The sequence below is a fragment of the Pezoporus wallicus genome, unplaced genomic scaffold (genome assembly GCF_028554395.1).
Source record: "Pezoporus wallicus isolate ANWC-B61680 ecotype Strahan unplaced genomic scaffold, APGP_CSIRO_Pwel_v1 contig_7891, whole genome shotgun sequence".
NCBI lineage: Eukaryota > Metazoa > Chordata > Aves > Psittaciformes > Psittacidae > Pezoporus > Pezoporus wallicus.
This window is the reverse complement of record NW_026641274.1, coordinates 411,987-556,165: the sequence shown is the minus strand read 5'-3', so window position 1 is coordinate 556,165 and position 144,179 is coordinate 411,987. Positions and strand designations below refer to the sequence as shown.

Below are 144,179 nucleotides of genomic sequence, written 5' to 3'. Positions count from 1 at the left end.
ATTTTTCAGGAATGAGGTATGAATGTTATTTTATGAGGCATTTCAGAATATAAATATTACATATTTACATAAATATTATATTACAATTACATATTTAATTACAATTAAATATTATAATTGCATATACAATTAATTACAATTACATATTTACAATTACATATTTAATTACAATTAAATATTACATATTTATATTCTGACAAAATAAATATGGTATAAGCCATGTTTTGTTGTGAATCACAGAAGTTTTTGTCCTCAGACACTACATTGTCACCCCAGTGTCTTTAGTTGTCCAGGTGTAATTATGTGGTCAATTCTCTGACTTGCTGTTTTGAATTCAAAATTCACAGTGTCTTTGAGTCTGTTTGAGTTAGTAAATTTATTCCAATGATATTGTATTTATTTTAATTACATGGCCTTTCAAGTGAGAGAGCTAAATCTAGAACTTCAAATTTGGCCATAAATCCCACACCCTGTATTGTATATCCTAATAACCATGAAAAGCTGGCTTGTAGCATCCATGTTAGCCCAGGCATGCTAGTCTGCGAATATGCATCTGTGTTGTGACTTTCAACAGCTCAAGCTTTCCTTTTGTTTTATTTATCAATGCTATCAGTGTTGGGTTTTGACGGCCTTCCCTATTAACACCATGAAGAAATGGGAACACATGGACCAAAACCCAGTGTTCCAGCAGCATATGAACACTGTATGTATAGTTAACCAATATCACAGTAAGGTTACTGGAGAGACACTTCACTCCAGCACAAAGGGCACACTTACATTGGTGTGTTTCCTGAATGATTAGGGAGGTTAAGTGACTCGCTGACAAGTTCTTCAGCATTGCATTGAAAAATACTATAATCCTATAATGATCTATTGTTTTAAGGCCAGAGGAGCAGACAAAAATAATAGCAGGAAAAATAAATTACGAGCTTTCTTTTGGAAAGGCATAATTTTACTTAATAATTCCATTTTTACAATAGATACAGTGTGACAGATAATTTTCAAATGCCTCAAGATACTTAAAATATCCTGATAGTACTGTGAATGATCCCCAAGCAGAAAGTGTAGAAAAGGTATTTTCCAGACTATGGCCCTTTCTCCTAAAATCTACAAAGAGCAGCAATGTTTGAATGGAAAATGAGTATTTATTTTGGAAAAATTGCTTGCTTTTTGAATAAGTTATATTGCATAGGGTAGAATGGAATAACACACATCATAAATTAATGCTGTTTAAATGACTACTTGATATGAATCCTGGGAAATGTTCTTTGCCATCAGTGTTTGAAAATAGCAGGAGCCATGCAGAAGCCAAACCAATTTGCATTGCTTGAAAAGGCACAGGTTTCCCACAACTGATGAATTAGCAAGCACTTTGGATCAGCTCCATTTTGTGGTGTTGTTAGTGTTTACCTGAAAAGCAATAGTGCAAGTAGGTACAGTATGTGATTTGGAGCTAAATCAATACTGAAGTTCAATAAAGAATTGTAAGTTAGAGGAGCAAGAAAAAATGAAATTCTGTTGATCTAAACACCTGACACATATCGTAGCTAAGAGCATAGGCCACAAAGGTTGTTTAATAGACAGTTTCTGTACACTGGTGAGAAGACATTTCTTTTACTTTTTAGAAGTTCTGTATTCCTGCTAGGCAAAACTGGCAACTGCAGGATCTCCTCTCCAGTTTTGGATCTGTTCTTGCAATTATCAATCTTTTTTCCTTTTTCTTTTTCTGATTCCATTACATCTATTTCTTAGGTTATTCTCTTGCCATTGCAGAAAGACTGAATTCCTCTCAGTACCTGAAATACTCTGATTTAAACATTTTTATATTTTGTGATAAATTGATGAAGCAGCTACATTCTGCCTTTTCTACATGAATTAGTATTTTAATTTTCCACTCAGAAAAAACATGTTCTTTAGGTTACCCAGTGTAAATTGTCCATATTATTTGGTTAGAATGGCCAACATAATTCTTGAGCTCCACTGCCACTGAAATAGAGACACATACAATGACATTCCTTGGCCCTGTGACTTTAACATTTAGAAAGGAAATGTAGCAGACCTTTGCCCTTTTTCCAGGTTTTTAACTAAGCAATTACCTTTCTAGTAATTTCTAGTATGGAAACTGCTGTATTGGAACATTTTATGATCAGCATTTAAAAAATTATCTGATGACAGTAAAAGCAGCTGGTAAAGGTGGAACAGACAAGAAAAAAATATCTCTGTGAGTTTCTTCCACATGGATTCTCCCCTCAGCTGTGGTATATGTGGCTCTAAACCTCAAACAGAAGTAACTGGGAAGCCCCTTAGTTTCCTCCTTGAGTTATTCCCTTCCCTTCAGCTCCCTGACCATAAACTTGTCTTTATCCACCTGGCAATGTAAACTCATGTCTTCAGCTTTATAGCCAGGAAGAGTAATGTTTCAAATGTAAGTACCTAGGAAGTATTACACTGACGGAATATGGCTCTAAGTATGTTTGTCCAGCATTCTGACTAATCAGGGTCATCTGTGAAGTGCTCATTAAGTTTGTCTTAATATCTGAAACATGGAGATTTAAATCTCTAAAAGTAATTCTTTCTCAACCTTAAGTAAAATTCCTAGTTTCAACCACTGTGTATCTCAAGAATTTATCTATGTGAAATCTAATCCCTCTGTGAATCTTGTTAAATTTATGGCATTTGCAAAATACCATGGCAAGGAGTTACAAAATCTAATTATGTGCTTTGTGAGAAAAATTATTTTCCTTTTATCAGTCCCTAATTTGCCCCATTTCAATTTAATAACTACCACATTTTATTGTATTATGGAAGAGAAGAAGAAAAGCTCCCAGTTGACCTTCTTTATAGCTTCCATTCCTTCTTAATACGCTTTTTGTCACGCCTGTTCCAATTTGTCTTCTTTTCAAGAAAATAAACAAAATAAGAGTTTAAATAGCAATTTAGCCTTATCTAAGAGTTTTGCTTTGCTTCCATCATATTTGCTGCTTCTTTGAACCTTACATCTTCAATATCCCTTATGAGATGCAGACAATCTATAGGTTTTTTTAATCCACATTAGTTAATTCTTTTCCTTCTATAGTAAAACTTTTTTTTTTTTCCTTTTTACCAGCTCTTGTTCCTGCTACAGGCCATCCTTCTGGTCTTCACAATATTGGTTAGGTGCCTTTCCTGTAATACATCAGCTCAGAATTTGCTAAGATGAATGACTAATTTACAGTATAAAGTATAAATGTTTTCATTTATCAATATTGAAATTTTCTTCAGTGACTTTGGCCTAGATTATTAAGCTGTTTGAAAGATACTTAGATTTATCTCAGGACTTGAAAAATCTGAATAACTTTATTATCTGTAAATTTTACTGCTTTGTTTTTTTTTAGTTCATTAAGTACACCAAACACCAGATTTTGTCATTCTTGGGCACCATTAGCTTTTTGTCAAAATAAGAACCCAAACATATTTGAAGCTTGATAGAATTATTAAAAAAAGTCATTTCTTTCATAACTGTTTAACTGAAGCACAGACTGAAATATTTTGTGGCATTTGGACATATGCATTTTTGGACTAAATGAAAGAACTCGCTCTGGCATTATACTGACAAGATCTCAGGGTGGACTTTGCAGTCTGGTTTGGCTAACTTAGAGTGGACTCATGGTTTTTAAGCAACCATCCACTGCCAAATCTTGTATCAGGATTTCATTGAAATGACTTTAACTCTGAACTATGTGTAACATAAATGAGACATTATAACATAGTGATTTATTGTACATTCTGCTATATTTATTTATTTCTCCAACCCCGCAAAATGGCTGTCAAATTTTACTCAAAACTCTTAAGAAACAGAACAGGAAATTTCATGTTGAGCTTTGAATATATTCTGATCCATGGTTCTGTCTGAGTTCAAGTTGTTTTGCTATTGTCTCTACATTCCACTTCTAAAATGCCAGAGAAAGGATGCCAGGGTGTCATCATCATGGTAGAAATTTGCTATAGCTCAGCAAGAAGGCATTGAACTGCTTACAGGCTGTTTAAGAGAGCCCTTTCTTCGTTCATATTTCATGGAACACATAGATTACCTTCTTGACTTCTTATATTTCCTAATTCTAAATGCTGTGTTGCTTTTCTGATGTGCATCTGAGTCAGGATTCAGCATAATTCTTATGAATTGATTTTACAATCTTTGTCATATGTTTATTGGACTTATGGACTCTAAATCTATCTGCCACTAGCTGCACTGTTCGTTATCACTTAGCACTGCTTTTTCTTCAGCTTCCTTGGCTCTCTATTGTGGCTGGTGCATTTTTGGCACTAAATCTGGTCCTACTGCTCCCTTGACAGCCTCATTAACTTTATCCTGAGGTGTGGATTTTTGTCACTAGCCTTTTCTGAAGCCAGTCTCATCAGTAGATCAATTGTAATTGTGCTCTGAAATGGTCCTTGTTGCTATTATTAAAGTTACAGTATTTATCCATTTAGTTTCAGAGACTTGGATGCAAGTAATACCGGCTCCTCCTGCTTTACAACCTCCTGACACAAGCAGTTATTTTTAGGTGTGCAACTTAGGTTGTGCACATCTGATATCTAAGAACTGCTTACAGAGCAGAAGTATGTCGTTACAGAGTGTGTACCTACTGTATATGAGTGTTCCCATGATTTCCTCATTTTATTCTTCACTGACACTGTACCTGTTCAGTTTCAAGGGCATTTCAGAGTGGCAGTGGGGACAGGATGTCAAAGGTAGCTTGCTGCTGACAGCTCTGGCATAAGCATTCTTTGTAATGTACATAATTTGGATACCAGGGTGAATTTTCAACAGTAAGCAACAGGTTGAGTAACCTCAGCAGTTGTTTATAAAGTACCTGCAGAAGTTGTTCTCTAAAGGATGGGCATTTTAGTACCGAGTAATTTATACTCCAACAGATATACTCTGTAAACAGCATTTTACCTAGATCAAATTTCACATTAAAATTGAGTTAGATACAAGCAGGTTTCCTATAAAAGCATTAGCAGTAGAATTATTACAAAAAGATGTGTTGTGGTAAATATGGAACAAAATAAGAACTCTAAAAATAACAGGGTTTATATTTCACATGACCATTTTTCTGGAGAAAAAAATATTGGTGAATATATTTCTAATTAATACTCCAATGTTCCAGCAAAAGTGAACCTATTGCAGAAGAGAAGCACACAGAAAGCATGCTTTCAATACATACACTAGATCCACTGAGCTTTAAAACATGCTAACATTCGGCATGTTTCTAAGGGCATTACGTGAGCATTTCTGTATGTGAATAATGAAAAATCACTGCTGCAATAACTTTTTGTCTTATTTTCATAAAACTCTTGAGGTTCGTTTGGTGGAATTAGTGGCAGAATAGAAAGTGTTCACATAAAATGATCAGAAAGTTGTTAGTATCAATTAGGCCAGAGAGTGAAATACAGTACTAGTCTGTTTGTGAAACCTTGCATCATTAAATGGTGATCAAAATCGCCTCCTAACATAGAGCCCCGGGACTAATGAACTATATCTGATAAGCCACAGTCTCAGAGGCATCCTATTCAAACAAGCTAAATCGGTGCAAGGACATAGGGTTCGGGTCCTGTTTCAGGGTTGGAGGAAAACTCTATGTATTCTGGAATAATTTAACGCAACAGAATTGTAATTTGCTTCTCTGACTGGCATGGCTGTTTGGAAGACTCTTGTAAGCAGAGGGAAAGCCTCCCTACAAGGAAAACCCAGAGACAAGACATAACAGTGGCTGCATGTGTTGCTATTGACACCTGCATCTGGCCTCTGTGGAAGGTTTATTTCAGATTTGAAGTGAAAAGAGCTAAACTAGCTGGCAGATTTTAACAAGAGAGAAACCAGCTAGGTGTCACTGCACTCTGAAACGCTAATAATAACCTTTAATATATTTCAACTAACAATGGTATAATTTAGACACAATGCTGCTGCAGAGGTAAGAAAAGCTGACCAAGTTACAGCAGATCAGGCACCATGATGTATTTCAAAAGCATTTCCATCAAACCATCTAGATTCAAGCAGATATCACTATTGATTATCACTTATTCTACTGTGAGTACTAAAGATAGCAAAATGCTCCAGCATGTACAAAAAAGGATCATAGATTTTCTTTTCAGGTTTTGTGACTGGGAATAAAATGTTCTTCAGTGTGTTTGTATGGAAACATGTATAAAATAAAGGAAATTGATCAGGCTGGATTTATTCTCTGGGAAAAAAAGCTTAGGAGGCGAAGCCTAATAATATCTCTTAAAATGTCTTAATGTATAATAAAAGAGGGTTTGAAAAAAGTCAGAGGTATTAAACCAAAGAACTTTAACATACATGTATTCAGCAGTACAAAAGTAATAGCATGGGTATACTATGAGTCTTTAAATCCAATGGCGCTGCTGGAGAAAATACTACACAAGATTAAGAATCTAAAGTTTAGATTTTTAGTTGTATTTATTGTGTTGCAATATCCTATAATGATGGTTTATGGACAAAGAACAAATATGGAACATTAATGTGTCCTACCTAAGCTGTCATGGGGGATAGCTGTTAGAAGTATTAAAACTCCCTATGATAGTATGAAAATAGATCATAATTACGTCCTTGTTTATCCTTTGGTTACTAATAAGGAAAGAAAAAAAGGCTACAGTTAAGAGAATAATTGACAATGAGTTGAACATGAATATGAAAAAGCACATGAAAAACAACAAGGTGCTACAGAACTGATGGACAGGGGTAGAGCAGTTGATGTCATCTACCTGGACTTGAGCAAAGTGTTCGACACTGTCCCACACGACATCCTCGTCTCTAAATTGGAGAGACAACAATTTGATGGATGGACCACTCGGTGGATAAAGAACTGGCTGGATGGGCACATGCAAAGAGTTGTGGTCAATGGCTCAATGTCCGGCTGGAGAGCAGTAACAAGTGGTGTCCCTCAGGCATCGGTGCTGGGACCGGTCTTGTTCAACATCTTTGTCGCTGACATGGACAGTGGGATTGAGTGCGCCCTCAGCAAGTTTGCCAATGACACCAAACTGTGTGGTTCGGTTGATATGCTGGAGGGAAGGAATGCCATCCAGAGGGACCTCGACACCCTTGTGAGGTGGGCTGATGCCAACCTCATGAAGCTTAACCATGCCAAGTGCAAGGTCCTGCACCTGGGTGGGAGCAATCCCAGGCACAGCTACAGCTTGGGCAGAGAAGAGATTCAGAGCAGCCCTGTGGAGAAGGACTTGGGGGTGTTGGTTGATGAGAAAATGAACATGAGCCGGCTTCAGTGTGCGCTCACAGCCCAGAAAGCCAACTGTATCCTGGGCTGCATCAAAAGGAGCGTGACCAGCAGGTCAAAGGAGGTGATCCTGCCCCTCTACTCTGCTCTTGTGAGACCTCACCTGGAGTATTGTGTGCAGTTCTGGTGTCCTCAACATAAAAAGGACATGGAACTGTTGGAACAAGTCCAGAGAAGGGCCACGAGGATGATCAGGGGACTGGAGCACCTCCTGTATGAAGATAGGCTGAGAAAGTTGGGGCTGTTCAGCCTGGAGAAGAGAAGGCTGCGTGGAGACCTCATAGCAGCCTTCCAGTATCTGAAGGGGGCCTATAGGGATGCTGGGGAGGGACTTTCATTAGGGACTGTAGTGATAGGAGAAGGGGTAACGGGTTCAAACTTAAACAGGGGAAGTTTAGATTGGATATAAGGAAGAACTTCTTTCCTGTAAGGGTGGTGAGGCACTGGAATGGGTTGCCCATGGAGGTTGTGAATGCTCCATCCCTGGCAGTGTTCAAGGCCTGGTTGGACAGAGCCTTGGGTGACATGGCTTAGTGTGAGGTGTCCCTGCCCATGGCAGCGAGGTTGGAACTGGATTATCTTGAGGTCCTTTCCAACCCTAACTATTCTATGATCCTCTGATTCTATGAATCTATATTTTTATGTAATTTTGTTGGGATGCATTGTGGCTGTTTGCTGAGAAATACACATTTTCTTGGCATAGCTCCTATCTGCTATCTCCTTGGTCTGTTGTTATTTTTCTACTATGCTTTAGAGCTTCCTGAAGTACATGTGACATAAGGGACCTAAGGCTGTAGTTTCATACTGAAGTACAACATGGCAATACTTGATGTAATCTGTTTTTTCTTGTGATTCAAGCCTATTTAAAGATGTGTAACACTGCCAAGCTTGAACTGACTGCTATCACTTAGGAATATTTATCATGCCACTGATAGGTTTCTCCTATTGTACTCCACATAATATTGGTGCTAACTAGGTTACTTATGGTAGTGGTGGTGTTGGGCGGAGGAAAGTAAATAAAGACCAAATTGCAGCCAAAACAAAATTTCAGACCAGATCTTAAAAATTGCCTGTGCTTGTTTCCATTTTGGGAAGTCTGAGAGGCCTGAAATGACTGCCATGGGACATAAACATGACTCAGTGCAGGAGGTGACTGTTGTAGAAGTCCATACATTCACAAGCAATATAGAAGGGAAATAAGAAGCAGTTATTTCTGTCAACATAATATTTATGCTGCTACCCTGTAATACTGATCAAGTGGCAACTTCAAAGTGCTCACTCATTTTGAGCTAACTGATCTACTTGTAGAACTCATTAAGACTGTGGAAGACAAAAGTGTAAATGGATTCATAAAGTTATAACAAAAATTAATGGAAGTAAGTCAAGCTGCTGGACCACATGAAAACTTCAGCTCAGAAAGTTTTGCTTAGGAGGTATACCTTGGAGAGGATCCCTTCCTGTTTCCTGCTCTTCAGTTATCCTTTCTTGGTCAAAGTCATGGCCAGAAAAATGTCCTAGTTTGCAGATGTAAAGCTGCCTTCTTCGGGTTTTACATGGCTCTCTTGCTTACTTGAAGTTACAAATTGGGTCATTCCTTCTGCAGTCATTGGATTCCACAGTCACAGGTCCCTTTCTATTGTTTCAGTGTCTTAGCCATGCCCCTATTGTGAAGACGCTTTGTGTACGTTATCTCCCTTAAACGTAGCTGCAGAAGCTTATTAACTGCCATTCTGATGCTCCTGACTGGGAAACTTGCCCTCCAATACATACGTTTGGTACTCATACATTATCTTTTGGCTTACTATCCACATGCCCATCTGTTATGATGGCACCATGCCTGCTCACAATATGGTGTGCCAGCTTCACTAGACAATGATGCCAATCAAATAAGAGTTGCTGCAAGCGCTTTCTTTCCTAAAAGTAGCCCCTCTCAAGTGAAAGCAATGCTGTCATGGTGCTACTTGTCTCCTTTTTCCTGTTTACACCTGCTGATGCTTATTGTCCAAGATAATGTTAGAATAGTAAAGGAAAGGAAGAGATGCAATACAGGGTGACTTTGGATTGTCAGCAAATACAGGCAGACTCACAGGAGCAACTTCAGAAAGCCATTTTAAACATAAGACACCCTGACCATGTTGATCAGGATCCAGATCCAAAAGAAGGCAAAAAGAAGTATTTAGAAAGAAGTGTTTGAGAGTAAGTGTATTGCTGGCCAAAAGAATTATGTGTGTGCGTGTGTGTGTGTGTTTAGAACTTTGGAACAGTAACCTATAAAGCTGAAAGGTCCAAGTGCACCTTTACTGCCTGTCAGTGAAAGGTATTTATTCAACTCAGAAGAAACTGAGAACTATGCCTAAGGAAAAACTGACATGTAAATCAGATTGACTTATATGTTTGACAGTTTGTTATAAGATGTATAACAGCTAGTACTGGAAAGAACCCACTTTCTTTGTTTCTATTTGTTACATAAGCAAAAATGAGTTCAGTATTTTGTATCTGAATGTCTAGTTGCTACTTTCTGTTTTTTCTGCTTTCTTTTTGAGAGGATATCAACTCTGACAGCACAAGTTGAGGCAGAATGTTGAACATTTCTATATAGCCTGCAGAGCTCTCAAAGTTGCCACTATCCAGAAATTCATCTGAGAACAAAGCAATACTAAAGCAAGACTTGAGGTTACATATATTTTGTGCATTTGTGTTATTTTAAGATATTTATGGACTATAACTGAATATGTGTTTAGATAATTATGAAAACCCTTTCTATCATCTAATTGTTTCCTTCAGAATGCTTGCTCAACTTTGTTATTTCTCCATCCCTAAATGGAGGTAGCAGCACCTTAATTTTAAATTGTGACGTCAAAACCTAATTATTTCATTTGCATAGCATATGGTAAGAAAACTGAAGTAATTCCTGAGGTGCACAAACCTTGCATTTTAATCCATGGAATTACTGGGGAAAAATTAATTTTACACAGAAACAAAGAATGGCTCTCAGTTCTTACTTATGATGATCATCTTGATATTTGAAAGCCCCTTAATAGCCCATTAGCAATCCATTATAGTGATCTTTCTGCTAAGGTGACCATCTCCTGCAATGACAGATGTGATTAAGAAGAATACAGCTTCATAGTTTTCAGGTTGCTTAGCAGTCTGTCCTGGTTTAAGCCCAGCCGGTAACTCAGAACCACGCAGGTGGTCACTCAATCCCCACACCTTTCTACCTCCCCCTCTCCTCTTCCTCCCCCCCTCCCTTCCGCCCCCCACTCCTGGAGGGATGGGGAGGAGAATTGAAAGAATGTAACTCCCATGGGTTGAGATCAGAACAGCCCAGTAACTAAGGTATAACACAAATCACGGCTGCTGCCACCAATAATAATAATGATAAGGGAAATAACAAGGGAAGAGAATACAATCGCTCACCACCCACACACTGATACCCAGCGTGACCTGAGCAGCAATCTAGCCCTTCATTTTCTTGCTTCTCAGTAGCTGGTGCAGTGCTGTGTTTTTGACTTTCAGCCTGGGAACAACACTGATAACACCGATGTTTTTAGTTGCGGCTAAGTAATGTTTACTCTCACCAAGGACTTTCTCAGTCTCATGCTCTGCCAGGGAGGAGGGGAAGCTGGGAGGAAGCAGAGACAGGACACCTGACATAGGAGGACACCTGACCCAAACTAGCCAAAGGGGTATTCCATACCACAGCACATCATGCCCAGTATATAAACTGGGAGGAGTTACCCAAAAGGGCTAGATCACTGCTTGGGTCAGGCTGGGTATAGGTGGGTGGATGGTGAGCAATTGTATTCTCTTCCCTTGTTATCTCCCTTATCATTATTATTATTACTGGTGGTAGCACTAGTGGTCTGTGTTATACCTTAGTTACGGGACTGTTCTTACCTCAGCCAGTGGGAGTTACACTCTTTCGATTCTTCTCACCATCACTTCGGGAGTGGAGGCACTAAAAAAGGGGGGGAAGTGAGTGACCAGCAGCATGGTTCTGAGTTACTGGCTGGGCTTAAACCACAACAGTTCTTTGTGGTGCCCAACATGGGGCATAAAGAGTTGACATAATGACAGATCTGACCAGAGGGTGTCTAATCATATTTGTGATAAACATTCATTGTTTCAGATTAATAGTCACTCGTCACAATGCTGGTTTATTGGCTCTCAAAGTTCTTGCTCTTGATCTCAGAGTTTCAAGCATGTCGTGCCTTACTTAGAGCTGGTATTTGCTGCTTTAGTGTTTACTGGCTGGGGGTTCTGGGCTAAGGTTCTTGTTTTGCTGTACTTTGTGGTAATGACTTGTAATAAAATAGACTCATTGATCATGAAACTGCGCTGGCTTGCGTTCCAAGTGTGGTCATCACCTCTATACCTTGGGAGGTATATAACGGAAGTGTTTAGCAATTACACATCTTTTTTTCCCTCCTCAGGTGGTCAACCTATGTAGGAGACATTCCCTTACATTCGCAGTTCCCCCACCAGACTATTTACAGTGGGAGCAGGTTCTGGAAGAGTTAAAGATCCTGAATATCCTTTCAGTGCCCTTGAAAGCACCCTGCTCCTCTTGCTAGGAGACAGCCTGTTGCTGCATATACTCTGTTTGCCTACGGCGTGACCACCCTGAGGATGCCCAGTCTTGTCCTATCACAGAAGCTAAGTGTGGGTCTTCTCTAGGGTTAAATGATGGGGTCTTCTCTAGGGTTAAATGATGATATAGGAGGACCACCAAGAGATCTTCCTGAGGCTGGACAGTCATGAGTGGTATGGTAGGTTCCCCTCCTCCTTGGCAGAGCATGAGACTGGGAAGATCCTTGGTGAGAGTAAACATTACTTAGCAACAACTAAAACCATCAGTGTTATCAGCATTGCTCCCAGAATGAAAGTAAAAACCACAGCACTGCACCAGCTACTAAGAAGGAGAAAAATGACTGATACTGCTGAACCCAAGACAGTATCCACCCCTTACTCCATACCATTCACGTCATGCTCAGATCCCACATTTTTCCATATAACATCACTTTTGTCTCGTACATATATATATACGCATATACATATCCATATACACACATCCACACACACACACAGAGAGATATCATTCCTTAGCGCATGGACCAATCCCTATAAAGCTGCTGAGTTCATTGGGTCCATGATGTTGGGCTTCATCTCTTGTAACAGTCTTTCAGAGCAGGAGAGACAGTGTGCAGTGTTGGACTGTTGCCTGCTGATGACACCATGAAACTCATCTGGTCACTGCTGAGCTCTTCTGGTTTCATCATTCTGTGTTGGGATGATGGTCAGAGGGAAGTCAGGGCCAGTCACTGGTGACCTGAAAACATCTAGTTGGTGGGCTATAAAAGTGCTACATAGCAGGCAACAGCATACAATTGAGTTCATTGGCTGTTTTCCTCTAAAATCGAATCCCCTTGAGGTACACATCGGACTTCCCCATCTTCCCGCATTACCCACCAAGTATATCGCACAAGTGGGTTTGCCTTTAACTGAAGCAGGAATAACTCAGACTGTCTTCCCCAGCAAATTCTTCATGTGCACCACAGGAACTTTGTCCCCCTCTATAGTACGTAAAAGCTCTGACTGGGCTGGGCCAGCCCTGTTGGCAGATCCTCTGGTGTTGACCAACCAGGTGGCCTTTGGTAAGTGTGTATCCCAATGCTTGAAAGTTCCCCCACCCATTGCTCCCAGTGTAGTTTTTAACAGCCCATTGTACCGTTAGATTTTCCCAGAGGCTGGTGCATGGTAGGGGATGTGATATACCCACTCAATGCCATGCTCTTTGGCCCAAGTGTCTATAAGGTTGCTTCAGAAATGAGTCCAATTGTCTGACTCAGTTCTCTCTGGGGTGCTGTGTCACCACAAAATCTGTTTCTCAAGGCCCAGGATAGTGCTCCAGGCAGTGGCGTGGGGCACAGTGCATGTTTCCAGCCATCCTGTGGTTGCTTCCACCATGGTAAGCACATGGCACTTGCCTTGGCAGGTTGGTGGGAGTGTGATATAATCAATTTGCCAGGCCTCCCCCTATTTGTACTTCAGCCATCGTCTTCCATACCAGAGAAGCTTTAACTTCTTGGCTTAATTGCAGCACGTTTCACACTCATGAATAACCTGGGCAATAGTGTCCATTGTTAAGTCCACCCCTCGGTCACGGGCCCATCTATATGTTGCATCTCTGCCCTGATGGCCTGAAGTGTTATGGGCCCACCGGGCCAAAAATAATTCACCTTTATGTTGCCAATCTAAGTCCATCTGAGCCACTTCAATCTTAGCCGCTTGTCCTGGGTTCAGCAGTAGCAGTCATTTTTCTCCTTCTTGGTAGCTGGTGCAGTGCAGTGTTTTTTGACTTTCGGCCTGGGAACAGAGCTGATAGCGATGTTTTGGTTTGGCCAAGGACTTTGTGAGCCTCATGCTCTGCCAGGGAGGAAGGGAAGCCGGGAGGAAGCAGAGACAGGACACCTGACCCAAACTGACCAAAGAGGTATTCCATACCACAGCACATCATGCCCAGGATGTAACTGGGAGTTATCCGGAAGGGCTGGGAGAGACTGCAGGGTTGGAGGGGGTATCGGTCGGTGCTTGGTCGGGCTTGGGGGGCGAGTTATTGGTCAGCTGGTGCTGAAGTGTTGTATTCTCTTCCCTTGTTATTTCCTTTATCATTATTATCATTGGTGGTAGCAGTAGTGATTTGTGTTATACCTTAGTTACTAAACTGTTCTTATCTCAACCCGTGGGAGTTGCATTCTTTTCGATTCTCCTCTCCGTCCCTCCGGGAGTAGGGGGAGGGAAAGAAGGGGGGGGGGGGGTGTGAGTGAACAAGTTGCCTGACTGGGTTTAAACCACGACACCGCTTTATTCTCCTGTTGGTTGTTCTGGTGTTCCTCAGTGGCCCGACTCTCGGGTACATGGGCATCTACATGATGTACCTTCACCACCAGGTTCTGCACCCAGGCAGCAACATCTTTCCACAGTGCAGCAGCCCAGATGGTTTTACCTCTGCATTGCCAGTTGCTCTGCTTCCATTGCTGCAACCACCCCCACAGGGCATTTGCCACCATCCATGAGTCAGTATAGAGATAAAGTACTGGCCACTTTTCTCGTTCAGCAATGTCCAGGGCCAGCTGGATGGCTTTCACCTCGGCAAACTGACTCAATTCACCCTCTCCTTCAGCAGTTTCTGCAACTTGTCCTCCAGGACTCCATACAGCTGCCTTCCATCTCCGATGCTTTCTCACAATACGGCAAGAGCCATCAGTAAACAAGGCGTACTGCTTTTCACTTTCTGACAGTTTATTATATGGTGGGGCCTCTTCAGCACACATCACCTCCTCCTCTGGTGACATTCTGAAATCTTTGCCTTCTGGCCAGGCCATGATGACTTCTAGAATTCCTGGACGACTGAGATTTCCTATTCGAGTTCGTTGTGTAATTAGTGCAGCCCATTTACTCCATGTAGCATCAGTTGCATGATGTGTAGAGGAGACCCTGCCTTTGAACATCCAGCCCAGCACAGGCAACCGGGGTGCCAGGAGGAGCTGTGCTTCAGTGCCAATCACTTCCGAAGCAGCTCGAACCCCTTCATAGGCTGCCAGTATCTCTTTCTCAGTTGGGGTATAGATGGCCTCAGATCCTTTATATCCCCGACTCCAAAAGCCGAGGGGTCGACCTCGAGTCTCCCCTGGAGCTTTCTGCCAGAGGCTCCAGGTAGGACCGTTCTCCCCAGCTGCAGTGTACAGCACATTTTTTACACTTGGCCAGGTCCGGACTGGTCCAAGGGCCACTGCATGAACTATCTCGTGTTTAATTTGCTCAAAGGCTTGTTGTTGCTCAGGGCCCCATTTAAAATCATTCTTCTTCCGTGTCACACAATAGAGAGGGCTTACAATTGAACTGTCATTTGGGATGTGCATTCTCCAGAGCCCCACAGCACCCAAGAAAGCTTGTGTTTCTTTCTTATTAGTTGGTGGAGACATTGCTGTTATCTTGTTGATCTCATCTGTGGGGATCTGGAGATGTCCATCTTGCCATTTTATTCCCAAAAATTGAATCTCCTGTGCAGGTCCCTTGACCTTTGCCATTTTATGGCAAAACCGGCTTTCAGCAGGATTTGGATTATTTTCCTCCCTTCCTCAAAGACTTCTTCCGCTGTATCGCCCCACACAATAATGTCATCAATGTATTGCAGGTGTTCTGGAGCTTGCCCCTGTTCCAGTGCAGTCTGGATCAGTCTGTGGAAGACAGGAGGGCTGTTTCCACCCCGGGGGCAGTCCTAGTGTACTGGACACCCCTCCAAGTAAAAGCAAACTGTGGCCTGCAGTCTGCTGCCAAAGGAATTGGGAAAAATGCATTGGCAATATCAATCGTGGCATACCACTTGGCTGCCTTTGACTCCAGTTCATACTGAAGTTCTAGCATGTCCGGTACGGCAGCACTCAATGGTGGTGTGACTTCATTCAGGCCACGATAGTCTACTGTTAGTCTCCATTCTCCATTAGACTTTCGCACTGGCCATATGGGGCTATTAAAGGGTGAGCGAGTCCTGCTGATCACTCCTTGGATCTCCAGTCTACGGAGCAGCTTATGAATGGGAATCAGGGAGCCTTGGTTGGTGCGATATTGCCGCCGGTGCACTGTTGTGGTCACAATTGGCACTTGTTGTTCTTCAACCTTCAGCAGCCCCACAACAGAAGGATCCTCTGAGAGACCGGGCAAGGTGCACAGCTGCTCAATTTCCTCAGTCTCCAAAGCAGCAATACCAAAAGCCCACCGGTACCCTTTTGGGTCTTTGAAGTACCCTCTCCTGAGGTAGTCTATGCCAAGGACGCATGAAGCCTCTGGACCAGTCACAATGGGGTGCTTTTGCCATTCCCTCCCAGTCAGGCTGATTTCAGCCTCCAGTACAGTTAACCCTTGGGATCCTCCTGTCACTCCAGAAATATGAATGGCTTCCACCCCTTGACAGCTTGATGGCATCAGGGTACACTGTGCACTGGTATCTTCTAGAGCCTTATACTTCTGTGGGACTGATGTGCCAGGCCATCTGATCCACACAGTCCAGTAAATCCGATTGTCCCCTACCTCCACCTGGCTGGAGGCAGGGCCCCTCTAATAGTCATCACAGCGTTGGACACTTAAGTAGTGGTAAAAGGGATTATTCTTCTTAATCACAGGAGCTGGAGTAGGGAACCTGCTCACCAGAGACTGAAGCCGCAGCTTTCATGGGATGATCAGACTTGACCTTTGTTCTCTCTTCAGTTCACTCACCCATTCCTCCAGAGTTGAAGTAGGTTTTCCATCTCACTTCTCATGTCTTCTCCATGATCCCACATGTAAAACCATAGGGTGGCCCATGGTGTGTACCTCCTATATCTTCTCTCTCAAGTGGTACGATGCCTTTTGTTAATAGCTGAGACGTGTGTTGGTACACATGGGGAGCTGGATAGATTGGATAGATTATCTCTCAATTGTTTGAACTCCTGGGACAGTTTTTCCACAGCTGAAATGATGGAAGGGATGAGATTGTCTTCAAACTCTTGGAGTTGATGAATCATTTCATCCACTGTTGGTGGTGCTATATCCTTCCAGGTTCTTGCTGCCAATTAGTGGGCATATGATGATGGTGTAAATTTCCTTGTAAATTTCCACCACATGGGTCATGTACATTCAACTTCATCTGGATCTACGGGTGCATTCCCAGCATCCAGCCTACAACAGGTCATCTCTATAATGGCTGATTCCCTCAGAGACTGGATGCCTTTCTCTAGCATGGTCCATTTGGCTGGACGACTCATATCTTCGTCCTTGTACAAAAACTTTTCTTTCACAGCTGCCAAGAGCCGCCTCCAAAGGCTGAGGGATTGTTTCTCTTTTGCAACTGCTTTGCCAATTCCCCCTTCCCTAGCAAGTGATCCCAGTTGCTTTCCTTCTGTACCTTCTAGTTTGTGACCGTTGGCCCCATTGTCCCAGCACTGGAGCAACCAGGTGATGATATGCTCCTCTGGTTGACAAGTAAAATCTTTCTGCATATTCTGTAGCTCTGTTGAGGTCTGAGGTCAAGAAGTCACCTCTTCTTCTTCTTCCTCTGATTCATGTAATAATAACTCCTGTTCAGGTGCTGTCCTGCGTAGTAAGTGCATTGGTTCTTCATCTTTCTTCACCATATGGGTTGCTTTTTGTGCTTCCTATTTGCTTTCCCCCTTGCATACAGGGGCAACCGATATTGGCACGAACTGGTCCTCTGGTTTAGCTGCAGTGATTATCACTGGTTGGAGTGGCTGCGGTATCTGTTGTCAGGGTTGGTGCAGCCGCTGTGCTTGGGGTCTGAGTAGCACCAGCAGCTGCGCTGTCTGTTGCTGTCGGGGTTTGGGTAGCTGCTGTACTTGTCACTGGGGTTGGTGTAGTTGCTGTGCTTGGAACTGGATTAGCTGCTTTGTCTGTTGTACTCAGAGTCTGAGTAGCTGCTGTACTTGTCACTGGGGCTGGTGTAGCTGCTGTATTTGGAGTTAGAGTAGCTGTGTTGTCTGTTGCTTTGCCATCAGATCCAGAGACCTTTTTTTCCCTTTGAAGGTGCTGGATAGTGTTGAACAGGGCTCTGCAAGGATAGGCCAAGCCCCAGCACATTGCCATGATTTGTCCCTCTCTGGTATGACCAGGATGACAACACACCTCATTTAAATGTTTTACTAAGTTTTCTGGATTTTCCATTTGTTCAGTGGTTAAGTTCCAAAGCACTGGAGGTGCCCACTGGCCTAGATACTTGCCCATACTATGGAAAATCTCTTGACCCTCCTATATCATTGTCTAACCCTAGACAAGCCCCAAACCCAACTCTGCCTAACTTTTGAGATCAGACAAAATGGTCATGGGTAAAACACACTCTGTGTGCCAACGTGGTGATCCCCATCACAGTCAGCAGGCAGGTCTCAAGGGTATCCAAAGGCCATTCAAAACCTTCAGAACTCTCAAATGATGCTGTAAATAGTCTGGTGGGGCAGCTGCGAATGTAAGGGAATGTCTTCTACATAGGTTGAACACCCGAGGAGGGAAAAAAAGATGTGTAATTGCTAAACACTTCCGTTATATACCTCCCAAAGTATAGAGGTGATGACCACACTTGGAACGCAAGCCAGCGCAGTTTCATGATCAATGAGTCTATTTTATTACAAGTCATTACCACAAAGTACAGCAAAACAAGAACCTTAGCCCAGAACCCCCAGCCAGTAAACACTAAAGCAGCAAATACCAGCTCTAAGTAAGGCACGACATGCTTGAAACTCTGAGATCAAGAGCAAGAACTTTGAGAGCCAATAAACCAGCATTGTGACGAGTGACTATTAATCTGAAACAATGAATGTTTATCACAAATATGATTAGACACCCTCTGGTCAGATCTGTCATTATGTCAACTCTTTATGCCCCATGTTGGGCACCACAAAGAACTGTTGTGGTTTAAGCCCAGCCAGTAACTCAGAACCATGCTGCTGGTCACTCACTTCCCCCCCTTTTTTAGTGCCTCCACTCCCGAAGTGATGGTGAGAAGAATCGAAAGAGTGTAACTCCCACTGGCTGAGGTAAGAACAGTCCCGTAACTAAGGTATAACACAGACCACTAGTGCTACCACCAGTAATAATAATAATGATAAGGGAGATAACAAGGGAAGAGAATACAATTGCTCACCATCCACCCACCTATACCCAGCCTGACCCAAGCAGTGATCTAGCCCTTTTGGGTAACTCCTCCCAGTTTATATACTGGGCATGATGTGCTGTGGTATGGAATACCCCTTTGGCTAGTTTGGGTCAGGTGTCCTCCTATGTCAGGTGTCCTGTCTCTGCTTCCTCCCAGCTTCCCCTCCTCCCTGGCAGAGCATGAGACTGAGAAAGTCCTTGGTGAGAGTAAACATTACTTAGCCGCAACTAAAAACATCGGTGTTATCAGTGTTGTTCCCAGGCTGAAAGTCAAAAACACAGCACTGCACCAGCTACTAAGGAGGAGAAAAATGACTGATACTGCTGAACCCAGAGCAGTGACAGTATGGCAAGTATCTAGTCCAGTGGGTCCCTTCAGTGCTTTGGAAGCATTGGAGATGGAAGGCAGCTGTGTGGAGTCCGCAATGATAAGCTGCAGAAACATCTTGTTCTTAGAAACAATAATCCATTTTTTTTTTTTTCTGCCATTTGAATGCATACATGTGTCCTCAGCTCAGCAGTAGCAGTCATTTTTCTCCCTCTTAGTAGCTGGTACATTGCTGTGTTTTTGACTTTCAGCCTGGGAACAACGCTGATAACACCGATGTTTTTAGTTGTTGCTAAGTAATGTTTACTCTCATCAAGGACTTTCTCAGTCTCATGCTCTGCCAGGGAGGACGGGAAGCTGGGAGGAGGCAGAGAGAGGACACCTGACCCAAACTAGCCAAAGGGGTATTCCATACCACAGCATTACATGCCCAGTATATAAACTGGGGGGCGGTTACCTGGAAAGGCTAGATCTCTGCTCAGGTCGGGCTGGGTATCGGTGGGCGGGTGGTGAGTGGTTGTACTCTCTCCCCTTATTATTTAGAATCATAGAATCATAGAATAGTTGGGGTTGGAAAGGACCTTAAGATCATCTAGTTCCAATCCCCCTGCCATGGGCAGGGACACCTCACACTCAACCATGTCGCTCAAGCCTCTGTCCAACCTGGCCTTGAACACCATCAGGTATGGAGCATTCACAGCTTTTCTGAGCAACCCATTCCAGTGCCTCACCACCCTAACAGGAAAGAAATTCTTCCTTATATCCAATTTAAACTTTCCCCGTTTTTCCCTTATCATTATTGGTGGTAGCAGTAGTGTTTTGTGTTATACCTTAGTTACTGGACTGTTCTGATCTCAGCCAGTGGGAGTTACACTCTTTTGATTCTCCTCCCCATCCCTCCGGGAGTGGGGGTATTAAAAAATGGGGGGGATTGAGCGAGTGGCTGCGTGGTTCTGAGTTACTGGCTGAGCTTGAACCACGACACGTGCTCTTTTTCAGGCTGCTGCTACCTGTGGCTGTTTATTTAATGCAAAAGCAGCTCCATTTTTTCAATGAAGACTTGAACTCCTTGCATACTAGTGTTATTGGGACATGGGATCAACATACTGTAAACAAGATATATCTTATCACAACTCGTAGCAAGAGACTGCTGTTTAGAACTGTAAATTGTCATGAAGCTGTCTGCTTAATCTTTTTTGCATTCATTTTTATTAGATTTCTTACTGCTTCCTTCAATCATGTTTGCAGATGATTAAAAGTAAGAGTTTGGGAAAATGCAGTCTTTTGAGCTGTCAACTCTGACATGGCTGCTTAGACAGAATACATATAAATAAAAACCCTCCCAATATTTGCTTTAGTATTTTCTGGCATAGTATCATGTGTAATTATGTTGTTAGCTGCAAGTTCCCAGGTGAGATTGGAAGTGATTCTGTCTCCTTTATGATGGCTTGATGACTTTTGTAATACTAAAGGAACACTCATTTATTAGAAATTCAGGCTGGGAAAAGTACCAGGTTGATATTGAAACCACTTTGGTTTGTTAAATTCTTATCTTCATTTCCATTTTATCACTTCAAACTTTCTGAGTTTGTCAGCAATAAAGCACCCACAGCAACAAAACTAATGGAAAGAAGGGGATTAGATTCAAGGCAGGGGAGAAACAGGAAGTTTGTTCACTCCATACAGCTATAAGACACACAGACGGGATACCATGCTATAATTGAAGTTTTTCTGTAACTGCATTGCAGCTTTGGGAAGTAATGAATTTAGTCAAAAATGGAAGCAGACAGAGCACACCTGTATCTCTGTTGCAGCCTTCTCTGAAGTTCTACCACAGTTACTTAAGTGTGCTGCAATTTTTATATCTGTTTGCCATAGCTGCCCATGATCTTCTAGGATATTTCCCTGCTTTGACCTTGAAGGAGAACACTTTGCCCACTTCCCACCCTCCCCAACTTTTGCTTTAAAATCTTCTTTTTATTATCCTTCTAGGACAAGATAACAACCCTTTCACACTTCAGTTTCTCTGCTGCTCATGCCAGGAACTCCTCTCTAGATGATTTGATTCTTTGATTAGATGGCTTAAGTGTCTTCATAGTGCCCATTTCCCACAGCAGGTAGCTAACAAAACTTGTTTTATTGACAACAAAAATTTTATTTTCTAGTTCTTGAATAGCTTTTCTTTAGAAAGCAACAGCACCCCCAGCCCTCTTTAACAGAAACCTCAGAAAAAAAAAAAAGTACTACTTGTTGCTTGCTGTGTTTTTATGGGTTTCCCATTCCTGATTCACAGCTGTCCTTCCTCCAGGGTAGACCACCAGCCCTGAAAGCACCTTTGCCTGCTGTGACTCCTCAGGCAATTGTTACAGTTTGGCTTTCTTCTGAGCTCTGTCAAGTGATTTATATAAAACCCCTTACAATACAAGTAGTTAGTATATCATTTATAGTAAGCTGTTAGGAATAATGGTCTACTGCTTCAAAACAAAATCTAATAAATCACAGGAGTGAGTACCAGTGAGTAATTAAATGGAGTTAAAAGTATAATTCACACAAATGCCTAATTATTGTAAGATTATTACAATTTTCAAAATCTTTTATGTGTCTAAGTAATTTTTGAAAGTGGGACTGTAGCTCCTATGTCACTTAATAGCTTTGGAAATGTTTTATGCCAGTTCTTATTTCTTCCATTGACCCTGTTTTATGTGTTCATGTTGAATGATTTGTACACAGCTGTCTGTAATAGACTAGCACAGTGCTGGATCATTAACTATTAGGCCAGTGTTAAACTGGACCAACTGAAATACATGTCGCCTGAGAAGGAAGAGAAGGCTTTGCTGTGCTTTGCAGATGTATATTTTATGATGAATACATTTACATGATTTACATTAATTTATGAGAGACCAAGTGTGTCTAGTGGTGTCAGGGTAATTATAAATATTTTATGATTTACAATGAACAGAGCTTTCTTTGCTTTCTGGAGTGAGGCCTGGATACAAGAAGATAAATTACTCAGGTACCATAACACATTTGATCAGATTCTTTATATGTGGTGTTTCACATGAGTGGCGCCCAATGTGGAACGAGGCTGGAACAGAACAGAAACAAAGACATACCAGCTGCTAACTCAGCACTAGGACCTTGCAAGCATGCACAAGCACTGAAGTCATTCAGTAAACACAGTGAGGAAGACTATGGGGGACCACCAGAGACACCCCCACTCAGCAAGAAAGCGCATGCATAATTAGGATGTAAATATTATAATTGGTTCCCAGAAATCTCATGAATATGTAAATCATTTCCTGGAAAAGCTGTGAATGTGTTAAATATAGAGCTGCTGCAGGCAAGTAATGGGTGTGCTCACCTTTGCAGAACTATCCAGAGCTGCAATAAAAAATGCCTTCTTTCTAAAACTCCAAATTGAGTCTTAGAGAATTTCTCTGACTGATTTATGTGCTAACACAACCACACAACTGTTTCATGGTCCATTCTTGTTCCCATGCTTAGAAGATATTACAGACCTGGAGAAGGACCCAAAAAGAGCAGTCTGGAATGGTTCAAGGTTTTGAGGAATTTAATTCATTAGAGAAAATCAGGAAAACTAAATCCATGAAAAAATATAATAAAAGGTAACTACTGGTGTATTTAAAATCCTCAAGGAGCAGAAAGCATTGATATTACAAGACACTTTGTACCTGTGGTAAATACAGGTAGTTGGTAATGTGAGCCACTCCTGTAAAAAGGTCAGTGGTGAAAGAACTGGGGACAAATGTATTTACACGTGGAATATCATGGAAAAAGAATAGATAGGATAGAAGAACCTGACAATGCCAAAAGATGTGTAGTAAATGGTAAAGGAGTTAGGAAAGTATATTGAGAAAGAGGTGTTGTGAGACATGATTGGTATATTAGGGGCTAGCTGAAGCTAGCAGGGGTAGTGTATTACTTATGAGTGCTTCTTAAGGTAGTTCAAGCTGTAAAAACTGATCTGGGCAGCTGGCTTACTCCCCAGCATTCACCCTGACACGTGGCTGGTGCTGCTGGTTTTTCATTTTGTTGGGTGTCCATGGGTTCTTTCAGGCTCTTTCCTTGGCTGGAACAAGAAGTGAGCAAGACTTAGCCTTAATGGATCCAAGAGGAGCCTTTTTGCCTCTAAAAGTAGCCTAGACATACTTTGTGATGCTGCTCCAAAGCATCGTCTTGGAGACAACTCATTAAATTGCAATCTCAGCTCATTTAAAAATGAGCATATCTTCCTAGATGGCCATTGGGGACGTTAGGAATATTTAGAAGTGTGAACTGCAGAGTGAACTATATGAACATGCTAACATGGGAAAAAAAATCTTAGTAGTAATTAGCTATTAAAAATCTCACAATTTTGAGTTTATTTACAATTCATGTATAAATGTTATGAAATGTTTCACCTTCCTTCATACATGTTTGGTTGTTGTTACCTGGGATAAGTTAGCTTAAATGGTAGAGAATTCCAGCTCCAAAACCTCAGACTGTCACTGTTGGCACTAATAAATAAAATGTAGTTTTCTGACTGTTATCACTCAGATACAAAATCAAAGACAAATCAATGAGAACATCTTACAGCAGTATTGTTAACTCCAGACATTCCAAAGTCTTGATGCTAGTTAAAAAAATAAAAATCATTTATTCTTAATGAAGTAATAAATGTTAGCTTCCTTTTATTTCCTTTTGATTTCTGAGTACAATTTAAGGAATATTCCTGTTGCATTTTCCAGCCTTTTTTATTTTTTTTCTACAGCAGATGAATTATATTCCTTTCAGTGTAAGAAAATCAGTGTGTTCAGTGGGTAGGGCATTCTTCTTTTTTTTCTGTGTTATATTTCTGATTCTGCCATGGCCCTGCAGACTGATTTGAATTGGAAGTTTTCCTGTACTTACATACTTCGTAAAGCAGGTTGAAGGCTGTGGGTGTGAGGTACTAGAGACCAGACCAATCACGTTATAGGGTTAACTGGATCCAGAAGATACTCCTCTGTTCCAGATTCTGGTAGGCATATTTCCTGTTTTCTTATGTACACCAAGGAACCGCAAGAAACATGGGGTAGTTTGTACTCTCATCTCTCCTAATCCTTGGCATCATTCCTCAGACAGCTGTTTATATACTGGTATAATGCATTGCTTAACATTTACCTCTTTATATATACATTATCTTGGCTTGCAGTAGAAGTTTATGCATGTGCTTAACTTGTTTGAAAACATTTTTCTTCATTTCATTTCTCTTCTAAAATAATGAATTTTGAAGATTAAGTCCATATTTTATATTTCCTGGTCAGTTATTTTTGCTTGCCTTCACTTTCCCTCCCAGTGAACAGTATGTTTGTGTTTTCCTTTCTGTCAACTGTGAAGAAATTTGGAACAGTTTCCATTCCTCCAAATATTTTAAGTTTTTGCTCTTAGTTGGCATCTTCTTAATTTGCCTGAAATGTAATAGTAAGCATTTCTACTAAGAGACATATTCAAAGAATACCAACTAGGACTAATATTAAAGGAATATTAACTTTATTTTCCTGTCTTCACCCTTACAAAACAATAGAGCTTCAAGTTTTATTAACAAGTTTCTTCAGATTACAAGCAACATGTAAATTATTTTTGAACCTACCTCTTTAAATCACTGATACTGTTCGTGAGGGGGAGCTTTGCTTCCAAACCCCTTTTGTTTTCACTCTAAGTGAAACTGCTCTTAGCATTTTAAATGTGAACTACAAATTAACAGAATTTCTCCTTAGCAACTGCTGTACAAGCTGTATTCTGAGATTTGAATACGCAAAATTACTAGGTCAGGCTGTCTTGAGGATATAAAAAATATTGGATAAGTAAAATTTTGCCTGAAATTAAATTTGCAGGAATTTAAATATCTGTTGTTTAGTTCTAAGCAGATGTTGAAAAGGTTTTCCTGGATGCCATCCTTATTGATAGTATGTCTTTTGATCTGAGGCCAAATAAGAAATCTGGATGTTAGTCTGGATTTGGAAATTTTCTTTAAATAAACATATTAGTTAAGTATGTAAATCTGCTTATCATCACTTAAGGAATGTTACCAGAGTAAGAAGCATCTGGAGCTCAATATCAGCTAACTTATTTAGTATGTTTCATCCAGAGTATTATAGGATTCTGTATCTCAATTGCTTAAGTCAGCTTTATCTAAAAGGCAATTAGTTGTAAGTTCTGTTGTTTACATTTAGACTCATATGAAGTCCATGGAGTATAGTTTTATAGGCCTAGTTCCTCAGCTTTCCTGATCTGTTCAGAAGTAGGCCAATACACACTGTGGTATGAGAAAATCCGAGCTAGAGTAATCATGGCTTTGAAAGACCAGTGCTTTCTTTCACAGGAGACAGATTCTGAAAATTAATTGTCACTCTTTAGGATTATGAATTACATGGTCTGGTTTATTTATCTGAAGTTACCACCGTGTAATTCCAGGAAAGGATTATTTGACCTGTTCTTGATAAGGACATAAGCACAGACATCAATACATCCTTCTGTCATAAAGCTTCCTCAGTTTTGTGATCACATTTCCTCTTAAGCTTAAAAAAAGTTCTCAATCCAGTTCAAATTTTAAATCATAGCAAACTATTTGTATGTTAGCATTTTCAAACCTGATGGATGCTAAATGTGTCATAGTGTACTCTTCCCAGCACAGACCATAAGTTTTATTAACCCATGGCACATCTCTTATAGTTATTGAAGTGAGAATGGCTAATGACTGAAACTTCGTATGTGAAAACCCTACTGAATTAAGGAAATGTTGTTTAAGGAAATTCTATTTATTGATGGTGAGCTGGAGTTGGGCCCATACTAGAGCATTTCGTGAATCTACTTTCCTCGAGTACTGTTCCATGTTTAATGGCCCCTGCAGCTGTGGGTCAGAAGTGTTGGTTTTGTGTCCTTGAGTAAACTATGTAACAGTTTCTGATTATGTAGTGCATGACGTGGCATCTACTGATTATTTCAAATGCAGTCTTACAGACAAACCATAATGATCAGTATTATTATTTTTAGTAACTTGATTATGTGTAATGGCTTTGGAGCAAGAATTCCTTTGCTGTACTTGTCCTTGAGGAAGGGAGTACTGATTCAGAGTTTGACTTCTTTGGTGCTGCCATAAAATGAAAACTAAATAACCATACTCATAATAATTTGGAAATACAAATTACAGTGATGGCTTCAGTGTCTAAAGCTCATTTTCTGTCTTACTCTGCTACTCTGACTGTGGAAAGTCACATCGGGGAAAAAAAAAGAGCTTACCAGTTTTTGATATATAAAAGTTAAAACTGAAATATCTATGATAGATCCGTGAAATAATTTTAATATTAACTGAGCAAAGAAAGCCTATGTGTATGAGTCTCTGATGCCATTTAAATGATCATTACGTTTCAGTGTTGTTTGTGGAAGTTTTTTCACAATGTACCTAGTGTGTGAGTTAAGCCAGTCCAAATCTTTTTCCTGACTCAATTAAAACTATAGTTCATCAGTGAAGGTCATTGTTTCTGTACTTTCAAATACTTTGCAGTCTCTGTCTAGAGAGTGTATACATTAGAAGAGATATCTAAGGACTAGACAAAATAGAACTGAAGGGCAAGAAATTACTAACACAGTGTTGAAAAAGTGTTTCCTACAGGAAAAATGGAAAGTGTGTTAATTTGTATCATATCCAGTAATTATGCATTTCATTACTCAGCATGTCATGTACCTACTTGCTTCATTTCCTTATGATAAGTTATGTTTCTATATAGTAGATTGACATTTTCTACTGGTCAAAATGAAAAAAATAAGGGGAGTATAATAATATATATAAAACAAAAGTAGTATTTACTCACACAAGAATGTTTCCAATCACTTATTTTTTAAAAGAATTGTGTTGGAGTGAGAGAAACCTATCTCATTGTTTTAAAAACTTTTTCACATGGATCTCAGCACAAGAAAGAATGGTGCAGTCAAAGTAATCTTTTTACTGGCTTTCTTATATACAGGGAAAATATATCTAATAGGGAGATTAGTACTATTTTCTGTTGTGATTTTATTTAATTAATGCTATTTCATCTGTGTACAGATGACATGCTGGGTTAGGCTCATAATGTGTCTGCTGTGAATCCATTAACTTCAGGTGCGATACAGCAGATGCACAAGCTGAAACCTGTTCTTTGAATCACATTACACCCATGTGTAGACTTATTTGCATTTATGTTAGCTTGGATCCTTTCCTCTTTCTCTTTTCTTCCCTTAGAAAACTGAAGAAGCTGACCCAAATCCTAGGGCAACGCTAATAAATATTATTTAAAGAAACAGTTATCTGAAAAGGAAGAAACCTGTGATATGGTTAGTAATAGCTTTTTCACCTACTGCGGATGAAAGACATGAACTGACTGGTGCACTCCTTGCCTTATTTATTCTTCTGGAAGAAGTATAATAGCATAATAGGAGGTGAGTCATTAGTATGCTACAAGAAAAATGCAGCTCAGTAGTAAACTCTATTTGTGAAGCAGACTTACTGAAATGTGTACCGTTAAGAAAATGCCATTGCATTGGCAGTGCTAAGCCCCTAAATGATGATTGTGTGTGTGTAAATGATCACCAGTGTAGCTTTTAGACTGAAAAGTTTTGACAGAAGTGTTCAAACAACTTCTGTGGAGCACTGCAGAGACACATTCTCTAATGCTATTGGGGACTGCAGATCGTTATTTGCTGAATGAAAATGAAAATGCTTTCACTTGCACAGAACACAGAATTTTGTCACACTCATATATATTGAATAAGCTGTTGAAAAGGAAGATATTTACTGGAATTCAGAAAGAATTTTCCTGCGTTCTTATGGTGATAATAGGCCCTCTTTGTCTGATGAATCACTCAGCAGGTGTCAGCACTGAAAAAGCAGGCCTAAATTTTTCACATGGAGTTTTCTCTGTTCTATATTATTAATTTTTTTTTTTTTAAAGCATAATAAATAGTGGGGTTTGTTGAATCCAAGGAAGAAATTTGTTGTGACCGTAGAATGTGATTCTTTAGAGGAACAATCTGTAGTAGCAAATAGCCAATGAATCATACTCTCCAAACAAAAACCAGCATACAGAAAAGATCAAAGTTTATTATGCCTCACTTACTAGCAAAGAAAAATGTACTAGCAGATGCAATGTTAGCAAATTTGTGACGCACTATTCATATTTCTCCAGCAGATGAATGACTGTCATTGATAGACTGGTCAGACAGACTAAAACAAAACAACATTTATCTTCTACAGATCAAGGATTCACGTGCTTTCTTTTCCAAGAAAATCCTGAAAGCTGAAATGGAGTTTTATTAGAAATGATACAACTTCATTGTCAATTGCAAGCAAATGAGTGACAAAAGGTAGGCTCAATGTTTGTATTTAATATTTCATCACTAAAAGGCATGGAATTCTTCTGAGTTATTCACACTTCTAAGAGCAAGATTGCACAAGACTCAGTGTTCAGTGCCAAGTGATGAGGCTAAATGATTTTTCAAAATTACTGCGTGGAACAAAATCATTTAACTGCTCATTATATGTCAGAGTGTGCACAATGTGAAAAAAACCTATGAGGTTCTTCTCCTACCATCTTGTCTACTTCTTCCTGGATGGTATTTTTCTTTGTGATATACCTTATAAGTCTATGTTGGTTTTTTTTTTCGAAGGATGTTCCTCAAAATGTGTATGGTTAAAATATTCTTGAAAACCACAGGTTATCTTTGTATGGTAGAAGAGAAAAGCCCATCCGTATTGCTAGAATAGATTTTTGGTTCACACACCTTCCGCCAGTTAGACTCTACCTTCTAAGTACAGGAGGAATACCATAGTAAAATGTTATCACAAGGACAGCTCTTGTGGACTTTGGTTGTCTTCTAATCTCTCCATTTTCTTGACATAAAAAGTGCCCAGTACCCTGCCTACATAATGTACTGTTCTGTAAATGTAAAGGTAAAAACAAGGTTAATTACTAAAAAATAAATCTGAGAGCTAGGTCCTTGCTTTGCTTGATTACAGAAAAAAGTTGAAAAAAAAAAATCTCTGTGTTTTGAGTTCTTCCTGTGAAGACTAAGTCATCTCCATGTTCACTTTAGTGCATTTCTTTTATAACACTAAATGTAAATAGAGGTTGGAAAACTGTATCCAGTGGGCATTTACTATATTTATGGCAGGAAGAGGCAAAAACTTAAAACTATATGAAAAAAGCAGAAGACAAGTAATTTGTCGTATAAACCTAACTTTATCCAAAGATTTTTCAAATCAAACAAGGACTTGCAGAAAAAAAAACACCAAACCCTAAAAAAAACCCCACACCACCCTCCAAACAACATTCTTCAAATAAGTATCTATTATTCTTTTAAAAAAAAAGTTAGGGCACTTCAAAAAATTAAGGGAAAAGGTTTTGTTTGCTGCATGCTCTCTAAATTGCATGGCCTTTGCAATGAAGAAGTCCAGTATAGAAAGCAACTTTTCTGATGAGAGCTGAAGACACAGTAAGCTAATTGTGTTTCATTCGCAAATTATTAAATAGATAACTCTATTTAAACACTATGATTCTCTACTGTACTTATCTGATATAATACTTTCCTTGCAGCATGGCCATGCCCTTTCCGTATACTTTGTGATATCGCTGATAAAATCAAATTAAGAGTGATGACAAAACCAGAAACATCTGGGAAATGAAAGCAGAAAAGATAAGTGTCAGATAGCAATCAATGGATCACTTAAGGCAATTATGCTTAGGAAGTGAAAGTAGTTCCTATGATGTAATTTGTGGATGATCAGGCTGGTGAAGGCAGTCAGTGCTGCTTCCCTTAGGCTGTTACAGGGATGTCGGTGCAGATGCCTGTCCCAGAAATGCCACACATTCAGGAGAAGCTGTCAACTCCCTGTGGTACCACCCACTTCAGATGAGACAGAAGAGAGCATATGCCCTGTGGCAGTGCCATCCATTAGAACAATCTGTGTAAGCTACACTGTGAAGAAATGAGCAAACTGGAACAGAATGAAACATGAATTGTAAAGTATGGAGAAGTTCTCCTTCCAGTTAACCTAAGCTTCCTGGCTCAGTCCAATCTCAACACCTCTCCAGTGACACATAACTTCGTTTTGCCAGGTCTGTCCTTTCCCATTTGTCCAAGTTTGCTTTTTTGTCATTTCAATTTAGCCCATTTTCCTCCTCTATGTTTTCTACTGCAGTTAATTTAGTGATTTTGCTCCCTTTCTTTTCACATCATGTCAAATAATCACTTGCCTATATTTCTCTTGCTTGTTTGGCTGATGCTTCTCCTATGCAACAATTCAGCTTTACACTCCATTGCCTCATAGCACTCCCCCCATTATTATTTATTAATGGATTGCACAACTCTTCACCAACAGTTGATATATCTTGACATATCTTAAAGATGTTCAATAATTAAGCCCCACAATGAGCCTATAAAGGATGCAATTATATCATCTATTTACCAGATGGCTAACCAGGAACAGACAGAAGTTAGCTAAATTGCCCTGGGTTAAAAGTTGGGGAAAGGCAGCACAGGGAATACAATCCAGAGTCAGTTGAATTTCTTTGCCAGAAACTTGTAGTACTACAAAAGTATATATACCAGCTGTTGGGAAACCACTGCGCTAGCCCAGAATTGTCCTATTATAGCTAAGAGTTTAAGATCTATTATTTAATAGGTTTTCAAATTCAGTCTTTGCCCTTTTCTTTCCTAAGGGGAAAACAGAAGCATCTGAACTTGTAAACTTAAGTCTGCTCATGTTTTAAGGTCTCTCCTGTACTAGTTCTCTAGGTTAGAGAGGTCTTTACACAGCTGGATTTTTTTTTTAATTCTAAAATATATATTAACAGCAAAACTGCTTCAAGAAGAGAAGGTCATTGTCTGACTGTCAATCCATCTCTGTCTATCTTAGTGTGAGCTAGTCAGACAGCCTGTCCATAGCATCAAAAAGCTGGGCTAGATTTGTTATCTGTGCAACCATCTGGACTACATACTGAATTCTCTGTCACCATTAAACAGATGAATCACACTTTGTAAATAATGACTTTAAGGGGTTTTTGCTAGAGCTACTTGTTTTCTGAGCCTGGCAAATTCTTGAGTAGTCCTTGTAAGATTAGGTCTTGATGTCCATGTTCATCCTGTTACCGTGTGTATGATTTTTTTTTGGTACGAAGAATGTTGAGCAGAATATATCCTGTAGAATATCCCATATGCAGGGTTTGCAGCACATTTATGGAAGCACTGACATGGCACTCTAGCTATTTTCATTAAATATTCTAGGAGCATTTTAAGCCTTTTTGGGGGGAGAAACACTGTAACATTGCAGACTCATAGTAATTTCAGGATCAATTAATACACTGTGATAATGAAAACTCATTTTAAAGCAGACAGCCTTAATTTTCATGCTGGAAATTAATCTCAAAAAGATAATTTTTATGATGTATAAAAGTATTGATTCTCTGCTGTGAGAGCTGCAGGCTGAAGCATGATCAATTCAGTAACGTGGTCCCATCACCAGGCATTGTACCGCTATCCTCACTGTCCTAAACTGCACCACACTTGGTTAGGAAGAGTTGGTGTGCAAAATATTGTCATAATTCATTGTAAACATGCATAAATGCCTTTTGGTCATTTTGCCTTTTGGCTTCTGGTACCTGACTTGAACTATTTGTGGGTTCCTGGAAACTTTCCACTGTAAACACAGCACATTTCCAAATCTTCAGGAATCACCACATTCCAGTGCCCAAAGTGGCACCTTGCAGTAAGACTAGTTGCAGTATATTGCATAAACTCAGCGGAGATGAAGAAGATCTTTTGGAGCCTTTTGAGATTTTGGCATAAGAAAGGTTGAATGCTGAAATATAGATTGTCTTTCTATTTTGTGGAGGAAAAAGCAGCCCATCCATATGAAATTATACTCATTACTGAGGAAAATAAATTCTTGTCTGCCAAGCAAATGGCCAGCATTTAGAAGTGGTTAGAATTGCACAGGAATTACTAGGGAAAAACAACACTTGCGAGCACTAATTATTTCTTTAATGGAAGGTTTTCAGATATAGGGTCAAATCCTCCACTTGCATCAATTGTATGGCAGGAAAATTTCATTGCTGTCAGTGGAATAACTACTGATTTACACTGGTATGTGGATAGTATGTTATGATGCACAACAGGAGTGTCACTGTAACAGGCGACAGCTTTAATTTTTAAATATATATTTTATATATTTTTACATTATCAATGTCCCTTTAAACACTGTTTAATTGAGTACAGTTTTGTTTCTTGTCTTTGTCTTGTGTTTGTTGACTTTTTACTCTCATTACTGTCAGAAACATTTTTATGCTACAAATAACAGCATGGATTAAATGTATTCTTTGTGATAAGCAGTGTGCAGTGTATTCGCTTCTTCTAGAAGATGTATTATCTTTTTTATTATTTTGAATCTGCACTGCTCCATTATTCTGAAGATCAGTAGAAGTACATCTGAGACCCAGTTATGAAAAAAAGTCTGTGTATGTGTATATACAAGTATACACACATATATATATTCTGCTTGTGACAGATAACATGCTTGCACCTGAAAATATCCAGTCATACAAGCTACAATTTGAAGGAAGTTGCAGAATTTGTGTGGGCGTTTTTATTTACTAGAGAGGTTCATACAATGCTGTGGTACAAGATCTTGTAGTATGCTGAGATTGCATAGGGTTAAAAGGATAAATCAATTAGGCTTTAAGTTTTCCTTCTGTCTAAAGAGTTAAATATACAAAAGATTAGAATTGGAGAGGTCATCATGCTGTGGACCTCCCTGTGCCCAGGCATTTGAAGAGTTTTGACCTAATTCACACCACATCCGAGGATTCTGCAACATCTGATGATGTGGCACGTATATTTATGATTTATATGGATATGCAAATCTTTTGCAAGTGTAAATTGACTTGACTGAAACTGTGTCTCTTTGCATTAAAGGAAAATTTTACCAATTATGTGCATTATATCCATTGCAGAGGAAGACTGATGCTTTTTGAAAATCTGACTTTGTCACTCCTGTGGTGCATAGTACAGTAGGAATTCACTTTAAATAAAACCAAAATATATACAGGAGGAAACACCAAGGACAGTTAGGTATACATTTTAGGTGCAGACATTGGCAGAATTTGTTGTATATTTTCAAGTTGTATATTTTCACCAAATACCAAATTGGGCCAGTGATTTGCAGGTGGGAGAAAGACAGTAAAAGAGTCTTTCCCTGTGTAACTGTCCTATGACTTGCAAAGCTCAGTGACTGAAGTCTAGCCTCGTCTCAGGAAATTCTATTTTGTATTTGTCTTCATTACTGAGGATGCTTCATATTCTCTTCCTCAGCTCACTGCAGTTTTATTTCTTCATTTTATGTACCAGGATATGTACCAGGAAGTCAGACAAAGTTGCTCAACTTGGAGCAGAATTTAGATTTTTATTAAGTCAGATAGAAATCATCTCACTCAGTAATCTGGAAAGATGGTGAGAATTTGTGGGTTTGGCATAATGGTCTTTTTTAATTACTGTTGATTTCCAATCTTCTACATTTCCTTGCAATTTAGCATATAGTTGTGAACTTGCAACATGAGTGTCAAACTCCCCTCTAGTGGCTGTTCTACAGAGAGAATAAATATCAATTTAGCTTGATGACAAGTATTAAACTCCGGACTGAGAAAGACGGCAATTCATGGGAGATTCTGATGCCTGTACATAGCAAAAATTATTTTTTTTGTCTTTCTTCCTCTTTTAATGATTTAGTTACTTCACATGTTGAAATACTGCAATTAAAACATGACTCTTTGTCAAAGCTAACAAACACAAACAAAAAGAAATTATGGCACTATACTCTACAAAATACGAACATGCCACCTATTGGTGATGGCTTTGCACATTGTGATTGCTCTTCAACAGGTCAGTAGCAATGTCACAATGAATGTCGTCCCACAACACAGCAGAGCCATGCGCAGCTCTGAGTGTAGTTGTATTAAAGCAGTGCTAGTGATGCGATAATATTAAAGCAAGAATTGAGCAATAAGTGTGAAATAAAGAACTGAGTGTTAAAAATGTGCAAAGAATAGAGTGACTCATTAAGTGTCATTATGATTAAAGAGTTCCATTTCTTGCTAACAGAGTTCTCAGCAGCAGATTGTGAAACCAGAAATATACTCTACAAGGCAGAAGTTTTTTGCTATGTGTGAAGAGGAAAGATATGGTGAACTTGTGTGTTTCTCAGCCATCTGAGCTGTAAATTTGCACCTCTACAATCCTCTCAGAGAATCTGTTAATAACTTTTGGGAAGCTATTCTGCTTGAATCTTATAAGGCAGTAAGATTGGACCCTTCCTGCACAGGGTCCGTGCATGGGAAGGAAAAAGCCTAGGGACATCTGACTTTTCACTCTTTTGTGAAGGTTTTATGTCCCAGTTTTCAAAAGGAGCCTTCATTCATCCTTTATTTGTATTCAGAATTATCTTTCTGTTGATTATATGTTGTACCTCTGATATTCTTGCAAGTGCCAGTAAATACACTTGTACATGCAGAATCGGAGATTATATTTTAAAATTGTAGTTCTTCTACCTTAATTTTCTTATGGTTATATAGCAGTTACCAATTCTGTCTACTCTCCAGGATAGTCTTTGGTCACTGCTTATGATGCAGTGTTTAATTTTATTGAGTAGAATTAAAAAAAAATAATAATGATAATGTTATTAGTTTCCTCAGCCTAAAAAAAAGACAAAATGCTGTTTAGTACAAATTTTGGAACATGTTTTTGCTCATAATCTTGCTGCTTCATTGCAGCTTACTTTTGGTGGTGGTTTGGGGTTTTTTGTTTGATTAGGGTTTGGGGTTTTCATTGAAAGGACAGAGTTAACCTAGACAGGCTGCAATAAACTAATCACTGGTGTGTGACATTAAATGTACACCCTAGGATGTAAGATGTCAATAAAAACAAAACCAGTTCTGGAGAGATAAGTTAATAAAGATAGGCAGCATACAGCAAGCACAATTAAAACACACCACAGTATAATAGTTGACTAATAATCTAAAAATATTGGTTTTGCTTAAACTTGAGATTTGTCAGAATAACAAAACCCAACAACCTAGATAAAACTTGGAATGAAGAAACAAAAAAGCACATTTGAAAATATGGGGTATGTTGTTATACCTATAAAGATTGTAAAGCAGTAGCTGTGTCAGGTCCTCTTAAAAATAATATGCTTTCATCTTATGTCTTAATGTAAGACCATCTTTTATAGCAGATGTTCTGGGAGTGCTCCCTCCCTTATGCAGTGACAGAAGCATACCAATGCTCCTAGAGAGGTTTACCTTTCAGAACTGACAAGTGTTAAAAGAAAAGGGGGCTGAGAACAGGTTTATAATCTACATCACAGATATGTGGGAAAAGGTTTTAAAATATACTGTGTAAGGGAAAGGAGAAAAATCAGGCACATTAAATAAAATCTATATAAATAGTCACAGTGAAGTCATACAATGATCTTTAGCAAAATAACCCTCTCTAAAGCAGGCCATGAGCAGCGAGAGCCCGTTATTTCTTATGGGATGCAGTGATAAAGAAATTACATACTTATTTGAGAGGAACATAAATAAAGATTAATAGGTTAATGAGTTATTTTCCTTTCATTACTATACTATTGTACTTTATTATAATTGCTTTGCGCTCATTTAATTAAATTTGAACTAGGGCCAACACAAGATAATTTGTTTTCCCTGTACTAAACAATGAGTATGCAGATTGGAAGTACTGAAGCAGTAATCAGCCCTCTGTTTGCAACACTTTTCTACTCTGAGTAGACATTATAATTGATAATTTGATTGTTGCAGCACTCTGTGCAATATATTTTAAAGCAAAATTAACATAATGGAAATTATGTTGTGTGCCTAATCCAAGGTTTTTACTGTGTAAGGATATGAATCCCATTCTGTAATGAACTATCCACCAAACATTCATACAACCTTTACATGCCTCATTTTGAAACAGAGCTATCTATCTATCTGCTTCTACTCAATGTCTTCCTTAACGAGTTATACCACTTAAATTGCACACAGAAAGAGCAAGAGTCAAAAGCTAAAATAGCTAAACTAAGCATTTCAGTAAAACCTGATTTGTTCTGATGTAAATCTGTCATTAAAATTAAGTAGTTATTGTAAAGTCCCTGTACAATTCTTGCATTGTTTCAAAGGCAGATGTTTATATAGTCCATTACAATTTAGCTTTCCATTGTCCTTTTCCAGCTTCTGAGAAACCTGGTAGCAATCGACCTGAGTAGTAAAAACATGATGTGACTCAGATATCAAGGTAGAATGCCTGTAATTTAAACAAAGTTACCTCAGGCTCTCTTTTTTACATTTATGTATATACTGGATTTAAGAAATAGAGATTACAATTTGTGCATGTTCTACAAGAATATAAAGCAAGCTTGGGCTTCTGTCTGATCTTTTCTTTGTCCCAGCCACATGCCCAATATACTATGTTCCTTCTTGTTGCCCCCAGACCTACTAAGGAGTTAGCCTCTCAATGTCCTGACCAAATGAAGTCCTGAGAACAATGGGACAATCCTGAACAGTTGTGTGCGACCTCAGCAGTCACCAAGGTTACCTTGCCTTTCAAGTCTGGGCTGTGAAAAAGAAGTGGAAAAACAAAGTGTGATGGCTTATAAAACTCTGCCAACACTGGACTTTATTTGTTTTCTGGCAAAATAAGAGTGGCTTTGCTTGCGTAAATGTTTGAGTCACCTCATTTAATATTTGACTATTTACATTTATGGGCTGAAGTGTCCCTGTACTAAAAAGGTAAGTTGTGGGTTTGCAAAATATGTTCAACTTGTTTGAGAAAAGTCTTCTAGAGGAGATTATTTCACTTACTGTCTTTCAGGGCTGAGGTTGCAAAGCCTCCTATGATCATTCTCATGCAAGGAATCCTATTGAAGAATAATCACAATTAATATTTTAGAGAAGTCATGACGAGGTTAAATATGCCTGTTGGTCTGCTTGGAGAGCGCTGCTGAGTGTGGAGTGCTCTGTGTTGCCTGCGTAGACTTCTTTTGTTTTGTACCATGCTTCCAAGGGGAGTTTTAAAAGGAGACTGGAAGCCTGACTGGCAGGCTCGACTTCACTTTTTCTTGGTTCTAGTGGGTCATTTGTTTTCTTTTTTGCTATTAGCATCATTATAAAGCATTATATTTTAGGAGAGATGAAACTATACTACTCCTGGAACTGTGAGAAAATTAGAACTCAGACGGGAGAAATGGAAAGTGTTATATGTATTGGAAAAGGTGTCAGGGACATCACCATCCAGCTCTAAACTGACTGATCCTCTGAGAGATTCTCTCTGTCTCTTGCTATGGTTTGAGACCACATACCACACTTCTGCACCATACCACACTTCTGCAACATACCACAAAACTTCTGCAGTTTTCCAGCCGTGTAATGGGTACTTGGGGAATCCTGCCTCAGACAGTCTCTCTCTAGCATACTGAGTTTTCAGTTATATTGGTCCTCAAGATCCATTTAAAGTCCAGAAGTAATGAGATGGACTTTGTTTCAGTAAATGAGATGGAGCTGACTGCCAGTAGCGAGGCCCTGTGCATTGGGAAGGAGCTTGAAAAACAGAGTCCCAAGTGAAAGTTACGATGTAGGGGATTTCTTACAAAAAAAATCCAAAAGCCTGTAGGCAGTTTTCTTTCCCACAGGTAATAGCACAAAGCACAGGAGCCTTTTACAACTTTTCTACTGTGAAGCCTAACCTAAAAGTCTCTGGACTCTTCATAAAGGTTACAGTCATCCTCACTGTTGTTCAGTTTTGCAGTGATGGCTGGTGCATTTCAGCAGCTTTGGGTTTTCTCAGAGATAGGCAAACCCAGAGATAGACAAACCTGAGTAGGGAGACATGGGACCATGGAAGACAGGGCATCATTTAGTCTGCCTCTCAAGGAATGCTGGGCTTTTTCCACACCAACACAGAATTTGTTACAGTGGATTATGCCTTCAGAAAAACTAATTAATATGTCTCAAGTAGAAAGTGGATCATAAGTGTTTCCTCTTTTTATACAAAGCCACTGCTCTCAGCCCACAGAGCAAATCCAGGGAGGTTTCTGTTTTCCATTTACTATACTTTTCAATTGATTGGTCAGTGGTGTGTATCCTTTTTCTGTTTCTTTATTCCCTCTCTTTCAGATTTGGAATATCATGTCTGAAATCTGAGGGTAACACTATAGATTTCTTTTTATTTCACACAGAGACCTTTAAACACACAACATACCTGAACTGCCCTCCATCTAGCTTTAATTCAGTCTGGGTATGTAGCCCACATCACAGACTGAACACTTTAATACTGCTTCTTTACACAATTTAAAAGGTTATACTAAAAAGGGAACAATCCTAGTCATAGTTGTTCATAGTAAATATAGCATGACTGGAGATGTAAGAATGGGGGAGTATCTTGATATGAGGTGTTATAATCAAGTTAGATTTATAATTAAATCAAAAAGCACATGAAGAAAGAAAAGCTCTAAAAAGCATGAGGATAGTGGAAAGGTTTGTATGGAAAAGAAAGAAAAAATAAAAGGAGATTTTCAAAGGTAAAGTTTTGTAGCTAGAGAATTATATCTGCCATCCAGCATGGATATTTATTTGGGATAAATAAAATTGCAGTTGAGACTGCTGAAATGTGTGTATCACTCATCTGTGAAGTAAAGCTGGTGGGGACGATTGAAAGATTACAGAACAAAGGAAAGAGTGTGAACAAAATAAAAGAAGTCTGTGGAAAGGCTAAGATAAATAAGGGATTTTCCAAATACAAAAAAATTAGGTCACTGGAGAAAGCAGTAGAGTTTTAAACACTGCAAAGGTAACTTACCTTCTGTTGAGAGAAATGTATTTTTCAAATGTTAAATATTTTTGACTCAGTTTTCTCAATAAAGGATAATACAAATAAGAGAAACAGAAAAAGAAAAATTAATTAATATAGACTCCGAATACTGACAAAATCTGGGACTTCAAATAATCAACCCATATTTCTGTTTGAAGTTAAAGCACTCAGGAGGAAACATGAATATGCTGACCATGTCATGAGAACTAGTGTCTGGTTGAAAATGACTGATGACTTAAAGTACAGTTAAAGACTCTTAATGCTTGGTAGACTTTATGACACACGTTTTGAGTAGTCTGTGGTTACAGGAAAATAGTTTTGCACAAAGGAGGTTTGCAGGTAGCAGTTTCCATTATCCTTGTGTACTACATGCTTTTTTTCTAGCTTGCTATAGAGAGGGCACCAAAATGGGACCAAGTAGAGGTAGATGCAGAGGAGCAGTGATGAAAGACTACATCCTCAATTCTATCTGAGTAGGGTGTTTAATGGTAAATTTAACAAGTAGAGCAGTCAAAGAGAAGAAAGAATCTGCCAAAGCAAGGTCTCACGGTTCTTTTTGCTAGTGCTTGTGTTCATCAAACCATACATAATCTAGCCCAAATTCTTCTATTATAAATACGGGAGAGAAAATCAGACATATGCAGTTTCTGTACAGGCAATTTTGGGTTGTAGACACTCTTAAGTGATATATATCCTATTCATTATCATCATTCCATATAGTTCCAAACACAAATGTGAATCCTCACTAGAAGGAGAAAACGCTAAGATATACAATGACATTTGTAGGTGAAGTACAGATAGTTTTCAAAAGCAGACTTAAAAATCTGAGATAACACAATGAACAGTAATTAGAACAGAAAAGACCATGATCTCACAATCAAGTAAAAATATATATAAAATGTGTTTTCAAAGACAGCACAAACCAACGGACAGCAGGAAGGCTTATGAGTTTTCAATAACAAAAAAAGAGTGAACAAAAAGAGTTACATCAAACTGTAAAATGCAAATACAGAGGCTTCATATAGTCTGAAATTGGTGAGAGATGACAGTATTATAGTAATGCTCAAAAGACTCTGGTTTTAGTTATTTTTACAAAAATGTTATTGTACAGACAAGGTTTAAAACTGATGCTAGTATGGTACAAGGGCAAAGAGACCTTAGTTATTTCAAGTTAGAAATATGTTCAAGTTAGAGAAAGCAGGTCTGTAGATGAGGATAAGAGGTCATCCCATTGAGTCAGAGATAATTCTGAAGGGAATAGACAGGATAAATGCTATCACATTAGTTGAACTCTTCTGAGAAGCAGGAACAAAGAAGCAAGAACTAAAATAAATCAATAGCAAAAATATTTAGTTGGAATTTCTTATACAAATAGGGAGCAAGTGCGTGAAATATTTCACTAATGGCAGCAAGAGGAAGAAATAATTAAAACTATAATTTAAAGGGTTAGTGTATCTAAGGTTTAAAAAATACAGACATTTAACATTAGCATTTACAGTGAGCTGTTTCCTTTGCAAATAATTGCACGTAATCTGTCTGCAAGGCAGCTCTAGTTTAATAAATAGTAAAAGAAGGCATAAAAATGTTGAAATAGAAATTTAATTTAGAGGTGGTTATAATTCTGGTTACTGGAAATTTTTCCAATGGCTCCCCAGTAACACAAGTGTGCGTGTGGAAAGAGGGAGTAAAAATTGCCATTTACCCTGTCTACCCTGTTTGAAAACATGTATAGCAGGAGGGATTGTGTGATCACAGGAATTTTTTGGTTTTGTTTGTTTGTTGTCTTTTTTGTTTTTTTTTCTAATTAGTTTTACATCTGTGCAGGGTACACAAATGCACACAAAAACTAAAAAAACAACTCAGGAATTTGCCTGTTGTGGCTCTGAGCTAAAATTGTGAGAGCACTTCAGGGAGGGGGGCTTCCCAAGAGCTTCCCTGTTTAACCAACAGCTCCCCTTATGCTTCAGCCATGGTCCTCTTCTGTAGCACAGGCCTTGATGGGTAAGTGCTAACTGAAATGTGAAGTAAAAGGGACATGTCATTTTTTTCCAGTGACAAACTCCTGTTTAAAGTGTAAAATGGAGAATTCTGTCTGTAGGTGCCACAGACTAATGTGTGCTATATTTGTTGTTATACTTAGTTGTCACTCAAAAGCTCAGACGAGGCCGTAGCATCCTGCCTGGATATGGGAACTTTTCTGCCAGGGTGATGATGGATCATCAGATTCACTCTATCATATAGAAATCTTAATTTTGAATAACTGAAGCTCAGGTACCATGCAAGACCCCATCTATTCACCCAAGGATGGCCATCTGTATAGAAGCCATCAGCAAAGGTCTCTATGGGCTGCCAAAACCTGGATCATCCTTTTTTTCTTTGAGGATACGATGATGGGCACAAAGGTCAGTTAACTGTAAATGATGAATCAAATTGAAGTGTGGAGAGTGACATATGATTGTAAAGGTGATTGAATATTGAATTGCTATACATTGAAGCACTTAGGAATGTGGATTACTGTGGATTTTAAATATTAAAAGGGGGGCATCCACTATCCAGGCCATGAGCTTTTGATGTGTGCTTGAGAAATTGAAATGTTTGTGCATAACCCAAAAAAACTCTAAAGACTCAGAACCATTCCTGAAACATGCCTAAATTGGGTTTTGCTTCAATAAGATCATAGAAAAGATAGGATTCTCCTTCTCAGGCAAAGTGGGTTGTAAATTGTTTCAAATCCTGGTAATGCAACCTGAAGAACGTGATATTCCTGGAAAATGAAGTATGCTGTCTGCAGTACAGATCTATGCCATGGCTGCTGCTCTTATAGGCACATCCAAGCTGTCTTTAAATGTGATTGCTCAGCTAGTAATGTAGCAGCACTGGGCCGGCACAGGGACCAAGCTGTTTACCCAGTTTTTCAGCCATGGAACAACATTCACATCACTGAATGCAATGGAGACATACTCAGAATAAGAATGTGATTTATTCTTTCAATGAGAGAAGCAACTATAGGTTCAACAAAGGCTTTCCTTAGACTAATGGCCAAAGTAGGCCCCAAAGCAGCTCCTCTATAGCCCGAGAAGAAAGGATTGTTTGTTGAGGCCCAACATCCCCCAAAACCAGTCTGCTGAGTGATTCTATCATGTATGAGTTCTCTGCTCACTTCATTGTCACGGGTGTTTCCACAAGCCTGCCATGCACAGCATAACTGTAGCATTTACTACAGCAGCTGCTGATAGAGCAAATAATTCAAAGTCCTGTCACAGCTTGAAAAGAACAGATGACTACTATAAACCAGTTTAACATATATAAGATATTGTTTACCAATGGAGTATAGGACAATGTGATTTTCTATAGAACCTCTCATTCTCAAGGAATGGCAAAGAATTTAATGAAGGAATGAGTTAGAGTTGTGGTTGTTCAGTCCAGAGCATGGCTGGTTTAGTGTTTCAATACCGAATCATTATTTGCTCATCAGTAGCTCAGAGGGCTGTGGCCAGTAAGGGCTGTCGTGCTGAGACAGGGACACTGGCCCTGACACTGTCTTTGTCCTCTTGAGCTGCTTGTGGTATTGCTTACCCTCTCCTCATATGGGTACCAGAGGCAGAAAGAAGGAAACTTTTGTTAGTTCTTAGCATTTCCCCAATGCTAGTGACAATAACTTTGACCGTGTGGCACCTTTAATAGTTGATTGCAAGGGCTGCAATTGGGTGAGCCCTAGTTTGTGTATAGGAATTCTATTCCCACAACTCTTTTCTTGGTCAGCATGTGCCTCTTGTATTCTTATGAAACAAATATGTGGTCTCCAGTGTGGGTAGCTACCCTTCCTGAACAGTTGAAACAGCCTGGGAGTAAGAGTACACCATTTGCTTTCCAGGGTGAGTTGACTTCAGTTGAATTTGAGAACCATTTATGCATCTAATTCATGTAAACTAATGCTCCTGAAAATTGCTGGTTTTAAAATCCAGTTTATAATATCAATCATTTTGGATGCTACTCATTTCCAGCCTTTTGGAATAGTGTTTTTATTTGCATATCTCTAGCCCTGATTTTTTGATTGTAACAGTGCTGAGTTCTTTGCCTTTCCCAGTATTCTGCTTAGGATATCATTATGGAAAAGCAAGACTGCTCTTCCCAGCAGTGAGGTGTGTCTCACCCATGTGTTGCAAGGACATTCAAGCATGTAATGCTGAGCAAACAGCTGTGCTTCCACAATCATCTTGCATGTTTGAGCTGCACATTAGTGTGGTTTTGTTGCTTGCACAATTTGCAGTAAACGTGCCTTGAAGTACAGGGTGGTAGTAATTGCTCTAAAATACAGGTGATCAGCCTAAGGAGGCAGTGTTAAGTCTGGGAAACTTGCAGAGGGGAAATTACGCACATATTCAGTTGTCTTAGGTGAAGCTTGGTTATAAACCACATGCTAGAGCAGGAACTAGTCCAAAAAGGGCTAGAACCGCTGAGCCAGTAGACCACACTGCTCATGAGACATAGAAAATGATTTTGCTCTGTTCATCTGCCTCCCATCTCCAAATAACTCATGCAAGTTTTCCATTAGTGGGGGAAATTTATTTAGTTGGGCTAATATTATTCTTCTATCTGTAAATAATACTGAGGTGGTGCTGAAATTAAAGCTTTTAACCTTTGAGATCTCTATGGCTTGAAAACAACGGAAATCAGTTTTGTCCTGTGCTGTTGTCATCAGGGACACTCAAATACTTCCCTCAGTCTGCACCAGACAGTATAGTTTTTATAATACTCTGGGAACCTGAGCCATAGTGTGTTAAACAATGCCTACCGAGGCTTGCTGGGACTGTGGGACTGTGCATGGCAGTGGATGTTGCAAGCAGTGTGGCTCATCTTGGAATTGCAAGTGAAACTGGCATTTAGCAATATGGCAAATGAGGCAGAGCTCCAGGGGTAGTGTCTCTGCATATGGGTGGCCACATGGTAACCCTGTATGGGCACTCTGGCTTTATAGCAGCAGCCTGCTATAGGTAGGTGACTGTTGGGTTTCTGAGGGAGGTAGCTGGAGGCAGAGTTCCATTCCAGAACACCCTGCAGTTTCTCTTAGAGTGCAGCTGTCAGCACAAGCTGATGCCCAGACTTTATGAGTTCCTGACTTGCTTTTGTCACAAGCATGATATACTATGGAGGCACTGGCAATATGCAGCTGGCAGGACACAAAGGTGCCATGGCACCATGGGAAGAAATGGCTGGAGTATGATGGAAAAATACAAAAAATCTGGAAAAACCTGAGAGGAGGATTCCTCAAGTGATGGGAAAGAGTTCATGGAAGTCACCAGCTACCTAGCATAACTACTTTGTTGCTGCTGGGTTCTTAGTGCATTATTAAAGATGGGCGCTGAGTGCCTTTGGTCAGGGTCAGTTTTCTGGTAAGCATTTAAATACAAATGAAATGAAAAAAAAGGAGGGGGAATTGTCCATTCTGATTTTTCTAATATTTCCACTCACTGATTGTTTAGGTAGCTTGCAAGTGTTCGGGAGCTTTGTCTTGAATAAATACATAACAATAGAATATTTGCAATACTATTTTCCCTATTTGTTATATATATATATTTGTGCTAAATACTCCCTATTGAGGTTGTAATGGAGCCAGTGCTGGGGAGCTAATAGACTTTTCCTAAAAGCCTCAAATTTGCTCTGCCTGGAATGATACAATTTTTAAGCTGAATTGTCACAAATCCTTCAGTGACAGAATTTCAGGACAAATATTAAACATGAATTTTGGATACCTGTTGGAAAATATTAATCTATAATTTATTCTGAATTGATCAAAATGAGATTTTGTAGAAGGTGATCAATTATTTCCTCTTATCCCTCACAAAAAAGAGGAACTATATATGCTGACTTCTGAAGCCAGCAAAAGCCAACCAAAAAAACCCAGTCTAGGCATTTCACAATAGATATTCACATAAATACTCACAATTTACAGGCCAGTAAGATCTCATGCTTGGAGCATGAGACATATTAATAGATCCTCATCTTTGCTTTGTCAGTTCCAGCCCTTGCATATCATGAGCAGAACTGCAGCCTCTCTGCAGCCCACATATTTGCTGGCCAACATGTGGTTCTGGAGCTCTGGAACAGGACAGAGATCACAACTTTGTGCTCCACAAAAGCAGAATTTCTTCTGGTTGGTCTCACCTTTCAGAAGGCTGTTTGTTGTGCAGGTCTTTCTCAAATGTGTCTTGTCATACCCCGCCTCACAGATCTCAGCTTAGAAATCTGAGTGGTCTTGTTTCAATCCATGTGAACAAATGCAGATTTATCAAGAAGAAAATATTCTTAAGGGCTCTGATTCAGTCAGACACTTAAGCATATCCCTACCTTCAGCCATGTGGGCTGTTTAGTTTTTAATGATACATACCTTTGGGAAAAACACAAGCTGTTCACGACACTTCATGAACAGAAAGGCTGTGTTCAACTGTTTTTCTGCTGGGAATGATTCATTCAGGTCACCCTTACACTGTAAAAGTATGAGAGCAGGAGCGAGTCATGCTGTGTCCTTAAGGGGGTGGAGCTGCTCCATCACATACAGAATGTGGAAGGATGGGTGAGACAGTGGGGAAGAAAAGAGTTGCTGCACCTTCATGCTCCCAATCCCCAGGGCATTGTGTTGGTCACAAATCCTCCATGCCATTGCACAGCACAAGGGCTGTGCTCACATCTTCCGGTTGCTGTTTCAGTACTTCTCAGTTCTTCCCTCCACTTCCCCATGGCATTGTTGGCCCTTGGTGTCACTGATAATGTGCCCTTCAACCCATGAGCACTGCAAGTAGAGCTGCCCCCATGGTCCCCTGTCCACCACTCAATTCATTACGAGTGGAAAAGAAACTTGCAAAGCTGATGCTTCAATTGCTATGAAGGGGTCTGCAGTTACCTCAGAAGCTGGATGGGTATCGTAAGAGAAACGAAAAAGCCCCCATAAAACAAATTTTGGATAAATCCTTTTCAAACAATACCTGTTGTAGGAACTGCTTTCAGGGAGATACAAATATGTTATCCATTCATTTTTGCAACAGTTCTGAGTTGCTGAATTAATAGCAGACTTGTTTTGGAGGGTGACAAGATGGGAACCAGCCCTGTAATTACACACTGCTCTTTTTGTGAGGACTGCCATAAAAACAACTGTGTTTTCTCATTACCTTCAAAGACAAGCAGTGAAACAAATTTCTAGCACCTTGCCCTCCATTACCTCAGGACACTGTTCCAGAATGACATGAGTCATTCAAAGTGAAAATGTAACCCTTATAAACATTATTCAGTAGACTTTGTACAGAAGAAGGCATTTCTGCTTGCCTAATTAAAGGATAATGAAAAAAAAAATGTGTATTTTTGGCAGTAGTTGCAGAAGTACATTGCTGTCAGATCATCACAGCACAAACAATTCACAAAAGAAAAATGTTTCCGTTCCCTCAAGATGGGTAATTAAAATCTTTCTCCCTGATCAATTCACCCAACGCTGAAGGAGACATTCCATGGCACTTTAGTACCTGGAATATCATTTTATTTTTAAATTGAAAAGCTGTATTATAGTGAGCTACCATATACAGGGCTTACCTGTGCTCTTTAAATACAGCAGTGATAATCCTTATCACTGCTCTCTTGACTTTGTTTCAACATGCTTTTTAATGCAAATTTCCTAATCTAACTTGTAAAACATTTAATATTTAGAATATACTCCTTCAAGATACATCAAAAGAGGCAAAGATGCATAACAATGCCTGGTGCTGGAGCATTGTGAGCCTGCTACAAAGGAATGAGGTGATTCTTTCTTTCAGGTCAGAAGGTCAGGCTTCACTGCATTAATTTTGCTGAGTCTCTTTGTTATTTATAACAAACAAGGTCATTTATTTTCATTTCCTTGTATCTAATTGCATGCATACTCCTTTGGAGTATGAACTCAGTAAACAGGTGGCTGAAATGCTGGGGAACATGCTTGAAGCTGTTCCAGAAAAAAGGGCATGTCCCACAGTGGTAAAGCAGTTTGATGAGTTAGAGATTTAGTCATAGCAGGATGTGCACCTGCTTGAAAGCAAACATGCTTCTCTCTGGCACAAACAGATACATGCAAATTAAAAGAGATTATTTCACTCTGAATGGTGGGTTGATATTTAATCAAATTTAACATTGTATATTTTAAATAAAGCCTTGGTGTATATTAGTGTGAAATACAATCTCTTTCAGCTGCTTTTGATTTTTTTTTCCCCCACTTCTCTTTGATGAGTATTACAAATGAATGATATTTCTGCACTAGCTGAGCCTACAAAAAGAGTATGTCTCTGGAGGAGAACTTTATCAGAGAATCTTTATGCTGAGAACTACCTCCATGCACTGAAAAAAATGGAATAATGAAAAGCTAGGATGTTTGACTGACAATGAATAAACTAGATCTTATATTTTTAATTCTAAAATGAATTCTCACAAATTAAAAGGCATTCATTGGAGTGATAGCAATATGTCTTTTTAATCCAGTAAGACCCATGTTTCCAGGCAGCCTAAATGGAACTTCTAAACGTATTCATGGCAGCTTTTGCATAGGTAGTTATAGAATTTGCATTTCAAAATACAGGGACTATATGGCTAAATATGTGGCTGCTTTGTCCTGAAAGATGAGATATCTTATGGACTACCTTGATTTTAGGGGCAGTACAGAATACAGCAGGAAGCAATAATTGTCTGGCATGACAGTGCTTTTGTTGATAGCTGAGAACAGGTCCAGGGATGAATCCGTAACAGAAACGGAGGGAGCTTTTTGAGCAGGATTTTGTTTCCCCAAAGAACAGGAGGCACCATGCTCTGTGTCCATAGGCTCTGCAGCAAGCTCTGGGGCTTAAGAAACCAGCTCTTCACAAGGGGAAAACGTGGGCTGAAAGTTGCAGAGATGGATGTGCCATTCCAAGGGACAATTGTTTTGTCTATTTTCTAAGATTGGGCGTATAGGGGGTGTTTGGAGGAGGCTCTGCAAGGTCATGTTTCCTCCTGCTCTTCCTGTCATTTGTCTGCAGATTGTTTCCTAAGAGTGGGGCAGGGAAGGCAATTTGGTAGTAAGGATTATGCTACAGTTTTCATTATTTAGGATGCATATTGTAGCCTTTCTATGAGAAGATTACTGTCCCAGGCTTCTCCTTCCATGCATATGAAAATATACTTGGTAATTTCAGGGAGAAAATGTCTTTAAATGGTATGTTAGAGGAAAGAAGATATTTTGTATCTCTAAAAAAGATAAAAATACAAAACCTTTCTTTAGCAAAATATTTGTTTCTTGAATGTAATTATGAATGTCATTGTACATTCTTCCTGACTTCAATGCTTATCTTGAAGAGCTCAGTGAAAATAAATTGTTTTCTTGAAAGCAGAGAAGCCATTTGATAAATACACCATCTCATAAAATTGTTCCTGAAGCAGAGGTCATTCTCTCACTTTAAAAGACAGAGAATATGCTTTAGAAAACAAGCCAGGCAGTAGAAATAAGCATTTTTTTGTTTCAGTCAATTCATTTTAAAAAGCAATGTGTAAATCACACGGAAAATTCTGCATTGATTATTTTGACTGCTGTAGAACCCTGGAATAAATGGAGTTGAAATAGACTTATATCAAAGAACACTGCATTTAGTAGCAAGTCAGAGTGTTATTTTAATGCTGATATTTTTTAGATCTGGTTTTCTGATCAGATGTTTTATTAAATATTAGCTATTCATGGAAATGAGGGCTGATTCTTTAAGAACAGCTTGGCACATATTGTTTATGAGCTTGGGGAAATAGTCTAGAGAACTGGATGAAATCTATCTTCAGCTTTTCAGTGTTGAAAACCCGACCCATTGAAGCATCAAAAAAGAGAACTCAGCTCTATAAACAGAACATAAGTCTCCCAAATGAAAGTATAGTACTTCATTTTGGAGATGTTATTGTGATCACACTTCTAGAAATCTATTTGTTAATTTTTAATCTGATGAATTTATGCATGTGTCTATTACTAAATTCCAAACTCTATTGTACAAGTACTTATGAAATATTGGGATTTTTTTAATTCTCAGCTAAAATTATGCTATTAATACCAGAGTTATTAATATGCTCTCAGAAGGCTACATCATTAATCAGGAGACCTAAAGGATAACTAATGAGTCCTTTGGAAGACTACTCCCACTTATGGTATGGATGTGTTCTATCCAAATAAACCTATATGTCTACAGTCCTATCAAATGTGGATAATTTTTTGTGTTTCTCCACTTATTCTCTAGAATTGGTCCCTAATTATTTTATAAGTTATGCTGTTGGAAAGTGACAGTAATATCACAGTAGGTCACGGTAACATTTGAAAGGTACTTGAGAACTGCAGGACTCTTAAACAATTACTTCTATATTTATGGCATGACTGTGAAACTATACATGGCTTTTTACCTTAAACCTTGGCAGCGTCTCATGAAGTCCTTCAGTGGCTTCCAAGCCCATCTCTTCCACACCCACCAACTGTGGACTATGGACTGTGATCACCACAGTGATATGCACTGTGGTCACTGAGAGCTTATGTAACCCCTTCCATGGCATCCAAGGACAGCCAGGGTACTGCTGCTCATGTCTTCCCAGATATCACACAGGCTTTCAAGGGTAAGTGTGCCCTCTCCTTTGGAAAACACAGTATTATTGCATCAAACACAGCAAGTCATGGAAAGATATTTCCTTTATCACTCCAGGAACATCACCACATCCTTGTTTAGGTACTTCATAATGAAATGTGCATCTGAAATATATCAGTTTATATAGCTATATGCTGTATATTTCAAATGACTACCTAATAAAACACTGGATGAAATTAAAACTGAAAACCAGGTATGAGTGAATCCACTGCAGATACAAAGATTAAATGTAATCTTGATCGTCTGGAAATATTCTTCACCCTGTCTCACTAAGACTTTTCAGATAAGTTTCATTAAGATAATTATTTCAGCAAGAAGATTTAGTTCTACTGTAAAGTGAAAGTTTCTGCCTGAAAATTTCGTCTAGACTAATACAGAAATGTAAAGAATTTGGATTGCTCATGATGAAGCTGTTTTTCTTTCTGTATACACTGTCCTCGTAAATCCCCTTTAAAAGGCAGATGCCAGCAGCTTTTTTTTTCATCCTCTTTTAACAATTCTTTTAGTTTAAATTCAACACAGGTATGAATGTGGAAAGGGCTGGAGGGGAAAACCAAACAGAAACATACTACACAGCTTCCACAGCTTTATATGAACAAATTATGTAATTAAATTTATGTATGTATATATGTACATATGTATATATGTCTGTATATATATACTATCTATCTAGGTACCTACCTACCTACCTACCTAACCTCACACACAGAGATCCATCTTTAACCAAGTTTTCATGTCTTGCTTTAAAATAGCACCCCTGGAAGAAAGGAATACATTACAACAATTTCTTGGTTTCAGTTAAAGCTTTTATTCTTTGATGCTAATCTAGAAATAACACTGTTCCAGTCATTGTTCTCTGAAAGAAGTCAATTTTTACATTACTGGACAGTTCTTTTTCTGTTTTCAGTACTGCAATCAGTTTGTTTTTCAACGTGGTCTTTATCTCTCAATGACTGCATACTAGTATGTCAAGCTACTGTAACACTGCAGTCAATAGCAACAGGATATTCACTCTGCCAAAAAGTAATCCTATATTGTCCATTACACACAGGTTATTTTGGAGGGTTGTGGAATACTTTAAAGTGGCAGAAACCTTTTTTGCTGTAACATAATAAACATAGTTCATCATTATTAGTGCTTGTCTCTATTCCGTAAGCAAACACCTGGTTTTCTGTTAGAACATGGTTTAAATTGTTGTAGGTGAGTTGAGGCGGTGAAATAGTTAAAAGATTTCAGCAATCCAGAGAAACATCAAAACAGGCACATTATTTTGTTTTTCCCAATTTCCCAAGATAATGCATTTCCTGACTTGGGCCTGAAAGAAGCAGAATTTTCACAAACCAAAAACTTTCAGCTGTGATTTCCCCACCCCCTGCAACACTCCACATCTGTATTTTGAAATAGTGATTTGTCTTTTTTAAGGAATGACTACTGAAACTGCTTTGTATGTTGCTCTTTTTAAATCCTTTGATCTATAGTTTTCTAGATGCAGCAACTGAGACAAAGAGAAGGTAAATGATCATCTGGCAGACAAACAGTAGTCTCCAGCTCCCCTGATTACTTGGCTGCTCCCATCTGCTGGCTGACATTCCCTCCTTTACTGCAGGAAACATGGTCAGTGACTAATAAGTGTTTATTGATCTCTGCTTGAGATACTTGCTGAGAAATGTAGATATCAATGAATATTTGATCTGAATTAATGCTAAGAAGAAAAGTTTTTTCTTTACTGCCTCATTTATATAGGATATTCATGCCTGCATGATAAATATGCCATCTGCCTCTACAATCTGATGAGAAGGGTGTGCAGTCAGGTAAACTCTAAAGAATTATTATGCTCTTAATAATACTTCTTAGCCAAAAGTTACTAGTGTAGTTGCTGCTTTGAGGGGTAAGTCAAAATATTACTGATTCTCTGCAGCTGTACTTATAAGTAGAATATAGGTCTAATTCAAAGCCCTTTGCAACTAGTTAAAGGGGCTTCTGATTGATTCTAGGAGGCTTTACATTGTTTTCTAAACCATACCTGGTTGGTACCCCATCTTTCGTTTCTCCTTTTGTATTCCCCTTTTTATTTTGTGCCCTTTCATCCTCCACATCTGCTCCGGGGGGAAGGGGCTAAGACACTGCTCCTTAACAGGTGACACTGGGGATCTTGTATTTTTCCATCTCTTTTTGCTCCTCCCAGTTCTTAAGAGAAGTCAATAGACTTGGGCCCTGCACTGTGAAAATGAATGTCACATCTTTTTTTAATGTTGATTCTGCATTGTGAAATTAGAGCAAAGAGTCCTTGGTCCAACTTGGTTCATTCCATCCCTTCTCCTCATTTTCCTGCCCCTCTCATGTTTGCTCTTTGCCAGGAGGGGACTGTTGGACCAGGGACATTGGGGATGCTGAGTTGCAGGATGAGTTGGCGGGCTACCTGAACATTTGGATATTAGTGAGTCAGTGTGTCTGCTCTCATCTCTGAGGTTTCTTCCTGATTGCTATTTGCTGGAGTAAATCTCCCAGTGCCTTTGACTTCTGCATAGCAAAAAGAAAACATTATTGAGTCACTACTACTGTATCCATGTTACAGTCAGGGAGATGAACGCAGGGCTTGCAAAAGATTTTGCAGAGGCTGTAAAGGTACCAGTTAATGATAAAGCATGTAAGCCATAACCATTAAACACACTCTTGTGCTATGTCCTAGTTCAAAGAAAAGGACTCACCAGGCTTGTGTAGGAATCAGCTAGGCCTGAACATTAGTATTTACCTGTGCAAGTTGAAAAGTTTCTGGGCAGCAGTAAGAATTTGTGTATGAACTTTTACGTTTGTAGGTAACTGATTTACTCCAATACAATTTCTGTTCTTACATCAGAAAAGCAATTTGAGTGCTCCTAATGGCTTTTAAAATTGAATTGTGATGATGAGTCAGAAGAAAGTATAGCTGAAGACTGAACAAAGTCACAGTTTGTGTGTTACTGCCTGAATCATAATTGTTGACATCTGTAGACATACATTCAAACCTTTATGGAACAATGCTTTTCAAAAAGTTTCTTCAAAATCAAGGCTACCAGGATCAGGGAAAGTACTGTAGATAGATGCTTACTTTTATTAAACAAGCAGAAACAAAGGGGAATATTTACTGAAAACTGCAAGTACTTCATAATTCCAACTGAAAGAAAAAATAATTAAAATAATCCCCAAACCAGAGTTCTGCTGAGGGACCTTAAAGAGAATAACTTGAGAGAAGAACGTGTTGGATTCCTTCCAAGTGATATGCATAGAGAGATGTAAATACTTTGGCTCATCTTTAATGAACTCCGGAGATAAATACATTGTTACTAACAAACAGATTTGACATCATGCAGATGGATTTAAAGTGCACAGTGATTACTCCAGTTTACTTATTTAATAAATTATATTGAAGAGGTGTTGAGAAAAGTAAAACACACATTTGCCTAATATTTTAGTTGGTAAAATTCTCTCTGGCACAATATCACATTAAGCCTAACGTTTTGTTTAAAATGAAAAACAACGTAGCATATGTATCTGTTTCTTTTGTGATTTTCTTTAAATCACTCATTAATTTCACTGCAGTCTTACTAGTTCTGTGAAAGACTTAATTTGAGCACTGGGTGGAGGTGCCAAAAATGTGCTGGGTTCAGCTTAAACCATGACACAAAGCTAGTTTCTAGTCAGGAACTGGAATTTTTTTTTTTTATTTTTGTTGGAAATATTACCAAATTTCTGTATTTTAGTTTCATAATTGTATGAATAGACAGTATTTCAAAACTTTTCACCAAATACTATTTTGGAGATAAATGTTTTGCCTGGATGGAATTTATTTATTTATTTCTGACTTGTTCCGTTTCAATTTCACATTAACTTTCTGTACCAGTGAGGTCAAGATAGAACACTCTGGGCTTTTCTTATTGTGCCTGTTCTTTTATTTTCAGAAAAAAATACGTTGGGTACAGCATGTTCTATCAAAGCACTTCAAATCGCCTTTATTTACATCACCGTATTTGTTTCTCTTCTGATTTTAAGACTTCTAACCCAGAAGCTGCCACCACAGCACACTGTATGCCTCCTGCCTGTTACCGCCTACTCTGCAGGCTCCTTCCTGGTTCTGGAGCTGAGGCCATGGGACAGGAGAGGTGGGATGGGCTGCAATGTGCCCGTTAAGGCAGCCCCTCCTGGGGCACAGCAGGAGCTGTTGCAGCAGCTGAAGCGTGCCATAGGCCACGAACTGCCTGGAAGTCATGTCCTGTACAGGCCTGCAGCCTTGCCGGGGCTCCTTCAAAATGACAACAGGGCCAACTCCTAAACTTGGAATTGTTTGCTGTTTGTTCCTTGCTTAAGCAACAACAGGGATATGCTCTCAAGTTTATTTAGGAGTGAAGAGAACCTGAGGAGACAGTCTGAAATACCTTTATTTACACAGCAGAGCACCATCAAACTTGGTGCCAATGATCCGTGCCTGCACCCTAGAATCTGTTATTCTGACATGTGCACATGGGGTTACAGAAATGTTTGTCACCCAATGAAGAAAACAAAGCAGGTATTACTTTATAAACCTCGGTTGCAAGTGAGGAATTTGCTGTACCCATACGCCAACATTTTTCCATCCCTGCTTTGGAGGAATGCTCTAACGCAAAGTTGCACCCTGAAACAGACTCGATGTCTTTACTTCTGAATGATTTCTCTCAGAAGCAGAAGAAAATTTTTGCCCCAGGAATGGTGTGTGCCTGTGCAAACTCTCTGGGCTTTATGTTCTTCAACCACTTCCCTTCTAGCAACAAAGCAGATTTTGCAGTTTTTCTCCCTTTGGTTACAAACGGTTTGGCACAATGAATATGAAATTGGATTAGGTATTTGACAGAATATGCCCTTTTTTACTGAGGCATTTCATTTATCAGTTCACATACATTTTCCTAGAAAGTTAATTGTAAATACTGATGTATATCTGTGTTTTGTTTAACTCTGCTCTTAGTGCAAAATGTCAATTTACAGATCTTTCCTTGCTTCAAACTGTGACGCTTTAGGATCAATACCCAGAATAAGGATATCTCCTGTACTAGCAGGAGCTACCTGTGCCTGAATTTAATTGCTATTTGCAAGTACTGCAAATAAGATTTCTAGGAACACACTGGGAAGATGTTCTCTTTCAATATGTTGTAGCTATAGTACTGGTTTATGGTTTGCTCACCCTCTATCAGAGAACAATCATGTTTTGGAACATTACACCCCCAAGGCAGGCTGCCATCAGGAATGGGGCTGCAGTATGGGCCTGGGGTCTCTGTCCTTGCAGCCATGGATACGATGCACAGACCTTCAGGTAAAGTCTTGCAGCTGTTCTACAGTTAAACCTTGTATCCTTGTGTTATCATTTCTATTTCTTTTTTCTATAATCAAGTGGAGTCAGACTTTCTGGGGGGTACTTGCAGCTGTGTTACAACTGCGTAAGAATCTGCGCTAGACCTGGAAGGCCATTCTCTCGCTGCTACAGAAGCCTTGAGTCAAGGGTGTGTTTTCATCCTTCCTTGCTCCTTGTCTGAAGGGCACAAGCCATGAGGTTAAACTGCCTTTGTACTGCTTTAGTGTTTTGACCAAAAGATCTGGATCAAGGTTTGGGGTCAGGAAAGCTTTATGCAGGGTAGCTGGTAGAGCTGGGCAGCACCTATGACTGGCTAACCAAGTCTGGATCATTAGTGGGTGTCTTGGAATCAATATCCAGTGACTCTGAGGGCTCAAAGAGGTTTCTGTGGATCAGGCTCCTGTGTTTTAAAGTCCTGCTCTGGACAGCTTGTTAGACAAATCTTTTTTTCTGCCACCAACCTGACGCACCAAGGCAGCGGTGCTGAGCAATGAAGTGCGCTGCCAAAAAAACAGGGACAGAAGACTGGTGCGTAAAGCGGAAGTTGCTCACCTCGACCCTACCAGGGAATCGGGCAGCTCCGCAGAGACCGGCCCGGGCAGGCGAGCACCGGCCCCGGTGGGAGGGTGTGCGGGGAGGGGGGTGTGAGGGGGGAGCAGCAGGCGGGGCGGGGCGGGGCCCGGCCGCCCCTCCCGCGGAGCGGGGCCAGAGCGGCTCGGGCTGCTCCGGCACTCGGCCCCGCGTTGCGCTCCTGTCCCGGCCGGGAGTGCCCTGTTGCACTAGCCCCGGGGCGGCCGCCCCGTCCCGGCAGCCGCGGGGGGCTCTGCGGCTGCGGTGAGCGGCTCTCCCAGTCCCGGTCCCCGCCTTTGTCGGCGGCGCGGACAGCGGCTGTCCGTTCGTCCGTCCGCGCCAGGCGCGTGGTTCCTTTGTGTACAGCAGCTGCTCCTGAATGCGGAGGCAAAGCCCGTGGCTTGCCACGGAGCTTTTTAAAAATCAACAGCGCTCTTTTCCCTCCTCTCTTGCCTTCCCTTCTTCCCCCTCCCGCCGAGGCGGACGGGCACCCACCTGGGCTCTGCCCCGCGTCTCACCTCTCCTATCCTCTCCTTGTTTACCTGCACTTTTCAGCCGCCTCTTCCCCGTCGCCCCCCCCGACCCTCTCTCATCCCGCTCCTCGGGAAGGTTCAGCGATACGCAGCTCCGGTCCCTCGGCGGTTTGCCCGCGCCCCAGCCCCGGAGAAGGCACCTGAAGGTGGATCTATTAAAGCTTCCCGGCTATCTCTCCAAGTGCACTTCTTGGACCAAAGCACCGGCATGGATGTAAGATTTTACCCGGCTGCGGGGGGCAGCTCTCTTCCCGGAGACCCCTCCAACCTGGACTTTGCCCAGTGTTTGGGTTACTACAACTACAACAAGGTGATTACTCCCGCGCGTGTTCATTCCTCCTGCTGCTGCCGGGCCGGTTCCCAGGAGCCGCACCTCGGCTTCGTCGGGGCGGGGAGGCTCGGGGCTGGGGTTGCCGCAAAGCCGGGCCAGCGGGGTCTGCCCGGCGGCCTCCGGTCCCGGAAAGTTGGGGGCAGCGAGTACTCGCGTGAGACGGGAGCAGCGGGGCCGCAGCTGTCAGGCCCGGCCCCTGGGGAGCCACCCCGCAGGCCGCTGCCTCGGACCGGCGCTTCGGCTAAGCCCGAACCCCGAGCAGCCCCGCGAGTGACTCTGCCCCGCGGCCGGGAAACAAAAGGCAGCGGGTCTTCGCTGCGTGTCTTCGCTGCGGGCAGCCGTGCGCGGCTCCAGCCGGGATCGGCACAACTTTTCCCCGCGTTAGAGCCGGTGCGGCCCCTGGGCGGGTCGGGACGAGCTCTGGGGGGGCTACGGTGGCCCTGCTGGGGCGGGAAGAAGGGAAGGGACCCCTCCCTCCGCTCCGCTCTTTGGGGTGATCCCGGCTCTGTTACGGCCAATCTCTAGCTAAAGGATTATACCAAACAGGAGGGTTAATGAGAAATACATCAGCGGCTAGCGCGGGAGGTAGCAAACGGTTTGGTGTTGAGATGATTGTCAGAGAAGTTACAGTATCACTTCTACCTATTCGCACCTTCTCTGCGGCAGGAGTATTTCACGGAGTGAGCGTTACAGTCAGAAGCGATAGTCGTTTCCCAGGGGCTACCTGCATTTACAGAAATATGTTTTAACGATGCGGGGATGATTTGTTTCACAAATCACCCAAATCTGGGAAAGGCAAAGTTCAGAATGACACTGTGACTCACGCTATTTTGAAAAAGACTTAGCTGTTTGCACTGGGATGTGTCAATGGCACATTGAGGTATTAGCATTGGGCCCTCACACAGGCACATAAAGATCCCTTTCACACTGTGTTTTTCCTGGTGCTCTGTTTGTCCAACCTCTGGGGCCTTTTGTGAGGCACTCTTGCAAGATGCTGGGGAAAAGAAGGGTGCAGCACGAAGTCTTAACTTCTCTTAAAATCTGCTTTCTGAGAATCCTTTCTGAAAGAGTAGCTTAAGTTTGATGAAACACGAGGATCACTTTGAGAGAGAAATAACATGTTCAAAAAATGAAGAGACTCAGTAGCTGAAAAAAACTTTCTCCCAGAGAAATGGCTTCTGAATGGACATCATGGGCTTACTCCTCTGTAGCTCTTTCCGACCACGTCCACCATGGCTGATGAGAAGTTCAAGTGAGTCAGTTTGTCAGGTTTGGGGGCTGCCTCTGTGTTGGAAGGCACGGACCCCCTTCCACTCGAAACACAGCAGCACTGCGCGCACGGCCCTGCCTTGCGCATGCTCTCTGTGTGCAGGCTGTTAGCATGCTGCTTTGTTAGTAGTTAATATAGAAAGACACAGGAGGATGAATTAAAGATGAAATGTCAACCTTAACTTAGAATGCTGCTAAGGACTTAGATCTAAAATCCATAGTAAATGCTTACTGTTCTCTAATATGCCAACTAATTTGGGAAACATGCAGCACTGACTGGGAAGCAGCATGCTTACTGTAAATTTCACTTATTCAGTGACTTTATTGTGTTATGCATGGCAGGCATTTTTTCAGGCTCTGTTACAGGTTACTGTATGGGCTCTTTTTTAAATTCATTTTTATGTCCAAAACCTTGAACGTCTTCTGGAAGCCGGTAGTTTGTGTCCCTTAACTTGCTGCAAATGCAGAGTTACATGTAACCTTTTAACTGTATTTCCCCTCATCATACAATGAGAACAGAGCACGTATTCAGAAGTCCAAAGTAACTAACTTTTGACCTATTCAAAAACACATTTCAGTTGCTGTACTTCTGAACGTAATTTTGGCAAGTCACTTATAGGTCAGACTTCCAATCTGCAGCAGAAAATATTTTAATTAACAGAATACAGCAGAAATCTGCAGCAGAAAATATTTTAATTAACAGAATACAGCTCATGATGCATGTGTCCTATAATAGATATTTTTGTATGCATAAGGCGTGATTGGGAGCAGGCTTACACAGGCGAGGTTGGATTGCTGCTGCTGTGAGCTCTTCCTTGTCTCCACGAGGAAAGCAGCAACGTGGTATACAGGTGTTTCAAGGACAGAAGAGGAATTTGTGAATGAGTTCCTAGAAAGAAGGATCTTACCTGCATTAATCTAATCTCATTTTCTGCACTGTTTATGATCTGTAACTACAGGAATCATTATAAACTGTTGGGGTTATTTTTTTCTAATCTGAAAAAAAAGAGTATATTTTGAAATCTTCCCTCCCTCCCTCCCTCACTTCCCATCCATTCCATCCTTTTGCCTGTGTTCCCAAGGAAAATAAATGATTACTCTGATAGGCACTGAGATGACAAGAAGGCATAGAAAAAAAAGGAGTTGAAATATTTACTCCGCTGAAGTAAATGGAAGAACTGTTATTGATTTCACTGGGGACAGTATTTCACTTCAAGTCTTTCTGAAACTCATTTGAGTTTCAGAACCCGCTCGCCCGTGCCTGCCTCATTGTTAGGAGCTGAATTCATATTCTCCTTGTGACTGTGACATTGCCAGTGACAACTGCTGAGAAGCAGGAAGTGTGATAGCAAGAGTAAACAACTTGTGTGGTTGTATGTATGTGCAAAGGCAGAGTTATTTATGTCAAAATATTCTCAGGATTATTAGACATAGCATTGATGGTGTATGGCCTGCCTGTGGAAAACTATTTCATATCACAGTGTCTGAGAATACTGAACATAAAGCCTTTTAGTGTAAACACATTGCACCCTGTGTAGACAATGCTGTCTTCCACCTCCATGCCTTAAACAGATTTTCCCTTGACTGTGGAGTCCCTTTTGTGGGTACAGCACTGGCAAAAATATGGCAGACTGACCCATGCAGCCCCGGGCAGGACTGGGGGTCTCGTATTGCCCTGCAAGCAAAGAACCAGTAGCAGGAGGGGAATTGTGGTGTAAGTCCCGGGCTTGTAGCCGCACATGGTTGGGAGCTGCCCTGGCCCATATCTGCAGGTCCCCTTTGCTTGGATTCCTTCTCCACAGCTGCCTTTTAAGAGCAGTGTCATGCTTTTGGCGTTGGTTGTCAATACTGGGTAAGTAGACCAAAGTGTAAGGCATGTCACCCTGGGTTTTTTTGGGGGGCGTTAATTTTGAGTGTGTGATAGCCATTTGGAAACAGACTAATGTATGTAAGTATGCCTGCTGTTATTTGTAGTACAGCCGTTTCTAGAAAATTCCAGATTGGGATTGTTTCTGTTGAGAGGGTGTGCAACATGGTAAACACATGTAAAGGGCAAACGAAGGAAGGACACAGAAATACTGTGATTTGTCCAAGGTTACACAGTCACAGACATAGTCAGGGCCGCAACCAAGGTATTCTGAGATTCAGTCCGGTGGTTTGTGCTGAATCTCATTCACTCTAATAGGATTACTTACATGCTTAAAGTAAAGCATGTGCTTAAGTGCTTTGCTGGATCAGGGCCATATTTGATAAGTTTTCAGTTCTGGTGCGAGAGTACATAAATCGACCCTGCATGTGTCTGGCTGGTGGTGGTGGTTTGGGATAATAGTGATGCACCTCTGCTTCATGGAATTGCACTGGGGAAATCATGCCTGTTTCTAGAAAATTCCTGGTGTGGTATACTGAAAAAAACCAACAAAACCCACCAAAAAGTAGTTATAAAAAATTCTGACAGTTGAAAGAGACCAGCTGTTATAAACCATTCTGCTTCTGTTTTGAGCCCTTTTATTTTTCTGCAGATGGAGAATGATTTTGGACATTCTCTATAGTTTAGTTTTTTTCTAAACAAACATTTTCACTTACTGAGTAAATTACATGTCTTGTATTAAAAATATTTGGGGAGCTGCTATTCATCATAGCGAATACATTTTTATTATTATTAAAGGAACCATAATTCTTAAAATGCAATTTGAAAAAGGGAAAACTCCAAAACCTAAACGTGTACAGCTCTGTGCTTGAGTTACCATTATATTAAATTCCAGAATCCTTACTTCATTATTTAGCTGTCTGCATTCTATAATGTTTATCTCTTCTACACAGATTGTCCTTGAAGGATACAAATTTCAAACGTACATACCTTAATTTAGGCACTAGCATACATATGTGAATGTCAAAGCTTGATGTTTTTGGCTGAAATATTTTGCATTTTACAAAGGAAGCTCAGGAGGGTTATCTTGTTCTTCCAGAGGTAAAGCAAAGACAGCAGTAGTTTAGTAACGTGCTAAACTGGGGCGCTAAGTCATTTCTGTTAGTATGTGTTGTTAGGAAAAAATGGATTAAACTTATGCAAATGATTGAAAATTTCTCTTCTTACAAATTTGGTGTGGCTATATGTATGCATAGGTTTCTGTTTCATATAACAGATGGTGAGAGGCAATGGGTGCATGTATGCTGGTAAGGTAGAAAGTGCTGTGCTCACTCATCATGCCCTGCATGTATGCTGGTTTACACTGGGGCTCTACTCTGCTACTTCCAGGGTAGCCTGTGATGACTGGAAGCTGATGGGTGCTGTGGTCACGCATGTACCCGCAGTCTGACCATGACAGAGGCAGCCCCAGGTGGTGGGACAGTGCCAGAGAGCACCAGAGAGGTCCCACAAGATATAAGGTAGAGATGTGTAAGCAGTGACACAAATACTGGTTTTGCTGGAGACAATTTAAGAAAGGGATTTGGAACTTTCTGTTGCAGTATCAACTCGGTAAACGTCATTTTAGCCAGTATTTCCAATTAATCTTCTTGCTGAACTGCTGCTTTCACAGAACAACCCTCCCCTGCCTCTGATGTCTTGAAATCTCAGGACTGTGCAGGCAGCTTGTGTGGGGGGCAAAATAGTTCCCACCGTACTTGGCTGTCCAGTCCAGCACTAAAGATGTTGAATATGTGATTCTCAGTACTTGGAAGCAGTACAATAATTGATGAGTATGTCCACAAGAATAGAAATTTTAATTTGTATCATCACCATGGTTTGTATGATGCTATTTTTCAGGAGCAATCATCCCACAGGTTTCCTGATGTACTTGAAGAGCTAGCTGTGAAAGGAAGACCCTGTATGCCAAAGGTAGCAACTGTGCAAGCACCTATGCTGCTCAGAAGGAGCAGGTATAATGGCAGTACTGATTGGATTGTGCACTACACATTTTTTTTTTTATTGCTCAAATAAGGCAGCTTCTATATCCAGTGTATCATTTGTTATCAAGACATAAGGTGTTGGTTGTATTCAAAGTATACTTAGTTGATTTTAAAAAATATTTTTAGGTGTTCTTGTTACAATGGGTTACAATTGTATTAGTAAGATATATGTAATAATGTATGGTAATATATGATGATTGAGTTTAATGTGTAGCGATAATCTGAAGTATTTACAGCATGTGTGGAAGTGACCAGTGGGCCTGTTTAAAATAACGATAATTTGCAGCAATCAGAGCTCTGCATGCATGCTGTGGACATGGACACCCATTCGCACCTCTGCTCTAGGGTGAGGAAGTAGTGACTGAATTCACTGGGATGACAAGAAGCTCATTCCCATGGCATTGCCTGAATTGTTATTCATCCAGAGCAACTGAGTCCAGCCCAACCCTATAATGGATTACTATGAATTTTTAATAAAATCTAAAGCAGAAACACAGGAAATAACAGTTTATATTCTTTGGTAGATACCTGAAATTAGGGTGGCTGGTGTCAGCTGGAAGGCATTGTGGTTTTGTGTGGTGTGTGGCAAAGTGAGGCCATTCAAACTATGACCTTTGGTTTGTGCTGCAGGCTTTTATTAAATTTACAGTTAATACATACCTATATATTTGTTGAATTCTGGCACTTCCTAAAACCCTAACTAATGCTATTGAATGCTGATAATCTAATTTAAGAGAAGAATTTGTACAGCACTAATCCTATCTTTTTATCTGTAATCACATTTCTACTACCATAAAATTGAGTGCTGTTATACACACCTAATGGCAGGGTTGAGTTTTCAAATGCTTCAAACTCTTGCCTGATATCAGCCTTCAATACTGTTACCTGTCTGTGTGATATATTTATAGAGTGCCAGTCACCATAGTATCTTTGCGATGATTGCTACCAAAATTGAGAACTCTTGAGGTGAAAATCTAATCAGGACTTTAGATAACAATATCACACAAGAGCCTTCTGGTCTTTGCCACTGTGCTCCCTTCAGATGAAGACTTTGATGAAATCATGCTTGCTGCTGTGTTACTCATTATTTATTTTTTATAACAAGATTTCTATTTCATATCTTTTTTTACTGCATGTTAGCACATGTCAAACCAGTCCAAAATCTGTTTTGAATGTATTCTCCCTGTTTGTATTCGAAACAATATATTGAAAAATACAGGCATTGCAGGGCTGCTGAACTAGCAGAACTAAAAGGGGAGACTGTTGTAATAGAGCTGCTTCTGCCACAGGTACCTCAGGTATCCGAACAGATGTTTTCCTGATCATTCTCAGACACTCCATGATAATGGGCAAACAGGCTGAAAATACTGTTTTCATCACATTAAAAATAACATGAGTTTTATGAACTGTGTGCTGGAGATACGACTGACTCAATTCTGTTGGAATAGGTGTTCTACCAAAACTAGACAATATTTGTTATTGAAAATGAAAAGTGTTTTAAGCGAACAGTTCATCTAGTTTTCAGTTTGTATAGTTCATGTACCACTTATTGGCACAGTGTTCTGTTTGCTCCTGCATGGCCAGTTTGCCCGACAGCTCATGTTTTGCCTAATAGCCTGGTGTAGGTATCAGGGGGGAAAAGAAAACGGTCCATTCTCAAAAACTGGAAATTGAAAGCTTCCCTTAATTTCCCTTTAAGCTTAATTAACAAAAAAAAAATTCCCTTTAAGCTTCATTAACAAACAAAAAAAAGGAAAGAAATCCTCCCCCACCCTCACAGCACTTGTATCTCTGTTTTGTTTATTTTCCTTGGAGACTGATCAATGTGGGTATCTTACACTTACATGGTCATTAGATCATGCCTGCCTTCGGCATTTCATGGGGAGAAATTGTTATTAATACAATGTTTTATTTTTTCTGTTGTGAAGTTGCAGCCTTACTTACTGTCTTGCTCACTATGACTGTATATCTTATCCTTCTTAGCCAAAGACTTGTAAGAGCTAAGACTAAATCAAATGGAAAAGAGTGGGTTGTGACATCGTGAAGTTAAAAATGGAGGGTATATTGGGGTGAAATGCCAGGATTTGGACTGGCAACCTCTGAAGTAAGGGATCTGTTTGTCTTCTACTTTTTTTTTTTAATAATTTTTTGGGGTTGTTGTTATGACCTTATGTGCTACTGGCTGAGGTGAGAGCTGCAGGGCCAATAGCATGGGTACCTTCTCACTGTCCTCATCTGCTTTGCAGAGTATGTAATTGATTATGTAAAATCATTATGTTAGAGCAGAATACTGCTCAAATAGACACATTTACATTTGGATTTTCTTTTCTATGTATTTAATGTTTGACGAGTTGTGATCAACTGGGCAACCTAACGAAAAGGTTGCAAACATGTAAAATTACCGCTGTGGTAGGGTTTGTGGAAAATGAAGTTTACATACAAAGGTGGTTTTGGTCACTGAAAGTGAGTTTTCTTAATTTTTTCATTTGGTTTTCTTAAGAAAATTTTTCAAGAGAAAATCTTTTTTGTTCATGTCCACTCGAAGTGGATATAGTTTACATTGCAAATCTGTAAGCAGCTGATAATGAGAAAAAATTAAATAGGGATGTATAAACACTACTACGTTTTTAGTTTTGGTTTTGTTTTTTTTGTGTTGTGTTTGGTTTGGTTTGGTTTTCATTGAATCCATGCATGAAAACCACCTGAGCTGCGTAAATAATCCTTTCTATCCCAATGGGTCAGCTCTTACTGAAAGTCACATATAAAGTCACATATAGAGGTTTGTAGGTTCAGGACATATTTGAACACTTCAATATTGATTAACTGTCTAATTTTGATATGAAAGATTGTGTTAAAACCATGCAAAAATCAATTGCTGCATAGCAGAGTAGCTTATTTTCAGAGCAGATCATATTTATCTGCTGTTCTTTTATGCCACTGTCTTTATAGTCACATGGCTTATACAAACAGATGAGTTTTGAATGGTTTAGGATACTGTATTTCAGTATTAGTTTGTTATTAATAAAAGTGCTTTTCTTAAACTATACTTTTATCAGTAAACTTTTATTGATGGAGGATTGGCAGTCCTCTAGTTTTTCAGCAATTTACTTTCTTAAATAAGAATTTAATTAGGCATGGGAAAACAGTGATTGTGTTTGCTTTTGTAGGTTAATACTGCTACTTTTGTGGGTTCTTGGTAAGCATGTGGATGAATGGTAATGATAATAGGTGGTCATGTAAATAGGGGATATCATGGTATTGACTTGTTCTAGTGAAAAACTTGATAGTTGTGGTTTCCTACCATAACCCAACATGGTTCTCTTTTTGCCTATTTGTTTGACATGGTTTGAGATACATTAACCTTACCTAAAACCCCTCTATTCTATATGTGGCAAAACAAACAGAATTTTACAGAAGAACTTTAAGGAAAACCAAGACTGCTCTCAACACTGCTCACAAATGTAAATACATTGTTGGGTGCAGTTACGATAGCTTAATTAGATTTGCACTACAAAGTAATCATTAAAGTAAATATGTTTTGTACCTATGTGACTTTCTGTCTGTGGTTTTCTGAGAGCGTGCAATAACTGTATTTCAAATAAAATGAAGTAATTTGTATCAATTTATTTTGTTCTGCCAAATAATTTACAAATGCAAGATATTATTAAATAAAGGGACTTAACAGATGTTTCTGCTGTCCTTTCCTTCAGACATTTTTAAAACCTACTTAAAGTTATCTTTATGCTCCTGTGGTGGTGCAGCTGAGACCCGAGGAGCGCATGTGGTGTGGTAAATCAGATGTCATGTCATGCAAAGCAGCCTAGCTTCCTAAATGGTGGCTTGCATTATTGCTTCTGTGATAGAAATCTACCTGTTGTTTACGCCCCAGCAGAACTGCTGGTGAGGAAAGCCGCCTTTGTTTTGTTCTCGAACCTTGGTCTAAGCCTTTTTTAACATAATAGGTTTGTGCTGGGATCTTGGATGGTGTATGTAAGGCATGTAGGGTATTGAATGGCTTGTTGAGAATATGTAATTGTGGTTTCAAGGATTTTACAAGCAGTGATTGCCTGCATTCTCAGTTCTTATGGTTGTCTTAACTTAAGGTAATGTTTGAATTGGACATGTGGATCTTTGGCCTCAGTGAGGTATTTCAGGACGCCATCTTTTCCCAGTCATCATGCCTTATGGGGATGATGACTTGCTTCTGACATTTTGCCTTTGTGGAATCAGCTTTATGTGTGCCTTATTTATGAGACAACCTTTGGCGTGAGCTCTGCATCAACACGTTCCTTGGGTGGCTTTCTCTTGTCGCCTTGGCTTTGCTGCCTGCTTTGGCTTGGACCTGCTGGCTGATGGCACACAGCAAACACCTGAAATTCTTGGAGACACCCACAACTGGGACAACCTCAGTTGATGTGCAGCTCTGACTGAACAAGGTGAAAGGCTGGCAGTATAGTCTAGGGCTAAGTATAATTTAGATTAATCAAAGATCATAGGAAAACATAGTAGTTCTGTTCATTAAGTATGTACTCAAGCAGGTAAACCGGTAGCACTTGAGTATTTCACATAAATAGATTCGTGATAGTGTACAGCCTAAAGATCAGTCTTGCTGTTCTACCTGTAATTATTCTCAAAAGCCAGCTATAAAACTGCATTGTGAGCTTTGGTGTTCATTTTGCTGCAATCTGCAACTGTAGTTCGACCAGTTTAAGTAGCAAACCGTTTTTCTAAATTTTGTCGGCAAACAACTTGCGATAGGATAGCAGCCTTTTTCTGTCTTATAAAGTGTTTGAGTAAGGATGGCAAAGATTGACATCTATCAGCACAAATATATTGCTGGTGATAACGTGTCATACAACCATGCTGCCTATGTACCTGTATTCTTGTCTCTAGTAAATGGCAGTTTTTCAAGGGAGGTCTCGGACTTTGTCCTTTCATTAATAGTCTAGCAGAGAGTTTACATACTGGAGAATAATCCCGATTCTTCACTTGATAACAGAGTGTGGATTTTTTTTTTTATTTTTTTTTTTTTAGCTATATGGTGGTTTTTGGAAAGAAAATTGGCAGCTGTTACTTTTAATACATATAACCAATAAACACTGAATCAAAAATGCGACTCTTGTACAGTCGCACGTTTTTAAAGCACAAACAATGTGTGTTGCTCTGCATCAGTTGCAACAGTCTTCCACCACTTGGAAAAGGTGAGGAAAGGTTGTTTGCGACTGGACAGGATGCATACATCAGGATATGTACAATTTCTTTGGAGATCATGGGGCTCCTTGTCATGACTAATAATGTTTGGATTGCTAAATAACATCACTGTAATTTTTTCTACATCATATTCCATGAATTTGTGTGTTTATGCAGAATTATTTCTAGATAAAAGTTTTTAATGTTACTCCATCATGAGGCATAAATGAGAAACAGTGATGATAAAGAGCTTATTCATATAATGACTAATTGCAGGTGAACATTATGCTGTTATGCCTCATTCTCAATGTTTCTGTGACTCAAAAATTACAATAAACTCCATTAAAGTACCATGGCATCAATAGAGTATTTAAAATGTGTATGAAAAGATAAAATCTAGAAATCATAACAATATAATAGGTATCCATATGATTTTAGACTATATAAAGTGTTTGTTGATCTTCTGAGTTTCATTTATTCTCTGCATGGGTGAGAACTGAAATGAAGCATACATTTGCTTTCTGTCCCCCCAGATGTAACCTTTTTCTTTTAAAATAAATGTGAAAGTAAAAAAGAAGGAGCGATTTCCATGGAGGAAAATCAGTTCTGGTCCTTCAGAATCATGAGCTGAGACTGATGCTTTGCAGCTAGAGTGAGTACAAGCAATGCACCACAAATCTGACACAGAATTTTGTCAGTGAGAAATCTTTGATCTTGTATTTCATTTTAACTACAGTTTTTCCATTTCTTCTTACTTTGGTCTTACTGTTTTGCTTCATATTCAGCACTGCTGCGGTAGGAAGCAGTTGTCGCGTTCTCTGCTGCCAAAAGGAAATGGATATTTGTTTAGAAAAAGACTGGAGAAATGGCAGTGAAACACCTTGATGAGAAAGAGGGAATGGTGGCTAGAGAACACAGCTAAATATTTACAGTTTGAGGATCAAGTATTTCCAGAGAAGAGGCTGAAACTACATGTTAAAATACATGTCACTACGTTTAAAGATTTCCTGTACATTTTGGAGAACTGATCTTTGGCTCTTATTTGATCACAAGAGTGAGACAGGTTCATCCTTGCTCCTCTGTTAGGTTGGCTGATGGCATTGAAGCAAAGGAGCTCCTATCTGCAGTCTTTTTTTTTTTTTTTTTGAAATTCTAGTTGCCAGGGATCTTTGAATGCAGAAATAAGAAATAACACAATTTTAGATGATGGATCTCAGTATGTATGCTAGAGCTAGGCCAGTTGCTTTATCGATCCCAACTACTGGAGTTTTCTGTGTGAAGATGATTTATGATTATCTTTAAAAGAAACCCCAACCAAACAATCAATGAGACAACCTGAACTTCATGTAAGGACTGATTTAAAACATTCTCAGCTTTTTCTTTCTCATACCTACTTTATAAGATACTCCATGGATTCAAAAGAAACGGGTGCAGTCCTGCTCCTGCGCAGAAGCATGTATCCTCTTTGAAGAAGAGAGAGATTTCTGTTTTTGAGTTGAGCTTCATAAACTTGCTGCAAAAAATTCAACTCGGAGGATGTATTTTGAAGTAGTGGTTTCTTGGGCACCGAAAAGGATAAAGCCAATTCTTTGTACCTGCTGACAAAACAAAGGAATCAGTACTGATAATATGTTATGTGAGGACAGGCTGTAATGTTTAGACGTGTTTCTCTGGCTGCTGAAAAGCATCAGTTCTACCTGCCCTCTCATCCTTACCAGAAGCAACACATCTGCCTCACTGAAAATCCTAAAAATGGTCTCCTGTTGATTTTGTTTGCACCTTTACTAAATAAATAAATCATTATTATGTGTTCCCTGGCTTAGATACCAAATGAAAATGAAGCAAAATGTTACATTCAAGTTGGGAAGCTCTAGATAATCTTCATCTCTGAAGTGTGAAAGAACTGACACATAAAATTGCAGGTCTGGCAGAAAAGTTTTTTTTTTTTTTTTTTAAATAAGTACCTTACAGTTGGAGAATTTAGTTTTCTCAAGAAAAGAAGACATAAAAATCCTGAAGTGTCTATGCTTTAGCAGTAATACTGAAAACAGTGGGGTGAGAGAGAAGACAGTGTTGTTACAAGTGTGGCTTTATAAACACTGGTTATGGGCTTAGACTTGGAATGAGAAGAAAGCCTTTGTTTTCCTGAGAAGTAAGGTCTGAGGCATTCTTTTTGTAATGGTGGGGACAAAGGGGTCGAAGCTTATGCTAAATATCATATACTGTGGTTGGCTGAAACAGGAACCAAGGGGTTAATTGTACTTTTAATTTTGTTTAATGTGGTTCTTTTAGGCTTCATGTTTACATTGCTAAACTTGCAATGTTGAATTTTTGCTATGTGCACTGTGATCTCAAGTGAGGCTGATTTGGACAAGGTAAGTATAGATATGATAGTTACAGACTCAACAACAGTCTTGGCGATGTGCATACAGCTAGTAATGAAAATTTATGTCTGAAGTGTAATTTTATAGTGGAAAACATTTATAAATGAGATTTACAGATGCTGGGAGTTATATCTGTGGATTCAGAGGGATAACGTAGTTTTTCCTTTAGAAATGATGTGTTTTTCCTTGGAGGTGTGAAGGGCCTTGAAGTGTCTGAAGGAGGAAATGGAAAATCTGTGTCTGAAAGTTTGGCAGACTGTGGATGCATGGTATCAAATTATTAAATGTTTTGTCTTGATGTGGATGTCTTGAGAATGCCTGTCTTAGTGCCCATTCGTATTCTTGAGCAATGCAAGTATGTTTCTCTTCTCTAGAGATCAAGTGATAATAGTGGATATCTTTATCTTTTCTTTAATCCACAAGGACAGAGCATGTAGTCTTGTTTGTGTATATATGATAAAAGTGGAATTACAGAATTAAGGGTTAGGTTACAGATTACCCTGATACAGATACAGCATAATTTCATTCTTTCAATCTTCTCTTGAAGAGTCAAGTTTATAATCCTATTTAGGTAGGAAATACATGCATTTTATACAGATCCTTTTATCATTTATAGAGTGTGCATGTAGACATAGTGATGAAATACATATTTTTGGCTAAAGTAAGGATACAAGCATTTAGCTTAAATTTAATAAATCAGTAAATTAATTTAAAAGGAATTCGGTTCTAAAAGACCTCTTGTATCAATATTTTTGTAAATGAATTAGAAGTTTTTGAGAATGCAGTGTTCCAGGGAAATATGCTTTATGCTTTATCCTGTGATGTTCATCGATACTTCATTTTAGTCCAGTGTGCAAACATAACAATGTAATTTCTTAGCTACTCATACAGGGAAATTTCTCCTGTCCTCTGTTACTGTTATTATTTTTTTATTATTATTTATTAATAGTTATTATATCTAACTGCTCTTATGATTTTTCCTTTTCCTATCCTATGATAGAAAAACGTAGGTGGCATGTTTGTTCTTTTTAAAGATTATCTGGTGACTTCCTGAGGTGGTCCTTTGGTTGGAGCATGTAAAATTGAAACTTCCTTCAACTAATTTTCTTTGAAAAGTTGAATTAAATAAAGGTAAAAGTGAGCAGAAGTTGGTATGTCAACAAAGAGTTGACATGTCTTGATCTTGAGAATTCTTCAACTGGGGTGGAATTAGTTTAGTTATTGTTTACAAAAGAAATGGCCCAATTGTGTGGTACAGTAGTCAAAGGCCTGGTAAATCTACTTCTTTTTTTTGAAAGACTCTCATTTCTAGCACTGAACATGGTAGCTTGATGTTTCTGGAACTGCTTTTGAGTCTCTGCCTCAAGAAATCTGTAGATTAATTCTGGAATTCCAGAAAAATTTAGAAGGTAGTAAATACCTGCTGGTTCTGAATTGGATGACTCTTCCTGGACACCAGTAGCCTTATTTCTACAGGTCTGATTATTTACATTTGTAGCATGCTTTCCTGGGTATTATTGATCTCTGAAAGGTACTGTGAAGATTTGCTGCTTGCTTATAAGGCAGTTTGAGTGCAAAACTCTTATTATCATGTTTATTTGCTGCTATTTCTTAGTATGTTCCAGTACAGGTACATAATTTTGTGCAATTAAGGTGTGATTGAAAGCCAGTATACAATTTTTTTAGAGGTTTTTAGCTTTGTTAGTTTTTGAAGTATGGGTTCATTTGTTGTGGGAGTTAAACTCTGAAGTTGGTGGCTATAGCTGATGTAAAAGTTTTCTTCAAAGCCTCAGTTATCCAAAGTAATGATTCGTCTTACTTCAGCTCTTCAGCTGCTTTACGCTAACAATAGTATTCTATTTGTCTATGCTCTTGTATCAAAATGGGAAATTAAGTATTTTATCTGGATGAAAAAAATGAAATAATTTTTCTTTTTTTTTTTTTCCTCTTGTAAAGTAGGTTTTAAAAAAAGGCTGGGAGGAGGACCTGTGAGGCTCTTTTAGCACTGCAGAGCCCTGAAGCTCAATGTAAGTGCTTTTATCTTCAGCCTAATGTATCAAAATATCATGGAGGGTTAGCAAGATGCTCCATCCCTGGCACACTTGGCCTTTGTGCAGGGGATTCAGGGAGTGGGGCTTGTCCAGCCTGGAGTTAAGGGAAGATTTCAGGGGACTTAACAGCAGCCCCCTGACCTCTGAGGAGATGGTGCCAGGGTCTTCACAGGGATAGGAGGTGGGAGGATGAGCAGTAACAGACACAAGTTGAAATGAAAGGTTCAGACTGCATATAAGGGGAAAAAAAAAATCACAATGGGGTATTGGAACAGGCTGCCCAAAAGGGTTCTCTCTATCCTTCATGTTTTTTTAAAGATCTGGCTGACGAGAAACCCAAAGCAAGCAGTTCCTGAATTCAGTGTGGCCTGTTCTTTGAGCAGCGGTTAGATTAGAGATTGCCTGATGTCCCTGCCAGCCTGAATGATACTGTGATTGCATGAGGGGAATAGGTAGCAAAGATTAATTTGATCCTCCCTGTACTGTTTTAGAAAAACATGGATTTGGAAAAGTGGAAGTTTCACCTTTGCCTTGGGAGGCCCATGCAGTGGGAGAACCAGACACTTGTTTTGTATTCAGTATAGCTATCTGAACTCTGGCGAAGAGTTTGCTTTGAAGAACTAGGATGGGAATCCCAGTTTTGCAGACTGTGCATGTACATCCTGATGTGACTGAGCTGGTCATTGTGACCTCTCTAGAGCCCATGGATTTAATACAGTGGCTGGATACCTATTTCTTTGTAGCTGCATGTTAACTCTTCAGAATTCTAGGCACATGATAACTCATTTTTTATTCTCCATAGTATTCTTTAGAAAAAATTATCCAGAATAAGGTAGTTCAAGCACCAGAATTTCCTATAAATCCTGTTACTTCTGACGCATGGAAAACCAATCGTAGTTCAACACAAACTTGGAGGAGTAAAGTAGTTTTCCTAGAAGATATTCATGGAAGAATGTTTCTTAAATGAAACTTTTGACTTAAGTAGGCATTAATTACTGCATTCTTAATTTCTTCTTCCTCTCTAGTTTGATTTTTGGAGGGTATGTTGAGGCTAAAGTACCCATGTATGAGAGGAATGGGGAATATGGTGAACTTTGGAATCATAGATTGAATTATTTGGTATTTTTTAAAGTCCTAGTTCCAACCTAAGTCTTCATGATATGTAATTGTACCCAAAATGTTTGCATGTAGTAGGTTATTTTGGATTCCATGTTGAAGACACCAGGAAAGTATCTGGTTTTCAGAGGATGTGTATTATAGTTTGAAAGTGAAGCCCTTTAAAATGTCACATGTCCACATTGCTCCACCTAATCACCATCTGTATTGCAATAAATTAAGCATTGACTGTTTTGTGCAGTCTGAGAAGCCTGGGACATACCATGGTAGTGATTCAGGTCATTACTACCTGTTAAGAGAGCAGCTTAATCAACTTGCTTTGCGGGGGGGGGGGGGGGGTGGGGGGTGGGGGTGGGGCAAACAGTAAAATTGAAAAGAACTCATGATTGTCTTCCAAACCCAAAGATTTCACTGTCATTGAGACCTGCTCCAAACATTGAAAGAAGTGGGAGGTTGTATCTTGGCACATTTCAAAGTAGCTTTTTTATTCTTACTAAAATATTGTGTAATCACATCAATTTATTAATCAGAACGAATCAGCTTTTCCAGCTTTAGAGACATTAGTCTCATAAAGTCATAGACATCCTAGAATATGGACCACGATTTATTACATGTGGCAAAAACATGCTGCCACAGGAGGAGCAGGAGCTTTCCCTGTGTTCGTGTTAGTTAATAGAAATCCTCCTTAAAACATTCTTTGATGAGTATCCTTTTTTATGAAACAGAAAAACAGTACTTTTAAACCCTGTTGGATTCCAGGAGTTATTACGTTTTACATAATACACAGTTTATTTTAATAGATGCCACAGTTCAAAATAATGCATTTTTAATACTACTTGTAGAATTCTACAGATTCATAATAGCACGTGGCATGTTAATATCCTCTGTGACATCCTACTGGTCATATCCAGCTGTGATAAACAGTTGTATATGCTATAAAAGTGACATCTATTATAAAAATAAGGATAACGCAAAAGAATATAAACAATCCCTTGAATTTGTAAAGACTGTTACAAATCTTGCATGTTAATTTGAAGGGAAAAGTACATGCTAATGCTAAGTTTATGCCTTCAGTTAATAGTCCTTTATTCCTTCAGGAGAAAAGAATCAAGCAGCTATAGTTTAAATGAATTTAATGAACTGCAAAGACTGACATTTTTGCTATAAAAGTCACACTTCATTTAATGAAGTAGTTAAATATTGATGCTATATTAAAATACAGGCTGAATAAAAATGGCAGTATGGTTTTCAAAATAGGAATTTGAGCTGTTTTTTTTTTCTTGTTATATTGAAAATTTCATGAACTGAGAAAAGGGAAATACAGCAGAATATCTCCATAATAAACACAAAGTACTTTGTTGAAATAACATTAAAGTTGAAACAAACCCATAAAAGCAAGGAAATTAAGTCACTGTCCTATAACTCAGTAACTTTGTCCTTAAGCACTGAATCTCTTAAACAAATGGACCCAGCATTATCATCGTTCAATGTGCAATATTTTCCAAAATTCTTGAAAACGAAGATAGATTGTAACCTTGAGGTACAGGTGGTACATAAAAGACCTAGCCGTGTATTTATCCAGGATGAAGAATTATATAATGGTACGTTTGATCTTAATTCAAAGTAACTGTGCTTTAAGTGCTATGATTTCGGTGACAATATTCGGGCAGAGCTATGTTGCCTGTGTTGTGCCTTCCAAACACTGATATCATTTGAATTTTCAACTTTATTTTTTTATATCTGCATTTTCACCATAGTAACATAATATTGACAATTGATAATGGAATATTGCTGACAAACGTGGCTGAGGTTCTTCCCAGCTCCAACACCTGTATGATGGTAAAGGGAAAATAAAACAAGAATGAATATAATCATAGATGTAAATGGGAACAACGATTGAGTGATGATATGATCAGCTTCACTTTGGTGGATTGAATTATGTTGTACTATACTAATTGTGATATCAGGCTTCTGTGTCTAGTAAAATACTGAGGATGGTATCTTTAGCCTGTTGAAGTCAATGGAAAAACTCCTATTAATTTCAGCTGCCTGAGATTTCATTCTCAGTGGCTCACTTGTGAAACAATGGCAAATTGATTTAGTACATTGTTGTTTGTTGTTTTTTTTTTTTTCCTTTTTCCCTTGGAAGAGATCTTTATGTAAAATGATTTGTCTTTTGACTTTCATGCTTTTACTTTGAAAATATAAATTTTAATTCAGGATAAACAGTCTTATTTCTTTCTCGTACCTATTATGTAAACACAAAGACGATGAAAGAAATTTGAGCTATTTTAAAAGTGGGGTATAGTTATGTACACAATGTCTAATAGAAACCAATGATAAGGAATGCAGGTTTCCAATGGAAGACTAACAAATTATTTCTAGTAACTAGTAGCTATGAGGTATAGTCTCTGTATGTGTTCGTGGAAATGTGGTTTAGGCATTTATTTTTGGTTTATTTTTGTTTGTTTTTTAAAGAAATCATTGGAATATGAAGAATTAAGTATATAAATGTATTTGTATCTGGAAGATGCGCAGTATCTGTTTATGATAAAGATCCTCAAAATTCTTCATAAGATGCTAGATCTGCATGTATTTGTATAGTTATGTCTCCTGGTATTTTGCCACAGTCATGGTCGCTGATCTGTTTTCTGCTGAATAGAAAAGAATAAGGTATAACCCAAAGAGAAACATGTGGCAATATGTTTAGCTGTCTGTATCCTTATGTAGGTTAAGTCTTTAAAGAAAGAATTGCAAAAGGTACCTGAAAAGGTATTTCTGTGCTGCAGATGTCCAGTAGTTACATACTAAAATGCTAATATTAAAACTGTAGCAGTGCTGCTGTGTCTAGTAGTATAGGAAAAAATGTTTTATTAAACACTAATTTCGCTAGTTATTTAAGAAGTAGCTGGCTTTGCACAAATTAGCTCTCTTTTTAATTCAACATTGATGGTCTAGGTCTTACACATTGTATTTATGAATAGGGCACTCAATAACTATGCAAAATTTCTATTTCTCCCATGGGGATCTGTGCTTTGATATATTCTGATCCTTATTAAATTTAAACAGGATCAAATTTATACAGCTTTGGCAGAGATTTATTAAAATACACTGAGTGGACAGCTTGTGGGAGTGCAGTGTGCTGTAATAACATATGCCTCTTACCAGAAAATAGTAATTATTGAGAATCAAATAAATCTGTAGGAGGTTAAGTATATGTGGAAAAGATATCAATTGTAGTTTTCTACAACCAGACAGAAGAAGTACTGTGTGAAGATTTGTTGCTGTGTAAAGAAACGAACCACTCTTATAAACCCCTAAATACTCCAAATGTCACTTACCAACAAAGCTAATATCCATCTAGTCTTCAAAAAATGTTAATGACATTTGCTCAATAGCATTAGATTAATTATTTAGTTCTCTTCATCTGCATAAGAGGCTATAACAAAGATTTATTAAATGCACTGTATTTGTTATCAAGTTTTGTAAATTTCTTTTCCTCATCAGAATCATGTCCTTGGAAAGAAAGATCCAAATTTATGGTTGTGGATTAACCAAAGAATTTTTCTTTTTTTTTTAAAGTTAAAAATATATAACATCCATCACTCATCCAAAGCTGCGCAATGGCCTGTTTAACATTAGATACGTTAGCCTTTTAAATTACTATATGAGGTAATTTCACTATTCTAAGAACTGAAGAATTGATACGTGGGTCAGTAAAAGCAGTAACTTCTGGCATAGTTGTGGTTTGTATGGAGCTTCTGTATCTAAATTGGAGAGACGTCTGTTTGGTAGGTGGATAAAGAATTGGCTGGATGGCCATGCACAAAGAGTTGTGATTAATGGCTCAATGCCCAGCTGGAGACCAGTAACGAGTGGTGTCCCTCAGGGATTGGTGCTGGGACTGATCCTGTTGAACATCTTTGTCGGTGGCATGGACAGTGGGATTGAGTGCGCCCTCAGCAAGTCTGCTGATGACACCAAGCTGTGTGGTTCGGTTGATACACTGGAGGGAAGCAATGCTATCCAGAGGGACCTCGACACGGTTCTGAGGTGGGCTGATGCCAACCTCATGAAGTTTAACCATGCCAAGTGCAAGGCCCTGCACCAGGGTCAGAGGAATCCCAGGCACAGCTACAGCTTGGGCAGAGAAGAGATTCAGAGCAGCCCTGCGGAGAAGGACTTGGCGGTGTTGGTTGATGAGAAAATGAACATGAGCCAGCTTCGTTGTCCGCTCACAGCCCAGAAAGCCAACCGTATCCTGGGCTGCATCAAAAGCAGCATGACCAGCAGGTCGAAGGAGGTGATCCTGCCCCTCTACTCTGCTTTCTTGAGACCTCACTTGAATTATTGTGTGCAGTTCTGGTGTCCTCAACATACAAAGGACATGGAACTGTTGGAACAAGTCCAGAAGAGGGCCACAAGAGTGATCAGGGGCTGGAGCACCTCCTGTATGAAAACAGGCTGAGAAGTTGGGGCTGTTCAGCCTGGAGAAGAGAAGGCTGCATGGAGACCTCATAGCAGCCTTCCAGTATCTGAAGGGGGCCTCTAAGGATGCTGGGGAGGGACTCTTCATTAGGGACTGTAGTGACAGGACAAGGGGTAACGAGTTAAAACTTAAACACAGAAGTTTAGGTTGGATATAAGGAGAAAGTTTTTTACTGTGAGGGTGGTGAGGCACTGGAATGGGTTGCCCAGGGAAGTTGTGAATGCTCCATCCCTGGCAGTGTTCAAGGCCTGGTTGGACAGAGCCTTGGGTGGCATGGTTTAGTGTGAGGTGTCCCTGCCCATGGCAAGGGGGGTGGAACTGGATGATCTTGAGGTCCTTTCCAACCCTAACTATTCTATGATTCTGTGATCTTGTGATACAGTTCGTTGGCATTTCAAAGCTTGAGACGTGTAAAAATGGTAACTTTGGGAAAGTAGTCCAATACTTTCAGGGAGCATAGCAGAGACAGATGGGTGTTTCCATGTCTTTTGGGCTTTGGGTCTTCCAACCAAATTTTCCTTGGAAGTCCAGAAAAGAGTGGACTTAAGGTACCACACTGGTTCCTTCAGTTGCCCGTGGAGTTCATTACCTTGTTTTCCATCTGTCTTGTCTGCTATTATTTCAATCTAAAATAGTTTTGATTTTGAAGCAGTAGTTATGTAATTTTTGTGGCATAGTAATAAGCCATGATCATGTTGGGTTTTTTTTATGGATTAGGGATGCTTAAAAGTTAGCGGTATCCAAATACACTATATTGTCAATAACAATGTGCATGAGTGTTTTCCATTGTCAATAACAATGAGCATGAGTGTGTTCCCATACTGATGTGACCTTCAGGATCTACGCTTTGCTAGAGATCGTTTAAGCAAGTAGGACTTCATTTGGACTATTCTACTTGGGTTTCTCCATGTGGCATGAAAGGGATGGAGTAATTTCAGCAGGAAATGTATTTCTCATGCTGATTGTATTAAGTGACTTTTTAGAGCAGATGCATTTAGATCGAGTTTGTATTTGATTTAAAACCAGTACAATCAGAATTGCTGTGCTTTCTATTGTGAAAGTTGTCTGGTTTCTTGGTAAGAAATGTAAAAGATTCATTTTGGTAAGAATCTTTATGCTTGCACAGTTGTATCCTTTTCTAAAAAAAAATCACTGATTCACACTGATGTAGATGTGATAGAAATCTAGTTCATTCCTTATCAAATTAGTAGCGGTTCTTTTATTAGTCTTTTGTCCTGTTATTCTCTCTTCTTATTACGGTTCCAGACATAGTTCAAGATTTTTCTAAATCAACTAGTAAAACCTGATTACTTCAAGCTAGCAAGTGTATTCTATTAAAATAGCTTATGTTCTGGTTTTGTTCTTTATTGTAAGCGAAGAAACACTGTGTATTTGTTAAAAGGGAAATCAGAGCATTTGGGTTCCAATCCCCTTTCAGTTACTGCATTGCTGTATGACCTTGGGCAAGCCCAAGTTTATTGTGCCTGTGCTTCACTGACTTTTTCTGTGAAAACAGAGATAATTATAGGGACCTCCTGGCAGTCCTCTGAAGCTTAATTCAATGCTATCTGTGGAGGGTTGTGGGAGACCTTCCTAGGCACTACTACAGACATTCCTATGCATTCATGCATATTACTACTGTCTGTAGTATACCTTGTTCTGTATGAAGTATATATGGATATATAATGTGAATCAGCATGTTTGACTACCATCTTGTATAATTATGACATTTTTATTTCCCTTTATGTTTATAGTATTATATGGATGTAGGAAGTATGAACAAATTGTTTTTCTTAAATCCACAGGTGTTTTGACTTAGGTGTTTCCATGGGTGTCAGGATTGTTATTTTTTTAAGCAGATATGCTGTAATGGATTTTAATTTATGTGGGATTAATAAAAACTGATGATGCTAAAAACAGGAATTGCAGAGTCAAGTCACTATAATGGCTTACATAATTATGCAGGTAGCGATACCGTATGCTGGGTAGCTGCCCATTTATCCTAAATTTTCCTGTTTAAGGCTGTATGGAATCAAGTAATTGTGGAATAAAACTGGGAATCTATTCCTCTGTAGTCTAAGAAAATCTTAATCTCATCTGTTAAATATTTATAGGTCTGCTTTTAATTTTTTAAGCCAGTTAAGGAAAACTCAATGTTTTGCATCTAATTCCTGTTGTGTTTTCTTGTTTCTTTTGGAGCAATACAGATTAAGGAGTCCTTTGGTTATAAACAGACATAAGATGTTTCTAGTTTAAGCACAGGAAATTTATTGTTGAAAAGGTATCTTTATTTGTTGATGGAGACTAGCTACATTATGCTGACTTGTGTTTACTTTTATTAAATCTGTGATAGTAAAATTGTAAATCTTCCAGGGGTCTTGAGTAGTTTATAAGGAAAATCTTCAGATGATTTCCTCTTTTAATGTCTCAAATCAAATGTATTGTGACAAGCTATGTGGGTATGAATTTATTCATTCATCACAGTAAATCAAGTTAGCACAATGACTTATGAAAGATCATAATCTATGTGTCAGACGATCACATCTCTTCTTACTTTGAATTGGTGCTACTGTCTATAGACTTTACTACAGGCCCTAATAGAAAGGAAGATTCTTGTCTGTATTGAGGGGATCATTAAGGATTTTTAAAAATCTATTTTTCTTTCCTTTTTACTAAAATTTTCTCTTGACTGAAATAGTTGGATGTTTTGTGTAATGCAAAAATTATATTTGTTGGCAGGAATAAAACAATTTATGTAATAATTAGGTCATGGGTTTTGTGTATGGTCTACAAAGACAATGTAAGCTGAAGTTAGTTTTGTAGTATTTGAAGACAGCTTAAAAAAATGGTTCTAGAATGTCAGTGGCTAAAAGTGTTCAGTTTCTTTTGAATAATGTCTATTTCCTTTTAGAATCGCATTGATTAATTAATAATGCTCAGATAGTAAAAGTTTTAATTTGAAGATAACATATGAGGTACAAGATATTAATTGCACCAAAGATAACATGCTAATTAAAAGGTTCGTGCACAGTTGTCTAAGATTAACAGTGGGCATGGAGATACTTGGAATACAAACTTAATTATAATCTAGTATCTGAATGCTGTGTTTTTGCAAAGGTAGCATCTTTTGTGCTTTCTTATTTTCTGGGGAAGAGTTCTTTGCTCATTCCTTTTGCAGGGAAGGTAGTTTGATAAGAAAATAGGCATTGTAAGCTGATGATTTACAGCAGTATATACAGTTCTGTATTATTAGTTCCGGATGCAGTTGCAATGATTGTGACCAAACAAATGTATTTAAAGTCAGTTTAGCAGAGAAACAAAAGGTAAACCTATCGCATCTTTAAAACAAGGAAATTGGTTTTACCTGTTAGAAGCTTCAATTTTAGATACAGGAATGTTGTGTAAGCAAGGTAATTGATGAAAGTCCTAACTAACAGTTTATGTGGCGATGTGGAGTCTGTCTTCTGAGCCAACCTCTGGCTCATTCTCCTAGAAAAAATGCAAAGGAGAAAAATGCAACTCCTGTGGCTCTTCTATGATTTATTCTATGGCAGTGCAATTTTCCAGCACAGCAGTTTCTACTATTCCTTCCTCTGTCCTCGGCAACCTTTCAGAAATTTCAGTGTCACCTTGTCTAGCTCACAGGAATGAAGCAAAAGCTTCTTGCTCTGGAAAGCATTGCCTTTCGTATACAGGAAAGCTGCATGTTAGTGCTGGCTTCAGGCTCAGTGGGATCCATCTGCCACTTGTGCCATGAGTAATATAAATAAATAGCGTATGTAATGCAAGTGTCACAGTTTAAAATACAAAGATCATTTCACATTGAAAATTCATGGCTTTTGGTGCATTCTCAGTGCAGGGCTGTGTAGTGGATATACACCTCTATGTTCTTCCTAGATTAAAATGAAAGCAATAACTTCAAACCAGAACAAAACTAGATTAAATGGTAGTGAAGTGGGTTTTGAATTCTGATCTGAATGGTGGAGTTACTCTGGACATCAACTGTGATCTCTCACCAATAACATGCATTATTTGTTGGCTCAGAAGGAGCAGCCACTCTTAAGCTCTATAAACCATTTATAAAATTCACTAATTCAAAGTGCAGAGGTAGTGTCACTTATATTTTAAATCATCAAGGTGAATAATGGAAAAAAGCCTCTGTGCAAAAGAATTAAACAAATATTAAAGGAACATAAATCTTCAGTCTTGGCTTTCTCCAGTGCTACCATGGGCAGCAGCAGCAGTTGCTGCTCTATGCGGTTTTGTGCATGTGTAGGGGGAGATACTGAGTTGCACATGAATACTGCATATACAGCTGAAATAGCTTCGTATCACTAATAGTCTGCATTGTACAGTCATCCTTGTACTAAGGAAAAAAATAAAGAAGTCTTAAATTATTTGAGTCAGCCAGATGAGTTACCAGAATAAAAGCCATCAGTCACTTATGAGTGCTTGGTTCATTCTGTGATTTTGTAGTCCCAAGGACTAATTCACCAAATAGTATTTCTGTCATTTAGAAACCTAAATGTTTCAGAAGTGTGTACCCTAGTGTGCAGGGATGAGGTTATTAGACAGAAAGTCTCTAGATCCAAAAATATGTGCTTTAAAAATCTCTGCTTCAGTATTGCTGTCATTAAAGCCTATAGGAACCTGCTATTTTTCTCAAAAGTGTTTATATGTAGAAAAAGTTCCTGTATTTCTACAGGTAGCCAGTAGTTACACCATTTTTCAGCCAGCCTCGTAAAGAGAAGACCGCAGCTTTGTAAGAACTAGGTCAAAGAGAAATTTTGTAGTTGTGAATCCTGCTTTCATTTGGGGCTGTAGCCTTTCCTCTGTAACTTGAATGCCCACAAGTTTTTTGGAGGCAAGAATCAAAGGTCAGTGTTTTACAGATCTAGCCCTAAGCCACTGGAAGGGGACTTTGTTTTAAATGTGGCACTGTTACACATGAGGAGCAAACAAATACCAGGGCATCTCCAAAGAAAGACTACTACATCTTAACTTGTGCACCATGAGTTAAGCATGTGGCTTTCTGTTGTTTTTGGTTGTCTAACAAATGTTACATAAATGAAGTAAAAGCAAATATAAAGACTTAGTTTCTAATCAGCCATTTTCTGTAATGACATATGAATATTGCAGCTTTTTTTTTTGCCTCCTTAGTTTGGTACCCTACTGGGTATTAATATGCCACCTGGTGATTGAAGTTTGAAGCTTTTATCTATAGATTTTAGTGCTTTCAGTTTATTCTCTTTGTCCTTTCAGTTTTCCTACTTATATTTTAGTTATCTAAAGTCAATACACTGTGATGATAGAAGTTTTCTTATTAGACACTTGGGGCCAAGGGGTACAGACAAGTGACTTGGTCAAGGTCATGCAGACTCGGGTGGCAGAATTGGGAATTCTGCACATCTTTCCTTAGCTGTAATTCCATCCTTCCTTTCCTAGCAAGTCTTTTATAGTAAGATGCAGAAATCTATAGGTAACTCCTCTGAGACTGTTACAGGTGAATCAGTGGCTTCCAGGGAAGAAATTAAAAAGCTGCATTGAACTGTAATCAGTAAAAGTCCCTGGGCTGGTTACATTTCCCTGGGCTCAGGAGATTGCACTGGAGCATTAAAATTATTTCCCCCTGCCCTTGGCACAGGTTTGGTTTTCCTGTGTTACCCCATTTGTGTGTCTGAGGCCTCTCTAACTCTTCAGGGAATCATGTTCAAGAAATAAATAAGAGAATCTGTCTTCAAGAGTAGTGATTCCAAATCAGCCCTAACAGATGTGAGAATAACTTCTTGTGCCAGAAAAATAAAAAATTCAGAGGAATATGTTCCTGTTGGTTATTGCTCAGGGATAGAGACACTTTCAGATTTGATTCTAACTTAAATGACACATACCATTGTTTAAAAAAAGCTCAGAATGAGCATACATAGACATAGAGAGTCAAATTATGTAGTGTTTTTTGAAGGGTATTTGTAACTTTAGAAAAGCTCTTTTACTTGGACTGGACATTGTTTAGCTGGTCTTAATTTTCTTTTCTGCTTTCAAGAACAGACCTTACCATCCAGTACAGTCCAAATTAATTTCTTTCAAAACAATTAGATATCTGAGCTACCAGTTATTTGCTTAAGCCATTAAAGACATTACCCCTTGATAATAAAATCTTATGCTTATGTTTTTCTTATATAGACTTCAGAATACAATAAGCCCTATAAAAAAGGTATCATTCATGAATGTTTTCCTGAAATATACTGAAACATGTGTTCTGCATCACATTACATTAAAATTCTTTTCTTGGCATTCAAAATACAGTTTGGTTTTTATTTTTTTCAAGGCAGCTAATTTGTAGCATCTGGATTTTTGAAAATAAAGAATCCATGTTTCATAGTCAATAACATCTCAGGCCTTTTCAGCCTGTAGATGTCTGGGTAACAAAAACTTGCTATGGTTGGCGCTTCAGTTTGGTGAGTGCCAGAATTCTCCACTACTCATGATTTATTTTTTTTTTAACATAGTGTGGTTCCATATAAAACAATGCTCTTGTATAGGCAGTGCTTATCATCACTACAGAAATGAGTTTAATGTTATTTGGAACAGAATGCTGAAAGCACTTGTTTGAGTAGAATGGGCTGAATTGTCTGATTGCTTTGAGCAAGTGCTGGTTAGTACATTGCCCAGTGGCATGCCAACTTTCAGGCTTTGAAAATACAGCCTTTAGGGCAGTTGATCTAAGTGTGGTAACAGCAGATGTTAGGACAGTTATTTAAAAGCTCAGTCCTCAAGTATTTCACAGAGTTTATTATTTTGGAATCATTATCCCAGAGATCATTATTTCATTGTGACAGAAGTTTGCATCAGAAAATCTGGAAGACAGCCCTTCAAGGAGTTATTGTCTTGGCAAGTCTTAAACAGATGTTTTGGTTCAAAGCTGGGAAGTGTACTGTGTGGAGACACCACTCAAATTCCATGTTAACGGGATATTCAAGGGATGAAGGGCCTTTTCTAGCACCTTTTGATCATTTCCTGCTAAAGAGAAGTGCTGTTACAAGTTGCTGAAAGCAGTATTTCAGTGACACTATCTTAGAAGTGATCATCATCAGCTTCTAGCACAGCATGCTATGTCCAAAGTGTTACAGCTGGTGTGATAGGAGTTAGGTAGAAAAAAAGTCTGAAAACAGTTTAAACAAGCTGTAACAAGAACTAAGGTAGATTAAGCTGCTATACTAAATGAGAAGGAGGTGATCAATGACATTGTACTCCAAGGACATGTGTCAGATGCAAATATATTCCTGCCTCTAAAAGAAAGCAGGTAAGTGTAATAGGCAATTGATGTAACTAACTGGTTTGGGAATTTAGAGCTAGTTACTGGGGAGGTTAAAAAAAAAAGAAAAAAGAAAAACAACCCAAACTTGAATTTTGAAGTATGATAGTTAGAACTCAGCTCTGTAGACCACAGAAGGTGTGTACGTAGAATACAGTTGTTCTTACTCTTGGGGAGTGCAGCAAAGCACGTAGTGATGAAAGTGGACAGTTCTTGAAATCTGGGCTTCTCTGAGCTATACCTGTGAGAGACTGATGCAGACCATCTGAAATCACTCTTTCCCATAACCCAAGTTGTTCGAAGCATATCTGAACTTGGAGCGAATTCTTTCCTCTGCAGGAACTGGAAACAGACTAGGTAAAACTCATGAAAGTCAATGACTTTATAGGCACGATGCTATGAAGTGCTTAAATTTTGAGCCTGTGCAATTCAGGTCTTTCCTTGGAAGCTTTTTTTATTGATGCACATTTTATAACTGAATGGGTTCACTATCACAATGCAGTATCACTGCATTTGTTAAAAGAATCAATGTGTAGAAGTCCAATTTTGAACAAGGGAAAGCTGTTGCTGTGCATATGCAATGGTTTGACACTCCAAGCCTGCATCGTATGTCAGTCTGTTCTGATAGCAGGTGTTGTTGTTTGCTAGGTGATTAGTTTGGCTTCTACCTTGAATGCACTACTTATTATTTAAATGTAATAGCTACTATTAAACATTCTCCTATCACTATTTCTGACTCCCTGATAGCAAGCAGCTCTGTAGTCCACTTAAAGTCATTTATGCTTTTTTTTCTTGATGTCAGTTCATGTATCATAATGAAAAAGAGGATGAGAAAAGCCTTGATAGCTTAATTTTTCTACTACTTTGTACTGAGCAGTCCTTAAGAAGTTTTACAGGGGGGACAAAAAAACTTAAAAAGCTTCTATGGAAACTTATTCCTTCATTTGCGCTGGATTTTTTTACTGGAATAACTGTATTGGGAAGGGACTTCAGGGGTCTTTGTTTTTAATGTCTTCTCCAACAGTAGGAATATATCTCTTCGAATTTTAGGGAATTATTGTAATAAAAATCTTCAGATTTTTGCCATTGTTATAACCTCTGTTAATGAAAATGTCCATTAAAGCACCATGAACATTTTAAATACGTATTCATGCTGTGCTTGAAATCCTGCCAATCATTTTCTAAACAAAGCCTTTAGCATTGATAGATACTGTTATTTTTCAAAGCTTCAGTAATTTATACATGTCAAATTGAACCACTGCACAATACCTATATAGAGTAATAACATCTGAGTTTAGTGCTGTCTGTACACGCAGCTCTCAGTATCTGACAGTTGATAACAATCCCATTGCTAGATACGTTTTTCACTGTATGCAGAATACAGGTCAGCTATTCTAATCATGGTTTCTCAGAACACAAATCCATTAACCTGTAGTGATAACCCTGCTGCAAAGACTCAACACAAACAATACTGCATTATAAATGAGTTCATGGCTGAACTGCATTTGAAAGGGCATTCTGAATAAAGTTAAGAAAGTAATACAGAAGAAAAATTAATGAAATTTAAGATGAGTTGCCTGCTATCAAGGTACAACTGCTCACTGAAGTTTCTACTCAAGGAAAAATTAATTCCAACTGAATATTGCACTAATGTATGCATAAACTCTAAGCATAATGTATGCATAATGTAAGCATAATATATGCATAAACTGTAATTTTATAAGTATACTTTTGCTTCTTTCTTTCTGAAGATGTTTAGAAAATACTTTTGCAGGTTGCTTCGGTATTACTCAGTCTTGAAGAATTGAAGTGACACTTCATCATCAAGAGCCATGGAATAATTCTGGCATGATAAATGGTGGTGATGGCAAAGCTGACATTATCATAACACATTGGCCTCACTTTTCATAAAACTTTCCACAGCAAACTTCAGCTAGCTGAGGTGAAAATCTGCTTCACTTCTTGTTCTACTTCATTTCTTGAAATATGTGTTGCTTGTTTGGTTTTTTTTTCCCTCTTACCTCTAGCATACAGTGATTCTGCCTATATATATGTATGGCTTCTTGCAGGCAGATGATTGCTTTTTTTCTTTAATTAGGTCTTCTGCCACCTAAAGGTAGTTTCTCTGACACACCTTCTTAGATTTTTCTGTAACATTTTGTCTCTTGATATATACATAGGATCATCTTTGGGGCTGTGCTGAAATCTCTCACTTTTTTTTTTCCCCAGCAAATTCCTTGAAAACTGTTCAGGCCTCTCTTTCCATTGTTTAATGTTTTGATTTTTCTAGTTCACAACCTTTGAAAAACAATTGATTTAATCTTGTTGGAATCAGGTGCTGAATTCAGTACAATTAAGAAGTCCTCTTGTAACCAGAGATTCTGTTTAGAGCAGTTTGTTTCATTATTAGCTTGGTATCAATCTCACCTCAGACAAAGATAATTGATAGATAATGGACATGAGGCTTATTTTGAGAACCACTGGATCTACAAGTTGATCTTTCCAAGTGGCTTTGTTGAGACTCAGCTGTCTGCAACAGCTATAGACTGAATGACACCTGAAAACCACTTGTGAAGCTTTTTAATCTTTCTATCATCACAGCGACATTTGTTCATTCTTGAGAAGAATCTATTCATGCAAAGAAAATGGGCAAGGCCCATGTTGTCAGTGAAGGAGACATGACAAACTTTGAACTTGGAATCAATGCAAAGTGCCTGAAATCTTCAGCATCTCAGACATGCAAGTAATACAGAACCCATTTTTTCCCTTCCAGAGAGGATCAGTGTAGGCATTTGCAGTCACAGATACTAATGCAGATACACAGATACCAATGTAAGTAATACTAAAGGCAGCATAATATTGGGTTGGCTTAGGTACAACCTAAGGCCATCAATAGCTTTCTTGTGAATTGTCTGTTATATTGTAAAAGCCTAATGAAAACATTGCTGGGATTGTTGTACATTTGCTCTAATGCTGATGTAAAAACATCTAATTATGCTTAAAAAGAAATTCAGATCAGCATTCTGGCTCATAGACAAGCATTCCTTATATTGTGCAGGGAAGTGCACCACCTCATAAGCAATTACTTATTTATTACCTGTTATGTGTTCTATAGTCAAGAAATGAATGTACCTACCATAAATACACCTATGTCAGGTCTTGACATCAAATTGCAGATGATGATAAAAATTCTTGTCCCAGCTTTGGGAAGTGTTTTCAGTATTTCAGTGTAGCTTCTGATACTGGCAGAAGCCTGTAGAATCATGACAAAAAAAAAAGATATTCTGTGTTTTCCCTTGAAGTCAGATACAGTTCGAATGTTTTTAAAAGAAAAGTAAAAATGTTAGTCTTATAAATCCAACTTGGCACGACTGAAGTATCTGTTCATGAAAAGGCTCTGTTTGGTTTGTGTAAAAGGAGTCTGGTAATTTTCTGGTGATCACAGTGAAATGCATCTTACCTCTGTGTCATATGTACCTATTTTCTATTTGATTCTGCAGTCTTTACTTGCATTCAGCAATGTTTTCCTGGATGAGTAAGTCCCTGGCGTACTTAGCAACTGTATGAAACCACTCATGTAAGACATGATCAACGTAAAAAAGGGTTGAAGAACTTACTGCTTAATAGAAATCTATGTGGGTGTATTTTAATTGTTACATTACCACGACAGTCTACAATATTTATAATTCTAAAGAATTCTTTGAAAAAAAAATATAAGCAGCTTGTGCGTAACAGAAAAACAGAGTGAATACATCAGATGTTTATCAGATAAACATTGTAGGTCTACCCTAACGAAGGTGTTGCAATTGCATGAATGTCTGAGATAGTTTTAATGGCAAAAGTTCAAAGCCTTTTGGTGCTTCTAGCCTTTCTGATTTCCCTAATTGATCATGAAGTTATAAACAGTTATAGGAGGTCTCCAAGCATCCTGTTAGGAGTCTGTTATTATACTGGGAAATTTGTATTGAATTAATATTCATTTTCACTGAATTGGTATTCATTTTCACTATTACAGAATAATCACATCAGTGCTGATATTATCATATTGTTGAAAATAACAGGGATGTAATGTAAAACTGGTAATGTGATGAAGCACTTCTATTCTGTTAGGTTAAGAATACTATGGCTGCTTATTCCAGCTTTCTTCAAGCAGTGATTGAGGGAGAAAATGGAGAGCATTTCGTTTGTGGCACGATACGTTGTCATTTGAATGTGTAGTTGTTTTCTGATGGCTGAAAGGGTTATTGCTTTGCCCACTTGTGCTTTGTACCAGGCTGTGTTGTTGGTTCTGGGCTGCAAGAGCGCTGCTGTTTCTTCTATCACATATAAGGTGCTCTGATGTGCTTTTTTAATAATGACTAGTATCTGATGATTCTCTCTCCAGAAAAAAATGCCTCATATATGTTCTTTTATGTTCATCTGAGTTGTTTTTGTTTGGTTTTTTTTCGAAAAGGGGATAGAGCTTGTAAAGTACATTGTTAGAAAGTACAACAAGCCCCCTGAAGGTTCAAATTTGACAGGGGTGTTAGAAGGCAGGTCAAGTGACTGCCTAATGAAGATGAATGGAGAAAATTGCTGGTACAAGAATCACGTGCTGGGCGCTTAGCCCAGGTTGTTGAAAGTGTGATGAAATCTCATGGCTTCATTTATCAGTGTCATATTTGGGCTAAAAGTGAGCAGTATTGTTCTCATTTCTTCCAGATGGATAGGTCAGCTTTAATATTTATTGCTCTTGTAGAACATTTGTTTGATGTATTTCCATTAGCTGGGCAATAATAGAAAAGCAGTGGAGGGAAACATAAAGCAGCTCCCTTCCTTTTCATCTGAAGTATGGCGTGCACCAATATGTAAATATTTTTAAGACGGTCACAGATTTTTTTTTTTTGTTTTATTTATTTTTCTGTTTGATGACTTGATCACAGATATTAAGGAGTTTTATAAAAGTAATGGAAAAACCACATCAAGGAAATACAAAATATTTGACTTGTGGTGTATGATTGTTAATCTTTTAACTTTTCATAAACTCATTGTGCTTTCAGGAGTAGGTTTTGCTGAAGAATGTCAACTTTATATATATATATATATATATATATATATGTAAAGAGAGAAGACACAATAACACTGTATTTAAAGGGTTATTATGAGACTGCAAGTATTTTAGCAAAATCAATTTAAAATTTTGGATCTCTGAAATGGAATGTGAAGATGTTAGTTTCTGACATCCTTTCTTTTTTTTCTTTGTTTCTGTCATTGCTGGTTACTTTTATAATGATGGGAAAAGACCAGTTAATCTAGGTTGATGTAAAATTTCAAATAGTGATCTAACCATTACAAAATGGTAGCTTGTAGTGGTGAGCCCTGGTTTCTGTTTATTAACTGATTTTTTCCCATTTATAGGAATTGGGTTCAACGTATTTGACACATATTATTTTATACCATGGAAGGAAACTAAGCTGTTTGTGAAGCAGGTGTTGTGTTAAGTGCAGTGCAAACATCCTAGCCATATGTTTCTATAATTTAAATTAATTTGGTACAGTCATACTGTTAATCTTTAGTGACTTGTTGATTGGCATTTTGCAGACATATTTCTGGAAGGCACCCAATACCATTTTCTGTAGCCTTTCTGGCAGCAGGAGAGAGTAACATTTCCACAAATTGGAATCTTGTACAGCTCTGGGAAGGGAGCCAAGATTTAAATTAGACAATAACCTCTGCTCTGTATATAGCTTCTATTCTTCAGCTGTAGGGAAAGTGATTTGTTTAATACAGTCAGCTCTGTAGCATATAATAGACTGATATATGAGTCACTCCTTGGCAATGTGTGTTTCTTAAATTTATATAGATTGAACAACTAGTTGGTAATGTATTTAGTTACAGTTGTGCAAACAATAACTATTAGCAGAGCTGAACAGACCTAGGAAAAAGTGCATTTGCTTGGTGTTTGCTAAGGATTCTGCAGAACTGTTGGATTTTAGAACAATCTTTCTCTTCAGGTGCAGAGGAAACAGTTTCATAAATATGAATATTTTTTGAGCTCTGGAAAATCAAGAGAGCCTTCACATCATAGTTCATTGTTTCTTCCCATTTGTATATGTAGGTTTGTATACAATGTTCCTTAAAAATTAACATCAGTCTGTGTTGTATCTACATGATGAGGTTGCAGCTATTTTTGTTTTGCCCTTATATATTTTTTCTCTGTTCTTAAAATTTGTTGCTGTCAGTTGATATCTGTGAATGCAAAGAATTCTTTTCTTTCCGAACAGCAAGGTTCTTTTCTTAGAAGGAGAGCTCTTTACACCATTCTGTTCATGTTTATTTAAAAGCTTAAAATCATTAGACCAAATCTCACTTTTTGTCCAACAGAAAATTGATTTTGCTAACAAAAATGGTGTGGGCCTGAAAGAAAATATTCAGAAATATGCAAATTAGTAGAGATAGAAATCTATTTGAGCAGCTGAACAAAGCAATCAGATTTCTCCTATTGAAAGTTTATGTAGCTTTGCTGTGAACATTTTTGAGCAAAATTATAAATGCTTAATGAAATAGTTATTTTTATAGGGAAAAGGTGTTTCTTTTTAAGCAGAACTATTTTTAATGCTCCTCATTTTTCTGCCAGGTCTTATATTTACAAAATAAAGCACTTTGTAAATATTGAACAATACACAAATATATTTCCTAACAGTTTATAGTACGCTGCATATTCTGGGTGGGTTCCAAGCAGTAGTTAGTATAAATGAGATGCCAATCAAAATTATTTTTGCAACGATAACCTGTTATAATGCAGTCTCTTATCTGAAGCGTCAACTTGATACAAGCCAGATCTCTTTTCTTATGCTTTAACTCTTACATGTATAATTTCCCTTGTCCTTAACTAATCCTGCTTCTGTATTCATAAGCTTCTCGGTAGTGCATGATAGCAAAGCATAATTTATCTGCTGCTTATATAAATCTTAATCATCACTGCTTCGATTAGGACATGTGCATTTTATTCCCTAGTCAGGTGTGAATTGTGCACAGAATATCTGATGTACTTCGATGCGTAAATAAGATTTTGTAAATAACCAGCATGTTCCTTCCGGGCCAGTTTTCTAATAAGTCAGCTTCTGTATAAAAGCTGACTTTTTCAACAAAGTAACCTATAGCCAGCAAGATAATAACTGGACCATTTCTATCTGTAAATAAATGTGTGGATTCGTAATGTGCCATGTTTGTCATTTTAGCTTGCTTAAGGAGTTCCTTCCTCCATGTTTCAGTCCTGCCTCAGATGAAAAAGAAACTTTAATAACATTTACCTTCCCAAATCCTAACGAGTTCTGTGTTTCATTTTTGCAGTGGGATGTCAAAACAGTTTTATCAACATAAGCAGAGGGATACTGAGTTATAGAGCACATAACTAAACAAATGAGTGGAAGTTTGAGGCTTGGTGCATGACAAGATCTCTGGAACTTGAGGTCGCTTAACCATGTGGTAGTGCTGACATGATGACTTTGAGACATTGGAATGTCTGTTTGATTCTCATTACTGCTGAGAGCTGAAATGGAATTCTTTATTATAACCATTTCATGGATGCTGGAGATGCTGTAGATCTCCTTCATTGTTGTTGGTGATCATTCCAAATGTTCAGATGACCAAGGAACTTCTGGTGCAAGGGCAGTGTGTGAAACTGTCGTATTCATATTCTGATAATTGAAAAAATCTGTTCACAAGGTTGAAGCACTGTGATATTCACGTGCTGAACACCATTCTCTGAAGAAGACAGAGGTTAGTGACAGCAACATGGGTTTATGCGTCTGAGGGATGGAGAGACTGGAATGGCACATGACTTTGCCCAGATTTTTGTGTAAAGAGTGAAACTTAGGAGGAATGAACCAGTGAACACAGTAGAAACAGAATTTGCATTTGAGAATGGTGAAGCATTAATAGACACCATATTTACAGAGACTGGGTATTCTCTCAATTCAGTGTTCTGTTTATGAAGCATTTAGTGTATACATCTCTTTGGGGAATGTAATCAGTAAGTGTACCCTTGCTCACTCCTCATCCCCTTTTCACACATGGTCAAGTATTACAACATGACAGAAACCACCTCAACCTTCAGGTGACGTGAAAATTGATTGCCCTTTTGTTTTTTTATAGTAGCTAGTTTAGCTACAGATGATATCGCAGTTACTGGAATATAGCACACAACCACTACCATCTGAATCAAACGGTACAGCCTGATTTATGTTGCAGAGAACCCTTCACCATTTTTCTCCCTTTAAGTACCACTGCAGATTTCTGCTTTTCCTAGATGACCCTTACACAAATTATTGTTTGCATTCTGATTTTGAGAGATGTAGGGGTTTTGGTGTGTGTATAGATACAGAAATGGAGGTCTTTCTTATAACCAGTGGTTTGTATATATATTTGGATGAAGGTGAGATTATACCACTGGAAGAGATTCCTATGTGACTTGTAAACTATCATTGCTACTTTCAGGGGTGTTAAGGGAGGTCTGTGAAGGACCATCATGGCATGTTACTGAGGGTTTCCCATGGACATATGTGAACTAGGACATGAACAACTGCACCATGCTGTTGGGGAGGCAAAACCGTAAGATTGTATGGGAGACAAAGGAAAAAGACCTTTTCACTAGAACTACTAGCAGTCTGGAATTATGAGATCATTTTAAATTTCATTTTCACTGTTACATGTTGTCCATTTTTTTTCAAAATATTGAAAAGTAATGTATGAAAGTGCACATAAATATATATGCTTTGAATTGCTTCTAGATGCTTTCAAAATCATATTTTACAATATACCAGAAATTTCTGAATCTGTTTTTTAGTCCTTTGGTGTGTGTTAATCTTCCCTCAAAATTTCTTTTCTCTTGCCAGTTTTCAGTTTCTTTTCTTATCTATCTGATATGGTAGTTTTTATTATCCCATTCTAATAATCATTGTCTTACTATACCTTTCTATGAGCCTTTCTTCCACTCTTTCTCTGCCTCCTAGTACCCACCCAGTACAGCATTTTATAGCATTTGCATATGATTTTTCTCCTATCAAAACCAGACTATGTATATTATATTTGACAAGTCAGTTCTCCCATTAAACAATACTTTTTTTTTTTTGTTAACAAGTTTGGTTTTGTTTTTTTTCTTTTTTTTTTAATCTTAACAAGTTTTCAAAATACCATTGAGCAACCTTGTTTAGATCAGCACATGAAAGCTCACCGGAGAACTATTGTAGTAATTCCAGGGCAGATCAGGCAGTTACACACAAAACCATTATCTTGATGGTTTGGTTGGCAGTTTTATAAGTTTAGAAATCACTGTACAGTAGAATATTATCAGAAGTGATTCTAGATGCTTATACAAATGAAGAGAAGGTAATGATTTATCATATAGTTTGTTTTTTACTGCTACCAATCAGTTATTTCCCCACTCTTTGTTGGTATATTCCTCTTTTGGCAGCTAGAACATAACATGCTGTTCTTCTCATTCTGCCACCTTCTTTGTATTCACACTAAGAGTATGCAGCATCTCCCAATTCAGGTAGAAAAAGGGACAGAAGAATTCTGTGGTAGAGTAAAAAGCTCCCCAGATTTGTGGAGAATGAAGCAAACAACCCTGTGGATTTCCTGATTTGCTCTTACTGAGATCCTATGAAGTGTTTCTCATGTTTCATGCTCCCTTGCATGGTTATACATAGTTTCATTTGCTCACCAGAACTGGACGTGGGATTAGTACTTCACAACTCTTACACAACTTTGATACCACAGAAACATAATTTGTCTGTGTTGTAAAGCTTGGCTGAAGTTATTATGTGATTCAAAATATAATATAGGAATGAGGCAGCTTTAGCCCTGGATATTTGGAAATGAAAACCCCTGAAAACATAGGGTTTTCTGAGAGTGCCCTGAGCCCAGGTCTCACTTCTTCTACACAAAGACTTCTGATTTCTGGGATATTTTCTATTCTAAAAGTGGGATGGAATTATAAGGTTCAAGATATAAAATAAAAATGAAAGAACTCCCAGTAGCTTGCAACTAGTTGTAGCAGACATCTGTCTGCCAGAGGCACACAGGTATGGTACAGAGTATTATTTGATTTCATCAAGATGGTTTCTGTATCAAAAATACTGTCTCAGAGACACCCAGAGAAATGTTTCTGTAGTGCTTGGATCACCATCATGCTGTCAGCTAATAATAAGAACTTAAGAGTGCTACATGAATAGAAACTTTAGGCTTTCCCTGTTTGACCTAAAATTATTAACCTGGTTTGTAATTAACAAGTATTCCTAGGAATATCTTGCATAGTTTCTGAATATTCAGACAAAGGAAGTTCATAAAGAAGTTACAGCTAGTTCATACATGCAATTTGAATTCATACTAAAGCTAAATATAATTATTTTAAATTCGACTAAGAAGTATTCAACTTCTTGCACATCTTTGGTGTGAAGAACATAAGATTGAATTGTCTCAGACCAGTAAATTAGGAGAGTATTTTCAGAGTGTGAGTTGCGAGCTGTGGAACAGCTTGGCAGCAGAAATGCCACTAGGATCTGATGTCTCTTCGGAAAAGAAACTTAAGAATTTGCATGCATCAAGGTTCAGGCTTGCTAACATCAATACGTGAAGGTTAGTACTTTACTATTCAAGAGAGCTTTTATTACCATTTTTTGTTTTACATTAAAAAATATTGTTATTTTTTACGGCATCTGAAAATTATGAGGAGAAATTACGTTATTGAGATCTGTGGTGTGCTTTTTAATATGCACTTCATTCTAACACTAATTAGTCATTAGTATTTTGAAGCATCAGTGCTAAAGATCACCTGAAAACTTGGGGGGCCTGACTTTCACAATTTGCTACACATTTCTAGCCCTGTACGTGTGAGGCTATGGGTCGGGTTGAATTTAAAATGAGATTATAAACAGAGCACCTTATTTTTTCTTAACTAACTAGTGTTGTTTTGTTCAATAGAAGATTTCATAATTTTAGCATCAGGAATTTCATAGAGTTTTTTACTTTTTCCTAGAGTGAAGTTTTTGAGTGAAACTCTTCGTTTCACTCATGACAAATAGAATTTGCTGTGTACCATTTGTGTGTCCTCAACTCTCAGCAGAACCTCAGGGGCTGCAATCAATAGCAGAAGTAATTTCTGTGCCCACTTACAAAAAGAAATATAGTGACCCAATTAAGTGAAGAAAATGCTAGGCTGTAGTCATGCAATTAAAGTTGGTTACTCACCTACAAAATAAAGTTTCTACTGTCCAAGATGTTGCTTTTAGGTTGGAATAAAACAGTGGGAAGTTAAAGATACGTAAATTAAGCCTGATTAGTCTCAGTGGTATAAATCAGGAATACAAGCTAGCATGAGGGATTATTCCACTCTCAAGTTTAATTCTCTTCCACTGTTATTGCAGGGCATTGCATCCAATTCAATCTTGCATGTTTAAATAAAGTTAGTTGTTGCTGAAGACTCCTCAGAGACCTCCCTGCTATGGGATTTGTAATCCAGCCCCAACAAAAAATCCTGGATAAATCCTCCAGGTTTAAGGTTGGTTTAAGATAAAGAAACTGGAGGAAGTGATGTGCCTGTTTCCAAAATGCATCTATAAATGTATATTAAATTGACAGGATAGTTTTCCCAAATTGAAGAATGTCTTAATCTGAGGAAAATTCCCAAATCTTGTGCCTGTCAGTCATTTTCTTATACAACCCCTGTTCTTACTAGGACAGCATATGAAATCCTGGAGCCTCATCTGTGCTTTCCTGATCTTCCCACATAGAAGGGCATTGCTTATTGAATGCTGCAGCTTAGAGCTTTGCCTGAGGGTAATCATCCCTGACTCCAGCTCTGGAGCTGGTGTATTTTGCGGGGCTTTTCTCTGTTTCTCATTCAGATGTGTGTGTAATAGAAGTAGTATTACATCCTGCAGGCTGTTTTTGAAGTAGACAGCTTGCTTCATACTGCCTTACATATAATGAAGTAGAGTTAATATAAACTTTTAAAATAAGGCAATTTTTTTATTCAATTATGATTAGTATTTCCAAAGTGAAAAGTATTTGATTTCAGAAAAAATCACAGAAACCCACAGAAACATGACTGAGAGTTGGGATATTTAAGATTTTACGTATGTGCTGATTTTAGCCTGAAAGTGTCTTGAGTGCTCCTCCATTATGATTATTATAAAATGTCTACATCTGCTTCACCCTTTCTCTATCAATTTTATATTTAAAACTCAATATAATTTGCTGGTGTAGTAGAGCTGAATCAGAGTCTAGAATGGAATTTACAATTTTTGCTGGAGTGAGTGAAATTTGATACAAGATTTCAAGAAAAGCTACTTACAGCCCAATTGCAGTATAATCACATCACTTTAAGTTTGTGTGAGAAAATGTTACAGTAATCTTGGATATAGTGATATAAAACTGTTTCTTGGGATTCTAAGAAGAAAATGCTGTCATTATGTTAAGAAATACTTCGATTCAATGGTTAGACAGTTTACATAAAATGAAAGGTGGGGGTAGATATGATTAACACCTTGGTTGTATGAACTTAATGCCTTGAAGAGGAAAGTGAAACAGAAATGTTTATATGGTGAAAACAGTTCTATGTTTATGCATTTTTGCCCCTTAAAAATTATGAAAATATCCCTTACAGCAGTTAAAAATAAACTGCTGAGGGTAAAAGAATGCTTGAATAGAGGTGTATAGTTGTCTTATACCCATGCTGAGGGCAATTAAAGAAGAGCCCTTAATACTGACCTCGGTGTATTAGGACAGGAGGGGTCATGGTGCTGCTCTAGTTCAGGACCTCACTGGCTTTCAGGTCCCATGTGTGCTAGAGGACTCCTGTCCCTAAGCAGGGCACAAGCTGGTGGACTCCAGTTGTGGCACAAAGTGCTGGCATTGGTGCTTGTATCAGCTCCGGGTGGGGGGGTGGGGGCGTGAGAAGGTAGATTGGCAGCCCCAGAATGATTTGTTTTGGGTCTTTCTTGAAAGTTATTTTGCAGTACCATGTGTATGTATTGAAGCTATTCTGAAAGGCTGTTGATCGTAATCCACTTGCTAAATGTCATGGAGAATAGAGACATTTCAGCTCTCTCACAGGGCTATGGAAAGGGAGGAATTGTGCTTTACCCTTTAAAGCGGTTGTGGAAAAAAAAGCATAGTTTAACTGGCATCTGTCCTCTGATGCCATAGGAAGTAAGATCTTACACCGAATTTGAGCTATTTAGAGACATGTACCTTGTAAAGTACATACATTGAATGGATGCTGTGAAACTGCGTATTTGAGAAGACCTTTCTCCTGCAGAATCCAAAAAGTTGTAGAAAAAAATACATAAGCTTACATACAAGTATGTTCTTTCTGTGTTTTAGCAATACATTTCTTTTACGACATTTATGTCGTCTGGTTTATTCCAGCAACAAGTACATGCTCATGAGTGCGATCATAAAAATAATTTCATAGTTCATCACAGCAAATTTCTCTAGGTTAGAAAGCAAAGAAAGAAAATGTGTTCTTTAAATATTCATATATTTTTAAACAAATACTTGAACTACAGTGGCCTCTCCTTGGCTTTGTTACTGAATGTGTTTATCTTAACATTTGGTTCTTTCATCTATTTTAAGCTTTAGGCAACAACAGGGTGTGATGATAGCAAATTTACTTCAGAACTTTTTGAAGTAACATCTGCAGATCTTGTGGAGTCTTTTTTTATGTGAAACTTAGTGGGTTGGTCTTATATTTGTATTAGCCTTGTATACAGGAAAAGTAGTCTTAGTATATGTAGGTGGGTGCAGAATATACCTAGAATCCATGTTTGGTTCTCCATTTTACTACCACTGAAGGTAATGTAGGAAGAATGGAAAATCATTCTTGTCTACAGAGAGCCAAAATGGTAAATTGAAACTCTTTGAGCAAGTGACAGGAAAATACTTAGTATATTTATCTTGGAGAGAACTTTCAATAATCAGGCTACCTTTGTAACACCTTAAACTTGTATAAATATTTCTACCAGGACTACACTTTGGAACACCTTTTAGTATTTCAGCATTTAAATATGGAAAAAGTAGCATTAAAAATCTGACATACATTGAATTGACTCAACTGTCAGTCAATGGAATAATACACTGCATATGCCTACAAAGTTACTTCTTGCTTGTAAAAGCTTTTATAGACTGTACCCTTAAGAGATCTGAAAATGTCTAACATGAGACCATTAAATAATCATTTCATTACTATTCTAAGACTCACACAGTATCACATTTTGCAAAATATCATTCAGTTACAGATTTGGCCATGGAATTCACTGAAGGAGTTCATAATAAAGATTTTGGCTGGAATCAGAGAGATTAAGTCAGTGCTTTTTATTGTTATTGTCGAAGTTTTTATTTGCTGGCTGAAAGCTTTTAAAGTAACTTCAAATGTTTCATTCTAATTGTTTTCCTAAAACTTTTAAGTCTGTACTATCTGAAGGCAGTGTGTCCGATGGAGATCTGAGGATACATGAATAAAATATCAGTGTCTGCTTTTCTTTAGCGTCTTGCTCAGGTATTTTATCCCACTGAGATTTTTTTTGTCTCTCAGCAAAGAGTATGTGTCTATACATATGTACATGCATAGACACATGTATAGAAGCACATGTACAACAATTAGTGTCGCAGATGTTTAAGACTCAAACGTTGGAATCTAAATGGTCCCCTGAATTAAAGGCCTTTAAGATTTTAAATGTCAAAAGACTATCAAATATATTATTGTACAGGTCTTACGTACAGATTCAATAATTAATAAACCACTGATGAGATTATTCTTTTGCCTAAAACTCAGCATTCGTGATGTGGAGGCAGAACTGGGTGCTTACACATTTATTTTAACATTTTGTGCTCCTGTCTGTTGGCCTGTTGCTCATCAGTGATGTGTTCTTAAGCAAATTAAGCTTTCTGATGAGAAATCCCATATAGGAACTCCTTTTGTTTTCAATGGGGCCAGAGTTTCCTCCTCAGTATTGCAGGATCCTGATACGGTGTGTTAGATGTGGAAGAAATTGAGAGAAATAACTGTTGTGTAGTAAGTTTTGGTGTCTAAAGTCACCAAGGCTAACAGTTCCTGTGTAGTTTTTCATGCATACATGAAGATCTCTCCTAGAAAATTAGTAGGCAAAACTTAGCAGGAAATGAATCCCCTTCCACAAGATATCATCTACTGAAAAGAAGAATAATACTGTAATCTGTCTCAGAAAGCTGATTTCTATTGTACTATGCTCTCATAATCACTAACTGAAAATTTGCTGTAAGAATATGAAGGGAAAGACTCAAGTATAAACTTGGCATATATAATACATGTTACCTAGTGGTCCAGTACTTAATGAAATTCTTCAAAATGTTTATCTTTTGCTGACAAAAGCATTACCTCTGTGTATGTATCCATACCCTTGTGCGCACACATGCGTAGCTGTTTGATCTTTGATGTAACTGGGATAATCTGCATACTGACATTTGGTCAAAGACTGACCCAGATGGCCTTTTAACTGCATCTGCTCCAACTCTTCACCTCCTTTATTCTCAGTGATGCAATTCTTAACCTCCAATAGCTGCATGTTGTCTATAGTAAATAATACTTCTTATGCCTGGCAGTGGGTGCTGTTTCTTCTACAACGTTAGCATCCTGCCAGAGGGGTGCAGAAATTTCCGTAGGTAGCTATGTAGTGTCAAAATCACGGGTACCATTTTGCATTCATTTTGGGCTAAAATTACTTCTTTATTTACAAGGTATTAAAATTCAGGTTTCAAAAGATGCTTCATTAACCTGTAACGATATAAGTCTCTAACAACTTTAGTGGTTTTCTCTCTGTCAACCATCTACTAAAATCTGCCTTGTTGTTTCTAGTAAAAAATAAAATAGAATACTTACATTTTATAAAATAATATGAAATCATAAATATTGAAACTGTCATGAAGGACCTGCTTTTCCAGAAAAGAACGCTCTACTCTTGCTATGAACACATCATACTTTAAAGCTTCTACAGAGATCAGCTCGATATCCATCTAGCACAGAAATGACTGGAGAATTCTCTTCTGTTATTTTTATGTTCATTGAGAAAATAAATTCTGTTTCCTGATGAGGAAATTCCCAATATTTAATTTAATACATCTTGTGAGGACGCCACTGTTCATAGGTGGGGATAGTTGAGACTATTCAAGAAAAAGCCCCCTCTGCCAGCCCTCCTCCCACTCCTTCTACTTCTGTTGCCAGAATAATTTTAGAGTATATTGTTTTGTTTGGAGTAATCAGGCTGAAGTAGCATTAGTCCAGCTTCTCATCTTTTAATTACAGACAGTTTATTGTCTATGCTGTCCCACTTTCTGCATGGTTCCCCACCAGCCAGCTAGATTTAGCAATCTCCATTAATTTAATTTGGCATTTCATTCACTCAGGCTGTGAACATGATGATTTTTTTTTTTTTTAATAACACAACGCTCATTCTTAATTGATGTCCTTATCAGACTTTGTATTTGCCAGAGCTGTAATTATTGGTCAGGCAGCAAAATCAAATCTGCCCAAATGCAGTGAAGATGTTCTCTGGTGAAATTATTAAGATACAGTACTTAAACCTGCAAAGTAATTTAGTTTTGGTCTGTAATTACATCTTTTGGGATCGTTATCTCTCTTTTTACTCGTAAGGATAGTGTAACCTCAGAGGAATTAATTCGCCAAATATGAAGATAGAACTGAGATCCTTGCCATAATATGTATTTGTGCAAGTAGATATTATCCTATATAAAACTAATGAGCAAGCTCACACCATAAAAGAATGATTTTATTAATGGCTGTATTTTAAAAAATACGGCTTCTAATTTTATTGCAGGAACTGGAAGTGTGATCAGTTGAGGCTGCCATAAAATATAAGCAATAAATTGGCATCAGAAAGAATAAAATTTGGGTGTGCAACTGCCTAAAGTACATACACAAGCGGATATGTAGTTTTGTGACAGAGCTAGTTTGGAGCTAGTTCTGCAGGCAGCAGTTCAGCATAAAGCCGGTGAGAATTTTGTATGGAGATGCTATCCTGAGAAACTTTAAATGTGTATTTGGCCTAAAAGTTAAGTAGTAATTATGAAAGGACTGTTAGTGTTATGATAACAAAGCCTTAATTGTGTTATGCAGTAAGGATTGGGGTAGGGCTTTCTTTAAAAAACAAAGGTGCAGGGAGTGGGTTCAGTAATAACTCTATAAATTTTTTTTTTTTATTTATTCTCAGATGCTAAGTAATGTTTGGATACAGGATTGCAATCATTCCTTTTAAGCAAAATGTAAGTCTCTGGATTAGTTAAGAGAAGATTATAAAATGTGTTTCATTCCTGTTATGAATATATATTTGGTTTGACTTTTTCATTTGGGACATTCACATTCCATAATTTTGGTGGTATTCCGTGCTGGAACAGTAACCCTTCCAATGTGGTTATTTTTTTCTTCCTTGTGGTTGCACTATTAAATTAAATAACGATATTATAAAATAATATTTAGAAAATCTGTTTGCCTGGTAAATTGAAATTTACTGTTACACATAAAAATGTCAGTATTTTAAAAATTCATTTTTGTTTCAAGTTGATTCTCAGATAAAAGTCTGGGCTCCTCTATGTCTGGTTTTAAGTTACTAATGTATTTTAGTATTTGCACTTTTTAGGAAATGAATAATGGATGTGACTGCTAATGTTTTTCACATTAGAGTTGCATCACAATTGGGTTGGTTTAAGGACAGAAATCTAGGAATTTTTAATAAATAATAATGATTGAATGTTGCAAGTAAAATAATTTCTCCATTAAAATCAGTAGCAAAATTCCCATTAACTTTTATAGGTTTAAAATATTACTCTGTGTGTCCATAATACCTTTAAAATTAGTTATTTGGTTTACTTTTTATACTGTTTTTGATATTATGGCTTTGTGGTGTAAACTTTTCCTTTGCTTGTTTTATTTCTTGCTGTGGTTTTTGACTCATCACAGTTGGAAAAGAAGAGCCCAGAGAGTAACCACTGCTTAACCTTTTGAGATGTTCTGAAATTTTCTTTCTCAGTAGGAATTCAGACTGTGGACATTTAATTACTGTTTTTTACCCGAGCCCAAACTGCCAAGAGAGACTTTTCTTCAAATAAGCTGTTCATCTGCCTCAGCTTTCGTAACCAACCAATTAGTAGGTTCTTTTGAGTGCAGAGGGTGGCTTGAAGACTCGAGTAGCACTGTGCTATGCTGATTCAAAGTGGCTGATCCCTTGATTTGCAAACAGGAATCATAGCGTCTGTCCAGGGAGGTTTGATCTATGAAAACATGCAGTCTCTAGAAATGGGGCCGTGCTACGTTTTTTATATCCCCAGTCCTGGGCAGGAGTTGATTGGGTGTTAGGGCATGCATTGGTGGAGGAATAGAGGACATGAATTTCCATTACCTTTGCAAATATACACTCTTCCTAGAAGAGATGAATAAAGCTAGATGTTGCGCTTCAGGTTTAGTAGTCAAAACCAAGAGAAGAGCTTCAATAAGCGTTATAGAAATAACCAATTTTCCTGACATACCTTATACAAGGTATTGGTAAGCAAACATCCAGTCTCTCATTACAGTCTTCAATTCTTGGACATGGATTTCAGTAGGTCCAAGATTCAAGTGCCTTTGCAGCATGAAAGACTAGAGGACTGAGTTGTTGTAGTATTAATGCTATGATTTACATGAAGAATGAAAGCTGTGATTCACAGCAAGTTCAGAACTGGCTTTGTTTGTTTGCTGTTCATTTTATGAAATCAGGATATGCCTGTGGTTTCCGTTGGTTTGCTGTTGTGGTACTCATGCTTAATGTATTCATCAAACCTTGAGATGGAGTGCAAACTCTTGAAACCAAAGGAAACAAACAACAGTTTGTAAGGCAATGGTATGTGTTGCCAGAGGAAGCTGGAAAGATTTTATGCTTTTTGTTGTAACAGAGCAAGTGTGCCCTGAGATCTTTAGATGCAAAAGGTTATGCAAAACTGTGCTAACTGCAATGGCTGTGTGATTGGCAAAGCATCCCAATGCCAGCATGAAAACAAAAGATAGCAGGACTAGGAGCTGCATCTCCCTTCCTTTCCTTCCTTTCCTTCCTTTCCTTCCTTTCCCTCCTTTCCTTCCTTTCCTTCCTTCCTTCCCTTCCTTCCTTCCCTTTCTTTCGTTCTTTCTTTTGTTCTTTTTTTCTGTTCCAGGGAAATCCAACAGGTGGGACCCCACAGTAGTATATCTGGGCAGACCCAATTGCTGAATCTTACCTTTGATTTGAATGCCTGCTGTCAACTATAGAAATGCTCTAGGATGTTTATGAGGGGCCTGAGCAAGAGATCCTTTAGAAAATAAATGGAGAAGAATGTTGACTGCAACAAGAGTCATTCCACAAAAAACATCTTTCCCAAATTATCTTACTAAAATAGACAAGAACCCCTTGTTCTATTTAAAATGATTTATAACTGTTCCCAGCTGATCACAAAGTGTTTCTAAATTAAAAGCCATTAATTATAGCCTTATATAGATACAAAGATATGCAAGAAGTGCTTTGTAATTCCAGCTCTGCACTTCAGGTGAGAGCTTTTTAAATTACTTGGACCATTGGAGCCACCTGCTTGACTAAATGCTGAGGGCCCTGTGTTTCAGTACTCATCAGTGCATTGCAGTGTTAACATTGTTACTGATTTTTCTCATTTCTCCAGGGCAAATACTAATTAATGGATACAATTCACAGCTGATTAGCTGTAGTTTCTTCAGTAATTACATTCGCAGACTAACTGTTCAGAAGAGGATTTCTAACCCAGTTCTTATTTCACTCTAAGCTTAATTTGTTTTTTGAATTGTTTAGGTCCTTAAGATAATAACCATTTTATTTTCTTTTGTTGTTATAGGTACCATTAGGTAATAAGGAAGTTTAATCTTAGAAATACTCACAGATAATTGTATGCCTTCGATGGATTTCTACTTCAGAAACAAAAAAATGAATTTAAATATTAGTTATTATCCATACTAACAAAAGCCTTAAATATGCCAGGTTCTGACATCAGTGCTTGAGTCATGCCCAATAGGGTATTAAATATTGTAGCCCAGGAACAGAATGAATCAAAGGATATGTACTTGTAACTTTCAGCTTTGACATTCCTCCTTACATCATTTGCTTCCATAGTCTTAATAAAGTGGAAAATTATGTTGTCACTTTCCCCTTTGTTTTACTTAAATAAGACAAAAAGTAATAAAACCACTTGGCAATCAGAACGTAGTACAGGTGGTGTGAGGAATATATGTAGAGCAAAACAATGTAGAACTTGACTCTTCAAAGTAAAAATCTGTTGCAGGGCCATTTTGAGGCACTGGAGCCCCTAAAATGCTAAGCTCATTAAAATAGGAGAGAGTTTGTTCCCACTTATTTATCCACCGTTAGAGCTACACATATTGTACCTTTGCACTTAGGGATAATTTGAAAACTTCATTTCTTTTTCTTTGTCACTGTAGGAAGAACAGCTTTGTTGAAGCCCTTTGAGCTTTTCACATAAATCTTAGTTTGCCAGTAACTGACATGAGAAAAATCTAGCCTGTCGATTTCACTGGTGAGCTGAAGTACTAATGTCTTTGTGTGACAAATCCCCCCCTTCCACATCATTATGTGCCAAACAGTAATTTGAATGTGAAATTTTACTTGAATTTTTAAATCTCCAAAAATGGGTGACATCTGGGCTTTTTAAAAATGGATGACATTACTTGAGTATCTGCATAGCTGGGGATAACAGAGTTTTAATAGCTATGAGGCAGCCTACATATTGTGTTAAGGCCTTTGTTGCTTAACATGTGTTGTAGGTTGAAAGATTCAGCATGTTAAGCACACAAATGGAATTTCATACTTCAGAATGAGCAGTCTCATCTAGTATTCCTTTTCCTTCATGACTGTATTCTGATTCTGTTGGTGTCCTGTTTTATCAATCAGGCAATTTATCACATACATGAGGCCCCAATTCTTCGTGTCCATCTTCCTTTTTTCATACTCTATCACTATAGTTGTTTTTTGTTTTGTTTGGATTTTTTTTTTTATTTTTTTGTTTGGGGGTTTTGTTTTTGTTTGGGTTTTTTTTTTTTTTGGTTGGTTTTGGGTTTTGTGGGTTTGCTTTTTTTTTTTTTTTTTTTTTTTTTCCTTTTAACTTTTGCTCTTATTTTAAGAAATGGATTTTGGAATTTTCAGAGAAGGAACCATTCTTGAAAGGATCATTCTGAACTTCTGCTTTAGGATGCTGGAGGAAACAGAGAGAATCAGGGACTGAAACATTTGCCTGCTAAAAAGAGTCAGGCACAAGCACTGCGGCCCTGAATGGAGCTGGAACAAAGTGGTTTTCCTTTCAGGACATGCAACAGAGGTTTCTGCTTGCAAAACAACTTGTGCAAGTTCATGGTTACCCATCCTCATGCACTTGTTGCAGAACTTATGCTGGGGGTGGTGGTGGTGGTGTTTGCTGTTGTTGGGTTGGGTTGGGCAGGCCCACCAAGATTTGGCAAGATGAAACTAAGCCTGCCTGAAAAATTTGCTTTATAGACATCAAAAGTGGGAGTTAAGGGAAGAATGTTTAGTGTGGCTTTAGCAGCAACAATGTGTCAGGGCATTGTAGGGACAGCACAGGGACTTTTCTGATTTGATAACCTTTACTAACCTTTACAGTGTGGACTGTGCTTGATAGCAGAAATATGAAAATGTTAAAGCCTGTGATTTAGCGCTGTAGTGGTAGCTGCATAACGTATGTGTTCCTTGAAGCACAGGCTAGACCCTTGCCTGCTCCGGCAGCACATGCAGGAATAGTTTACCAGACTACTTGCTGTTTGGAAGTGCTGTTTAAGGAAATAAGGCACACTAAGTGCCAATTAACCAAATGCTGATAATCTCTTTCTCTTCAATGCTCAGTCTGTAAAAGTACTTATCTTCTGCAACAAATGTTCATAGTTGAGAATTTGGAGGAAACTATGGCATCTGAGAGGATCCTTCCAGATCATGTTTGTGAGAGGAGTTACACCTCAGTGGGAGCAAGTAGGCACTCAGCCCATTCCACCCCGGGTAGATCTCAAAGTCTCAATGTGATACAGTTTCTCTGATTTGCGAAATCTTCTGGTATTAATGTTCACTGGGGTCGTGGGATTGCAACTGGAATGAAGGGTAGACAAAGGGGGATTGTTTGGCTTTTAAATTTTGTGCAAAGAATGGGATTTTAAGAACAATGCTGCAGATTCTCATTCTTCCCCTTGTTGACCTTCATCGCTTAAAACCGGGTCTACTTGGAATAGTAATATGCCAGCTACGTCTAGCTGCAGCAGTTCTCCGGATCATGATCATCTGCATAAATATTATAATGCATATCACAAAAGATGTTTTGGAGTCAAAATGATGTCTCTGGAGAGTAGTCTCTCTCTAATGGATACTTAATTGGCAGAGTCACCTCTAGGTCTGTGGGGTGGTTTTGCTATATGGACAAAGAAAGTTGAAGAGATACACTTTGATATCTTCCAAATACGGACTTGGGATACAGTACTTGGGGTAATAATAATGTTGAATCCTGTCTATTTCTGACTTCAAAGAACGTCTGCAAAATTACATCTCATCTGTTTTGGTTTTGTTGGGATTTTATTCAACTTTCCCTATGCCAGTGATGGGGTAAAGAAAAGTTTATGGTGGCATTCATTAAAATCCAAATACTTATTTTTCTTTCAGTTTGGAAACAATAACAACTACATGAACATGGCAGAAGCGAATAATGCATTTCTTGCTGCAAATGAGGTAGATGTTTATCTTTTTTATCTATGCTTATATTCTGCTGTTTGCTGTGATAATTTAACAGACTTTGAATAGATGAAGAGTGAAGTGCTGAATTTCTGTGTGTTTTATGGAGCACAAAATAAAGACTTTAATGAGAAAGAAAATAACCTGACAGCTCTCCATTACAAGTCAATTTAGCTGTCCATAAGGCTGTTACTTACGTAGAATGTCAATAGAAACAAATCTGCTTTCTGTATGAAAAAAATTAGAAGGAAACAAAAAGCACACTAGGTGTACACTTTGGAAGCAAGCTTAGTAATAGCCATTACTGACTAATGGGCTAATTTCTGTTATAGATTCATTTTAATTTGGGTTCTTAATATACATGTAAGTTAGGAAATCAAACCCAACTTTGTAGCCTGAATTGCATGTGCTGCATGAAAGAACTTCTGTCCAGGATCAAGAGAAAACCCTGGTGCCCAGCCGGTGGAGCCTGGCTGGGTTATGGTGGTGATGTGTTTGGTTGCTGCCTTTGAGAATGGGAACAGGAGGAAGGATGGCTATTACAGTCCATGTATTTGTTAGAGCAGTGCTACCTTACAGCCAGTGAATAGACTATCAACATGCTAATACCGACCACAGCTCCAGATCTTTTGCTCATCACTAAGATCCAACAACTCTTATTCCAAAGGGAAGGATGGAAAGTGCAAGATGAACTGTCTAGTAATGTGCACAGCAATATGGAGAGCAAGAATTAAGTATTTATGTAGGGTGTGTGCTATAAATTATCTTTCCACCATGAAAAAAGTTTAGAAGACTGGTCAGCCTTGATTTTACGTGTTGTAAATGGGTATTCTTGTGCACTTTTTAAAAAGTGATCTTGGGGAAAAATAAGCAGAAAGTTGAAAAAATAAATACGAAGGTTAAAATTAAGAGTTGTATTTTAAGAATCGTTTATTCAGTGGTCACCATCTCTTTTTACCCAGCAAGACTGCTTAGATAAGGGAATATTGTTTGGCACTAGCTCCACTGTTATTTGTGATAATGAACACAAACCCCATCTGTAATGACAACATGATGTTTCTTTCTGTAGAATTTCTTTCCTACATTTGAATCAAACATTGATGAAAGCTCTGCTGCCAGCAGCTGTTCAGAGACAATTTAATTCCAGCTGTGATAATTCACCGTGTCAGACATTGGCTGTTATGTGTTGATACAACAGTTCTCCAGATTTGCATTTTTATCAAAAGGAACAAATGTTTTGAACATTTTAGTACAGATGGCATTTAACCATGCACACAGTTAAAAAAAACCCCCAAAAGTATAAGATATAAGTATTTGAAAAGTTAATAACTTTAAAAAATGTGATTGGTAAGATAAATCTCACAAATGTTATACCATCTTTTGGTCATAACAACACCTTACTGCAATCCCAAATTGCGTACTATTTAGGCCTTTTTTACAGACTGAATGCTGCAGCGATTTGGATTCAAGACTACTTCACTAAGGGGCTTGTTTTCTTCTCAAATTACATCTATTTTATCCTCGATCTTAGGTCCATTATATGCTTTTAAAAAAGAACACATATATATTTGGATGAGTTATATAGTGAGAGTTGAATTCATATTTAAAAAATGTTCAGATATTCATCAATTTACTCTTACATTTGTAGTAAGCTATAGTATTGAGATGAAGGCTACTTTTCTAAGTAAAATACTGCATTATTGTCTAGCTGTGTTACATATTTATACAGCTGCCCTGGAGTTATTCTGTTAGATGGGAAGAAAAAATCCAGTTCTTATAATTACTATCTCATAAAGATGTCAGGTAAAGAGAGGTTCAAATGTACTATAAAAATACTGATTTCACTGAACTTTTTTGCTTGAATCAAGGAATAAAAATATGAGTGTTAAATCATGACCCTAACTTTGCAATCACTGCATTTACAGTCTATTTAATTATAGTGGTTTTACATTAATGTGAATGTAGCTTTCTCACTATGATTTTGGGCCTGAGCACTGCTGAGCTTGAAGCCTATTTTATTCCTGTAAATAATGCCTTAAGAGTGTAATCCTAGAGCACATTCAGGCTTAGAACCCACACATTTGCTTTATGTTTTCTGTCTCCATGTCATGATTACTTGGACCCATGTTAAAGCAGCTTAAATATTTATTGAAATAATATTTCAAGTGTTAATTACACTGGTAATGAAAACAGCCAAATGCCACATATCAAGAATGAGTGTTTATCCGTATTGTTAATGTGATATGTTAGATTTCATTAAGCAGTAATGGGGTAGCAAATGAGTCACAAATTACAGTTGCATCTGTTACTAGACCACATTAGTGCCAAAATAACTGCAAATGCAGCCATAGGGTTCATTAGCCAACCACTTCTCTTGGCCAATCCATCCTTTGTGTTTGTGAACTGCAGGGTCCACAGGAAGGAAAATTCACACCTTTTGTAATATAGCAGCAGGGAAGTCAAATGTCTCCATAATCCAGGCCCAGCTTTCACATCCAGAATTAAACTGCTGTCTTGCAGTTTGAGTGAGATGGGTAGAGTCTCACCAGACTCCTACAGTACTGCAGACTGGAGCAATCTGGGACCTCATCATTTCTGGTGTGAGACCAATAATGACAGCTGACAGGTTCTATATGCAAGTGAAGGTTTTTCTTGTGTTTCAGTTTCCGTCTTCTCTCAAGTGGTTATTAATTTATATCATCATTAACAGTTTGAAGGATGACAATTTGCAATAGTTAATGAGCTCTTTCACTGAACTTATAATTTTTAAATTAACTGGCATTAAGTCACTCGTTCAAACAATGTAAATAATACACAAAACACCACCCCCCCCCCCCCCCCCCCCGAACTCAAATCCTGAACTAATGCAAACAAACAAATCCTAGAGCAGCTTTGCATGTCCAGAACAAGACAGGAGTGCCCATTTTAGGACTGCCAACTGCCCAGTTTGATCAAGACAGTGCTGATTTGGATACATTTAAAATGGCCTAATTTCAAGCACTGAATTTCTATTATTAAGTAGCAGTGGACCTGAAATAATATATGAAAGTTCATTTAACTCACAAGAAATCTGAATAAGCATAGCTCATTTGTTTCCCAAATAAAAGTCAGCAATGTTGAAGCCAGATACAGACTCCACTTGAATAAAGATTATCTTTGACAGACACATGCACACGTACAAACATGCACAAACCCGGAAGATAACTGGCAGTAAATGTTTTGCTCACGGCATCTTAACAGGTGTTTAGTTCTTGACAAACCTACTGTTCCAGCAAAACTGGCTTGCTTCAGAAAGTACTGGAAGCTGCTGCAATCACCGTCACTCTTTTATATGTGTCTTTCCTCCCCATTACAACCGTTGCTTAAAAGGGTGCATTGTGCTTTTGGGATGGAAAAGAAATAAAGACCAGAATTATAATATGCCATGTTTATTAGTGCATAAAAAGAAAGCAAAAGGTGTGAAATGGTCAGTGCTGAATTAATGTTGTACGTGTGTGTGTGCGCACGCTACAAAATCGTCAGTATTTTATGAAGCATGAGAGTAATGTAAGCTGTTTGTGCTATTTTACTAACATATCAGTAAAGTGGCAATTTGTTATACAGCCAAATCCAATGTAGCTGATATTCTGACTAGCAACAGACAGATGTTGCTAATTAAGTAGGCATTAAAAAACTGTTAATACTGATACTCCATTAAAGCCATATGATAATGAGACTTAAATCTTTACTCAGAATGATCCACAAACCCCCTCAGCATACAAAACTTAAAAATTCTGTTGCAAATAGAGTTTGCATTTGAAATCAGAGCAAGATTTGGACTGCAGGTCTGGAGGAGGTTGCTGAGAGCCATGTGCCCTAACGTGGTTTTCCTTGTCCTGTCCTTTTTTAGCAGACATTCCATACACCGAGCCTTGGGGATGAAGAGTTTGAAATTCCACCCATTACCCCCCCCCCCGAGTCAGACCCCACCCTGGGGATGGCAGATTTACTGATGCCTTTTCAGAGCCTTGGTGACCAGCTGCCTGCACAAGCAAATGAATTTACACCTCAGTTTCCCCCACAGAGCTTGGATCTTCCCTCTATTACAATATCCCGCAATCTTGTGGAGCAAGATGGCATCATCCACAGCAATGGATTGCCTATGGTAGGTCTGGTTCTTTGTGTTTCCATTGCCTAATGTCTGTCAAGGCACAGTAATACAGATTTGTGTCATCTATCAGTTTTAATTGACCTCTCAGAAGATCTGACAATTTTCCAGTGTTTTGGTCCAAACAAACATTTGCAAATGTTCTGCATCAAGTGCGGGAGTGTTCTGTATGAACACTGACATGTGTTGTGAATGTTACAGAGCAAACAATGATATGCTATTATTCAGTTCCCTTAGGCAGTTGGCAAATGGTTAAGGGTTTAATATTGGTGGATTCAGGAAGATAAACATGGTTGTTAAAGTACAGTGCAGGGGTATACTGTGTGTGAACAGATCTCTTCTGAAGAAGCAGTCAGGTTTTACAAACATAGTGTTCAAATTTTGGGAATGGACTTGGAAGCCCATATGCATTGGCATCATGTGCATCCCAAGCACTGCTAAAGTTCAAAATTGTGTTATACAGTTGACACTGCCATCAAGAGTTGAAAGACCATTTTGTTGGTCAGGGTGAGCTACAGCACTCAGAAGGAATTGCTTGTCTGTATTTCAAATACAGGACCCACATCTGACAGCTATCAGGATATTTTGAAAGTGCAGTATTGAAAGCAGTTTAGAAAGGGAGCCAGACACAGTATGCCAGCAATAAAACCCCTTTTATTTCCCTATTTTTCTGTATGTTCCATGGCCTAAATCTGTTTAACTTGAAATAGATTTTTTTATTTATTTTTTTTTTTAACTTGTATAATATGGATGTATTATCTTGACCATACTGAGAAATACAGGGCCATAAGAAGACTATGTTCTGTCTAGTGCTCTTGTTGACCATAGAGGGTGAAGCAGTTTGAGCCTGTTCTCCTGGGCTGTTTCTAGCACCCCAGGAATGGGAAACGATGACCTGGGTGTGGGGAAGGGCTGACTGACGGGTACGCTTAGGCTAATTCCTGTGATGATTCCTGTTAATTACAACAATGAAAACCAAGGCTGCATGGAGTCTTCTCCAGAATCTATACATACTGTATGGCTCTGATCTCGGCGCGAGGGCATACAGGCAGTTTCCACTTATATTTCCCTTTTATTGAGGGATCTCCCTGCTTGGATTTCTCTAAGCACTGTGCAGTAGAATTCATAGTCAAAGTGATGAGACACAGCTGTGAGTCAGTTCATCATACTTAGCATTTTAAAATCAGTGGTTAGAATTAGAATTAGTTTCTATATTGCATATTGAAGACAGAGTGATTGTTTAGCTTGAACAGATATTTTTCATCAACTTCTGATAAGTTGTCTTATATAGACCTTTTGCTAAGCTTTGTGTAGTGAAAATACAGATTTACTGCTGGACTATAATAAAAATTGTGTTGTCATGTTTATGATTTCATGTACATTGTTTTTTATTATTCTGGCAAGCAAAAATTGATTAAAGATATACAAATCAACATGCAGCAAATATTTCTGGGGAATTCTGCAGGCTTCTGACTTCATTTCAAATTTTAGTGCTTCCTTGCTGAGGAAACTTCATGAAGAGTAGCTAGCACAGAACTAAGCACAAACTGCTGACTACTTTAGAGGTACAGAATTCAGTAACTCCATAGATACAAAGCGGGAACTGTATAAAACAGGCCTTGCAGGATACAACTTTTTTTTCAGATCCCATTTTGTGTTGAATTTTTATGCACTGGGTATTTTGGGCAACTACTAAAGAAAAATCAGATTAATATAACCTGAGATTCATGAATGTTACGTGGAAAACTAAAGTAATGAAGCATGTGTACACTGAATACAACGAAATTTGGTGGACTTGGCAGTCCTGGGGTAAAGGAAAGGTTGGAGTTGATGATAAAGGTCTTTTCCAACCTAGATGATTCTATGATACTATGAAACTTGCTCAGGAATATGTAATAAATATCATGGGCTGGATTAGTGTTGTGTTACGTGTATGAGTATCCCCTCAATGTTATCAAGTGGTTTGCAACCTGACCCGGTTTTGCCTTTTAATTTTGCATCGTTTCACTGAATTGGATTCTTCCATGAGTGAATACTTTCACCTAAACAGTTCCAGCCAGAAGAGGCCTCCTTGTACCTCTTCTTGCACTGGGTGAAAGGCTTTTCATATTTTGCTTCTTTTGTAGATTCTGCAATATAGAAATTCATGGCACAGTGTATGTTAACTACAGTAGTAAGATTTTGTTCCCATACTGGTCAAAGAGAAGATCTAGAGAAACTCATGCTTTCGCATCCCTTACAGTCCAGTGGCATTTTTCTAGGGTGATTGCCAGTTCAAAGCTGCAGATTGGTATCTTATGTGTAGTTTTGCTGCAGAGAATTGATGAATTGAGTAATTTCACATGGAGGAGCCACATAGTTCTTTTGTCAGACACTTCCCCACAACTGCTTGATTGGTTTTATACTGTGTGCTGGAGTGGCCCCTGCCATTGTGTTTTAGTCAGTAGTCATCTTCTCTTGCTAGTAAATGCTGGATAGTTACAGGAAGTTTAAAAACATTAACGGAAGGTCTTTGCGTAGGTTCCCGCTGAGCTCACATAGTTCTCTTTAGTATTCAAAATTTCCAGCAGTTAATCTGTATTTCAAAAACAGAAAATGAAAACATATCATCTTTTATGTGAAAAATGTGACTTTATTAAACTGGTAAATATTTATTTATTAATACTATTAGACTTAATCTTTAAATTAGACATTTCATGAATTACCTTGCCTTGGAGCTATAAAAACTTTATTGCAGCAATAAAAAAATGTAAAGGAGGCATTTTAACTGTGAAATTTCATTTCATGGTCAATTGAATTTACTATATATGAAAGAACTAAAGATGGGGTTGTAAAATAATTATGATGTTCGTATACACTTACAGAACAATGTTCTCACCCAGCGGTACTAGGATAGTCTTGTTTAAAGGCTGTATTAGTAGTGTATTGCTAATCACTAAAGCTTCTTTAGCTGAATATAACTTAAATTATTTTCATATGAACTGCACTGAGTTTATCTTGTGAAACATTAAAGAGCTTTCCTGTAAACACTATGTAATTTATATAAATGTAGTCCTACCCTGTTGAAAAGTCCAGTAGAAGAATTTCACCTTGAAGAAATGTCATAAGATTTTAAATCACAAATGTTGAAAAACTAAAATGGGCTTGGACAGAATGATGATCAATACTGTGTGTCTTTGGCTTTTTTCTATGTACTACCTGACATGTTCACCTATAAACTTGAATTCAGAATCGCCAGAGGCATGGTTAAAAATAGGTTATGTCAAGGTTTTGCTGTGTCTTCCTCAAGATATGGCATTAGCTAGCCATCTTGTAATATTTCTGCAAGTGTCTCACGTATTTCCCACAGGAAAACCAAAAATAAAAGATTCTGTTTTTAACATATTCTTTGTCTATTATTATATTGAAAAAATCATTAGTGGCACCAGAAGGATATTTATTAATGTGGCCTAGCAATTATTAGAAGGTTGTATTGATGAGTTAAGAATTGTTCATATTGTTATGATACACATTCTATGGAAAGAGTGACAATTTGTCGCAATGCTAATTAATTCTCATTTGCAACAAGCACAACACATTTATCTTAGTTAACAGCATTTTTCTATGTTTAAGAAGGGGTAACTGCAACAAAAAAGGAGATAAAATGGAGTCAGTTTGATTAATTTTAATATTTTAATTACATGCAAATGAAATTCTGATGTTCAGAAATGAGTCACTGAAAAATGGTGTGTTGATGTACATTTGACTTGAAAGAACACTTGAATTTATATGATGCAAATATTATCCCCATAAATACTTGAATATAAATAAGTGGAAATCAGCAGCAATACCCTCATTAAAAATCAGCCCGCAGTATTTTATATTAATGCTCTGTTTTCTGCTGGGCTGCCCATAGAAAAATTATTTTAATCTGCAAACTGTGGCAATTCCATAAAACTACACTTGTGCTCCTGAGGGTTCCTTTTTTTAACACCTCTCTAATCTGCCCAGCCTGCTGAGTAGCATTGACATCAGTAGTACATCAATTTCAGAAAGTGGATTATTTTTACTAGACAGCTATTGTGACATATTGGGTCAGTCATAAATGAAAGATATTCATGCAAGCATGCAATACTTGTAATGAAGTCTCACTCTGACCTTCTGTATGATTGATTCTGTAATTTAGTTTTCTCAGGCAGTGCCTGAAATGAAATGAAATCATGTTGAACAAGTTTTGAATACCCACAGTGCACCAGGAGAAGAAAAATCTGCAGCCCCAGAGGCTTGAGAGAGAGCAGCTGAACTATTTGTCTCCATGCTATTATAGCCTTTGCCAGCATTCAACTTTTTTTTTTTCTTTTTCTTTTTTTTTTTTTTCTTCTTATTTGGCTTAAGTACTTAATTCTGCAGGTAGCTGTAAATGGGAAAATAAAATGCTGTTCAGATTTAAAATGACAGGACAGGAGTATGTGCAGGGGACTGATAAAATATCTTGAATAGAACTGACCTTTCATGTAGCTGAAAGTTACTGGGGGATTCATCCTCATAATTACCATATAGATTATTTTTATTTCTTTCCTGCAATGAAACATTTCAGAGAGCAGTAGTGCTGATTAAATGAAAATTGAACTTGTTAACATTCTTTTCAGCTTAGCCTGTTGTACATAACAGAAGGTTAGCTTTGATGGATTTCAAAGTTCTCTTTCTGATATCTAAGAAACAGACAGTAAAATAATTGTCTCTTTTCAGTCTGGTTTTTTTTTAATTCAAAAAAGTACAGATGTTACAAACCCAGACAGATAATTTTACATATATTGCTCTTTGTATTACTTGTGCTGCTGGAGAAAATGTGTTTTCTATTTGTTAAGGATTTGAGCCTGTTTATATTTAATAATTGTTGCCGTGCCATCAGTGCATTCAGGATTCTGCACAGATAAGGCTAATTCATAGTGGAATATGCTCATCTTTAATGACATTGGTACTTAGAAGTGGCACTGTGCTCAAGCCAAAGACACGATGGTGACTATTGCTTTTATTTCAGGAACAGACTTTTTAATAAACAGCTCAATGATGTGGTTTTAAGGAGCTGAGTTGCAAATTTGCCCTTTTTAAAGGCTGCATACAACAATATATTATTAAAGTTTCAAAACAGTGGTGCCTTTTATTTGAAGGTCTAAATTTTTTTTTAGTAGTTTGAATTTCCAAATTATTAATTAGCCTTAAATAGAATAGATCAACAAAATATTGCAAGAATAAAAGCTAAAAAAGTTAATTTAAAATTGGCAAAAGACAGTTATTTCACTACTCACCAGACTGTGTGCCTCTAATTTGTATGTTTAATTTTCCTTTACAATGAAAGTTATTTGCAGATTTCTCTTTTAATACCCAGTCTGTAATCTCCTATCTAGAAAGAATGGGTAGGTTTTCAATTAATACAATATTATAACAACATTGTTTAACGTGTTGCAAATGAAACAGTTATTTCATGGGTCATTAATGTGTTTAACGCCTGGAGTGGTCTATTCAAACAAGCCCTTGTTATTGTTATGAACATGTTTATTGTCATCTTTAATATAAAACATGCAACTAATTCTAAAAGGTTATAATTATCCATTTATAAGAATGGCAACTATTCTGACTAGAGAGATTATCTTCAGAGTTTTCTTACTTCTATTTTTTTTTTTTGGTTACTATGGTGGATTAACCAAAGTCGAGTTCTAAAATCAACAGTGTCATTCCAGCTTGTGTTGGCATTTCTCAGCAGAAATGGTAGCCATTAAAACCCATGGTTTTTAATACTTTTTGGTACCAAGAAAATTAATCTCAAAATTAAATAATACCAAATTAAATGATGCTCTGGTGGCTCAGGTCCGTAACATTTGGCCATATACAGAACCTTTTAAATGGTGGTGGATGCTTTGTAAAGTTAGACCGTTAAGACTGTGTTGGGATTTTGCATCTCTGGTGTCCACTGTCAGCTCAGCGCTGTGATGATCTGGTTTCTGTCACAGATCCGAGCTATGTGCTTTGCTGATGAACTTTCAAGTCTTTAGAGAGTCTGACTTCTTTTACTGGTGAAAGGTTAAAGATGTTACTTTAGGTCTAATGATGTGGCTGTGTGTGTTTAGTTACTTTTCAGGGAGTGTATGTGCACAGCTCATGGGACCTTCTGGGGGAGGTGGACAATGGGCTGGAATCCCTGGAGGCAACAGATAGAGGTGGCTTCCTGCAATGACTCTAATGTGATATGAAGACAGTGCTAGCCTGATGATGTACTAAATAATAGGGGTTTAATAGTGTGTAGATTTTCATGTCCTCGGTGACATTGTAGTAATCAGTGTGGATAATGTAGTCACTTTTCTGAGAGACATGCCCTTCCCTCCTTTCTCATCGATACAGCACAATGAGCCATCTGTTAATAAGCCGTTATGGCTGGAGAAGGAAATATATTCTGGTGTTTCCAAAAATTAGCAACTCATAGTAACTGCAGGGAAGGACCTGTCCATAGCAAACAAAATGGCAACAGTTGCCAAAGACACCTAACTGAATAGCAGTTTCTTGGTGGTGGTAAAAATTAAAGAGTGATGCCAGTAGGTTATTACATATTGAGATACATGAGGGACTTAGGCATGAAAGAAAAGAAACACAGTAACATTGGCTGAACAGTCGGGAAAAAAGACTGTGACTGGTTTATATTAATAATGCCTAAATTGAGAACCATCAGCTTTGAAAAAAATTGTGATGTGCCATATGAGTATGTGAAAAATTACATAACCCTGTGGGAAAGCTGTCAGGAATTAGGGAGAATCTCCGATACCCTTGAGAGCTGAGCTCAGAAAGAACACAGACATATATGATTGTGGATGCTAGCTGAGCCTTAAGCCTCTGCCATGGCTTTAAACTATTCTGCCTCTGTAAATCAGGTGTTACTTTCTTAAGCCAGCCAAACGAGGCAGAAGATGCAGCTGGTCTGGATATGTTGTACCTGGCCAAGCACTTCATTGGTCCCAGCCACCCTTGTTCTTGTGTGTCATTTGAAAACTTCCTTTGCAATTCCTGCCATTCCCTGCTGTTGACACCTGTTTCCCTTCGACAGCTTATGCAATGCTCAGCTTCCACTTCAAGTTCTCAAGCTATGAAGAAGTGCTAAATGTCTGTAGAGTTTTAAATTATTCTATGTTGTCAGGTAGCTAGAAAGAAAATACACGGCTCTGGTAGTACAAACGATAACGAGACCTACTTTTCTGATTTGCTTTATAAGCCACCAACAACAAACAAACAAAACCCAAGCAAAAACTCCCAACTTGCCCCCAACCCACCCCCCCAAAAAAAATACCCCCCAGAACATAACTACCAACACTCATAGCAATTTTTTAACAAGTGCTATGTAACCCCCATGTCTGTCCCCCCCCCCCCAATTTCTTGATTTCTTGCACAGTTCTTGTTACCTTTGATAATTGTTAGTTGTCATGCTTTCTTGCAGTCTCTTCCCATGTTGCTTACTGCATAAACAAGAACCTTTGAAGTCTGCCTTTGATTTGGTAGCTGAAGCACCTGAAGTTGTAGAGGTTGTAACAAAACTGCTAACAGCATTTATCTGACATTCTGAGACTTAATTTTAAGTATCCAGGGTTTGTTTGCAATGTGCCTTTGCTGTTTGCATACAGCAGACCTAAGCTTGTACTGCTAATTTGAAGAGAAACTCATCATGCCAAGAGGCTCATCAGATGAGAGCCCAGATCTGTGATCTGAGTCACACATGTATTGTGATCATGCTGTTGGGTACCTTGTCCAAAAGGAGTGTGATTCAATATGCTTTAAAGTATGGTAGATGTTTGGGGGAGAAGAGAGTGAGGAATATGTTTCTAAATGCCTTTGCAAAATGGTGTAAAAATTAGGTTATAAAGAATTAAGTGATACTGAAGCATCCATAGCTGCTGCTGTTGGTGGGTGGAGGGCTGTAGCAAGCCTGTGATGCTGCCGATCTGCAAGAGCACAGCCCTTTCCAGAGCAGAAGGACTTAATAGCAGCTGACGCAGCCAAGAAGCATTGATCTCTCAGCCTACTTTGGGGACTGCATGAGGGAGTGACAGAGTCATAGGAAGGTAAATGGGTAAGAACAAAGTTCCCAAACAGCAACCCCTCCATTTGACTGTGGTGAGTCATCTTGGGTAGGAATTATAAGCATTTCAGAGAAAAGTCATTGTCTCTTACTGCAGTAGTTGTGTGATTTTGGGCTAGCTGTGAGCTTTAGTATTACTTCACCATGTAATGCAGCATTTTGTTAAAGATAGCCGAGCATGCTGCAAATGGGCAGGTACCAGTAGAGGCCGCAGAGGTGTTGCAGAGGTGCCCAGACCTGGGACTGGAGCAGTGTTGGTCAGCAGGTGCTGAGGCTGGTTGGCCCCATCCATCCCTTGGCACCTTCTTGCTTGGCACTGCACCTCTGAGGTGGTGCTGTGCTCTACTGCCTAATCCCCAAATGTGGTTCCATGGAAGAAATGGTTTTAACTTGTGATTTGGTGTCTCACAGCCCTCTGACCATGTCCTGGAACAGGTCAGGTCTGCTCTGAAGGAAGGTCTGTGCTGCAGAGGGGAGTGTGAGGAACATTAGCCGCACGAGGGGCCACTGCAAACATGGTTGCAGGTCAGACTCCAAGGAAAAGCAAGCCACAATAAATGAGAAAGATTCCAATAAGACATGTTTAACTTGGAGGTTGCAGCCATGTAGGGAAACTCATATAGCAGGAGGTGAATTTCTAGAGACATCTGTGATTGCCAGAACAAAAGGAAATAGTTGATCAGTTTTGAGGACTACATCAGTGGACCCTCATGTTTTTTGTGTTTTGTTTTGTTTTCTTGTTTTTTTTTTCTTCTCTTCATGTCTCTGCTGTGGTGTATGTGCTCTGTATGAACAGAAAAGAGTAATTTTTGGTGTAGCTGAACTTGGGGAACAGACAGACCAAGAAAGGGAGTAGAATGCGTGTAAGCCTCTTCTCATCAACTGATGTTTTAGATCCAGCTGCAAGCGTAATTTTTTACTTTTTTTTTTCTGAATGGACATGTACTGTTTGTTGAAGTCTTTATTTGGGAATTAAATTAGGTAAGGTTTACTTTTCAACAAAGACATGAAGCAAACCGTGAGAGTTTTCTCATTGCCAGAAAGAAGAAATTGCTGCTTGTAGTGAATCTTCTGATAGCTGCAGTTTGACAGATCTATTAGTGATGGCAGTATCTGTGGAGGGGAGAGGAAGGACAGTTCCTCAGTAGTGGCAGTACCAAGTGCAACTCTTTGGTATTCTAGATTTAATCTCTGACAGAGAAAAGCATCCTGTTAGTTTGATTTGTTTTGATTGGCATTGAATTCCAATCTAGTAAAAATTTAGATAATTGGATTCTTTTAGCTGTGCTTTACTTGTGGAGAAAAAGAGTATTAAGGTTTTCTTATAGATATATGCTGATTTACCCCAAAGTAAGGGGAGTAATTTACAGACAGGGACAAGTGAAGATTTCACTATACTTTGCAGTGCATTTCATTCAACTTAAACATATCATTTAAAATGTTACATCAGTTTATGTTACACTGACAGTGATAAATTCCTTAGGCAATAGAATATATAATGTTTTAAGTCAGCTTCTGAAACCAGGGCACAGTTAGCATAACCATAAATGCTGGATTTTGCATAGATATTTTTGTTGGCAGATTTCTCATTTTCCTTAAACTAGCTCATGTGGTATAGGAGCAGATCCTAGCCCTACATGTTCCTGTAGGCACTTCCATGGGCTCAGTCCTGGCATGGCTACAGAGTTTAACTAGGGAGCTGTTGCCTATTTAAATGATTGAGGGCTGTAGACACTGATTTTAATCAAGATTTCAAGGTTACTCAAAATGTTCTAAAGAAGTAATTTCCTAGTTATATTTTAAAATATAATGTTGACTACTCATAGAGATTAAAATTGTAACAGGGATAAAACAGGATAAAACTACTGCATATAAATGATTCTCAAAATGCAGGGTTAGTGGAAATTAGGGCATATCTTGATGTAATGGCTGGATGCATTTAGCTGTCAAAACAGATACGAGCTGTATTACTAGCTGTATTAACAACTGGATGTTGATAAAAGAAAGTTCATTCTTCTGTTATTTCCTTATTTTTTCCCTTATTACTCAATGGTGTCTTTCACTTCTGCTGGCTCAGGTACAGTAATTATTGAAAAACACCTTGGATCATACTGTATAAATTAAAGCATGGGAGTTCACAACATTACGTTTTTTTAGGTCTCGTTAATCTGTTGTTTGTTTTCCAGTGACTGTTGAGGAATTAATATTTTGTCAATTTTTTACTTTAGCAAATCGAAGTAAGCTATAGATATGGCATATACCGTGAGAAGTGTACTTTAGCAGTATGCCCAAGTATGACTTCTTTGGCATAACTGTCTAAATAGATTAGAATAGTTGAAAGTAGGGTAGTTTGATGGATGGGTATCCTTATGATTCCTTTGATGAGGCCTAGTATGCATCAAATGCTGAATGCCTTTTTAATGTGTACTTTTGGAGCCATGTAAGAGAGTGGTGACAGAAATCCAGTGTGCCTAGGTATAGTTGCCATAAAGTCGTTTGAGAAGGGAGAAAGATTTTGGATAGTACTTTGCCTCTTTTATCCCTGTGTATAACTGAAGAGACCATACAGGTAGCTGACATTCCCCTCAGTAAATGTTATCTGTACCTTCGGGTTTTTTGTATCACTCATGTAAGATAACAAAAGAGAGATCCAAGTCATTTTATTCTGTGGAGGAATCACATGAGTTATTTCTCTTTGATTTTCTGTTTCACACATTATATCTTTGCCTGATTGTCATGCTGAGTAGATCAGTGATTGAGTTTTTTGCCTGACTTGTGTTTAAAATCACCAAGTTTTGCCTAGCTTCAATTCAAGACTGTAAAGCAGATCAGGCTCAATCAAAACTCGATTCCGTCCACTTGAGAAGTTCATGATTTTTTGTCAGAACTAATCTGTCATTTTTTGCATAATATTACAAAATCTTAAATGCTTATAAAGCTTATGTATCACTTTTACGTCTGGTTAAGTTTATGTAAAAGAGCTTGTGATAGTCTTTAAAATTTTCATGGTATTCTCAGTGGATTATTTTGAATTCATGAGCTTTTCAATTTTCATGTAGTAATGTAATTAGGATGTCATGTGGATAGTGCACTTGTATTTCTGTGTGTGCCCCTGTTATGAGATGATTTTCATTGTTAATCACTTCTTTGATAAACATTTTGTGCATAATGAAATGCTGCAGATCCTTTTGGTTCAGTACTGGTCTTTGTAGTGTAAGTGAAAAAATAAGAGTTAAGATAATTGATGGAAATTTTGTTTTCTTGATTCCTTCTTTGAAGATTTTGTTTGCTCAGGAGCTATATACAAATGCTGTGGACTTTCATGTTGCTATTGACTAGCTCCCCTAACTTCTTGCTACTTGTCAAACTACTGTCAAACATAAAAAATGGGTTATACTTCCTTGTCTGAAAGCTATTCTATAGATACATTAGGTTGAGGCCCACAACATCATACCACACAGTAAAAAATTAAATCTCCATTCCTTTGCCATTTTCTAAATATTGATTAGCCATGTAACTTAAATTAAAAGTGTAGAAAATACATTGTCGGTATCAAATGTACATAAGCGTAAGTGCATGTGAATTATAAGAGATTGGAAATAATAGAAAATATTTTATTTCATATGGTATGTCATGAAATATATATTTCATGCCTTGTCTGTCTGGTTCTAGACAGCCAGCTACAAAATATTGTTGTTTCCACTTTTAGCTTTTAATAAAGATTTTAAGATAAACAAAAAAAAAAAAAAACCAACCAAACAAAAAAAGCTTAAAAAATTAGGAAGAGATCCAGAAAAGAAAATCTGGAATAAATGGATGTAAAAAACTGTACAAGCATCAAATAGTGTCAGAAAAAGGGACAGTTAAGAATTCATGGGAGTGTGTATAAAATTAGATTCTGGGTCAGTGCAAGTCAAGAGAATTTAGTCTCAGTAAAATCAGAGATGCAACCAAAATGACAAGACTTGGAGTAAATGGTTTGTAACCCACGTCATCACATTTTGTAGCCTCAGTGTAAAAGACAGAAAAGCCTGTATTGTGTAACAATGAAGAGAGAACAAAAGCTAGCCTTTTAGGTGTAGAACGCCTCCAAGAAAGTTCTACCTGAAAAATAATGACAAAAGTTCATTTCAAAGAGAAATGATCATTCTGATGATCTGTGCCTTTGCTTTAGCAGCAGAGATTTTCTTCACGCAATGCCTGTAAGCTAAAATGAATGGAGTAATATGCAGAAAGTGATATCCCTTTAGAAAAGACTTTGAATGACTTCCAGATGCCACTACCAATACAAGTCACAGTCAAAATGACCCTGTAGTTAATGATAGTAAATTTTCACAGAAGGGTGCCCTGAAGCAAATGGGTATTTCAGCCAATAAGTCTCATGTTTTGATCTTTCTGTATCAAGTGCTCCACTTTTGGCACATGCAATCGTCTCTAAGGAAGCACACTCCTTTACTCAAAATATGAAAAGAATTTAAGAAGTAGAAGAAACAGCATGGTGCTGTATGGATGATGAGCCAAACTGATAATTACTTGGGAAGCACAGGGAGAATGAGGGTAAGAGTGCATAGGATCTGGATTATGATCTCATGGGGTTACCTTCCTCTGTACTGGATCCAGGTGCAACATCATATGTACTTCAGTGCTAAGAAGGGTTTCTTTTTCTGTATAGGCATCAGCAGAAAGACACATGAATACCAAATAATATGATTTATTGCTACAGGGAAGCAGGGTGCTGTAGCACTTGTACATAAAATGGATGAGGCAGGTTGTGCATCTTCTCTAACATATGTATTGCTTCTTTGTACGGCTGCACTTGTCCCATCCAAGAAAAGGCTTTCGGGAGCACAGAACCACTATCTCTGTTCAGGAAGAGTTGTACAAATGTACAAGGAAAGTCTCTTGGGCTAACCTTACCTCAATGAAAACACAGATATTTGAAAACTGGTTTGGGCTTATTTTAAGAAGAGAGGACTGGGAAGGTCATACTCTGTTGTGGAAGTCCATTGGACTGTACACCAGGGGCCCAGCACTGCTTCTTTGTTCTGTGTCATTTCATTAAGGATCATTGCACCTGCTACTAATTGCAATGCAGGTTATTAATAATGAAGGAGTTTTCAAAATCTAATTTATTTCTCATGTTACTGTCTGTTCAAACAATGGGTATAGATTAATCAGGTTGCTGAATCAATTTGTGAGCTATTTATTGTCTTAACTGTTGAAAAAAATCTGTTCAAAAGTTGATTCATTGTGTATTGATCTGTGTGTGGTTGAAAATAAGAAAACTGAGTTGTTCATACGCAGATTCCAGTTGGCTTTTCCTTCAGTGTCTTGCTTTTAATTTATAAATGTGGTAAGTGTTGTGCAGATGTAGAAGAAGACATAATTTGTGTCCTCAGGAAACTAGAAACACAGCCAAGCGAGTCCTTGAGTTTCTGAGACATGATGTACATGAAAAATGAAGTCAGTGATTGGTACATAGCTTGCTACTTCCACATGTGTTTGACTGTTAAAGATAAAAATGTCTGGTTTTGTGTGGTGGAACAAGTTTTTTTAGGAGTGGTTAGGATGACTACGTTCTCCAGCATGCTGCGGTGTCTGCACTTGAGACCTGTCTGGGCACTGTGCTTTGTTTAAATCAGCTTTAAAATCCCACTCAGACAGGATTGTTTTATACCTGCTCCTATTACTAGTAACAGCTAAGAATAATTGAGTGTCAGTAAAGGAAAAATGCTTTTCTTTCTGTATATGTCCCCCTCCCTGGTTTTGTTTACTTTCTGTATTTGATGGCAGTTTGTGTCTTCTCAGTTACAGTGTTTTCCCCATGTCATCAGTCAGCCTGCTTCCCTGCTGTTTATCTGGGTATTTCACACTGCATCAAGGGAAGAAATGTTTAAAAATGGGGATTTTTATTCCACAAAAAAACCCTCATTCACAACTGGGGGGGAGAAGTGAAGTCTGGAGCAAGTGTAGAAACTGATTCTGCATTTAATTTATTAAGAATGCATCTAATTTGTCAAAAAAGAAACAAACCAAACTGCAAATTGACAGTTCTGCAAGTCAGTTCTGTAAGCCTGTGAAAGTAACTTTACCTGATCATTCTATATGGTAACTGCTAATGACTAAATACTGTTTCAATCTCTTTTAGGATCAGAGTCACACACAAGTTTCCCAGTATCGCCAGGATCACTCTCTGATTATGAGATCTATTGTCCACATGACTGATGCTACTCATTCGGGAATTATGCCTCCTTCTCAGCTAACCACCATTAACCAGTCTCAGCTAAGTGCACAGCTGGGGCTAAATTTAGGAGGCACTAATTTGCCACACACTTCTCCCTCCCCACCTGCCAGTAAATCAGCCACTCCTTCCCCATCCAGCTCTATAAATGAAGAAGATGCAGATGAATCAAATAGAGTAAGTTATTGCTGGCACTGTAGTGAGTAAGCCTTACATGTCTATATGTTATATTTTCATGAATGTGGCAGGTGGCAGGATCATCTCAGCTGCAGTTTGGTCATATAAAATACAAATGTTACAATATAGTGAAATATGATTAATTTCCTGTTTAGCCACTTCAGACCTTTCCGTAATAACTCCATAGTGATAAATGTAAAAATATACATAGAATCATAGACTAGTTAGGGTTGAAAAGCACCTTAAGATCCTCTACTCCCAACCTCCCTGCTATGGGCAGGGACACCTCACACTAAAGCATGTCACCCAAGACGCTGTTTAACCTGTCCTTGAACACTTGCCAGAGATGGAGCATTCACAACTTCTTGGGCAACCCATTCCAGTGCCTCACCACCCTCACAGTAAAGAATTTCTTCTTTATATCTAACGTGAACTTCCCCTCTTTAAGTTTGTATTCACTACTTCTTGTCCTATCACTACAGTCTTTGATGAAGAGTCCCTCTCCAGCATCCGTGTAGGCCCCTTTCAAGAATGGTACTTCTCCAGAGCATGTTTTGTGGTCAGGTACTTGCTGAGCCAGAAGTGATGTCTTTGTAGTTAATAACTTGCAGAGAAATTTTCTTTCATGAACTTCTTGTGTTGCCTTCTAATCCCATGTAAAGTTTTAGCATCCAGAGCACTGTTTCCACAGCTCCATTGTGTATTGCAAATACCCCAACTGTATTTATATATATATATATATACATATATATGTATATGGTTTAATACTTTCATAATTTATTTCAGATTTTATAGATCTGGTGAAACTTTGGACAGTTTTGTCATTTTGGTATTCTTTAGAGTCGTATAAAACATAGATGCATTTAGACAGAAATAAAATAAGCTTTCTTTTAACTGAAAGTTTAGTCATTTTACACTGCTTTAAATAAATCTGTTATAAAAGGAAAATTTTATCAACAAAATAAAGCACAAACGTTATCATATCGGTATATTTAAAGGGCATAGTTTAGACTGTTCCATGACAGGTTTTCTCATCAAGTTAATGGAAATTGTGCATATGGAAAGATCATTACACAGGATCCTCAAAATATCAAGGTAAAATGTATATCACGGAGGTATATTTAGAGCCACATTATTCCCTTGTTGCAATAATCTGTGCATAGTTCAATGAAAGATGGTACAGGGCAGGAGGTGCATGCAGGGACCAGAATTACCTGTATGCTGGTGTGCTGCTGTGGGGGTTCCCCATCCCAGGGGCAAGAGGGAGATGTAGGAGCAGTACCAGTGCCTGGCAGTGACCTGAGCCTCCAATGGTACTGCACGGGCACCTGACCCTGCACTGGGGCATTGGAGGTGTGTGCTGGACACAGTGGGTGTTTGCTGCAGGTGGATAGAAGCAGCAGAGTTGCTACTGCTTTTTGCCTGAAGAGTGGGCTTTTTAACCTCTGACCCATGTCTTACTTGATAATCTAAGTGTGGGAATCAGGAAATGCCTCCAAGCTCTTCTAAGTCTCTGCTGCTGAAATTACATCTTAATAGAAAAACATAGGCTGCCAATTCAAAATATACTGTAGTTTGTTTTTTTTTTTCCTTCAGTTATTTTTTAATACAAATTAGCATTAGGGTGTATTTTTTCAGGTCAAGCTTGGAAGATTTGACTCTCTCAGCTATGCTTACAAGGAGTAGTAACTACTCATACATTTAGTTCCAGTAGATCTGATGAAATTAAGAACTCTTTGGGAGGAGAAAGTCTTGTGCAACGGGACTCTCCAAAATGTTGCCTACATAGTAGTTTTACCCATATATTATTAGACCAGACTGTCAGTAATTTTTCATAATTAACCTGACTTATTTCATGTATATATTGACTGTTCTCGCTGTTACTATTTTTTAGGCTACTGGAGAAAAAAGAGCTGCCCCAGATTCTGGCAAGAAGCCCAAGACTCCTAAGAAGAAGAAAAAGAAAGATCCCAATGAGCCACAAAAGCCAGTGTCGGCATATGCCCTTTTTTTCAGGGATACACAAGCTGCAATTAAAGGGCAGAACCCGAATGCTACATTTGGAGAGGTCTCAAAAATAGTGGCTTCTATGTGGGACAGTTTAGGAGAAGAACAGAAACAGGTAAAAAATTGATGCAGGGCAAGAAGTAAAATAGTAATCCTTGTAAAAAAATATCTTCTTACCTTTATTCTGAGTAGAACATGCTACTTGCTGATGTAGACCTCTTCCTTTTTAGAGCTATACTGATTTTTGAACTTGCTGAAGACCTGGTACCTAAAAGCATTTTGTTATAAGAGGCAGTAGGTAGTATTAAATGGCTGTGTTTGTCTTCAAATTTTAAAGGGCAGTTTGTAAAAAATCTCAGGTGATACTGTCCTAGAAACCTGTTCAGACTGTCTTTTGACGATTCCTATTTCAAAGCTCTTGTTTCCTATTAATCGTAAGTTAGAAAAGGGGAAGGTACAGCACATTTAGTATTTCCCTTTGTCTGCCTTATGAATTTGTTACAAAGCGTATTGATTTCCAGCCTTTGAAGGCAATCATCTGCCTCATTACAATGTCGTGTGTAAAATGTTACCTCCAACTCAAACTTGGTACAGAATGATGAGATTTATTCTTCCTTGAGGGTTGTTCTTCTTTCAACACACAAGTAACTCCTCCACATGGATGGAAGTGGAGGGGGGGAAATCCTTTGAGGCTATTTGCTTGTTGATACTCCTTGCAGCAACAGGTAATGGAAGCTGTGATGAAAAAGTAGATTTTACATAGGACGCCTTCCAGCAAGATGTGAGTGGTCTTGTTTATCAAATACATTTGGAAACCTTCAGTGTAATCTAACAGATGATGGTGAACATGATTTAAAGGCAGACTTTATTCCCTCATACTGGCTTTGGGGAAAGAGAAACGTCCAAGCTTTATGAAACAACTTTTCTAAAGATGTTTTTTTTTAATATGTATTTTGAATGTTTGTTTAAAAAAATATTACATAGACATCTTCTGCTATTTTATACTACTGCAGATACTTCTTAGGAGCTGAAATACACCATGTTCTAATATTGTATTTACTTAGGGTCATTAAGATAGTATTTCCTGGGAAGTAAAGTGTGCATAGGTAGTCTTGTCAAGCAGTTGGCTGTTCTAGCCACCTTTTTTATTCACAATATAAGTTCTGGTCCAGCAGTAGACCTGAAAGTCTGTAGCCAGGGAAGAAAAAGCACATGTAACAGTAGAGTATTTTCTGGATTTTGGCCTCTGTTTTTTGTTTCTTTTCATTCTGGCAAAACCACCTCAATAATTGAAGTTGGTGAAATTGTGATCTCTTTTAACAGGTGTATAAAAGAAAAACTGAAGCTGCCAAAAAAGAGTATCTAAAGGCACTTGCAGCCTATAGAGCAAGCCTTGTTTCTAAGGTAAGCCTAATAATGCCTTCCATGCAATGGAAGTTAGCTTTTGGCAGTGGTGTTTAAATATTGGTGGTGGGGGGTGTGGTGTTATGCAAAATAGAAGTAGAATCCTAGGATTGCATTAATACAGCTCTACCAGATGTTGTGCTGCTGCTTGAACCCTTCTTAGTGTCTGCAAAGAAAAGTCATCTCTCCAATGGCACAGTAATGATTACCAAACAATAACTTTGCAAATGTACATCATCCTTTATGGTGGCAAAATAATGCACTTCACTGCAAAAGTAAAATTCAGTCATGAAAAATACAGTGACCTTCTGACATTAACATTTGCAAGCTATTTGCAGAGTTTTGTTTTTTCCTCAAGTGCTCCTCAAAAGATGGACTTGCTTTGTGTGGAGCTGGAGAGCAGTTACTACATGGCAAAGCTTAAGTGATTCTTGCAGGTGAGGGGAAGAAATGTGTGGTGGCTCTGAATTTGGAGAGTACCTACAAATAGACTAGCTGGCACAAAGCTATATGGAGTATTTTAGTGGATGCTGAAGTAAAATAAAACTTGTGAAGAAAACAAAGCTCTGCTGTCTTATTTGAGAACTTACCTTTCTAAGCAGCAGCACTACTCTGGTTGTAGATCTGTTGCATCTGAATACCATAAACGGAAATATGCTTATGGACATCTAAAACATGATTAAAAGTTAATCAAGGTAGTTATTTCTCTACCAATATTTCATAAAGATCAGTTACAAAAATATCTTTGATCTCAAGAAAGCAAGAGAAGGAAGTGATGCTATCTAACTCCTGATGATGTTTATTTGAACATACAACTGCAGAGCATTAGTAAATCACACAGAAAGTTGCTGTGTGTTTTAATTATTGATTAAAAATACAACAGCAGACATTATACATGTGTTCCTGAAAGCTGGAAAATTTCTTCTCCTTGTGTTGAAAAGCTGTGTTTTTCTGTTGTCTCTAGGACTTAGATAATATTCTCAAAGTGTTTAGTATCACAATGCTAACTTCAACGGCAGCTAGAATTCTAAATACCTTTGAGGGAATTTAGTTCTTCAGTCTTAAGTTCCTTTTTCAAAAACATCAGAAATAATTTTCTCCCAATATCCGTGGGACCTGGGCTGCCAAGTAACTTGTGGGAAGTCTAAGTGGAAATTGCACTCTAAGTCAAGGCCGGTTTTCATCTCGCCTCCTCCAACTTAAGACATAATTGCTGTAGCTTTTTCATCCAAGGTAGTTGCTGAGAGTAGGGATGCAATTTATTGCAATAGACCTTTTTGGACCTTTCCCTCATATATGTCTTATCAGAAACCTCCAGGACACTGGAAAAAAAGGCAGCATTCCCTAAGCAGGGCACTCTCTGATGCAGCTGAATCCCTTCCAGGGTATTCAGTTGGATGTCTTGATAGTGTTCCCTTAGGCTTTTGTTTCTTGTAGATACCTTGGTCTTGATTACTTAGATGTGAAAATCTACAAGCAAATTTTAAAGGTTGCGTGAGAAGGTTTGTTGTTTATAAACTCTTATGCTGTAACTGGTGTGGGGACATATGCTTCTGCTGAGATTTGTCTTCCAAAGAACCAGGGGTTTTTGAAAACATATAGAAAGTGTTTGGCCTTTTTTAGCTCTTTCAGCCACAAAAGGTATGTGACATCTGTGACTTTCTGGTGTTGAACAAGTGCATGAATTAGTTTTTTGTCCAAGAAAGAACTGGATGTATCATACAGAGACAGATGAAGAGGTTATACAATGGTTCAGTGAATCAGTGATCTTTTCTGATAGAAAACAAAAGAAGAAAAAGTCTCCCTGGGTACCTGTGTCTTTATTTCTTGTAAACAGTAGCAATGTCTCTTTTGTTAAAAATAAAATTAATTTATTTTCCAAACACAGGCCGCTGCTGAATCTGCTGAGGCCCAGACAATTCGTTCTGTTCAGCAAACACTGGCATCCACAAATCTGTCTTCCTCCCTTATTCTGAATACTTCTCTTTCTCAACATGCAACAGTGTCATCCTCTCCGCAAACTCTTCAACAGCCCCTTCCAAGAGCAATTGCTCCAAAACCTTTAACCATGAGACTGCCGATGAATCAGATTGTAGCTTCTGTTACAATTGCACCAAACATGCCAACAAACATTGCTGCCCCGTTGATAAGCTCTATGGGAACAAATATGGTGGCAATGCCGTCTCCATCTCAAGTCAGTCCATCAATGCAAAGCCAGCAGCAGCAGATACAGCAGCTCCAGCAGCAACAGATGCAGCAGATGCAACAGCAGCAGCTACATCAGCATCAAATGCATCAGCAAATACAACAGCAAATGCAACAGCAGCATTTTCAGCATCACATGCAACAGCATTTGCAACAGCATCAGCATCTTCAGCATATTAATCAACAGCAAATGCAACAGCAACTGCAGCACATGCAGCTTCAGCAAATGCAGCAGCAGCAAATGCAGCATATGCAACATCAGTCACAGCCTTCTCCTCAGCAGCACTCTCCAGTAGCTTCTCAGATCACTTCTCCCATCCCTGCCATTGGGAGCCCTCAGCCAGCACCTCAGCAGCACCAGTCGCAAATACAATCTCAGACACAGACTCAAGTGTTATCACAGGTCAGTATTTTCTGAAAAGAAATGATCCTGTAACATGGCTTTTTAGTGGTGAAGGGGATAAGAATAAACCATATTTAGCTAAAAACTGTAAATTGTTGATGGTAGTTATGCAGGGATGCATAACAGATCAAATGATGCTCTGAAGTGTCTATTAGATAGGCAATAAAGAACTACAATGTAGCTGTGTATCATCTTTTAGCTGACTATAAATCATTTTGTTAAAAAAAAAAAGCAGCTGTGCTCTTTTTCGTGTGATGCCTTTTTAATTTATTTAAGCTTTACCTGCAATATGTGAATCAAATGGCCTAATAAATACCTGAACCTTATGACTGCAAAATGGCCTTGCAGAGTTTTAAGATACAATCTTTCTTTCTCTAAAAGTGAGTAGTGCACTTCAAGGCAGTATGAACTCATGAAGCCCTTAAAGCACAGTTGTAACTACCTGTAAAATGATTGGTTTTCATACAATCATACTTGTGTAACATGAATTAGTTGATGGCATTTTTGTCATGGAAAAAAAAAGAGTAAATCACAGATTTTTGCCAAAGCTCTTAAGTTTTTTCTCTCCTACATGTCTTCAGAATGCAAGTAGCTGAACTTAAATGTTCGAAACAACCTTTCACTTCATTTCTACAAATAAATCTATCATAGTCTGTAAGAAAATATATATTGACATTAACACTCTTACGTTAATTCCAGTTACAGAACAAATGTGAATATTATATTCTGTGTTGAAGTGATAAGTTTCAGATGGAATACACTGTATTTTTAAAAGGGGAATGCACTTAAATAAAACTGTTATTACAGAAAGCTGAGATGAAAGCAAGAGTTTTTAATACGCTGTAAAAGCAGTGGAATATTTAAATGAAACTCCACCGAATGATCAATGTAAATATTTTCTTTAAAAGTTGTAAGTTTTCATATCATGTGTTGTAAAGTTTTCATAAATGAGGCTTTAATGTAAACACTGGTAACATGAATTATTAATTGCTACATTGCTTATTGTGTTTTTATGCTGTTTTATACTTTTTTATGAGTTATGATAGCAGCAATTAAGTTGTTTGTATTTTGCTTATCTAAAATAAATGCTTTTATCTTGCTATAGAATAAAGACATTTCAGTAAAACCAATGAGCCATGAGTCTTTGATGGAAAACTTGGAAACGTTGCCTTATGCAAACACTTCCTAGGAAAATTTAGTTCATGTTTTGGATTTTTTTTATGCACATACTGCGTAAGCAGGTACTGATGGGATCCAAGAGTGTGATCAGCTCTTGTACCTGCTGAAGAGTTGTGTATGTCTCTCAGAGAAGGCAGGTGGTAGAGTTACAAAGCATTCATGGTACCCTGTGTTGCATTTATCTGCAGGAGCACCATAGAGAACCTGTCTCTCAGCAGTGGTGTTTGGAGACAAGCACAAATTGTGGCTTTCTTTGTATCTTTCCATTTCAGATGTAAGCACAACTCCTGCCATGGGCTTCCCCTCTATAAGCCCCCAACTCAGAGTTTCGCTGATCCTTTTATCATAAAAGTAGGACATGGTAGAGGAGAGATGGAGAGGGTGGGTATTGCATATGAAGGGTTTGGAAACATTCACACCCTATGTGGTGTCAGGTTATTAGTGCTGTTTCACTCTGGAAAAATAGGATACATTCTTTATTTTCTTCTTTCCCTTCCTTGGCTGCAGTAACTGTGCAGCAAATGCAGTCTGACCACTATCCCCAGTTGTCTGGCATGATTAATTACAGCATCTGTCCTGTCAGAAGCTATAATGAAGAGGTCTTGATAAAAATTGCAAATTACTACTGGCAACAATCTTAAACTGCTTATGATAAAATGAAAATTAAAAACAGCAAGTGTCAAACCTGAGCAGAATCCTAATCCTGTTTGAGGAGATGTCTATGACTACTGTGCTCGGACTACAGCAAAAAAATAATGGAATACAGATCCCCAGAAAGTTGCAGCCAGACCTGAGGGAAAAGGTACTACACTGTGTGAGTTTATTAATAACAAACTCAGCTTTCAATATTTCATCATCCTCAGATACTCAGTTTATTATGTATAAATATTGAACAGCAAAAGAGTCTAATTATAAATTTATAGATTTCTTGGAGCAGAAAAAAATAATGTATAAATTGAAGCTTTTCATAATAGGTGTGTGTTGACAGCTACCCCTGCTCCTTATAGCCTTAGTATGATATCTACTAATGTCTGGGAGAGAGGATATTTATTCTAGGTACGAGGAAGTCTGCCTGCATCATATATGGCTGATTGGTAGAGATTTTTGTGTGTGTCAGTTTTAACCAATGTTACATAACAAAGGGAACCATTTTATAGTTGTTTTGAAACCTTTAGACAAACGTCTTCAGAAATAGTTGCTAAACTGTATGTGACAGTAATTGTGTATTAGTTCTATAATTGTCGTTTTGAAGACCTAAGAAGTATCGTTGGAAAAAGGTCACTAATGATAAGAGTTAATTACAGCTGAAGTGCCTGTTTTCAACTATTTGCAGTGAGAAGCAGGTGTTATTACACTCATTAAATGGTTTCATAAATCCTGGGTTTTATCACATTTGATTAAGAGCTGCTGAACTACTGTGTTCAATTCCAGGAAAAAAATAGTTTTAATTACTGCAGAAAAAAAAACAAACCAAAATTAATCATCAAGCAGGACCATACATTTTAAATATCAAAATTTGAATCTTGAAAAACTGGAGCATCTCCCTGCTTACTACAAAATTATATTTTACATTACCCACAATAGCATATTGCAGAACATCTTGTGTTTCAAACTGTGCAAGTTGGTGTTCATATTCCCCAAGTCTAAGTGAGTAACTTTGCTATCATGTCATAAATAAAACTGTTAATTTAAATAGTTTAATATGCAATTTATGCAGGAAAAATGAAGTATCCACATGATTTCAGTGTTATGCATGGTTTAAATAATGTTTTCCTTCATATCATTTACAAGCATTTAACTGCTCCCTTCTTTTCCCAAGGTTTCAGATGCTTCATCACCCTGGTTAACCACATTCTACTTTCACATTAACCCAGGTTGACACATGATGAAAGAACATAAGGAGGTTTAATTTTTAGCTGACACAGGGTCATTAGTTTCTAACTTGCAGAACAAAGCCTTTAAATACCTCTGTGCAACATACTCTTAATTTTATGTTATCACCTGACCATTGTAATTTGCAGGACAGATGGGTTAAAAATCTCAAGTTTAACCAGAAGTTTTGCACTGACTCTTTTCAATGGGGATTGACTATTTGAATGGTTCCTTTTCCATTTCTCACTTCATGGAGTATTTTGCAGCAGTGGACTTCATTCTAACCTTTCCCTCCCCCCTTTGTTTGGCTTTTGTTTTGCAACAGCTGTTATTATCGTTTTTGGTCAGCTGTGATTGCTGGAGGCAAAATAGGACCAGATGGTGTTTTGCTATGCATGAATGGCGAGTTAGAGGAGTTTAGATTGAATAGGCCAAGTTTGAATGGTGTCTATGCACCACCTGCCCTCTTCAGCAGCAGCATACACATCATAGGAGCATGATCTGTCTCAGACCTACTAGAATTGGATGGGAACAGAGAGAGCCTCCTTGGATTTTCTCCATATTTATTGATCTTCCATGCACTAACAGCATAATGCAGTACACAGTCAATTTGAGTTAATTGGATATGACACAGCATGTACATGTAATCTATCACTGTAGCTTCCCAGTACACGTTAGGTTTTGCTGCCACAAGAACATGCAGTATTAGCCTGCATTAACAGGCTAAGTGGATGGAAGTAAAACAGGACCATTGTAGGGCTTGGTTTAGCAAAATACGCTGTAGTTTTAAAATAATACCCTTGAAACTGCCAGAGATGCAGTTAAATAGGAACATTTTGGATTTGATAGACTGGACTGAGTATTTGGGTGCAGAACTAAATGTACCTCATTCCTATACTTTTTTTGAGAGGTTTACCAATGAAATTTAACTGAAGAGTTAACTAAAGTTTGGGAGGCAGCATCAGTAGCGATCAGTAGTGAAGGACTGGTGCCATTCAGAAAGGGGGGTGTTTTTACATGGAGGAATCTGTAGCAGAAGGGATATTATATCAAACAAATTCTGATTAATAGCCCCTAAAATTAAAATTAGGCATACAAATTGTGTTTAGAGTAGCAAAGGGCAGCTTTGATGTCCTCAAACTGGTCATAGGGGTAGAATTTAGTATTACAGGTAGTTAAGATCTGTTGTATCCTCCGTTAAGGTTGATTGAGAGACAGTGCAATACGTAATACCTGCATGTTGAGGAATAAAAAGCATGTGTTACAAATAGTGAATATAATGTATAACAGTCACATACATTACTTGAATTGTTACAGCAATTGGATGTTAAAGCCTACTTATGTATGTAACTGGGGGTTGCTATCATGCTCTGCCTAGGTTGGCAGGAGCTGCTCACTTGGTGTCTTTGTCTGTGGTGTCAGGTATCTGACTGAGTTACTTTATTATGAAAATTGCATTCAACTGAAAAAATGCTAAATATTTTCAACTGCCTGTGGGAAAAGCTACGTTTGTGTTAAAGGATTTGGTTCTTAAAGTCACCAAGAAGTTGATGCTTCTCAGGTGCATCTGAGGGAGACAATTTTCAATTATAATACTAAAATATTTCAGAAGAGAATGCATTGCTTTGAATGAACTGTTCTGGTGCTTGAGTAGGCTACATTGGAGATTATAATGTTTACCTTAGTTAAAAAGCAGAAGTGGTATTTTAAATAGTGAGGCTTTTGTCCAGGTTCTTGAAGCATTAACATCTTCAGCCCATATACAAAACAAACAAAATTCATTTTAATCTTCTAGGTTGATGCTGTGTAGTTACATGGGCACTTTCTACATATATAATTTATTTTTTTTCCCTTCTGAGAATATATTTATTAATACAGACACCTTTGGTCTGCTATTTTCTCCAAACTGGTGTTGCTACATTACCTTAACTCTGCTACTCTAATTGAAACAGAAAGACTTCGATCCAGCAAATCACTTAAAATGAGTGGATAATTCATGTATATAAGTAGTAATTTCATTAAAGTGACTACTCACATGCTCTGTTACACAGTTGCTCAAGTGCTTTCGTAGATCAGGGGTCTAATTGTAAAATGTTGTATTTCTTTTCCAAACAGTTCTAAGTGGTGATAATAAGAATAATTAGAACCTAAAAGCAACATAGACTACCTTATATTTTCTGCATTCTCTTTTGTTAGATTCTGTTCTAAACAAGTCGCAGGTCTGTTTTTCATGTAGAGGTGTCTAAGCTTTGTGCTGGTTCGGTGACTGTTGATCATCATAAATGTGTAAAGAATTTACATATTTGACTGGTGATTTGTGTACTCAGTTACTCAGATGGGTTGTGCATAGCTCTGAAAAACTGTACCTGAATCAGCAGTCACAGCTCTTGGCTGAGCAGATGCCTTGACCACAGAGAAGTAAATGCAGGCAAACAAAGCACCATTCTGCCTATGGAGATATTTGTGCAACCTGAAGGATATAATTACTGCAGGCTGTTATGTTTTTAATGCTATATCCTATAGTGCTCTGATAACAATCATATCCATTGTATTAGCATAACATATAAATAATAAATCCCATGTGTTATGCTGGTGGTTGTAGGTGCTTAATTTTGTAATTGTTTTTGGAGTTTGTTATTCATGAGAATTGACCATACAGCATGGATATTTAAAAAAATAATAAGTAGCTGTACCATTGCTTAATTTCTTTCCTCTTCCTAATTTTGGAAGTGCTGAATATTCAGTGTCTGAAAATCAGAGCTCACTTTCAAAAATTCTGCTCTATCATCTGTTGGTCAGGGGTTTCTCACTGCTGCATGGATGTACGTGTGTATATGTAGGTGTAAACTGATAGTATTGAGCAATGTTGCAGTGAGTATGTGTTCCAACCTCATATAGCAGCCTCTCTGTGTGCTCTGCACTGTGGAGTCATCCGGATCATATTCCCCATTCCTCTCAGCTTCTCATTTTTCTTATCGTCCCTATCCACATTTCTCTCTACCTGGCTAAACACAACAGCAGCCAGGGCTTACTTGCCCCATGCCAGGTCTTGCACCCTGCTTCTACCTGCTCATCACCTGTGGAAAGCTCCTTGTGAATAGCTTCTCCTCTTGCAGACTCCCTTCTTGTTCCTACTATTCCTAGATTGCAAGGCAATGAATAGATAGTCCACATACATAATAGGTATTTGTTTAAATAAAAAGATGTCCAGATGCATGTGCTTAATTTTATGTGGAAAATCTCTAAAATGTATGTAAATATAAGGTGTGCATTAGGGGATTTTGGGGGGTAATATTTTAGATGCTTTGCAGCATGGGGTTTGGTTACTGCTCAGCATACTGTGGATAATTATCATCCTTGAATAAACAGACTCTCTCCCTTAAAATACTGTGGCAGATAAATCTGTGTTTTGGTCATTTACAGCAGATAGCATATTACAGCAGATCTTGAGCTCTTGGTGGAATACACGTAAATCCAAGTGTCAGTTTAGAGATACTTGTGTTTCTGTACAGCCTTTCTTGTTTTCTTCCACTTTCCTTTTTTTTTTTTTTTCCTTTTTTTATCCCAATGCAAATTAAATCCTTATACTTCATTTCAGAAGATGGCCAGAACTTGCTGGCAAGCTTGGACAAATAAAGCATCTTTGAACAAAAATAATAATAAAAACATAATATTCTCACTTTCACTTCTGTTGAAGTCAGCTGAAGCTGCACATGGCTTTAAACCCAAGGCTAAGTTTGTTCTGATTTCTTTCAGTTTTCAAAGCTGCAGCTCAGCAACAATGGATTGATACCTGACTGTGCACCTCTGCCAGTTCAGCTGCACAGGAGGCAGATGCCCATTGGGAATGTGCACCAGGCCCGGTGCCCACAGCATGGCTCAGGGAGTGGGCAGCGGGTGTAGGTCCCTCTGTGCGGGCTCTGTTCACATCTTATTTCACATCACTTCAGTGTTAAAAGTCAGCACAATATATAATGTAATTTTCAGGCAGCAATGGACCACTGCATATTCTTGGCCAGGTCACTATCAGTTGCAGAACTAAATAAAGATTGTGAAGCCAGTAGAAATAATTGCAGCAATTTCAGGGGGTTTTGAGGCAGGGCTTAACTGAAGATGGACACAAAAATGCAGCCATTATGAGCATGCTTGTAATTTTTTTCAAATAATGCAGGAATAATTCTTGCAGAAAGAGAGCTAATTCGAAGGAGGGGGAGGAACAGCAATTTTCTTCCTGAATTGAGAAAATGAAAACTCTTTGGTATGTGTTGCTATCATAGCAAAGTGTTTCCAGGCTCAGTGCATGTAAACAACTTCCACTGAAATCTGCAAAGTGCCTGTGCAGAGCATCTGGGAAAATAGTCCTCATTTAAATGCATTAAGCAAAATGATAATGTTATTTGACTTTGGTTAGTAACAGAGGAGAAATATAACACTTTAGATTGATTAACCTTCTGTCATACAACACAAAGTCAATGAAATCAGAAATACTTTGTTCTTTTCTTAAAATTTGCATGAATTATAGTGGAGTTTCTTTTCTGCGAGCTTGTGGTTTGATTCTTTTTTTTTTTCCTATTGCTGTCTGTATATTTTATCTGAAGTTTGTTTGTTGCTTTAGAGCAACATATTTGTCCACTGTAGATAAAATACATACTTTGTTCAGCTCCTTACTGGAGGTCAAATTCTCTTGAGGAGAACAAGTGTTGGTTGTGTAGCTGTCAAAAGAGGGTTTAGTGCTTGACCCTAAGAAGGATTCTCTCTTTTTTATTGCTTTTCTTTTTCATTGTTTGTACTTTTTACTTAAGGGGCCTCTGCAAAGGGGAAAGCCCCTGCTTTGGTATTCACAACTAGCAGCCTTCTAGTAAAACACCTCAAAAGCTTTTCACAGCAAGAATTTAGAAACCACTGCTCTGTGTCAGCCACTGGTGCATAATCAACCCTGCACACAGAGGGGTTGGATGTGGTGGTTGTGGATGGAGGAGGAGTCAGGGATTTAGGGCATATGCATAAATGTTCTTGCAATAATCAAATACTGGAGGTATGTAAGCATGGCTGCAATGAAGCGAGACTTTGAATCCAAATGGCTAAGTTGCTGAATTAATGAGGTTTAAAGGAAGACAGAGACAATAGCTGTTTAACTGGATGCTCACTGGAAAGTTGATGCTACAATTTTATATATCTATGCTCAAGCAGAAGTTGTGTCTTACATTCTGTACAGATGGTGTTTATTATAGTGTACACAAACTCAGTGTTGGAAATAACCGTAAAAAAGCCTGAGATTTTATATAATTATTCACAATTACTATTGTATAATTGGAAAGCATAAGTGTTATATTACATTTTATTTTATAGAACTACAGTGCAATTACACCTGGTAAAAGCTGTTAACAGTATGAGGTGCCTTATCTGTAAAAAATGCAAAATACTTGTAGTATTCCGAACTGGACATGATTTTTGGCTAACACAAATGTAGTAAAGGTGGATTTCAAGCCCTTTCTGTCCCAGCAAGAGTGCTGGCCTTATATTTTTTATCACTAGTAACTCACAGTTCTTCATGGCATTCCAGGGGAGGCAGGAGCACAAGAGGACCAAGCAAACAGATGGACTGAGGTACCATGAACCCGAGTATCAGAAGAAGGTCACCTCTTTGGAGAGTTACGCAGCTCTTGTGGGAGCCTGTCCATGGAAGGGCCATAGCTCTCGTGGGGTAATTTTGGGTGATGGCAGATGGAAGTATGATGCCTGCATGAGCCCTCCTCTTTGCTGGGAAAGGCATGAAACCAAAATAATCTTAGGTAAAGGACATGACTAGATATTTTGTCATCTACATCTCTTGGTATAGAATACATACACTATGGTTCTGGAAAATTTGCACCCTTAAAAAACCCTAACAAGGAGTAATTGCTGCCCTATGCAGAGCTGAATATGGCTCTATCCCACCCAAACTCTATCTCAGCCAAAACTAGGACAAGCAGAGACTCCAAATAGGCATTCATAGGGGGAAGCATGGTTTAATCACACAAGTTTCCAGCCAGCATCTGGGAGCAGAGGAAATGCACAAGAGCACTCTGTATCAGCATCATCTGGTTCAGCAAACCAGAAGCATTTCACATGGTACTCTCTCAGCAGAGAACACAGGCCAATAAAAGCTGAGTAAGTCAAGAAACCATTCAGAGAAATAAAATAGCTTTCAGGTTATTTGAGAGTAACAAAAATTGAAAAAGGAAAAATAATCTTTCAAAATTACAGACTGTGTAAGCTTTTATGAGCAGCAAAAATTCCTCCTGTATTTGTTGCTCATAATACTCAACTAGGAACAACATGACAGGCTTGCAGAGTCCCTGCAGGGTGCAGAGCACATGTGGGCACTACCCAAGCTATGTTCTTGAAGTCAAATTTTATTTCCCATTTGTTACAACTGGTTCAGTACTCTTTTATGCAGACTTGAGGCCATGTCGTTAGTCTCTGATGCCCATTCTCAACAGCCAGGTGGTCCCAGCCAGGCAACGTTGATGGTAAAATGGCTTTCAGGATCATCATGGGTAGTCCCAGAGACACAAGGGAATCTTCACCCTGTGAAACAGCGTGTGTGGTCCTCTGCTGTGAGTTAAGAGCATTTTGACTGCTGGCTGTATCAGGTTTGGGGAAATAGGAAGGTGCTTAGCAACGCACCCAGTTGCAGGTTTCCTCTGAGCACTCACCTGCAGGGTCACATTGAGCTTTCTGTTCTGCAGCTTTATGGTGCAACCTGAGCAGGGCCTCACAGGAAAGAAAAACTTGTCTGCATGGGAAAGGATGTGTGCTCTGCTGGTGCTTGAGGGTGCTGGGGAGAATCGCTGGCAAGGAGGGACTCTGGGGTCACCATCATGAGCTATGGAACTAGGCTGTGCGTGCAGCCACCCTGAGGCACTGGCTCAGCCCTAGGCGCTGCCTGCACCCCAACAGGCAGGCTGTGAAACACCAGCATGCATGCAGTCTTGTCAACCAAGCAGCAGAAAGTGCTAGCTGGTGTTTTTTTATTGCCTTCAAACACCTTCACTAGAGGATCCAGACCAGTAACCAATATGACTTTATTAGAAAGGACTAGCTCAATGGACATGCAGAAAATGTTGTGTTTTCCTTGTAAGATTAAAAACGTAGGGAAAAGAAGGAGGGACAAGAGAGAGTTGATTCCCAGCCTGTAATCCTGCCCTTTGAATTGTTTGATGCCTTTCTGTTTCTGTTGCAAAGCATTAAGTGTTTAAACTGCAACATCTTGGGGTCAAGGATAGTTTACTTTCGGGATGGTAGGTATTCTAAGGTGGAACTGATCTGTCCAGTGGCCTCAGTATGCTACTGAAAAACAGTTGGCAATAAGGCAATGAGAAATGTGGGACTTGGTGTCATTAATTGGAAATGTCTGTACAAAGCAAGCAGTTCTAAAGTTTCACTGCCATTCTCCCTGTCTATGCAGTTTGCTGAGGGAAAGGAGCAGTGTTACTAAATGGATGTTCAGATGGCTGATTTGGTGATGGATGTTGTGATTGGGATCAAGTATGGGGCACCAACCCCTGTGGGCTGGCATAATTGTATTTCAGCCCTTACTGTGAAATGCAAAGGCATTTGTTCAAGCCTATTCATATTCAGGTGATACTGACTAAGCATGTGTTTAGATGTAAAAATCTGCTTAAAATTCATTGGGTTTAATTACAGAAAAATTTTAAATCCCAGATCAAATCAAACTGACAAAATTCTCCTACAGGCATCAATGGACTCTGTCACTTTTTGAAAGCAGAAATAAGGGAATGGTATCTGTAGCTTGCCAAGAGACCATTTCCAGTTTCCAGCATCCTTACTCTACTTTGTTCTTTTTGGATTCAATGACTTAAGCACATGCTTAAAATTAAGCTCCTTATAAAGTATGTTCCTGAGTAGGAAACATGATTAAGATTTAGGAACAGCAGAAAAGCCAGCTCATAATTTGCCTCTTCTTTCTCCAGACCTTGGAAATAGAAATAATGAAAATTCCCAAAGGTTTTATATTTTACTTTTGTTTTGTTTTTTGGATCTGTTAACAATTTCACTTTATAAAAGGGAAGTGAGAGGAAAAGTTTGTTACTGAGATTTTTGTTAAAACTGAAGCAGCAGATTTAATAGGTGACTTCATGAAAAGATGAACCAGGTTGCTATTATTCTTGGTGATTAATTAAAGTCTGGGATGTTTAAATGCTGATAACTGCACCTGTTTCTTTAAAACATCCGTCTGGGTTTCCTGTGTGTGGAAGAGCACAGGGTAAGTGGCTGATTGTCTACAGCTCAAGGCAAATATTGCTGTGACTGAGATTTGCTGGTCAGGTACTGAAAGAAACTGAATCCTTGGAATGGAGTAGATAGGTGATTCCTCTGGGAGTTAAAAAGCACTTGAACAAAGATGCATTAACCCATTACAGTATCACATATAGCATTTCTATCCTATGGTTTCAGTTTAGTGCCAGTGGGGTTTTAGACATCAGCTCTTGAAACCAATTGTAAGCTCACGTTGTCACTGGACCAAATCCTGACAGAGCAGCTTCAATACTTTTGTAAAGTAAAAGAATTATGCTTAAGTGCCTGCTGTAATTGAGGTGAAGGACATCTTGAATCAGAGCCCAGTGCAGTCCTGTTTAGCTTTGCAGCCCTGCAGGAACAATTGTGAGCAATACTGAGCTTGTGGGATGGTTGGTCTTGAAAGAGCTGATATTGTTTCTCCTTGAAGTGCAATTTGATTCATGTATTTGTGAGTACAGTGCTTCACTTTCCACACCTGGCAATTAAGCAGCTGGTGAATACAAAAAAAAGATACTGCCTCTACCATCCTGATATTTGGTCACAAAGCAATTGCTATTTTCTTCTGTCTTTACCTAGCAGTGGGATTAGATTCCTTTCCCTACTGTTTCCCACTTTTGGTCCATATACAGCTCTTTGAAGCAATATAGGTTTGCCTAAAGAAACCCCAACCCACAGCATAAACCAAAACCAGCTGTGTTCATTGAAGTGTTTTGTATATCATAGCTATTTACCATTCTTATTCATCTGGCATTTATAGAGAAAACCTGTCTTGGTATCTTGAAGACACTTTTAATAAGTACACATCAATAATTTTCCAACTGCTCTTATGTTGAAAATTATTTCCTTTCTATTTGTCACAGAATCATGTTATTTTACATTTTAAAAGGTTCTTGCTCACCTTGACG

The 144,179-nt window shown here is 38.3% G+C and overlaps 1 protein-coding gene across 3 annotated transcripts; it reads left to right on the top strand.

Annotated features, from left to right (window-relative positions):
• The first annotated feature begins 51,434 nt into the window (after positions 1–51,434).
• TOX3 (TOX high mobility group box family member 3) lies at positions 51,435–133,131 on the top strand. Of its 3 annotated transcripts, none has more exons than XM_057422808.1 (7): positions 51,435–51,527; positions 107,166–107,231; positions 111,124–111,378; positions 125,631–125,900; positions 127,795–128,022; positions 129,231–129,311; positions 131,200–133,129. In XM_057422808.1, the coding sequence occupies exons 1-7, from the start codon at positions 51,525–51,527 to the stop codon at positions 131,932–131,934; spliced, it is 1,638 nt and encodes a 545-aa protein (XP_057278791.1). In that variant the 5' UTR covers positions 51,435–51,524; the 3' UTR covers positions 131,935–133,129. The 3 variants fall into 3 exon arrangements, with proteins under 3 accessions (XP_057278791.1, XP_057278789.1, XP_057278792.1); XM_057422806.1 differs by lacking the exon at positions 51,435–51,527 and adding an exon at positions 55,980–56,685 and having other exon boundaries at positions 131,200–133,127; XM_057422809.1 differs by lacking the exons at positions 51,435–51,527; positions 125,631–125,900 and adding an exon at positions 55,980–56,685 and having other exon boundaries at positions 131,200–133,131.
• Positions 133,132–144,179: the final 11,048 nt, after the last annotated feature.

Excerpts from the sequence above, each read along its gene's own strand:
- TOX3 (XM_057422806.1), top strand. The coding sequence starts at position 56,584 with ATGGATGTAAGATTTTACCCGGCTGCGGGGGGCAGCTCTCTTCCCGGA. Across the intron at positions 107,232-111,123 it reads CATTTCTTGCTGCAAATGAG|CAGACATTCCATACACCGAG; the intron begins GTAGATGTTTAT and ends GTCCTTTTTTAG. Across the intron at positions 125,901-127,794 it reads ATGCAGATGAATCAAATAGA|GCTACTGGAGAAAAAAGAGC; the intron begins GTAAGTTATTGC and ends ACTATTTTTTAG.